Source organism: Pelophylax lessonae (genome assembly GCF_965119305.1).
Source record: "Pelophylax lessonae genome assembly, chromosome: 1".
Lineage (NCBI taxonomy): Eukaryota > Metazoa > Chordata > Amphibia > Anura > Ranidae > Pelophylax > Pelophylax lessonae.
The window spans coordinates 63,874,741-64,018,919 of record NC_138768.1 but is presented as its reverse complement, the minus strand read 5'-3'; the positions used below and the strand labels follow the sequence as shown (position 1 = coordinate 64,018,919).

Sequence of the window (144,179 nt, the reverse complement as noted above, 5' to 3'; positions counted from 1 at the left end):
AGGATGTCCTTCCTTATGCTGGTGATCCCTAAGTGATACCTAAATAATTATATAAGTGAATCAGGTCCTTCTTCTCCCTGTTGGTGACCCCTCTAGTGATAACTAAAGATCTATATAGGGTAATCAGGACCTCCTTCTTCATGCTAGTGATCCCTCTGGTGATAACTAAAGATCTATATAAAGGAATCAGGACCTCCATCTTCCTGTTGGTAGTCCCTCTAGTATATAAGGGTATAAGGACCTCCTTCCTCCTGCTGCTGATCACTCTAGTGATAATAACTAAAGATCTACAGTATCTCACAAAAGTGAGTACACCCTCACATTTTTGTAAATATTTTATTATATCTTTTCATGTGACAACACTGTAGAAATGACACTTTGCTACAATGTAAAGTAGTGAGTGTACATCTTGTATAACAGTGTAAATTTGCTGCCCCCCTCAAAACGACTCAACACACAGCCATTACTGTCTAAACTGCTGGCAATAAAAGTGAGTAGACCCATAAGTAAAAATGCCCAAATTGGGCCCAATTAGCAATTTTCCCTCCCCGATGTCATGTGACTCATTTGTGTTACAAGGACTCAGGTGTGAATGGGGAGCATGTGTGTTAAATTTGGCGTTATCGCTCTCACTCTCTCATACTGGTCACTGGAAGTTCAATATGGAACCTCATGGCAAAGAACTCTCTGAGGATCTGAAAAAAAAGAATTGTTGCTCTACTTAAAGATGTCCAGGCTGTAAGAAGATTGCAGAGACCCTGAAACTGAGCTGCAGCACTGTGGCCAAGACCATACAGTGGTTCAACTGGACAGGTTCCACTCAGAACAGGCCTCGCCATGGTCAACCAAAGACCTTGAGTGCACATGCTCAGCGTCGTATCCAGAAGTTGTCTTTGGGAAATAGGCGTATGAGTGCTGCCAGCATTGCGCCAGAGGTTGAAGGGGGGGTCAGCCTGTCAGTGCTCAGACAATACTCCGCACACTGCATTAAATTGGTCTGCATGAAGGTCCCAGAAGGAAGCCTCTTCTAAAGATGATGCACAAGAAAGCCCGCAAACAGTTTGCTGAAGACAAGCAAACTAAGGACATGGATTACTGGAAACATGTCCTGTGGTCTGATGAGACCAAGATAAAGCTATTTGGTTCAGATGGTGTTAAGCGTGTGTGGCGGCAGCTAGGTGAGGAGTGCAAAGACAAGTGTGTCTTGTCTACAGTCAAGCATGGAGGTGGTTTAGACATGAATGGCTGTGTCTTGAGTTATTTTGAGGGGACAGCAAATTTACACTGTTATACAAGCTGTACACTCACTACTTTACATTGAAGCAAAGTGTAATTTCTTCAGTGTTGTCACATGAAAAGATATAATAAAATATTTACAAAAATGTGAGGGGTGTACTCACTTTTGTGAGATACTGTATATAGAAGAATCATAACCTCGTTCTTTCTACTGGTTAACCCTCTAGTAAAATATATATATATATATATATAAAGGAAAAAGTACCTAATTCCTTCTGCAGGTGATCCCTCTAGTGATCCTATAATTCTTTTCACTTTTTCCACTGCTAGAGTATAGTGTTTGCTCATTTTGGGGGTATTTAGTCATCGGAAGTTCTCTCTGTAGTTCTGGCTAACACTGTATTCAAAATATTGTACTCCAACACAGGAATATCAACTCTATTGTACACTTACATGTAATCAGCATAAATACTGTAGCCAGGTGCTTGGCTAGAGAAAGAGCCATTATAAAGACATTGTGCTGAAGCTGCTTTGTGTGCCTATGAAATACTCTTATGCTGGCTTTTAGTGCCATTCATCATTTATCCAGCAGAGGGAGCCGGTGGGGATGAAGGACTTGACAGATTTTGATGCAGACTGCAATGAACTCTGGGAAGTATAGCCTGAGAAGAGGATCTTGTATGGGAGTAGATGGAGTATGAACTGCAACTCCCAGATATACCTCTTAACAGAAGGGTAAAGGAGCAGTTTTTCTCCTGCACTTTGGATAGAGAACTTCCTGTTGCTGTGAGGGGACTGGAGTGTGCACATTGCTATCCCTGGGTGCACATTAACCTGCTACAAGCCTGTGCCCTAGATAGAAACTGCAGGGCTGCTTTGTGTGCCTATACAAGACTCTTGTGCTGGCTTTTAGTGCCATTCAGCATTTGTCCAGCAGAGGGAGCCAGTGGGCATGAAGGACTTGAGAGACTTTGATGCAGGCTGCACTGACCTCTGGGAAGTGAACTCTGAGAAGGGGATCCTGCATTGGAGTAGATGGAGTAGAGACTGCAACTCCCAGATATACACACGTAACAGGTGGGGAAAGGAGCAGTTTTCTTCTTGGACTTTAGACAGAGAACTTCCTGTTGTGAGGGGACTGGAGTGGTAGACAGAAAATGAAGAGCTGTTATACCTGTGTGCTGAGGACCCAAGCCACTCCAGGCAAATTCAGAAATTAGCTGACATCTGAACAGCAGGAACAATGTTGCTGTGTTACTGGGACTGGCGAGAGGGCATTGCCGCCATTGAGCTATCATTGCAAGCAGAGACTGAGTAAATAGGGACTGACCATCTAACAAGCAACTTTATTCACTACATGCAAACTTTACCGAAACTGTACTTGTGTGCACCACCAATAAGACTGGGCCCCAACGTTAGCCGCCTGAGGAATTAGGGTAAAGGACTGTCTTCTCAGATAGTCGCTTTATAACAACTTTACTTGTCTTCCAGAGTACAAGATACTTTTGTAGGAAGGTCTACGTCTTAGTATAACAATTCATACAGAGTGCACTCTAAGCGCCATAGCTTACTGGTTACAGAATTTTTTTTTTTTGCAGTGTTGATCACAATTGTCGTTACTGTTATCCACTGTATGCCATTGTTTATTGCTCATTTATAGATTATCGGGTATAGAACAATTCCACCATACAGAACTCCACTTAGGCTGGGTTTACAATAGCTGCGGCTCACAGCAGGGGGTTTGGTGCATGTCTGTTCACCGTTTCAGGTGCGAATCAGGTCCAAATTTTTGGCTGAATTCGCACCTGAAAGGGTCCAGAAGGCTCGTAGGACCCTTCTGCAATTCGGACAGTGGTCGCCCCGGAGGTGTGTAAACCAGCTCCATTGAGAGCCGGTCACACTCTCTTGTCATGCGAATTGGATGCGGAGAAACTCGCATCCAATTCGCATCAGTGTGAACCCAGCCTCAAACTGCTATAACCTAGTGGTCATATTGTTTACTGAACTGTGGTTGACCTGTTTCTCTATTTGCTCATTTATGTTCATACTGCCATTTACCTCAACCCGCTACAATACACTTTACCATTAGCCAGTCTGGTGTTTATTTTCTGGTACTGAATCGCAGGTGGGTGCATTGTTTCCATATTGGTGCTTATATACGGGTTTGCAGAAACTTTTGTTCAACCAGGTCTCTCAGAGGGCCAAGGTTGTTCACAGAGTCAAGTCAAAAGATCAGAGAACCCAATCTACCAAGCGGCTCCTGCAGGGGTAACGCTACAATACATATCTCACCCAGCAAACCTTCAGTTATATCCCTTACAAACAGATTAAGCAAAACAGGACCTAGAACACAGTCTTGTGGTACACCAGTAGTAATTGGTCTATGTCCCCAATTAACTCAATTTACAACCACACTCTGATATCTATCCTTTAGCCAATTGGGTTTACACTGAAAAACCCAAGGGTTACCCAATGTCCCAGATTGCACAACGTTTATTATGAAATCTTTTCAGCTTTGCAAAAATCAAATGTTTTCAAATTGCAGATAAAGGCATGTGAAGCATCTTTTGTCAGGAGATGGGGCTTAATTTAATGATTATTTCACAGTTACAACATCAGAAATGCGATTAAATCAGCCAAAATCATCGGTGAAATTCTTCATTTTATCTCAGTGTTTGAATGTCTTTTGGAACCTGTTCATGCTGATGGTATATTTGTTCATTAAATGGAATTGGTTTTCCTCTTCCTGCTCTTGTCATACAGATGAAAATATACATAGAAAAATGAAGCATAAGTTGTCAAAAATAAAGACAAAATAATTCATAAACTGTAATCTGAGGTGTGATGGATCCGTACTTATAGAGCTTGTCAAGTTCTCACCTCCACAAGGAATCCTTCCCATTTTCTTTTCCGCTGTAATAAAAATAATTTAGTTCTTATTTCTTGTTTCACAAGCCATAAATATTTCTCTGTGTGCTGTCTTTGATTTCGTATTCTGATATGATTTGAATGTAGTTTCTTCACACTCATAATAATGTTTGTTGGAATGGCTTAAAGCTGAACTCCAGGTATGGATTTTATTGCATGGTTACCTTGGTCCACACCCATATGCCATACTTATGGGGCTAATATGAAAGACTTTCCATACTTATGGGGCGAATATGAAAGGGCTTCATTTTAAGCTCTGCATCGGCGAGCTGTCACCATTGAGAGGGCTTCCATCTTCACCTGGTCTTTCTTCTAGGTTCGCGGGCTCCGTTTGAATGGACAAGCCACGATGATGTCACTCCTGCGCATGTGCATGGGAGCCACGGTTGCGGCACAGCGCTCTGAAGGGATGGCATAATCAGTATGCCATCCCTTTAGAGCGCAGTGTGCTCTAGTGATGTCCCTGGCTGCAGAAATAGTGAATATCTCCTAAACGGTGCACGCTTGTTTAGAAGGTATTCCTGGTACCTACAGGTAAGCTTTATTATAAGTTTACCTGTAGGTACAAGTCACCGATAGAGCTTGTCAAGTTCTTACACCCAGAAGGAATCCTTCCCATTATACTCTTCAGCTATAAGAAAAATAATTAAGTTCTTATTTCACAAGCCATAAATAATTATCTGTGTGCTGTGCATACTGGCACATTATGCCCTTCATTTGCAGGGGGAAGTTTCTTTTTTCCAGAGTTACTATCGCTTTAAATCCCAATTGGGGGATTTACTAAAATGTAATCTGGTGCAGCTGTGCAACGTAACCAATCAGCTTCTAGGTTGTATTGTCAAATCTTAATTGAACAAGCTGCAGTTAGAAGCTGATTGTTTACTTTGCACCTCTGCACCAGACTCTATGCGCTCCAGCTTTAAGTAGTAGAGTAGCCAGGTGAATAAGTTCCAGCCAGAAAATTAGTGCAAGGGGGAAAACATACTCCATACAGTCTGGAACTGACTTTAAGGCCCCATTCACACTTGAGATGGGCATCTCTAGTCAATTTCTAGGCTGTCTGCCTGTCAAATGCACCCATTGAGTTCAATGGGGAGCTGTACCACTACTGAGAGCTGGAAGCATGACCCACAGTTGTGGCGTGGTCCTGCACTGTAAAATGGCTGTTCAGCAATTTAAAAATAAAAGTAAAAAACAAAACAAAAAAACAGGAGTTCATTAGGCGGACGTAGTGCGTCCTGAATATCTATCAGCCACTAGTATACCACCGCTCCCTTTTTATGGGATGGTAAGCAGTATCACTAATGTGAAGGAAAGTATCAAATTGCTCAGGTGTAAACAGGGCCGGCACTACCTATAGGCAAGGTAAGGGCCGGCCTAGGGCACACATCAGTCGAGGGCGCTGGCATGTTCCAGCACTGGACTTCACTACTACCCTTGTCCGGTGTGCGCCGTACTGAGCCTCGATCAGTGCCACACAACACAGTTCCCCCACCCTCACTGCCCAAATCGGCTCACCCGCTGCACATCCCCAACCACTGTACATCCCCCACCCGCTGCACATCCCCCACCCGTTGCACATCCCCGCCTGCTGTACATCCCCCGCCCACTGTATATCCTGTAAGAGGAGGTAGAAAGAGGTAGGCTAGGTCTGCCCCACCTCCTCCCCATGTCCCCCCTGTGCCTATCCACAACCCCCATGTGCAGCCAATCTGTGTCTGGGAAGAGAGGGTGTAGGCGGGAGATTTTTTAATACAGCCAGTGCTCCTGTCCTCATGTCTCTCTGAGCCTTTGAAGACAATGCAGCCTCGGGTGAGTGAACTCTCCATTCTTTCATTTTTAAATGTGCCATTGTCTTTCTGTCTTTCATGTGCCATAGTCTTCCTGCTTCCCATGAGCCATAGTCTTCCTGCTTTCCATCTGCCAAAGTCTTCCTGCCTTCCATGTACCATAGTGATTCTTCCTTCCTGCCTTCCATGCACCATAGCGATCCTTCAAAAGTTGTGAGGTATGCGTATACATGGGCAGCACAAAAAGGGTGCAGTCAGAGGTGGAGCCAGGGGGCGGCAAAATTAGGTTTCGCCTAGGGTGTCAAAAATCCTTTCACCAGCCCTGGGTGTAACTAGGGCCTAAAAGGTGTCAAAATGATGTATACTCTACAACAGTAAGGCTGGCGTAGGTGGAAAATCATATAAAGTAGCCAACATATTTATATGACATGGACATATCATGCATGGTTCACGTTAATTCCTGACTCTGGAGGAGCTCATAGTCTAAAGTTGGGCACTTTTCAAGTGCAGTTGCACTATGCAAGTATAATTGCTCCAGAGCCTACTAAATTAGGTGAAGCTTCATTATGCAAAAAACACCCAATCACATGGAAGGAAAATAAAAAAAACCTGCATTTTTGCTTCCACATGATTGGATGATGGAAGTCAGTAGAGCTCCCGCTCTTTTACTAAGCCCTGGAGCAAATGCCCTTGAAGAGGGCACATTCTATTTGCCTTCAGTAAATCAACCCCTATAACTTTCACACAGACTAAATAATATTCACCAATTTGGGTTATTTTTACCAAGGAAATGAGTCAGAATACATTTTGGCCTAAATTTAGAAAGGAAGATTATTTACTTGCAGAATTCTATAACAGAAAGTATGAAAACTTGGGCTTTTTTCAACATTTTTGGTATTTTTTCCATTTATATAGCAAAAAATAAACCCAGTGGTATTTAAGTACCATCAAAAGAATGCTCTATCTGTCTCAAAAAATGATCAAACAAAGCATGGTTGACCACATGCTATATGGCTGCCAGAAAAGCCATCTTTAAACAATAGACATTGTCCTCCCGACCACCATCAAAGATATTAAAAACGACTTTCTGAACCCACTGTGGAAAGAGAAGCTGAACCTGGTCCTCTCTTATCATTGGACAACACCTCAATTCCATCACATTATGGGACCTTTATATTGATAGAGTATTACCGGACTTGGAAAGCCAAATTCTAAGTGATACCACAAACACTACAGAGGCCTCCAAATACACCCTTGTTTCCAGGCTAAGGGAATCAACAAGGGTTGGCTACCATACAATGAAGCCTTTCAGAAATCTTCATGTTTTTTCCTTATGTTCTCCAATATACATGATCGTTCTGTTCATTCTACACCATGGGTATACAAGCCACAGTATTGTCACATCTCCCTGTGATCACCTCATGGTTTTCATTTATTTTTTTGTTTTTTTATGTGTTTGCTCATTTTATGGTTGTTTGACATGCCTGAGAAGTAATTGCCAAATTCTTGTAAAACATAGCTTGGGTCACCTCCCCTTTGTCTTCCTCCACCCCATCTTATCCCCCTCCCCCATTATTTTAAAACCCCTTCCTGTCTACATGCACTTCAGTGTCAACTGCACATCATTGCTCTGGATCTGCTTACTGATACTGACTATGGTGGACCATGCCTACATAAGTCCCCATTCACAGGGGGCGATTAGTTGCATGCCCTGTGCAGGGCTGTGTTGTGCTGGCAAGGAGATGCACAGGTGTTTCCTACATCCCCATGCCGGCAGTCCCATAGCTGTCTTTTGGGACACCTGACTGCATTGACACTGTCCTAATATGACATCCATGCGGGTGTGGGAGCATGAACAAGGTGAGTTCGGGGACATGCACCTGTACCCACATGGATGTTATATTGGGACATAAAGGCTGTGTCTTTGCAGCCAGGTTTCCCAAAATTCATCATTGGGACTGCTGGCATGGGGATGCACAAAACACAAATCCATCCCTTTACCGGCACTACACAGCCTTGCCATGGGGCACCCAAGTAATCGCCCTCTGTGAGTGGGGCCTAATGTGTGTTGGCAAAGCCACATGAAAGTGACTACGCAGGAGCACAACTGGGAGACAGTTGTCATCCACATCAGAAAATGTTTGAACAAGAACCTACATAGCATGATTACCAGCTATTCTTTTTTGGAATAAAGAGAAAGTAGATGTGCGGAATGGATTTTTCTGGTACTACTTTGGACACTTTACAACCATAATCTTTAAAATAATTAATTTAATCCATTTTGGAATAGGGCTGTAACATAAAACGTGGAAAAGGTGAAGCGCTGAGAATACTTTCCGGATGCGCTGTAATATGAAGAGTGGAGAAGCAAGAAATAACTTGAAGAGCATAGGCTGCTGAGCGAGGGATCCAAAAATGTAAAACCACCGGACCAAACCAAGCGGCAGAACACAGGCAGTTAGGTTCCCCCCCTCACATGGGCATGGGAACATAACTGACCGTAAAGACTGTAACAATGATATAATGATATATATATATATATATATATATATATATATATATATATATACTAAAAATAATCTACAAAAAATGTACAATATACAAAGTTACCTTTTTGTTATTTTAGTTGTTTTGTTACATATTTTACCTTTTTGTTACAGATGCTTTTGCAATCTAACGCCCATTTGGGATTCTTATATTAAGTTAATATACAAAACAAACTATATCATCATCTCATCAGTCTAAAAACAATATACAATAGATTTAGCAGGCAATAATCAGACTCCACACACAAGGGTACAAGTAGTAATCAGGTTGTATTTATTGCCTTGAAGAATATAGCCATGTCCTCTGTTGGTATTTGACTTTTTCTTCCTCCCATGATCCATCATTTTTCCTAGCACTACATCAAACACGCAGACAGAAATATTAACCCACAGGTCACATCACCTCTAATTGATTACCATATTCTCTTGTATGCAGAATACAAGACTCGGACGGAAGTTGGTTGCCACATGCCCTTTGTTCAGATGATGTATGTAGCTCTGCCACCTAAAAATGCTCAAAAAATCAACACCAAGATGTGCACATATCCATATGGGAAATCCTTTCCTCCAGGACAGGAAGGGTTTGTAATTCTTAAAGTTGCTTAGACAAAAAAAAATCTTCTTCATTGTTCTAATTCTACACAATTTTTTTTACTAAGAATTGCAGAATGTGTTTTGTTAATACAGCTGAAAGCAATCTGAGAATATTAGAAAGAATTGGAAGCAGCGAGAGGGAGGGAGGGAGGAAATGGGAGCAAAACACAAAGAAAAAGCTGGATACATTACGGGACAGTTGGACGGTCATGCAGATTCCAAGCATCTGAAGATATCTTTTGGGCCAGCTGCAGGAATAAACATAGACACACAACTCAGCCAAGGATTCGTGTTTATGCCTGTGAAGGAGGGAGGCGGGAGACACACACAGATGCCTCCAGAATAGGATTATATCAAGGCAAACAAAAGGGCTTTTCTAACCTACTCACTGTGTGTTTCTTTGGCAAAGTCTGCAAGTGCTCCTTAAGGCCCCTTTCACATGGGCTTTCCAATCAGGTCTGTCTGTCAGTTTTTTCAGGACTTGGACCTGATCGGATGCTCCATGCACGATCCGATCCTGTCCGTGAAATCTAGACGGATGGAAACCCTATTTTCCATCCGTCTGGAGGATCGGATCAGATAGGATCGGATGAAAACAGACAGGCTGTCCATTTTCATCCGATCTCCCATAGAGGGGAGCGGGGATCTGACAGCTCCGTCTCTGCAAAGTAAGCGGAGACGGATCTGCCATCCGCCTGCTCAGCGGGGATCAGCAGGTTGACCACGGCTGAGCAAAACGAAGTCCGCCGGGCGGAAAGCCCGTGTGAAAGGACCCTAAGGCCTTATGCACATGGGGCGCTTGAAAAAACGAACTGCAAAACGTGCTTTTAGAAGCGTTTTGTATTGACATTAATGCATGTTTTAGCCATATTTAGCAGCCTTTATCTGCCCTCTTCTATTTTCTATTTTCTTCTATAAATCCAACTACTACAGCTTAAAAATGTCTGATGTGGCCTAATGCTGTATGCAGCGTTAAGCAGCCTTTAGCAGCCTTTAAGCAGGGTCCTGTTCCTTTTAAGTATGTTAAACTGCATAGTGCATGTGCGGAGTCATTTGTCCCTTTCTATGCTGTAAAAATACCTGGTTGATCCTGGATGTTCTTGTGTTCCCCCTAGGTGTGATGACCACGGAAATCATGGCTGCTGATCCATGATACCGTGGTCAGTTTATGTGCCTCCGGTATCCTACCATATTTGGAGTCTCTCTCTCTCCCTCCCTGCCTGTCACTTCCTAGTGTGTAAGCTGATCAACAAGCCGCCCCACCCCTCCTAATGCTTTTCCATGTGGCAGTAAGGTTAGTAATCACAATTACTGCCAGCCCCTCTGTTATTACAAGATATACAACTCAGTGTATGTGTTTTTTTTAAATTTTGCAGCTAAATACTTTATTTCACATCGCCAATGTGCATTCACATAATTGCCTCGCTGACATCAGAGGGGAAACTCAGCCCCTCCCACTGTAGAGCTTAGATCGGGGAAGGAGAGCGTCAGGCAGTAACGTGACCGCACATCGACGATGTGAAAAAGGATATTTAGCTGCGGTTTTTCAAAAAAAGAACACAGATCGTGTGTAGTATAGCTTGTTATAGCAGAGGGTCTGGCAGTAATTGTGAGCACTGACTTTACAACCACTTTAAAGTGGTTGTAAAGGCAGAAGGTTTTTAATCTTAATGCATTCTATGCATTAAGATTAAAAACCTTCTGTGTACAGCAGCCCCCCTCAGCCCCCCTAATACTTACCTGAACCTCATCTCGATCCAGCGATGTTGCAGGAGTGTCTCGGCTGCCCCAGACTCTCCCTCCTCATTGGCTGAAACTGCAGTATGGCGCCATTGGCTCCCGCTGCTGTCAATCAAATTCAGTGAGCCAAAAGGGGAGAGATGGGACGAGGCCAGGCCGGGCCAGGGCTCTGTGTCTAAATGGATACAGGGAACTGCGGTTCGGCTCGGGTGCCTACATAGCAATCTGCTTGCTGTGGGGGCACTCAAAGAAGGGAGGGGCAGGGAGCGCCAAAGAGGGACCTGAGAAGAGGAGGATCTGGGCTGCTTTGTGCAAAACCACCTGCACAGAGCACTCAGGTAAATATAAAATGTTTGTTATTTTTAACAAAACAATAAGACTTTACGCCTGGTACACACGATGAGATTATCGGATGAATGATTGTCCATTTTTTTTTTTGCATGCTAGTCTCTATATCGGAAATTAAGAGGTTACTAAAGTTATGAAAATTCTCGTACGACAGAATAAAAATTCAGAACTGATGTAATGTATTGTATTTGTATTGCATTTTCGGGTGGAAACTTTGTTGCTTAAACAAAAATCGTATGTTCACATATCGTACGAGAAAAAATGTTGAGTTTTTCACTTCTAATAATTTCAGATGAACTATCGTGATCAGCTCTCGAAAGCTGTGTGCTAACGAATAGATTATCGTGCGATCGCTTCGAAAGTGGTATTTTTTTCGTATGGTTTTCTTGATAGTGTATATTAGGCTTTAGTCATGAGATGGCTACTTTTTGAAGTAGAATCATGCCCATTTGGGGCATGATCATCTAATACAGCTTTAATATTTTTGCCCCAGAGGCACCCTTGCATAATTTTCACTTTACAAAGAACCCCGTCAAAAACTAATTTCATTTGAGGTCAGTAGAAAAAAGGTCCCTTACACTGGTGGTCAGGGAAAAACACCCCCAAAGCTGGCCATACATTGAGCAAATTTCAGCCGGTGCTTGAGGAACCATTGAAATTCGCTCAGTGGGTGACCCTGCTGGCCCTGCTCCGTTCGTCAACATTTGATCAACTTTTTTCGAAGTGGCCTGCTGTAAATTTTTCCCCCAAACAGCAGCTGCATTCAATCCCGCTGTTCTGGAGGAAACTAATGGTCCACAGAGCTCTATTTGAAATAGCTGATGCTAAGCTAATCTTTTGGGGATCCTAAATGGGATAATGGGAATAATGAGAATGGGTGAGAAAAAGAAAGAAAAAGAAGAGTAGAGAGGGACTGTGGAAACTTGACACCGGACCTCATGCAGCTTGGATTCCGTACCTCTTCACTCTTCCTCCAGACACTGGGACCTTGATTCCCAAATGAACTGCAAACTTTTCCCCAGTCCGTGATGATTTGGGGAGCCATGTCATCTGCTGGTGTTGGTCCACTGTGTTTTATCAAGTCCAAAGTCAGCGCAGCCCTCTACCAGGAAATTCTAGAGGACTTCATGTTCCCTCTGCTGACCAGCTTTATGGAGATGCTGACTTCATTTTCCAGCAAGCCTTGGCTCCCGCCCACACTACCAAAAGTACCAATACCTGGTTTAATGATTATTATATTACTTTGCTTGATTGGCCAGCAAACGCGCCTGACCTAAACTCCATAGAGAATCTGTGGGGTATTGTCAAGAGGAAGATGAGAGACACCAGACCCAACAATGCAGATGACCCAAAGGCCACGATCAAAGCAACCTGGGCTTCCACAGCACCTCAGCAGTGCCACAGGCTGATTGCCTCTAAGCCACGCCGCATTGATGCAGTAATTCATGCAAAAGGAGCTCCGACCAAGTATTAAGTGCATACTATACTGTGCATGGACATACTTTTCAGTAAACCAACATTTCTGTTTTTAAAAATACTTGTTTTTATTGGTCTTATGTAATATTCAAATTTTCTGAGAGATTAAATTTTGAGTTTTTACTAGTTGTAAGCCATAATCATCAAAATGAAAAGAAAGAAATGCTTGAAATATATCACTCTGTGTAACACATCTATATAAAATATATGAGTTTCACTTTCTGAATTAAATTACTGAAATAAATTAACTTTTTGATGATATTCTAATTTTATTAGATGCACCTATATGTACTATACCTGGCTGATCCCTCCAGAAGCTGGAAATCAGTGAAGTAGACATCACTATTCCAGTGATCTCCTCTAACTTCTGGGTCCCTTGCTGAGTTGCTGTTCTCCTGCATTGTGAACACGGGCATGGGAGCCATTTGGAGAGTGCTTTGCATTTTCTGAATGAATGCAAAATGTTCTCTGTTGGGGAAGGGGGGCTTTCACTCCACTTGGTTCAATCAGAGAACACTTTGCGTTCATTCAGAACATGGCGCCTGTCATTCATTCACTCTCTGAATGGTACTTGTCCTGAGCAGTCGACCTCCTGTGTTCACAAGTGCAAGAGAACAGCCACTCGGCACGGGACTCGGAAGCAAGTGGAGATCACTGGAGTAATGGTGTCTACTTCAGTGATTTACAGCTTCTAGGGACAACTGCTAGGTGTGGTATATACATAGTTACAATGGTCCAAGCTGGACTGCTATACATGCATAAAATACCCATTCTTGGAATTATTCTTTAAGCTAGGAAGAAAGAAAGGTAACATAGAAAGTGGTACAGATAAGATATTTTCTGTAGCTTCATGTTGTGTCTCTGGGAATGGGAAACTTCTCTAATGGTACACAGATAGCACTACATTGCCATTCTTATTGTATATACTACAAGAACAATAGAGCTGCAGCTTATAACATCTATTATATTTATCTTTCTCGAGTATAATTACTTTGCCCAGCTATCGATAGTGATGTTTAAAGTAGTTAATATCAAGTAATTTATGTCCAGATAGAAATCTGGCTAATTCCTGGTAAAGTTGTCCTGTCAGTAGAGGAACCTTGCTAATAGTCTGTGAGCTCACAATCGCTGCTACCAGCGTCAAATAAGTTTATTATTGATTCCTCCACCTGCTGCAGACATTGATTGATTACTAGATAGAAGGGTAAAGGTCACAGAGGACTTAAGGGACACAGAAGAGTGAAACTGTATGGAAGCCACTAGGATGCTCGGTATCTCAATTTGTTCAGCTGGTTCTTCACTAGAGGATCAAGGCTTCTCCGGGTCCTAGCAACACGAGTCCATCAAGCTCAACCTAAACTAATAGTGCTGTAATAATCTTTACCCAGAAAAAGGGAAAACAAAAGCCAACTGAGGCAAATACCAATTGATCCTAACTGTGTGAGCAAATAACATTTTTAAGCCTATCAGTGGCAGTTGCATTAAAGCATCAGTCCAGTGGATAGTATGGAAGAACATTGTTAATTCCTTCTTCTGAAAATACTAGTTCCCTGGCTATAATGATGATCCAATGTTCTCAGAATGTTCCAAGTTACTGATATTAAAGGGGTAGGCATGTGCCTTTCCTGATCCACATGCTTGTTTTTGGTCAGAGCTTACAAAACAACTAACATTTTTAGAAATAGATCAGCAATAGTTGTCTCTATGTTTCTTCCACTACAGGTTTCCTCAAGGTCCACTGATTTACTTGCACACAACCCACATCACCAGTCTAGCCTTGTTTATGTCTGCAGTGATTTGGGGGCTAAAAAAGCACCTTTTTAGCCAATGCCGACCGCCGCAAGTACATATACTGCGGCGGTCAGCCCCTCACAGGCAAAGTGACGTACCGGTACATCACTAGCCTGTGAGGCTCTCCGGAGCGAGCGTGCGCCGCCGGAGGTGCGCTCCCGTACGGTCACGGACCCCCCCGCGCGTGTGAGCGGCGGACCCGATGTACGCCGCTCACTCAAGATCGTCCGTAAAAGCGGGAGAAAGGCAGGCGGCTAGTGTAAACAAGCCGCCTGTCATTCTCCCCTGTGTAGGAACAGTGATCATACGGTTCTACTATGTAGGACCGTTGATCATTGTTCCTACACCTCAAGCCACAGCCAATCACAGTTAGAATCACGCCCCTAGGGACACACACAGCCCCTCCCTCTCAAATAAAGTTAACCCCTTCACTACCAGTGTCATTTTACAGTAACAGTGCATATGTATAGCACTGATTACTGCAGTAATGTCACTGGTAACCCCAAAAGTGTCAAAAATGTCAGTCAAGGGTCCGATCTGTCTGTCGCAATGTCGCAGCCCCGCAAAAAAAATCGCAGATTGCCGCCATTACTCGTTAAAAGAAAAAACACCAAAAATGACAGAAATCTTTCCCTTAGTTAGTAAACGCAATGACTTTTGCGCAAACCAATCAAAATACACTTATTGCAATTTTTTTTTTTACCAAAAATATGTAGCAGAAAACATATTGGCCAAAAATGTAAAAAAATTTTGATTTTTACATTTTTTTTGGGGAATTTCATATAAGAAAATGTGAAAAATCTTGTTATTTTTGCAAAATTGACGCTCTTTTTTTGTTTATAGCGCATGATCAAAAAATCGCACAGGTGATCAAATACCACCAAAAGAAAGCTCTGTTTGTGGGAAAAAAAGGACATCAAATTCGTTTAGGTACAGCATCGCACGACCGCGCAATTGTCCGTTAAAGTCACGTAGTGCCGAATCGCAAAATACCCCCTGGTCAGGAAGGGGGTAAAATCTGGTCAGGAAGGGGGTAGGAGGAGTTCGGAACAGGAGGCAAACTGAAGCGCCCTGCAATCCTCGGCGGTGGAAGGAGATGCGCCAAACAAATTTAAAAAGATGTATCTCACATGTACCGATACAGACTATGCCGTAATTTAATTTTTTACACTCAAAAAGGGTGTATATTGAATAGTGGTTAAAGGCATGAGAAAACCTATTTCATTGGTTAGATGGGAACATCTAATAAGGCATTTTTCTCTCATATCCACATAACTTGAAAAAGTATATTGTGTGATGAAAGTGGAAGTTTTCGTTTTGGATAGAAGAGTTAGAACCTCTGTCAGGAATTTTGCTGTCTATGTGTTCCCAGTGGGGAGATTTCCCATTACTTATTTTCCTGGTGACTCCTGTATCTGTGGCAGGACTAGACCACCATCAGTCCAGGAATTAATTAATGCTCTCTGTTTTTTTCATTGTTATGTAGTGTCTAGTGTATGAACACTGCATAGTAAACCAAAACACCCCTTCCCAGAGAGTGAATAATGTAGAACTGTGTTCTAGGCAAGATAACGGCTTCAGCCCTCCCATTCCTTCAACATATCTTGATATTGATAGACACAAAGAAGCCACCCTATTTGCTTTGTCTATACTGGCCCCGTCAGACAAACTACTTGCAAGTGCATCCTACCTTGACAGGCAATGTACAGCTTTGAACAATGGTGCTAGCCCCCTGGAGGACCATGAAGGTTGTAGATGGGCCCCCTTGACATTTACTGACCCCTAGGCTTTAGCCATGGTTCCCCTGCTGATGATCAGGCTCTGCCCTTTCTCCACATCTGCTCTGCCACTGGTATAAGACATCTTTGCACGTGTTTCCCTGTAGATCAACCATATTTTTTGCCTTTTATACAAACTCTGGAGAAACAGCTTAGACACCCAGTAGTGTTTTGGGCATAAGCATAGAAGGACATAAGCATGTGTGGCAGTACAATTATAGCCCAAGGCATGTTCCCTGCAAATGCCTAAGGCGGAATTGACTCCAACTAGAACCCTTATTAGCTAAACAAACTCATATTCATGCATTGTTTTCATAAGGAGTCCCAACTGGCTCTCACAATCCCATCTTCATTGGAGAAGTACTTCAAAGCCGAGAAGAAAGTATCTCCTCACCAACAGAACAGAGGAACCAAGAAAGATAACTGCAGACCTCCCTAGCATACAAAGCACTCGGCTTAGTGGCATTAAACAAACAAGGGCAATGCAAACGCTGAAAGGTCATAAGCAGAATTTCTCAAATCAATAAATAACTAAAAAGCGAGCTTGTTGAGAGATTTCAAGTCATGTAAATGCAAAGGACTGACTTGTATAGTCAGTGCATTGCACTGATGTGGAGTTTTGCTCTAGAAAAGGAATACTCTGAGAACAATGCACTAAATGAGCTAATTGTTGCCACTGAAAAGATAGTAATCAGGAAGTGTGAGAAAATTCCCAGCTCTGACACCGACAATAGCTAAAGACGTGCAATAAGTGTCTGGGAACAGCAGACTGATAACTTTATAATGGTGTTATAAAAATTTGAACAAAAACTGGAATGCGCCTGGTCAATGGACAATGTCTCGGTGATGTTGAAGTGCACCTGTTATTCTGCAGCAGGCAATCAACTGAAAAGAAGAGAAGCAGCAGTGGAGAGTTGATTGCTTGTGACCTTAAAGGCAAAAGTGAGATACCCCTGTTAAAGCCGGATCGGTTCATTGTTTACAGAAACAAAGGATAATGCGAAATGCTACAGATGTACCTTTGTTGGTTACCAAATTTAAAGTGAACCCATGAAGGCCAAAGCTACAGGACCACTCTAAAGCAATCCTGTTGTGAAGATAAATTCCCTGTAAAGAAAAGCCCTATAATACTTAACCTGTCCCGCTGCCCATGCCTTGCATCTCTTCTCATAAAAAGATGAGGCAGTTGAATCTGTTGTATGCCTGGTCCCCCACTGATTTCTATGGTTCCATCTGATATCTGGCAGATATATCACTATTTGCAACACTGTTGCTTTACAGCACAACTCCAGCCAATAGTTTTTTTTCTAGTTTAGCATTGCCCCGTTGAGGGCTGCTGGATGTCTCACCTTTTCGGGTCCCTCTGGGTTACCGGTAGCAACTGCATGCAGAATCTTAACACTTTACTCTCCGGCTCAGTCACTGAACAGTCTAGGGGTTGTTGTTTTGTTGTTTTTATTTTATATGGGGGTGGGAGAAGGGAAGAGTGGGATACTCCAAAACTTGAACTATTCATAATGTTGAGGACTTCTATCTGTAGATGCGGCTAGGCTGCAGTTTCACCTTGCCACTAGATGAATCGGAGGTAAAGTTCCTAAATACTTATCTTCAGGGTACTCGCTTAGCACCCCATTTCTATCCACCAGCTGACACCCGTCCTCTGACTATACTACTCCGGGGAAGCCACCTTCCTGGGCAGGCCCTTAGACACGATCCCCTGTACTCACTATACTGTTTTTCCAGGTTCCCCAGTGTCTCAACCCCTCCAGTCAGCTCTCTTGGACCTCTGGGTTCAGCTCCTTCCTTCTGGCTCACCAGGCTGACTACCTGTGACCATACACCAATTGCTGCAGAAGAGGAGGCAGCCCCCCACCCTTCTTCCGGGACTCTGCTCTCCAGCCAAAGACCCCGAGCACATGTTCTCCTGGTTTTTACACCACATCCCACAATGCACCGAGACTATCAGTCTGTGCCACTGGGGCTGTATCAAAGTCTGTGTATTCATTGGCCAGGTTTCCTCCACTGTCTAATGTGCCTCCTCATTGAACCAGTGGGGACACTCCTCAGACCAGAAGAATCACACACTGAGCTGCAGTGATAGTTACAAAGATAAAGCTGCAAAGAAATTGATTAAAGTTGTGGTTTTAAAGTACGTCACCTACAGATATGTGCTAGGGATAGATCTAGAGAGTGGACCAAATGAGTCTATCTTTGGGTGGCTTTGGGACCTAGATGACAAGCCATGATGAGTTAGAGGTGGTTATCTCCCAAAGATAGGCTTGTGTAGATTTTCTGTATGAGCGAGGCAGCAAAAGAAAGTAGGCTGGACTGATGCATTACTGCAATATTGGTACTAAGCAGGTAGGCTTTTGTGTTCTATATGCATGCTTCCCTCCTCTCTCTACTACCATGACCACGTTGTTTGGTGTATGTCTATCGTCAGAACCTTACTTTTCTGTATGTACATGCCCAAAAGGCATACCAGAACTGCATCAGCTACTCAGAAGAGTGTTGCCAGGGTCTGCCATAGGAGGTTGCAGTTGGGATTTTTAGGACCTGTACACACCCTTATATGTTACAGAGCTAGTTTATAAGGTTTAAAAAAGACACTGGTCTATCCAGTTCAACCTATGTCTCTGATTTTTACTCTCTAAGAATTCCAATAGACCTGTAAATTCTGCTTCCTGAGGAAAGTATGTTATTATTATTATACAGGATTTATATAGCGCCAACAGTTTGCGCAGCGCTTTACAATGTGAGGGAAGACAATACAGTTACAATACAATTCAAAACAGGAGGAACTAGAGGGCCCTGCTCGTTAGAGCTTACAATCTAGAAGGATGTATGTAAAAGTTTTTTGAAGTTGTCGATGCCGTACACACAGGCCAAATATCAGGTGGCATAGAAATTGTGTGTACGGCAGCCGGTCCGACAGAAGCCAGCCGCTCGGGGCATGACTGAAAAAGGTCTGCTGATCGGCACCTGATCACCACTCTCAGCAAATGGGAGCACTGACTAGTGTGTTTTGGCGGGGGTCGTCCCCCTGTCAGAACACAATAGCTCAGTGAGGGAGATCACTGTACTAACATCAGACTATTAGCACAGCAGCTCCTCCCGAGCTCTTCTGTTTTTTTTCCCCCCTGGAAACTGTTAGTGTGTACCAGGCATTAGCTAGTACCACTTCCTGGAGAAGGAGGTTCCAAATTTTTGCTGCTCAAATAGTAAAGAACCCTTTCCAGAATCTAAGGTTAAACCTCAATTCTTCTACAGTCAAATCATGGCTGCGTGAGCTCTTCAGGGACCTTGCATGTCATTGTTTTATCGTAATAGGGAATTCCACCCTGTGCAAAAAAATAATACATACATCCATAACCCAAAAAGCAAAAATGTGTATGCGGGAGATTGCGGATGCAATGCTCTGGTTCCTGACGCCTATTCCAAGGTACAGCCCTTCAGCTATGGAGCTAGAGGAAGTATCAATGGATTACAAGTGTGGTGATGTTTGCTGCAGTGGCAGACGGGTCTTGACTTTTTTTCATTCACAACTAATTAATGAATGAATAGCGCAGGGCTGTCTTACCGAATGGGCACGCTGGGCAGTTGCCAGGAGCCCCACCTGCCCAGCGACTCAGCCAGACCCAAGCATTAGCCCCCACTCCCGTGTGCATCCCTCCACCGAACTTAGCAGGTGGCAAGCGCCTGTTGGCCCTACACTGCTGTCAGGCCACTTGGGCCGTGGAGTGGGAGCCCACAACTGCAGGAATGGCTGTCCGCCTCCACGGGAACAGGCACACACAGTACAGTCGAGTCTGAGTCCCGTGCTTGTGTATGTTCACGGGATCCAGCCGCCGAACTTGGAAGCTGTCATTAGTCTGGCACTGCTGTACCAATAAATATTGCCTTATCGATAATTTGCATTTTTATTCTTGTGGGTGATTGCTTAGGCAGGGCCCCAGTGCACTGCATTGCCCGGTGGCCTATAATGCTCTTTAGATGGCACTGGAATAACGTGGATATGTAAGCCCCCCCCCCCCCCAGCCACTCCAGATTCAAGTGTGACAGAAGGGAAGAAGAACCTCCGCATTCTGTAGGTGTGTTTGTTGGGACGGGGACGGGGTGGCGTTGTGGACTCTGACCATGTTTCATGTTATATCCTAAATATGGCTGTATCATGAAATATGGTCAGAAAGGTGGCGTTAGCATTTAATTTTTAAACAAACATATATTAAAAGATATCTTACCAAGTTACTAACCTCTTTCTTAAATGTCAGGACCATTTTCTTTCAACATAATTAGCTGCTCGCATCCAGTTCTACTCCAATGCTTTCCTCTGACTTGCTTTTTTGACAGAAAGTACTTGGTTTTAGAACAGTTACTAAGCAGTTCTTGTACACGGTTGGGTAACGCAGGACACATGAGAGGTCACGTGAACATACAAGGATTTAGTGTTTCACATAAGTGCTTTTAGATTTCCTGGTTATGCTTGTATAAGCATTGCTGGATGCGTAATGTGTATTTCTGCTGAGAAATCTGCCTTAAAACATGTAAAATGTATTGAATCTGATGGAACAAGCAAAGGTGTGCTAGATTAAATATAAGCATGGTTAGAATTTATTGGCATATCCTGTTTTTTATCTGCTTTTTACCATTGTTACCTCTTTTTTTTTACATTTCCTTTTTGTTTGTTTTTTAGCTCCAAAATTATGAAGCCTTGTGTATGCTTTTTAGTGCTGCATCTATACTCCCTAGACCCTGGTGCAAACACCAAAGATAGGACCCTTTATTATAGTAGGCTATATTCCTCAATTAAATCTTATTCAACACTTAATTCTCTTTGGTTTCAAAGTCATGTTTAGAAAGCGACCCAAAGGCAGTGTTGCTTAACCTTACGCCTATGTCGAAGAACAGATATAAATCTCATAGTTACATAGTTACATAGTAGGTGAGGTTGAATAAAGACAATAGTCCATCCAGTTTAACCTGTGTAGGTGTGTGTGGCTGTACTCATCTCACATACCCCTGAATGTTCTGATCCTTGAGATGTAAGTCTAAGAGTCTTTTGAAAGCCACCATACTACCCGCAGAAACCACCTCTTGTGGTAGAGAATTCCACAATCTTGTAGCCCTAACAGTAAAGAACCCCCCACGTTGCCTGTGGTTAAAACGCTTCTCCTCTAATCGCATTGTATGCCCTCGAGTCCTCATGTAATCCCTTCGAATGAACAGCTTTTTTTCTAAGCTGGGATCCCCATTAAGATATTTATAAATTGCTATCATGTCCCCCCTCAGACGTCTGTTCTCCAGGGAGAATAAATCGAGCGATTGTAGACGCTCTTCATAGTCAAGGTCCTCCAATCCCCTAATTAGTTTAGTTGCCCTTCTCTGGACTCTCTCCATCTCCAACACATCCCTCCTGAGGACTGGCGACCAGAACTGGACAGAATACTCCAGATGCGGTCGGACCAGAGTTTTATAAAGTGGAAGGATTATAGTCTTATCTCTGGAATACATCCCTTTCTTTATGCATGCTAATATTCTGCTGGCTTTGGCAGCTGCCGCTTGACATTGCATGCTGTTGCCTAATCTATCATCAACCAAGACTCCCAGATCCTTCTCCATTTTTGATTCCCCCAAGGGTTCCCCTCCTAACGTGTATTGTGTTTTTATGTTTTTAGTCCCCAAGTGCAAAACCTTACACTTCTCCACGTTAAACCTCATTTGCCATGTCGTTGCCCACTCTGTAATTTTGTCCAGGTCATTCTGTAGGATATCTGCTTCATGCTGTGCAGTTATTGCTCTGGCCAATTTTGTGTCATCTGCAAAAACTGATAACGAACTACTGATCCCGTCCTCAATGCTGTTTATGAATAAATTGAACAAGGTTGGTCCCAGGACTGAGCCCTGGGGCACCCCGCTTACAACCTCAGACCAGTCTGAGTATGCGCTGTTTATTACCACCCTTTGGACACGCCCTTTAAGCCAATTCCGTATCCAAGAGCAAACTCTGCTGTCGATACCTGCAGACCTTATTTTATAAATTAAGCGCTTGTGGGGAACTGTATCAAACGCCTTAGCGAAATCCAAGTACACCACATCCACTGGTCTCCCCCTATCTAGCTCACAGCTTACCTCCTCGTAGAATGCTAAGAGATTGGTTTGACAAGAACGCCCATTTGTAAACCCGTGCTGATTACTGCTGATGATGTTGTTGTCTCTACTTAAACACTTTTTGAATGCTGCCCATGCCTGCATCCCCTGCTATGTAGAAACAGCAATCTGCCCCTACAGTCTCACAATGGATTGCCAGGGTGAACGAACTTGAGCATATGGAAGATCTCACGTCAGCCCTTCGGGGGACGAGTGAGGCACATTGGACCAAGCTGGATGCTCAGACGAGTCTCAGACGAGTATCTGACCTACTCTGGCTCTACATAGACTGGTGCCATGCAGATTGATGCCACCTATGTTGCTCATTGTAGGACGGCATTCCTGTTATTCAGGCCCCCTCTGGTCTCCCTCTTGTCCCCCTTGTTTTTTTTTCTTTCCCCTTCTCCCTTCCCCTTCTCTCCATTACACTACTTCTTTTTTCTTTCCTACAGCTTCTCTTCTTCCTTCTGCTTTCTGTCTTTCCTTTAAAACTGAAAAAGATTTCTGGATGCACACAGGCCCAAGCCTCTACCCACACGTGAGAATACTCTCCCTCATTGCCCGCAGCCAGTTGGTTTTCCTATTACTCTCAGGAGACGGCTTTCCCAGCATGAGTCTAACCCCACTCTTGTGGAGGTTCTGGGAATGGCATTTACTATGTGTATTTTTCATACCATGTGGCAGTAAACATTGTTATATTTTTTACAATGCTCATTTTTGACAACCGTACTTACATGTTGTATTGGAAGATTTGTTATGTAATTTACCTGCATATGTGGTCAAGTTTGGGCTCAGTGTTGTGATATGACTTTGAGTTTTGGTACAGAAATCTGTGCAGGTAAAAGAAATTTCATGTGCAGAGTTGTTAATAAGTAGCTGTCCCATGAAATATAACTTTCTGGTTAATTATAGAAGACACTTTAATATCAGAGCAAGGCATTAGTTATATTACATGGGAAAGCTACTTATTAACAACTCTGCACATGAAATTTCTTTTACCTGCACAGATTTCTGTACCAAAACTCAAAGTGGTACAAATCTAAAACAGCCTGGCTTAGGCAGAATGAATTCCATGTATCAGACTGGTCAAGGCTGAGTACTGACATGGATTCCAATGAAATGCTGTGGTATAATGTGAAACAGGGTCTTCTAGCCTGACATCACAAACATAAAAATGAAGTAAACTTGTTCTGTATACAAGAATGTTCCTAATACCTCCCAACACAGCAAAGGTCTGACCAAAAGCTACAGGAAGCATTTGGGTGAGTTTACTGCCAATAGAGAAAATGTTATTGATTAATAAATCTAAGGTGTGACAGACCCAACCAGGAAAGGAGCTTTTGGAGAGGACTGCAAGCTAGCATGGGCCCTGGCGTTTGAGGGGGCTCCATTCTTTGGGAGGTGTGTGCCTGGGGGACCTTTGAAGTAGTTTTACTTTGGATTTGAGCCCATGTCTCCCCAAAACATGCAGACTCTGAGAACTGGAGGACCCAGATACAGATTTTGGGCCTTTGTGTCTTGTGGGGGTATAGAATCAACAGCCCAAACCAGCACTGACTGCTTCAACCCCCTCCTAGACAGAGACTCAATGCAGAAGAATATAATCTGCTCAAAACAACCTGATGCAGGGGTCTCCTGCTGTTATGTGTAATCGGTTTATTAACGATTATTTTTTTTTATCTTATTGAATTCTATGCATTAAGATAAAAAACCTTCTGTGTGCAGCAGCCCCCCTAATACTTACCTGAGCCCCATATAGATCCAGTGATGTTGCAGCAGTGTCTTAGCTGCCCAGAACCCCCCACCTCATTGGCTGAGACAGCAGCATGGCACCATTCGCTCCTGCTTCTGTCAAAGTCAGTCAGCCAATGAGAAGAGAAAGGGGGCGGGGCAAGGCCGAGCCATGGCTCGGTGTCTGAATGGACACATGAAGCTGTGACTCAGCTTGGGTGCCCCCATAGCAATCTGCTTGCTGTGGGGGCACTCAACAGGAGGGAGGATCCAGGAGTGCTGAAAAGGGACCCGAGAAGAGAAGGATCCAGGCTGCTCTATGCAAAACCAACTGCACAGAGGGGGTAAGTCTGACATGTTTGTTATTTTTAACTTACAGTATCTGACAAAATTGAGTTCACCCCTCACATTTTTGTAAATATTTTATTATACCTTTAATCGTGACAACACTGAAGAAATGACACTTTGCTACAATGTAAAGTAATGAGTGTACAGCTTGTATAACAGTGTAAATTTGCTGTCCCCTCAAAATAACTCAACACACAGCCATTAATGTCTAAACCGCTGGCAACAAAAGTGAGTACACCCATAAGTGAAAATGTCCAAATTGGGCCCAATTAGCCATTTTCCCTCCCTGGTGTCATGTGACCCGTTAATGTTACAAGGCCTCAGGTGTGAATGGGGAGCAGGTGTGTTAAATTTGGTGTTATCGCTCTCACTCTCTCATACTGGTCACTGGAAGTTCAACATGTCACCTCATGGCAAAGAACTCTCTGAGGATATGAAAAAAAGAATTGTTGCTCTATATAAAGCTGGCCTAGGCTATAAGAAGATTTCCAAGACCTTGAAACTGAGCTGCAGCACGGTGGCCAAGACCATACAGCGGTTTAACAGGACAGGTTCCACTCAGAACAGGCCTCACCATGGTTGACCAAAGAAGTTGAGTGCACGTGCTCAGCATTATATCCAGAAGTTGTCTTTGGGAAGTAGATGTATGAGTGCTGCCAGCATTGCTGCAGAGGTTGAAGGGGTGGGGAGTCAGCCTGTCAGTGCTCAGACCATACATTGCATCGAATTGGTCTGCATTGCTGTTGTCCCAGAAGGAAGCCTCTTCTAAAGATGATGCACAAGAAAACAGTTTGTTGAAGACAAGCAGACTAAAGACATGGATTACTGGAACCATGTCCTGTGGTCTGACGAGACCAAGATAAACTTATTTGGTTCAGATGGTGTCAAGCATGTGTGGCAGCAACCACGTGAGAAGTACAAAGACAAGTGTGACTTGCCTACAGTCAAGCATGGTGGTGGGAGTGTCATGGTCTGGGGCTACATTAGTGCTTCCGACACTGGGGAGCTACAGTTCATTGAGGGAACCATGAATGCCAACATGTACTGTGACACACTGAAGCAGAGCATGATCCCATCTCTTTAATTACTGGGCTGCAGGGCAGTATTCCAACATGATAACAACCTCAAACACACCTCCAAGACGATCACTGCCTTGCTAAAGAAGTTGAGGGGTAAAGGTGATGAACTGGCCAAGCATGTCTCCAGACCTAAACCCTATTGAGCATCTGCAGGGCACCCTCAAATGGAAGGTGGGGGGTGAGCGCAAAGTCTCTAACATCCACCAGCTCCATGATGTCATCATGGAGGAGTGGAAAAGGACTCCAGTGGCAACCTGTGAAGCTCTGGTGACCTCCATGCCCAAGAGGGTTAAGACAGTGCTGGAAAATAATGGTAACAACACAAAATATTGACACTTTGGGCCCAATTTGGACATTTTTAGTGATGGGTGTACTCACTTTTGTTGCCAGCGGTTTAGACATTAATGGCTGTGTGTTGAGTTATTTTGAGGGGACAGCAAATTTACACTGTTATACAAGCTGTACTCTCACTACTTTACATTGTAGCGAAGTATCATTTCTTCAGTGTTGTCACATGAAAAGATATAATAAAATATTTACAAAAATGTGAGGGGTGTACTCACAGTGAGATACTGTAAAAAAGACAAGACTTTACAATCACTTTAAGGTGTTGTGTGTATACTGTTAAGTCTCTTTTTCCCATTGTGTGCCTCCTTGGTGTGAATTCCCATTGTAATTGAGTAACCTATTGTTTCTGTCTGTTCGCAAATCCTCCTGGAGATGTGATTTGTCTTGTGTCAACTTTACCTCGTTACCTAACCATTGTGGGATGTTTACCCCAATATGTAATATTTGTTTTTATTGTTCATGTGGTGCCTTCCCCCTTTTTTTGAAGTGTATAAAACCTGTATTTCTGTTCAATAAGGTCATTCCTTTGGTTTTACCTCAACATCTTGTCTGCATATGATGCTTGGGGTAAAGAGCTGGTATAAGCTACTGGTCTGCTGGAAGGGTTTGGAGGGCAGGAGGCACCGTTTGGCAGAGGCACCCAGGCGGGGTGCCAGGTGGTTCGTCACATAAGGGTTTACATGATTATCCATGAATGACCTTGGTTGTTTAAACAATTTGTTTAATAAACATTGCCATTGGCAATCCCAAGAATTAAAGTAAGACAATGGGTGCTGCAGCCCACCAGTCTTCAGGGATAATTTATACTTCATATTAGCCTTTAAAGAGGACCTTTCAGATTATAGATAAAAAATAGCTGACAATGCTATGGTGCAAATACCAGTGCTATCACCCTTTTCCTTGCTACTGATCTGGAACAAGTGTGCAGTTCTTACTTCACTATATGCATTATTGGGCCAAGTCAGTGACTCAATAAACCATGCTCTGTCAACCAAGGGGTTTCTCCCAAGGTAGCTAGGGGTTCCTGGGGCTGGGGTTAGTTGACCTCCCATTTAATGTTGCCTTCATGGTTCCAGGTCCATTGCCACTTGGCAAAGCCAGAGGCATGGCACCAATCATCTTTTCAGCTAACTGTGGGGGTAGGACTGTCTAACCAGCACTATAAGGGATCATTCCTTTCAATGCCCACCAATGTAAGGGGACCGATTTAGCATGGGCTCCTGGACACCTGCAAATTATTTCAAGAATTCCTCTGGGATAAATACATAGAGAATGGCTGCACTAAACAGTGAAACAAGCAAAAAAAGTGCTGGAACTTGCACCTTTAAAACCAAGTCACCAATGTCTGATATTTATGTGCTGGAAGGTTAACAATTATGTTTAACATCTTTTTGTTTCCTTTGTGTGAATAAAGATCGACCACATATCTGCACAATTAAAGTTTTATTATTAAAAACAATGCATTCATCACCGTGTTTTGGCACACAATTTCAAGTTGCAGGCACATTACATCGACCAATTACTGAACCGAAAGATGTAAAGTGAATCACTGCCAATTTTTTTATTCACAAAATACTGATACAATAAATAGGTAGATAACCTCTACAATATAAGAAATAGATAGTCCAGACTCAACAAGATATGTACATCAGCATTTCTGCTTTAAATAATACTTTAATTTAATATGGCCTTTAATTCATGAATAGTGGATGTCACATTTTTAAAGATCATTGTGGCACAACTTACCCTAACTGTACAGGTGAAACTGATGGAGATCATCGGACATTCACAAAGAAGCGGACAATGGCAAATATTGTGCTGTGCAATTCTGCATAAATGAATCCGTGTGCTTCAAGTGAACCCTAAGGGGATATCACGGGCAAATTCACAGAAATTCTCCTAAAGATACAAATCCACAGAAACATATTTAAAAAAAAAAGAATTCCGCCTATTTTTGTTGGAGAACAGCAAGGGGAGGCAGGGGAATAAATCTGCATTATTGTCAAGTCCTTCATTCCATTCTTCCAAGAGAATGATATTTTTCTAGAGTTTATGACACATGACCATCACACCCACTTCAGGTGTTTTCAGTGAAGGGTCTGTTAACACTAGGAGATACAAAGACATTTAAGACAATCGGGGGCTTCCAGCCTCGTGGTTACAGTTTTGTGAAGGTCCAGTATGACTTTGTCCCTGTGCACAGAGCCTACATGAAGACATGGTTTAATGAGTTTGGTGTGGTGGACCTTCAGAGCCCTGGCTCCAACCTTAATAACACCTTTGGGATAAACTGGAATGCTAATTGAGATCCAAGCCTTCTCGTTCAACATCAGTACCTGAACTCATAAATGCTTAATTTGACTAAATGGGCACAAATTCCCATAGAGACACTCCAAAATGTTACCCTAAAGAACGGAGGCTATTGTAGCTGCAAAGGGATTACTTTATATTAATGCCCATGGCTTTGCAATGGGATATCCAACAAGCTCATATAGGTGTGATGGTCAGGTATCCACACAGTTTGGCCATATATAATGTATCCAGCAGCCAACTGGCTTTTGGGTTCCTTTGTAGCATTTATTGAATTGAATGCTTCTGCACCAAAGGCAGGTTGTTTATGGAGCTGGAGGAGGAGGTAGTAAAATTTCTAGGGCTCACACCAACTACTTTTTTTTGCTGGGTTACATAAGTTATGCAAAACTCATAAACATTAGAAAACACATTCAATCTAATCGAACAAGTTATCCACTAAACGCAAGGTTGCATATGGAAAAAGTGTTCAGCGTCGTAGTTTGGATGTGCAATCCTGCATTGTCCCAGAATCCCAATCAAGTAAATTGCAGCACTTTATCACATGCAATATGGTGTGAATGTCCTAGAGCAGTGGTCTTAAAATTGCAGCCCTGGGGCCAGATGCTTGCTGTTATTCGGACCTTGGGGCACTATTCCTCCTACTGATATGAGGCACAATTATGAATGAATGAAGCACCATTTCTCCAACAATGGGACACTATTCCTCCCAGTGTTACCAACCATGGGGCACGATTCCTCCTTCTAATACCAAATGGGGCGATGTTCACTCCCATTGATGCCAGGAAAATTTCCACTCCCACTGACCACAGTCTGGCCCCCCTAAAGTCTGAAGGACAATAAACTGCCCTTTTGTTTAGAAAGTTTTGAGACCCCTGTCCTAGAGGACTCGATGTAAGTCAGGTTTACTCCTCTGCTTTCCCTTGCCATCCTCTACACAAAACCTTAGCAGTGACCTCATGCAGGAGGTACGTTATGAAAATGAGTCACCTACTGTCCATTAAATGATGCAGAGCAATGTTGTGAAGGGCAATCCGGTTTATATTTAAAAGATAGCTGTTAGTACATTCTTTTAACCAAGTCTAAACATGAAGATCATGGTTCACTTTAGCATTGTCAATGAACGGATGTATTTTGACATTACTTTTGCACTTTACACCATCAAAATCAGTTCAACAGAAACCTCTGTATATAAATGAGACATAAACATGCAAGTGCAGCCTGATTTAAACACAATCTTCTTAAAGGATTCATATTTCTTTTTAAAATGGCAATGTACAGTGGAACTCACACTCATTTCAAAGCTGCAGGGGGCAAGGATCCATCTAAGTGCATGTTTGTAGCTTCTACAGCTACGATCAGCTGTGGATGACAAGCTTATAAGAGCTGGTCTAAAAGATAGCTTGCTATACCAGATATATTTCTTTTCTTGTCCTGACTGGATGGGAAAGCTGCAGTGTTGGAGGGAGTGTGGCAAACCACTGCGTAGCCACTGAGTTCCATTTTACCCACTATAACTCTAAAATGGAATTCCCCCTTTAACTTCTCTCCAGGGTATGTGAGCTAGTGTAAGCGTGTGTACACATTCTTTTCACATTGTCCTTGTATGGCCTGCCAAAAAATTGGGCTAAAAATGTTTTTTTTTTTCCTAAGCCCTATGACCATCACATGGTATGCAAAAAGTCGACACAAGCATGCTTTTTTTTGTAAATTGACAAGCAGAATGTTCAACTACTGATTAGTAAGAAAGATTTATATTAAAATTGATGTTAATCATTTCAAAAGCTTTGTACCAGCGTTGAACAATTTGAGTCTCCTAAGCTTTCATATACCAGTCACCAGCGTACCTGGACCTGAGGCTCTAGAACAGCCGGAATGCCTCATGTTTTACACTGAGGGCTTCTGTATACTACTGAGCCATTAATGGCCAAAAGTAGACAAAACCTTTTAGATCGATTAGCAAATTTAAAGTATATAAACGTATAAACCTATATACCTAAATTCTTTGTCGCACCAAAAATATTACTCATTTGGCTAGGTTGCCAACCCGTTATCACAGTCTGTCAGTCTCTATTTCTCCTTTGCAAAAAAATAATAATCGTAATAAATAAATTAAACTCCAGCTTAAAAATGTTTCCTTTTCAGATAAATTGATTACTGTGTAATTTTTTCTGCACAAGCAGTCTATGGTTATGCCAATATTACTGATGCTTAGAAGTGGATCTAAACTTGAAAAGCAAAATATTGTGAACATTTAGAAATTTTAATTGTTGTTGCAGTGCCCTAAAAATGTACCTTTTGTCTTGAGTTTCACCTAAAAGTTAGCACCTGTGTCTAGCCACTTTTGTGCCTTGGATCTCATAGCTGTATATCTGCAGTATGAGATCATCTAAGCCACTTGTCGGAGGAGAAATAGAATGCCATGTTTCAAAAGAGCAGCCCAGGTATTAGAGTACAGGTAAAAGTGGCTTCGGCCTGGCTCCATGCAGGCCACGCCCTCTGATGTATTTTTGCCCCACGCATAGCACTTAGCTATAAAGAACTCTCTGATACCTGGGCTGTATTCTCGGAGGATGGCATTCTATTTCTCCTTCTCCCTCATGTGTGTATTGAGCTGGGATGGGCTCTCTCTATACCGGACTACTGGAGTTGTATACAATGAGGACTTGTAGTGGCACCCAAAGCTTTCAGAGTTCATGATCATCCAAGGAACTGTTGTGTCTGCTAGTCTCAGCAGAATTGGAGTGAGATTTGGTGAAATCACTGCTGTGTTGCTCACTGTTCTCCTTGCTGGAGAGGAAGTTATAACTGAGAAGCTGCAGTGTAAGGATCTTTCTACTTCTGCTTCCTTTATTCAGAAAATCTATGCTTCCCCCACCTCTCCTGCTGCTTTTGATTATTGCTTCATCTGTCATCAGATCAACTAGGTATCAGGGGGAAAGCTTGGATATAAATTCCCAGTACAGAACAAGGCATGGTAAGTCAGTAATAGGGAACAAATATTCTTCAGAGAGCCTACAGGCAATACTGGTTGGAAATGTTGGCTTTATTTGCTGAAAATTTGATCTTTTTAGAGCATACAAAATATTGACCAAATACCATTTTATGAAAATAGTGATGTGAAGAGCAGGCAGTGGAAATAAAAAGGACTGGGGTGGAGATGCGGGGGTCAGGGGGTTACACTGTGAGGCAATCAGCCTCTACTGCACTGCACAGTGTTGTCATCTTAACTTAAAGCGGGAGTAAAGTTGGAAAAATAAAATCTTTCCCCTCCAAGGTAAAGTCATAATGTGCTAGTATGCAAAACTTACCTTGAAAGGAAGCCCTCCATCGGTGCCCCATCACTGCTGACAGGGCTTCCATCTGCACCCAGTCTTCCCTCCAAGTTTGTGGGCTGCGGTTCTTTAAGTGGCTAATCTGCAATGACGTCACTGTTTACGGCACAGGGTTCTTAACAGCATGAGTATGCCGTTCCTTTAGAGCGCATGCGCTGGTAACGTCATTGGCTGCAAGGAGACTGAATATCTCCTAAACTGTGCAGGTTTATATATTCCTTGTACCTACAGGTAAGCTTTCTTATAAGCTTACCTGTAGGTAGAATTGTCCAGGGGGACTTTACTACCACTTTAAGTGGTTAGTACTTCTGCCTAGCAACACTAGGGTCATTGGTTTGAATTCCAACCACAGTATCTGGCAGGAGTTTGCATGTTCTCCCTGTGACTGCATGGGTTTCCTCCGGGTTATCTGGTTTCCCTCCATATTTCAAAGTCATGCTGGTAGGAAACTGGCTCCTTTCCAAATTGGCCCTAGTATGTGTATTTATGAATGCGAGTTAGGGACCTTAGATTGTAAGCTCAAGGGCAGGGACTGATGTGAATGCCCAATATATGTAAATTGATGGTGATATATGAGTACCTGTAATAAATAAATAACAGAAGCTGGTAGGGAATAAGGTGCTTAGGCAGCATACAGAAAGAGCAGAACCCAGGGACAACCTTAGCACTGTTATGACATTCTTTTGTTGTCCATTGAGCAGGCAGTTGACAACAGGAAACAGTGGGGTTACCGGTGTGTCTGTGTAATCCATGTGGATGACAAGAATGGCTGAACAGAATCAGAATTTCAGTATAAATAGTTATCTGTTTTGCTGAAGTTCTATTTAAACCATTTAAACTGCTGGCTTACGAGTTTACAAAGTATAGAACAACTCCAGCCTTATCTGAAAGAACACGGTATATGCATTATGAAAACCAAATCTAATGCCCATAAAGTTATTCTAAAAAATATGCCAGTCTACTGCTACATTCTAGGAACAAAACATATTCACATTTACACCAGCGGAACAAACACATACTGTTTTTTATGACCATTTGTAGGCGCACAAAGCACCAGTATCTTGTGACCCGGAGCAACCAGATGGACTTTGCATTAATTCTGCTAAAGGTATACTCTGCTCACTTTAGAACAAGAGACACACCTTAGCTATGTGGCTCCAGCTTATCTTAGCTGACTGGCATTGTAGACAATCCGTACATTTGCCTTATCATTACCCAATAGATGGCCTGGGATCCGAGCCTGTGGAAATGTAGACTGGTTCCAGCACCAATGCCTTCTCTATAGTGAAGTCTTAGTCCATAGCAACAAGGAGCTTGCACAGTATAGAATCTAGGGACCAAATGCAGCAGTCTCACCTAAAAACTCCTTACTGGCCCTTTAATGACAATTACAAATTATCAGCTGTTGCTTCTAAGAAATATTGGTAAATGCACCCCAAAAAGTCATAAGGTAGAACACAACTTTCTTAAGATTGCTGAACACTTACAGAATATTGAATTGTGCAAATCAGAAATTGTTTATGCTTTCACATTAAAGCTTGCATATAATGGTGATAAAAAAAACTTAAAAAAAAATAATCGATTTTCACAATCTGCAAACCTAAATGGCAGACAAAATGAATGCATATGTTCTGCTGCTTGTCTAAAATAAAGGGTAAGTCCACCAAAATCTGATATATTAGTTACTTGTGAATGGAGACAGCTTTTTATATCTCTTGGGAAGGAGCTCTGCTTTATTGAGTTTCCTTCTGAGAATGAAAATTCCACCAGGGAGACAGAGACCCCCTAAAAGCAATAGTTGGTGGGCTGAGCTAGGAACTGCAGATACAAAGATGTCACTACTGTCCCCAAGAAATATAACAAGCTGGCAGAATAAAGCCTTGTTAAAATGCTTTTATTTAGTTTTGGATGGAATGGGGAACAGTTTTTTTTGTTGCTGTCTGTGTATGATTGGGGAAATTTACGTTCACTTCTGGTTCCATGGGTGCAACAGAAAGTTAGAGGAAATTTCTGCAGGTTTTTTATTTTTGCTCACTATACACATTACAATCTGGTTGTACAATCAACTTTGGACTTACCAAATCTATGTAATATGAGCACCTCCGTAAACTGTCCAATCAATCAGTATCCAGACAGACCCCTATACTATATAGTTGTTGTTAGAACTGAAGAAGATTGCACAGTCAGCTTGTAACTTGCGTGGTGGGCTTTAGACTGCTTTCGCCACAACAGATGTTCTTTTTGGGAGTGTGACAGCGCTGTACAGTGTTGGAAAGGGCTTTGTATCACCAGAGTTCTCACCCAGGAAAGTTTAGGGCAGGTGTCAAACTCAATTTAATCGAGGGCCAAGTCAGCATTATGGTTGCACTTAAAGGGCAGGTTGTATCTGGAACACTATGTACCTACTCAGTTACATAGGAGTACTCAGGAGTACGCAGCATGCAGAGTTCAGGAGTGCGCTATATACAGAGTGCAGAGTTCAGGGATGTGCTGTGTACAGAGTACAGGGTTGAGGAGTGCGTTGCACACAGAGTGCAGGGTTTACGAATTTGCTACATACAGAGTACAGAGTTCAGAGCTGCGCTACGTACAGAGTGCAGGGTATAGGGGTATGCTATGCAAAGAGTGCCTCTACTACCCATGTATTCAACTCTAGTACTTCCCTGTGTAGGTGGCTCTGCTTTTTTTTCATGGATAGTATAGGACCCACTGATAATGGGGTACTTTGACGCAGTAGTGGGCTTGAGCACGATATGGCCATATGGTGGGACCAAACCCCCATTTTTATTTATGGACTCTCTTCAGATTTGGTAGTAATTTCTTTTGCATTTGCGCGCTATTCTTTTTTAATATAGGTGGCTCTGCTTCGCCTTGCAGGGAGATTGCTCTCTCCATCAGATTCTGAAGGTCTGTCCCCGCTGTGTCTTACCCTGAGTGTGTCCAGGAATGTTGGAGCCTCTGAGAACAAAGCTTTCCCATAGCTGTGACAATGATGAGTGGGAGCAGAAGCCGGAGTGGAAGCATGGAGTTTTGCCACATTCCGGCTGCAAAATTGGGTAGTAGGGGCACATGACAAGGCCTGCGGGCCTTGTGTTTGACATATGTGGTTTAGGGGATCCAGGGTGCTGGCCTCATACAGAGAAAACTGCTTTTTACATTCCCTCAGAGGTTGCTAAAACCTGGTTTGGGACCTGTTGTCTGGAGACTTTGAAGAGACCTGGGAGGACTAAAGTCTCCAAAACCTGGACCCAAAATTGGAGACTTCATCCCTCCCAATTCTCTACAAAGCCTCCAGACTCTAGGCCCAGACTACCAACTTTTACCAACCTTCGAGGAAACTGAAAAACTAGTGAACGTGGAACAGATTGACCTACATAGAGCAAAGTTGCTGCCACGTCCCTAGATTTTTGCAGCAAAATCACAATAAAATGTAATTTGTTTTATATTAGATGTTGTGTGATTTTGTTGCAAAAAGTCCCAAGGGGGAAACACCAGTTTCCTCTGAAAGAGACAAGAACCCTTGAGCCCCTCAACTTGCTTGGATGAGTATCCTGAGTGACACAAAACCCTTTACACAGTTTGGCACGGCGCAGCACTGTCGCATGAGTTTTTCCTCATCTCTGGTTCCTGTGACAACCCAAAATTTAGAATTTGCCTTTACTCTGTTTACCAGAGAAAAAAGGACTTCAGAATCAATTTCCACAGCCTTCCACAGCTTTGCAAAACTAAAAAAAGTTTTGGCTTTGCATACACCATAAATATCAGTTGTGGCGGGCTTGTACCTTTAATGATGATCGCAGCGGAATATCAGAATGTAACAGATATTCCAAACTGGTAATAAAATACAAGAAATAACTACTTAGCAGCATATGGATTTGAGATTTTTTTTTTTGTTTTCTATAAAATACTTTCAACCATTGTCATTCTTTGAAAACGGATCATTTCTCGGTCGCTAACCTCTAACAAATACATTATGAGGAATGGGTAAAAGATTCTACATTCTATGTCATGAAGTACATTTTTGATTGTTTTGATTTGGATTTTTTTTTGTTTGTGTTTGATGACTATTCAATTACATTTGGGCACTTTTAGAACAATGGCACTTCATGTTTCCGGTTTTGTTTTTAGGCACAATGTGACAGCGTTAACCTTGTTAGTCCTTCACGGTGCATCTTGTAGAGCAATTTGAACTCGGCAGGAAGTTGGTGGGACTCCTGCCATTTTGTGGTGAATTTTGTTCCTTTTTTGTCATAGTAATGGTATGGTAGATCCTTCCCGTTATTTGGGTCCCACCCAAAGGGCCAAAATCCATAAAGGTGTATTTCGTCACAAATAGATGAGGCCAGTGTATACATCAGGATACCGGTGCTCAGTCTTTTAGGTGATAAATGTTTGTTTTTCCAATACCTACAGAAAGAAAAAAAAAATGTTAGATGTAGATTTCTAGCTCTAAATCAATTATGTATTTTGATGTAAGGATCCAAATGCACAAGAAGCCTTAAAAAAATATACCTACAAAAGACTACCATTTAAATTAAGCAAAAGCTTGCAGTTCTTTGCACTTTTGCTTTCCAGCATTTAGGTTCTTGGTTCTATACCTACCATGGACACTATCAGTATGGAGTGGTTGGTTCCATTCTCACCAAGGATATTACCTGTATGGGGGGCTTGGTTCTATTCCCACATAGGATACTATCTGTATGGAGAGATTTTTTCTATTCACACCAAGGATACTATCTGCACGGACTGCTTGGTTCTATTCCCACCAAGGATACTATCTGCACGGACTGCTTGGTTCTATTCCCACCAAGGATACTATCTGCGTGGACTGCTTGGTTCTATTCCCACCAAGGATACTATCTGCGTGGACTGCTTGGTTCTATTCCCACCAAGGATACTATCTGCGTGGACTGCTTGGTTCTATTCCTATATAGGATATTATCTATATGGGGAGCTTTGTTCTATTTACACCAAGGAAACTATTGTATAGAGTGCTTGGTTCCATTCCCACATAAAATACTATCTGTATGGAGTGCTTGGTTCTATTTCCATCAAGGATACTATCTGTTTGGAGCACTTAGTTCTATTCCCACATAGGATACTATCTGTATGGAGTGTTTTGTTCTATTGCCACCAAGAACACTAAATGTATGGAGTTCTTGGGTCTGTGTTGACCAAGGGTACTATCTGCACAGTGTTTTGTTCTATTCCCACCAAGGAAACTATCTGTATGAAGTGCTTGGTTCTATTCACACATAGAACACTATCTGTATGAAGTGCTTGGTTCTATTCACACATAGAACACTATCTGCATGAAGTGCTTGGTTCTATTCACACATAGAACACTATCTGCATGGAGTGCTTGCGTCTATTCCCACATAGAACACTATCGGCATCGAGTACTTTTGGTTCTTTTGCGCAATCTGAATAGAGTGCTTGCTTCTATTCTGACCAAAGATGCCGTCTTCATGTGGTGCTTGGTTTTATTCCCACCAAGGAAACTATGTGCATGGAGTTTTTGCTCTTTTCCCACCAATAACAATGTCTGTATCTTTATTATATGGTGTAAGGTTATTTTTGCCACAGAGGACACTATCGCCATGGGGTGCTTGGTTCTGTTTCCACCAAGGAAAATATCTGCATTGAGTGCTTGGTTCTTCTTCCACCAAGGACACTGTCTGTATGGGGTGATTGGGCGTATTCCCACCAAGGAAAATATCTGCATGGAGTACTTGATTTTATTGCCACTAGGGACACTTTCTGTATGTGGAGCTTTATTCTGTTCTGAACAAGGACACTATCTGGATGTGATTCTTTTTTTTTTCTGACCAAGGAAACTAAGTGCATGGGGTATTTGATTCTTTATCAATAAAGGTCAATATCCGCATGGAGGGCTTCGTTCTATTCTCACCAATAGCACTATCTGCATTGGGTGCTTGAGTCTATTCCAACCAAGAAAACGACATGAATTGCTTGGTTCTATTCCTACTATGGACACGATGGGGTTGATTTACTAAAACTTGAGAGTGCGAAATCTGGTGCAACTTTGAATAGAAACCAATCAGCTTCCAAGTTTTGTGTCACAGCTAAGTCGAACAAGCTGAAGTTAGAAGCTGATTAGCTACCATGCGCATCTGCACCAGATTTTGCACTCTCCAGTTTTAGTAAATCCTCCCCATGTGCATGGGGTGCCCGGTCCTTTTTTTTTTTACCACTGACATAATCTGCATTGGGTGATTGGTCTTATTCCCTCCAAGGACACTATCTTCATGCAGTGTTTTAATTTTTGTTCACCAAGAACACTAACTGCATGCAGTGCTTGGTTTTATTCCCACCAAGGGCACTTTCTGCATGTTGAGCTTTATTGTATTCTGATCAAGGATACTATGTGCATGTGATACTTGGTTCTATTCTGACCAAAGAACTACCTACACGTAATGATTGGTTCAATTTGGACCAAAGACACTTTTTGTATGTGGTGCTTGAATCTATTCCCACCCATGACAATATCTGCATGACCTTTATTCCACGTTGGCTTGGACTTCTTACAACAATTCAAAGGGTAAGGGTGGATTATATGTACTCATTTCTGACTCATTTGTACTCATTTCTGACTTCCTTACAAATATACCCATTCTCTGGTTTCAGTGCTTTCACTGGCAAAGCTCAAGCATATAGATTAAAAGAGTGAAGTCCCCCCTTGATGCTGGGGAATTACTCTATTGATGCCACCACAATTGCACCGGAGACTCGGCTCTTTACACCCTTTCTATGTTGCTGGATACTTGCCCCGGTGGACGGATGGGTTGATACCCTTTTATGTATAATACTTGGCTTACTGAGTTCTGCTGTACTATGTTATATGGCCTTTCTGGCCTCTCTTTAAAACCTAATAAAATATTTATGAAACTAAAAAGATTGAATTCAGAGAGCCTATTGTTTTTTTATCAGCCAGACTGTATGGCAGAATCAACTATTTCACATTAAAAATTTCTAAATAATAATCCCTGTAAAAGAAGACTGGTAATACTTCTTCATCGAACAGCAAATCGTCACTTCACTCTCTCACTGAGCTACAGCCTCCCACAGAATCCTTAGCGTCTGACACTTTCAGTTGGGTCAAAGGCCTGGAACCCCCACCATAAGGATAAGGGACGATTCTATCCTCCAGCCCCTATGACACTACATGACACACTACTGATGCAGGGCCTGATGGGAGAAACCACAATGCACAGCAGGGGGGCAGAGAGGTGACACATTTGGAAGAGTGTTGGATGCAAAAGATTCTTCAGCAGCCAAAGCTCTTCAAGCTTGGCGGTTCAGACAGTAGGACAGGTGAATATTAAATATTTTTTGCTTTTTAATCTTCATAAAGCACCCTTCATAGTGTGTTTCCATCTCTTTACTGCATTCCTATACACAAGGAGGACAGAGATTTGACAAAAAACCCGGGAGCTGGAAAGAGAGCCTCACTGGTTCCTCCCCTTCCTTGGACGCGGGCCGCCGGAGTGGCCACGTCATCTCCCTTGCCCTGCTGCATTATTGTCTCCATCCTGTGAGCAGCCATCTTCTTGGTGGGCTCTAGCCTTACTACACACCACACTGATGTGTGTCTTTCCTGCGGGACACCAACAGCTGATCCCAGTGAGCCTTCCGGCTTAGTATGTGAAGCTCGAGCCTGTTTCCATCACAAGTGGTGGGCCCTCCATTTAATGTTTGAGGTGGGTTAAGACTTGGGCTTTTACCTTTTATATAAGACTGTGTTGTTCACACATGACTGTGTTTTTATCTGGACCGTGTGCTTTATTTATGGCCACACAATAAATGTTACTTCATGGTTTAAATCATGGGTGTCCAACCTTTTGGCTTCTCTGGGCCACATTGAGAAATTTTCTCGGGCCGCATCTAAAATATATACAATAGTTAAGGTATATAAGTAATAAAATGCCGCCACACCCTTCCCGCGCTGCCGCACCCCCTGCACTAATTTAACACAACTAGAGGATGATCAAATGAAATGGAATCAGTATACAGAGGCTTACATCTTCTGAGAGATATTAAGGGAACACTCCAACCACCATGACCACTTCAGTGATTTGAAGAAGTGGTTAAAGACAGAAACACTGCACATGCTCTCCCCCCCCCCTCCAAAGCAGCCTCTGCCTACCGTTAGTTGGAAGCCGCTGTGGCCATGCCCCCGACCCGACTTCCTTCCTCCCCAGCAAAAAAAAAAATTCAGGTGGCAGTGGGCCGCATTGCCTGGGGTTCTGGGCCGCATGTGGCCCCTGGGCCACAGGTTGGACATGCCTGGTTTAAATAGAAGCAAGTTTTATATGTTTATTCATCATCCTCCAATATTGTTTCTCATGGATACCTTGACTTTACAAGTGTACAGCATATAACCAATATAGGAGGACATGGTGGCACCTAAAAACCCATCAAACCTTAGCAAAGTTGGGACAGGCTGACTCCTTGTACAGTATCTAAACTACTGTTGTCACAGGATCAGAGATGGGAAATCCACCAGAGGGCAGATTACACAGATACGTAGAGGACAAATCTGCGCTTAGAACAAATGGAAAAATAAAACATTAAAAATAAAGGCAGCTAGCACAATAGGTAAGATTACACACCATAAATCACATATATATAAAAAAAAAGGCAGTTCCAATATAAATGAGTATTAGTCATAGTCCATAAAATAGTCCATAATGAGAAGATGAGCAGAAAGAATCCTCCAACATCAGTGAATAGGATGGAAAACGATTCATCAGTCACCACGTGGATATATAAAAATCTGTTTACCAGATGGAATTGACCCTCAAATTATAGAGGTCAAAACCAGCGGAGATCAACTAGATCAGGGAACCTCAAACTACGGCCCTCCAGCTGTTGCGGAACTACACATCCCATGAGACATTGTAAAACTCTAACATTCACAGACATGACTAGGCATGATGGGAATTGTAGTTCGTGAACAACTGGAGGGCCGTAGTTTGAAGACCCCTGAACTAGATGCAACACTTGATGTATAAAAGGCAATGTGGTGAACCAAAGGACATCTCTCTTCACCCCGGAGCTTTGACACCTCAGGATAGAAAGACAAACCGCATTGACTCAGACCTGTTTACTGCCCAATTCGAGAGTGGCACACCTAGTCATATGATCCACCGCCGATTGGGACATGCAGTACACTATAAAGTTTGGGATCAGATTCATGTGACCCCCCATTACAGGTAGTCAACACCAGTTTAGGAAGATTTTCCGGTTCATCAGGTGCAATAAATATCCTTGCAGCCGCCTCTTATCCAGCAAGTCCCACAAGACAGTCGGGAAAGGAAAGCCAACTTGGGCTTTTACCTTTTAAATTAGACTGTGTCGTTCACACATGACTGTGTTTTTATCAGGACTGTGTGCTTTATTTATGGCCACACAATAAATGTTACTTCATGGTTTATATAAAAGCAAGTTTTATTCGTTTATTCATCATCCTCCGATTTTGTTTCTCATGGATACCTTGACTTGACATGTTGGCACCTAAAAACCCATCAAACCTTAGCAAAGGTGGGACAGGCTGACTCCTTCCAGGGATGTCCAAACTACGGCCCTCCAGCTGTTCAAGAACTACAATTCCCATCATGCCTAGTTATGTCTGTAAATGTCAGAGATTTACAATGCCTCATGGGACATGTAGTTCTGCAAAAGCTGGAGGGCCGTAGTTTAGACACCCCTGCCCCGGCTTATACAGTATCTAAGCTACTGTTGTCACAGGATCAAAGATGGAAAATCCAGATTACACAGATAGGTTGGATTATATGCCCCCATCAATCATATAAATATGTAGGAAAATCACAGACTAGTAATACAAGTTAATCAACTTTTCAGCTCAAACCTTGGAGACAGGGGAAATCTATCTGCTGTGGTTCAGGACAATACTGAGGACCAAGAGGAGGATCAAAGACTATGCAGTGCCCTGCTCTTTAGTCCAATACTCTTCTTCTATCCAAGTCCTAATTTGATTTGCTATTAGCTGGGTTTATTTGATATTTCATAACCAACGTCAACCATTTTGGCATTCCCTGCTATGGTTTCCTCAAGCCATGGCAAGAAAGACTCAATAAAGGTCGAGCAATGAAATTAAGAGCCACTATGTGAAAGGACTATAAAATCGTAATAGATGGATTGTTGTAATAAAAACTGGCAAATCTGATTTGGAGGGCTTACACATCTTGATGAAATGCCAAATCTTATTTAAAGACTGCAGCTAGAATCTGACAATGGTTAAGCAGTGTATGGCGATATAATTGGAGATTATTAATGTGTCACATAGCGGTTTGTCAGTTTGCAGCGTATATGGAGATATCAAAGAAACTATAGGTGTCAGACATTATTGCTGTGTTCACAGAAAGCTCTTATGAGCAATAAAACATATATTTAAAGGGGGGGAATATCTTGTTTGTATGGGATTTTGGTCTTTAAATGTGCCTTAAAATACATGGATATGTAAGGACAAAAAAAATCATATCTCAGCTTCAATATCACACACATAGTTTTATAGCACCAGAGCTGTGCTGAAATGCTATTGAAGACAGAACGCTGGATACCCTGAAATGTTATCTGCACATATCTGTCTTAAGGCTAAACCACACTTAAAATGGAGCTAAACTGTATCTGAGCACCACAAATTGAAAACACTATTTAATTAATTTTTAACCACTTGACCTTCGGTAGGTTTTACCCCCTTTGTAATCAGACTATTTTTTGCTATTCAGCACTGCGCTACTTTAACCACTTGCCAACCAGGCCATAGCCAAATGATGGCTACAGCGCGGTCGGCTTATTCTGGGAGGGAATACGATGACGTCCTCTCAGAATATCGCTTCCCGCGTGCCCCCTTGGGGCGCACACGGAAGTGTCCATGTTAGCCGGATCCCTGGGGCGCGGCGCATCATGGATCGTGGTAAATGGCCAACGACAGCGGCTCTTTACCACATGATCGCTGTGTCCAATGACGGAGCGATCAGTTGTCAACAAACCGGCGCATGTTCGGTTCAGTTCTTCCCTCTCCTCGCACTCTGTACACAGCCATCGGTACAGCATGCGAGGAGTGGAGAGAGTCTGCTCACCCCTGTCTCCTCCATGCCTCAATCGTGCCTCAGTCATGCCTCAATCATACCTCAGTCATGCCTCAATCATACCTCACTGATGCCTTAATCATACCTCAGTCATGCCCATCTGTGCCTCAATCATGCCCATCCAATTCCTCAATCATGGCCATCTGTGCCTCAATCATGTCCATCCATGCCTCACTTATGCCAATCTGTGCCTCATTCATGCCCATCTGTGCCACATCCATGTCCCATCTGTGCCCACCCATGTCGCCTCAGTGCTCATCTGTGGCTCATTTTCATGCCCATCCATGCAATATCAGTGCTCATCCGTGCAACATCCATGACACGTCAGTGCTCATCTGTCTCACATCCATGCCCCATCAGTGCTCATCCATGCAACATCCATGACACGTCAGTGCTCATCCGTCCCACATCCATGCCACGTCAGTGCTCATCCGTGCCACATCAGTGCCAGACTCATTACGCCTCCTAGATTATGCGTTGGTGTGTTTGCTTTCAAAAATTGGGACATTTTGTGGGTGTTCCCATTGTCCTGGTGTTTCAGGGCCTTCAAAAGTGTGATAGGTTGTCAGGAAATTATATATGCAATTTATGCTCTTAGAACGCCTGGAGGTGCTACTTGCGTGTGGCCAGGCTGTGCAAAAGTCTCACACATGTGGTATTGCCATACTCAGGAGGAGTCGCAGAATATGTTTTGGGGTGTTGTTGCAAGTATGCCTATACAGTGTGTGAGAAATAACTTGGTAGTATGACAATTTTGTGAAAACAAAAATCTTCATTTAGCAAAGAATTGTGGGAAAAAAATTACCGGTACAACTTCAAAAAACTCACCATGCCTTTTACTAAATACCTTTGAATGGCAACTTTCCAAAAAGGTGTCTTTTGGGAGGTATTTTTACTTTCTTGACTTGTTATTGTCTCAAGAAATGAGATAGTCACCATAGCTTGTAGTAGACCTTCACAAAGACCAAATAATATATACTTATTTTTTTTACCAAAGATATTGGTCTGGTTAGGAAGGGGGGTTTAAGTCCCCAGTGGGTAAGTGGTTAACTAGCAATTGTGTGATCATGCAACACTGTACACAAATACATTGATATCATTTTTTTTCTCACACAAATAGAGCTTTCTATTGGTGGTATTTGATCACTGCTGCATTTTTTTATTCTTTATTATATAAATGAAAAAAGACTGAAAAAGTTGACAAAAAACCCAATGATACCCAAAAAAAAACCCCAATGACAAAAAAAAAACAACAAATGATTCTAGTGAATTAATTGTGCTAAAATATACCCTGGATGTGACATGCCTTATAGACAGTTAGGTGATATATATATAATGATAGCCATGTATAAACCAGATCCCCAGACCTCAGACTAGCCCTCCAATTTAGAAATGATATAAGCCATTGCCACCCAGGGTATGCTGAGACTTGTAGTTCTAAACACAGTCTTACATATCAACACCAGCACCCCCCCATAATTCTTTCCATGGTGTCACTCCACATATTGGCAGGCTCTCTTGCACAGCTGCACTATTGGGGGGTGTCCTTGCTGCAGTGCTCTCCGACCTGCTAGTTTCAGTTGGCACAGGTTGTCATAGGTCTGCCCATCATTGCCACATACCTGATAATCATACTTGCACTGGCACGTCCCCTCTGTGCCCCCCTTGTCGGTCGGTGGCTTTCAGTGTAGAGTGTTCCCACAGGGCGGGTCCCCTTCCCGGCCACAGGGCTCTCCTTTCTCCGTGGCACAGATCAGGCAGCAGTTGCAGCGAACCCAGGACAGCCCTCACCTGGCTCCAGCTCACAGGGGATCATGTGAGTGTGCGGATTCTGCAGTCCCAAGGCTGGGTCCAGGCTCTCAGTAATCTGGTCAGTGGCTGGCTGTGTGTTGGGTAAGTCCCCGACTCCTGTGCCAGCCCGGCTGCCCCTGCTGTAGGCTGTAGTTCATAAAAGATGCGGGAGAGTATCCCGGGGGTGGATGAGGCTCCGGGCGAGGGAGCTGCAGCAGAGAACCCAGTCTAATATGGATCCTGATTTTGGTCTGAGAGCTGACCCTGGGACCAAGGGAATTTGGAGCTGAGGATCGTATAAATATTGGATCAATATGTCTATGTGACCCCCTATAATCAAGGGGTCATATACTTCTGGTAAGAAGTACCTTGCTTGAACACTTAGGCGAAAGTGTGGAGGTGGAGGCGTTTTACACTGCTATCAAGTCTATGCTTTTATCATATTTATTGTCGCTGCTTCATGGACTTTTATTGATATTTATTGTCGCTGCTTCATGGACTTTTATTGATAATAAGCAATTATAGAGACTTTTTTACCCTATACATCCACATTAATATTTAATATTTATTTGCACGAGCACTTTGTTGTTTGGCACATGTTGAGCGCAATATACCAATATTTTTTAAACATTGTCACAGCACTTTAGCTTTTTGTTTGCAGCTCACAGGGGGGAAGAAATTCCCCAAAGAATTTAATTTCATTGTGTTTTTCACATGGCTATTTAGCCCCATTATATATTTATTTCTTTTGCGCAGTTTCTTTGGTTTGTCACCATTTTTTATACATAAAAGATGCCACCGCAATGTCACCAGACCGGGCTGGCCTGGGAACTGTGCATGCGCAGTTCCAAAATGGCCCATGACCATATTTCTTAGGGGCAAAAGCCATCCAATTTACAGACAGTTGGCAACCCTGCTCCACACTTGCCCTCAGCTTATTTCCACTCGCCTAATGCAAGCAGGTGAGTGGAAATTTTGAGGGCTGCTGTTTATATCCATGTAGAATATTTGGTCAAATAAAATATATTCACAAATTAAAAAAAGAATCATAACAAAAACGTTATTCAGGTCCAACAAAGTTCTAAAGCTGTTTATTTTGAGGTAGATTTTTGCAGCACTGTCTTGTTACCTAAAAGCTTCTCTATATATGCCGCTACTGTTTGCTCTCAGCATGCCACTGCATAGGAAAGACCTGTATGTATGCAACTATAATGCCAGTCCACAACAGCAGCCAGTGGTTTCCACAGATAATGTCATCTAACAACTTTCTGCGGTCTGGCTTGTGGTGCATTGTGGGCTCTCCCTAAGGTGCTCTGTGTGTGGCTAAATGATTTGTGTTTGACACCAAACGCATGGGGAACTATGGATCACAACATTAGCAAAGAGGCTGTTGGCAGGTAAAGAATCCACAAAACAATAAATCACATTCTGTAAATTAGTAAATCTGTGTAGGCTTCCCACGTTTCTTGTATTTGCGTGCCGTAATTCACATGCCTAAGCTGTATACGCGTTTAGCATTGAAACTGTATTTTTCACTGAGCAGAGTCTTGGCAAAAACACCTCTAAACCTTTTTTTGTCACATTAAAAGTGTGAGAAGCGATTTTCAAGGTGTGAAGACAATTAAACTAACACAAAAGAGTAAAAAGCTTCCTGCTCCTGGAAGCCGTCTTGGACAACTTAAGCAAAATCCTCGTCTGTAATTGTCAACAGGTTCAGCTGGTGACAACCATTAACCTATCTATGTGTTATGTTTCCAAATACACTTTCAAGATCGCATTTTCTTTTTTTTTTTTTTTTTTTTTAACATAACAAAACACTTTTTACACATTAAGGTGTCCTTTTATGAAACAGAGATCAGCGGCGATCCTGGGGATCACCACTGATCTCTGACCATTAGCGGTTTACGAAACCCAGAAGATCAGCAGTGAACACATTCTCCGCTGATCTTCTCCACATGCAGTGAAGCTGTAATGAATGTGCATAGAAACGGCCAGTCTATGAAGCGCCTATGTCAGTACTTCACTGGCGATCTGTGACAAAATTCACACTCCCGGGTTCACCAGCCCAGAGCTGGAGAATCGGGGAGGTAGAAGTGAATTCGCCAGACAAATCAGCAGGAAGGAGGAAGTTTATTGACTTCCTCCTTGCCGCCAAGAGAGCTAGGGATTCCCGCTCCCTGTCTTTCAGCAACTCGTACAAAATAATACATCAGGTTAGACACAGTATATATATTTATATATATTTATATATATGCTATATTGTGTGTGTGCCTAGCTATATTTATCTATCTATCTATCTATCTATATATACACATATATACATACACGGGGTGTGTGTGTATATATATGTGTGTGTATATATATATATATATATATATATATATATATATATATATATATATATATATGTATGTATATATGTGTGTGTGTATATATATATATATATATATATATATATATATATATATATATATATATATATATATATATATATGTGTATATACAGTGTGTGTGTATATATATATATATACACTGTTGTCTATTTACTATAGGCAATTCCACTGTGCACTACAAGTGCCATAGAAGTGCAGTCACTGTAGATCTTAGGGGGACATTAACCAGTTCTGGACCAGAAGGATTTGCCCCCTTAATGACCAGGCCATTTTTTGCTATTCTGCACTGCATTACTTTAACAGACAATTACGCAGTCGTGCAACGCTGTACGTAAATAAAATCGATGTCCTTTTTTTTCCACAAATAACATAAAATAATTTAAAAAACAGATGTAATCCTTTTAGGCAAATTTTTATTCTGCTACATATTTATTGTAAAATAAAATCGCAAGAAGCATCTTTTGATTGTTTTGCGCAAAAGTTATCGCATCTACTAACTGCAGGGAAATCTTCTATGTTTAGCAGGACTGCGACATTGCGGCGGACAGATCGGACCCCTAACTGACATTTTTGACACTTTTGGGGTACTACTGCCATTAATACAGAAATCAGTACTAAAAATATGCACTGTTACTGCAATAATCTCATTGTCACGTGCCTGCAGCTAGGAGGCAAGCGCGTGCCGCCGGCAGCAGGGATACTGATGCAGTGGGCAGGCGGCTCCGATTGCCTCCTGGCACCCGCCATCGCTCTGCACTGAGAGAGAAGAATGGTCAGATGTTGTAAACACATCTGACCGTTCTTCAGTCTGACATGATGGCGGGTGTCAGGTGGCATTTAGAGCCGCCTGCCCACTGCATCAGAGTCCCCGCTGCCGGCGGCACACGCTCGCCTCTTAGCTGTAGGCACGCGACAGACGTATACCTACGGCGATTTGCGCAGGACCAGCCTGCCGCAGTATTTCTGCAGTGGGCTGTCCGAAAGCGGTTAGAGGAAACTAAGAAAAAGCATTTCTGCTTGCACATGATTGTATTATAGGAATCATGTGGGGTGCTGCCCCCCTAATCCATGTGCCTGGCCCCTAATCTACACGCAGGGTGCCAGACGCATGTATTCCAATGGTCTTTTTTTTTTTTATTTCTTCAAAACTGAGCATGCGCAAGTAGCGCTGTGCATCGTGAATGGATGGGCAATCTTCTGGGACTTGTGACGTGTCCCAGAAGATTGCAGGGAGGGGAAGAGGAGAACTTCCACTCAAGCCACCTAGGCATCCCAAGCATAAGTGGGATGGGGTACCTGTGAAATCTAGGTACCCAAAACAACCACCCCCCCCCCCCCCCCCACACAAAAAAATGACATGCCAAATGTGGCCTGGTCTGTTATCATCTGATCTCCCATAGAGGAGAGCGGGGCTCTAACAGCTCTGTCTCTGCACACAGAGCGGAGACGGAGCTCTCATCCGCCTGTTCAGCGGGTAACAGCGGATCGATCCCCGCTGAGTAAATCGGAGTCTGTCGGGCGCACCGCCCTTGTGAAAGGAGCCTTACAGCATCCCTGGTCACACGGGTATAATTGTTATACGGGTATAATTGCTAACACCCTCATGAGACACCCAGATCCCTGCCATCTGGCTCAGTCTTCCGTGGCACTGCTGAGAGCCAGAGTAAGCAACTCACTCCCACTTCCCGCTCCAGTGAGCGCTCTAGGGGACAGAGCAGAGCGCAGTGACTCACAGCCACCGCTTTCTGCTCGGTGAAGTCTGCGAGCTGAGTGATCAACTGTCACATGATCACAAATTTATATGCAATAGAGCCATTATTTTTATGTGTATGTTCTGAGATAGATTTTTCAGTACAAGATGTACTGGCATAAAAGTAGAAAAATATATTCCCGCACACACACATATATATGTATATATATATATATATATAGATGTATTATATGCATTATAGTCACCAAAAAGATCCAACGTTGTGAAATCTTATATATTTTATTATAATTATTTATTTCAGACAACGCTAATGGACATTGAGGAGACCATTTTACTGATAGCTGTAACAGCTGCAGCAGCAGCTTTTCGCATCACACAGGATAGGATCACAAATGTTAGGCTCAGACAGCCTCGTATGTTCCGGAGACGTACAGTCCTGGATGAGCTGTCTGACAATGATGTTGAGGACATGTTTCGGCTGAATCGTCAGGGGGTCATGGAGGTCTACCACCTTATAGCTGATGAAATTGAGCCCCTGACAAGGAGAACCCATGCCATCCCTGCAATGGTCAGGTTAATGGCTGTCCTCAATTATTTAGCTACGGGTAACTTTCAGCCTTCATGTGCTCGCATCATTGGAATTAGTCGTCCCAGTCTTTCTAGATTCCTGAAACTGGTTCTGAAAGCTATCAAGAAACATATGGATAAGTACATCCATTTCCCTAGAACCAATGAAGAGTGGCAAGAGGTGAAGGTTGGATTTTTCCGACAAGGAGGGATGCCAAATTGCCTGGGAGCCATAGACTGTACTCATATTGCGCTGATACCACCACATAATAGAGAGGAGCAATTCCGTAACAGGAAAAGCTTTCACTCTTTAAATGTGCAAGTGGTGGTAGACTCCCACCAGCGCATTATGAGTATCAGATCTGGGTTTCCCGGAAGTTGCCACGACAGCCATATCCTGCGGCAGTCAGCACTCTTTGAACGTTTTGAAAGAGGACAAATGCCAGAGGGCTGGCTGGTGGGTAAGTAAATTTACGTTTCTTTATTATTTATCTAAATTAATTTTTGAATATCACTTTAAATATTTTCATTTGTTATTCTAGGAGACGCAGGATATGGATGTCGATCTTGGTTGCTTACGCCTCTGTCGAATCCTCAGACTGTAGCCGAGGTTAGATATAACAGTGCACATATACGTACCCGTGCAGTTATTGAGAGGACATTTGGAATGTGGAAATCGACATTCCGATGCCTATCAAAAACTGGCGGGTTTTTACAGCACTCTCCGGAACTGGTGTCAGATATCATTATTGTATGTGCAATTCTACACAATATTGCACTTGCAAACAATGTAGACTTGCACATCAATGATGATCTGCCACCAGAAATACCGGCACTCCCGGCTGCCTCTGAAGATTCCTCAGACCTAGGGAATCGGGTCCGTCGAAGACTTATTGAGAACCATTTCAGGGTAATTATGTCATCATTTTCATGTTTATGTATATATGTTGTTGCAATGAGCTTTTTTTTCATTTAAATTAAATTTTATGTTTTCTAGGATCTACAAAGAAGGACGACTAATTAGTTTAATATTTGTGATCCTATCCTGTTCAAATGGACTTCTGGCATTGTATATGTAAGTCTAATATTTACAATGATTCCTTTATTTCATTTTTTACTTGAGGATGTAGCAGCGGGCAGGGCTCCGCCACTATCCTCTGTGCGTCAATGGACACACAGAACTGGCTCGTAAGCAAGCACACATGAGTGACCCCATAGTCAGTGGCTTGTTATAGGGCAGTGATGGCGAACCTTGGCACCCCAGATGTTTTGGAACTACACTTACCATGATGCTCATGCACTCTGCAGTGTAGATGAACATCATGGGAAATGTAGTTCCAAAACATCTGGGCTGCCAAGGTTCACCATCACTGCTATAGGGGCACTTAGTGGGAGGAGGTGCCAGAAGTGCAAGTGGGATACCCCACAAGAGAAGGATCACGGCTGCTCTGTGCAAAATCACAGAGAGCAGGTAAGTATTACTGTTTATTATGTAAAAGAAATAATTTTGACTGTAATATCATTTTAAAGGAGAAGTCAGGCCAAAGCTCTTTTCGCTATACTTCTCTTTTGTGTCAGATCACTGCACTTGGTTCTGCACTCCTGTAACCCTTATTCACCTTACAACGTGCTATACTATGCTGTTGGACGATCGTCACTGGGCCATTACATACTTTGACGGTATCCCAAATTCTATTTTGGAATCCACCAAGATTTAGTGAGGGACTGAACAAGCTGCTCACGACCTATCCACTGCTTGGTAGATACAGAGACTGGTTTAGGTGCTCGGAGGTCAAAGGTCAAAGAGTTCATATAGATATAAGCTGAAACAATGGCAGATAAAAGAATTGAGGTACACAGGTGGGGCAAAAACAGTTCGCACAGGGGGGGATTAATAGTCCAGTTGCAAATTTATGACAGTTCTTAGAAGCAATCCAAGGGTGGTCCGCAGCTCAGGGTCAGCTCATTCAAACAGAGTGAAGTCAACCCTAAACGGATAAAGGAGGAGGGAAGAGAGCCACTTGAGTGCAAGATTATGATTTTTTATGACATAAATACGTAGTAACTTACATTAAAATAAGGATGAAAGCGTCTGTCAGGTCCAAAACGGTTCCACGATGGTGAGAGGAGTCCGCACAATCCAGGGTGCCTCAGGTACAGAGCGCCAGACCAGCTGGCTGTGTGCGTCCGGGCGATCGGGCAGATCAGAAAGATGCGGCTGTGGAGGGAACCGGAAGGCGTCTGACGTCAGCAGCAAGAAACTGGCAAGATGGCTGAGGGAGCTTCAAGACGCGTTTCAGAGTCTGAGCGAGGGCCCGGGCAGGGCATGCGCACTCCTTCTTCAGTTGAAGTCAACCTGAGGCACCCTGGATTATGTGGACCCCTCTCCCCATTGTGGAACTGTTTTGGACCTGACAGACGCTTTTATCCTTACTTTAATGTAAGTTACTACGTATTTATGTTATAATAAATCATAATCTTGCACTCAAGTGGCGCTCTTCCCTCCTCCTTCATCCACTGCTTGGTGCTCTAGTGAGAGCTGGAGGGGCAGAGCAAAGAGCTGGCGACTGACAGTCACCGCTCTCTGTTCACAGAGGAATGAAACATCATTCGGCTGATGCAGCATCCACCAAGGTGATTATAATTCTATTTTTTTTAAATTGTAAACTTTTGTTTTTATAAAGTCATGTACTATGATCCTTTAAAAATATAATAATTACATAATATATTTTATAATTATGTTACAGAAGACCGGAAAAAAAGAACCTTCATTCAAAGAGAATGTATGACAAATCCTTTTTGGTCATACTTCTCCTTTGGCTCCCCAGAAGGCTATACAGTTGAAAACAGGATACAGATCACTTTTAGGTCACGTCACAGACCCTCTCAAGCCTCTGTATGGATCGAAAAAAAAAAATGTTTTTGGTCCATCCAGAGGTTAGATCAGCAGTTGGATTAGCCTCTTAACTTCACAATTAAAAAGCAATGAATTGTCATGTCAAGATTAATTTCTTTACCGTGGAGCTGGTGGGGAACAGATGATATATTAGAATGATGTTTCAATATGCTGAAGAGTGTAAATGTAATTTAACAAAAAATAAAAACCATTAATGCTAATATGTACTATAATATGTTATTAATTTAACAGATACAGAGCAGTAGAGGAAGATGTCCAAATAAGGACCTGGGCACATCAGCCACATCGCTAAGGAGGGTACTTTACTGATTAGGCTTGGAATCAAGGAATCTGAAGCAGGAAAGCTGACTGACAGCAATGAACCCTACCACAGCTCAAGATGGGTCCAAAATGTTCGACTGCAATGCACACATTTTACAGCGAACACTCCCTACCAGGACATTTAACCGTTTTCAAAGCTGTCACACTTTGATTGGCAATCAGCCATGCTGCAATAAGATGTTTTTGTTATTATATTAAAAAATTCTGACATTGGCAAAACACTGAAAAACTAAAAAAAAAAAAAAAAAAAAAATGTTACTTACGTTCACTTAATTTACTAGGATTTTAATGCAGAAATGTATTCAGTTAAATTTTTTATAAAAAAAAATAAGCAAAAACATTGTGTGTTTGATCATTTCTGATGTACTGACTGCCTATCACATTGCTAGAGGCCCAAAAATGCAAGCACAGTTCAAATACGCCCAAAATAACTACTTTTAGTGATAGTCTAAGACAGGTGTCTCCAAACTTTTTAAACAAAGGGACAGTTTACTGTCCGTCTGACTCAAGAGGGTCTAGACTGTGGACAAGGGGATTAGAAAAGGTCCCGACATCAGTGAGAATAATAAATGTCCCATCTTTACTATTAGTTGAACTAGCACCCCAGTTTTGGTGTCAGTGGGAGAAATTGATTCCTTTCATTTGTGTCACTGGGCCCCATTGTTGGTAGCATTGGGAGGAATTGTGCCCCATCTTTGGTGTACTTGGGAAGAATGCTGGCCCAGTGTTGGTGTCATTTGGAGGAATTCTGCCCTTTCATTGGCATCGGTGGATGAAAATAGTGCCCCAAGAGCAGTGTAACATCAAGCAAAGGGCCACATTTGGCCCAGAGAAACTTTTTGGAGACCAGTGATCTAAGGTATTTACGAAGTCATGTCTCGCACTCTGAATAGGCCTAGTTATAATTATAGCCCCAAATCACACACTTTACCTACAAATAAAAATAATTGTGTTTTAAATGAGAGAAAATAAAAATATTTCATTCAAATAATTTTATTTGGGAATAAAACCACACAACTCTTAACAGTGCAAATGTGCAAACAAGTAAAACATTATAAAAATTATAAAATAATTTATGATTGATCAGTGGGGCCCATCTGCTGAGACATAGACCCCACTAAGAAAAAAAGTGCAGATGCCATTTTTTTTTGCTCCTCCAGCATTTCTCTGAATAACACCTGCTGAGATTCAGCCAGGTTATTGTGCCTCCTCATTTCTGACAGCAGAGCACTTTGGTAGTTGCGCTGCTCTTGCAGTGCCTGGTCTTGGTGTTGCTGCCTCTCTTTTAAATTTTCCGCCAAAGAATTTAGCGTTTGAGCCAAAATCATAGACGCGTTGTTGTTTTGCTCCTCTCTTAGGGCCAGGAGCTCTCTTCTCCTTCTCCCTCTTGGGACTCTTATGGGACCAGGTGTTGGAGTTATATTATTATTGGTTGTCTGAAGTCTTCCTTCCTCATTAACTGCAACATAATACAAATAAAATTATTAAACATATTGGTCTACACTAAAAAAATCTAATATAATTTAAGTATTATAAGGGTTTTTAGATTTACTATTTGGTATTTCTTCATTATTAATGGGATCCCTCTGAGGTGCTTCATCAACCACAGGAGTTTCTAATAAAAAAAGGAACATGTTTGCTTATAATTCATCAATAGAAGTTATATATTTGTAATCCTTGTAAGTAATCTAATACATAGTTACCCATATTTGACGGTCCAGCCTCATTTTCAAAAGTCATGGGATTTTCAACAGGAACTACAAAAAGAAGAAAATACAACAAACTAAATGAGATTGTAAAGGTAAAATTTTGGTTTTAAATAACAAGCATGTCTATACTGACCAGCTCTGTACAATGGAACTCCACAGAACGGTCATCAACCTCCTCTTATCTCCCCACCACCCCAGCATTCCTTGCCCCTCCTGTCTGTACAGTGCCCCCACGGAAAGCCTGTTCCAAGGGGATTACTTGTGCATGCTTGCTCCCGAGGCCCCATGCTACGTCCATTAAACAGACAGTAGATTTGGCCCTGCCCCTGCTTCATCATCAAAGGGTTTGATTGACAGCAGTGGGAACAAATGGCTCCCAAGTGCCCAAGTAAAGCCAGTGAGTCCCAAAATTGAGGGGAGACAGGACCTGCAGACATGCACAGCGCTTGTTCGAATGCGGGCTAAGGTAAGTAAAATGGAAGGGGGGGGGGGGTGAGGGGGGATGCTGATGCCTAAACATGTTTTAAAGCGGAGTTACAACCTCAAAATCGATACAGTCTATTTTGGGCCATCCGCTTGCTAAGGGGAACCTGAAAAAGAAATGGATAATGGTGATTTTTTTTTTTGGGTCACTTACCTTATTATAGAAGAAAATATACTCACGTTCCTTCCACTTCCTCCCTCTGCGGCCGCGGCCCGCGCCGTCACTTCCAGTTTGCGATGATTCCTGGGAGCTGAACTTTATCGCTCCCAGGAATCAATTCGCCTGCACCGGCCTCGCTCGTCACTTCCGGTCACTTCCGATGCAGGCGCGGTATTCACTGCTAGACAGCTTCTGGGCATGCCCAGAAGCTGTGCAGGGATGCCGCGCCTGCACTAGAAGTGAAGAGCGGGGCCGGTGCAGTGCATTGTGTGTCTCCGACGTCACGAAGAGGACACGCAAGAGGACATGAAGAGGGACGCTGCGGCTTCAGCTGCCCACACCTGAGATGGCAGCACTGGAGAAGAAATTTTCAAGGTAATTATTTCTTCGAAAAGGTAAGTGCGACCTGGGACAGTTCAGAAAGTATATTTTTATAGCGCTCACAGGGGGTGCTACTCTCTGTTGTTGCTGCTAGTATAAGCAAATAGTCAGGGGGGAGGCAATCAAGGCACTGGCACTTCAAGAGGCTGTAAGCTGAAGCAGCCTTGGAGGGGGTGAGATAAAAAAGGTACGAGTGCCTGTTGGTATGAGCTGAGGGCATTGGGCTGACCTCGATTCCGAGAAGGGGGGGGGGGGAAATCCGGGTATGAACAATCCACTGTTTTTCAGGTGGAGGGGGAGGGTGAGGGTAGGCGGCACTCCGGGCTGCTATCCGGGTGAGCGAAGCAGCTCAATGTTTGTCATAAAAGAAGAGGGGAAAAAGCGCCAATGGAGTGCAAATTAAAAAGAGTTTTATTAAAACAACAGGTTATGGTGACTCAGTTCTGAACTCACTTCTGTACAGTCACTGTGGTGCCCCCCGTGATGTGATCAGGTAGCTCGGTGCCTGCTCTAGGTCCTGGTGTGGTCCAATCGTCCGGGAGAAGTCCGGGGGTAGTCTCAAGCGACTTCCGGGTTGGATCAGCATAGGAGCTGTAGAGAGCTGTGGTGGCTGCGTCCGGTGGCTGCGTCCGGCTCGTCTGACGTCTGACAGCTCCTATGCCGATCCGACCCGGAAGTCGCCTGAGACTACCCCCGGACTTCTCCCGGACGATTGGACCACACCAGGACCTAGAGCAGGCACCAAGCTACCTGATCACATCACGGGGGGGGCACCACAGTGACTGTACAGAAGTGAGTTCAGAACTGAGTCACCATAACCTGTTGTTTTAATAAAACTCTTTTTAATTTGCACTCCATTGGCGCTTTTTCCCCTCTTCTTTTGGGACAGTTCAGAGGCTATCCATTATGGAATGTACTAGCCCAGACTGTCCCGGGTTAATTTTTTAGCTCCAATTGACCCCCCGAGGCCGGAACTCCGCTTTAACTCAATACAAGGAATGTGTTAAGGTTAAAAATGTTTAGGCTATAACAACATTGAAACATCTTCAAATTGTAGCACGGATTTGGTTATTTTTTAAAGATATTATTAATGATATACATGAGGGCATTTTTCACTTACTATTGGTGTTATCAGAATCTTCTGCATTTGAAATTGTTGCAATGATTGCAGTGTTGTCTGTAAATAAAACAAACATATAAAAAATTATTTGGTTAACATTAATCAGAATATAAAACAAGTCCGTTAGAATACTGATGATAAGGCACCTCTGAAATATGTGGACCATAACGACCTATGTAATTGTACCATCTGTGAGACAAATATAAACAATATAGATATATGCCATGTAATGCTACCCCCAAGGAGCCACTTGCGATATGCCCAGGATTCTTTGGCCAGTAGATGGCCCGCAGTCAGGCCCACATGCACTTTCACACATACACATGCACTTTTTAGTGCCAGCTCCTGTCCCAAGCGGAGTGATACAAACTACACTTCACCTTTTTTTCTGGCTAGCGGTCTCCAGACTGCTGCAAGCAGCAGGAAGAAGAGATATTTACAATGGGCATAATAGTATAGGCCGGTGATGGTGAACCTTCGCACCCCAGATGTTTTAGAACTACATTTCCCATGATGCTCATGCAATCTGGTTTGAAGTTGAGCATCATAGGAAATGTAGTGCCAAAGCATCTGGGGTGCCAAGGTTTGCCATCACTGGTATAGGCTGTCTTGGTTGGTGGGTGTAGCACGTGCCAAGCGTGACCCATTCGAGTGAATGAGGGCACTCTGCTAGTGCCCTGCATCATTTTGCAGTACAGCAAACAAGGGGTTAAAGCCGACAGCATTGTGTTGCCTTCTCAACACCTGCTTTAAGCCCTTGTACTCTGCAGAAGCATTCAGTTGTTAAGCACTTGCAGAGTGGCCCCATTTACATTAAAGGATTGCGATGGTCATGCTGTAGCCCCCACCAAATGCAACAGGGTGCTTCATTCCTGCTGGGACATCAGTACAGCTTGGAATACTGCCTCAGAAGATAAAGGGGGGTAAAGATTGGGGGGCAGTAAAACCGTGACTGCACCGCAGGGTTTTACCACTCCCCAAAGTTATGATTTGAATCCATATGTATCCTGTAATGCTCCCGATTGCGACATTGTAGTATGGCAATTGGAGGAGCAGGACAGAGCAGTAGAAACTGGGCAGATGAGCGCACCAGGCTTTCTACTGTCTATAGTGCCACAGTGGCATGCAGGGCTGCGGGCATGGTGCATGAGAATGCAGGGCTGTGGGCGTGGTGCAGGAGAATGCGGGGCTGCGGGCATGGTGCAAGAGAATGCAGTGCTGTGGGCATGGTAGAGGAGAATGCGGGTCTGCGGGCATGGTACAAGAGAATGCGGGGCTGTGGGCATACTACAGGAGATGCAGTGCTGCTGGCATGTACCATGCCCGCAGCACTGCATCTTCTGTAGTATGCCTGCAGCCCCGTATAATGGCAGGTAGTGTGGCTGTGGAGCAGTCTCACTTACCTTACCTGTTTGTAAAGGAGCCTTAGGATTTAAAAATGGCGCCGCCCGGCGCCAACACGTTACCGCGCCGCCGCCGCTTGGGAACGCTCATACATGTTCGGCTATTCCCGGAAACAGCCAAACGTTTACGGGCTTTCCCGAGCGTCGGCGGCGCATTCGCAGTGTGCATGTCAGGCCGGCCACGGACCTTTTTTTTTTTTTAGCAATAGCAGAAGCAGAGAAGCGGCGGCCTGCGGCCGCCCCTCTCTTGGTGCCGCCTGGGTCCCATGGTCCCACCGGGACCCATGGTAGGGTCGGCCCTGCTCCTGTGTAATTTTGATTACCTCTTCTGATCCTCCTGTGTCATTTTAAGTGATCACACTGCCTTCACCCCTGTGCCAGTGGACACCTTTAGCAGACATCCCCCCACCCCTTTAGCAGACATTTACCCCCTACCTCAGTCACCCCTGTGTGTCCACACAATGTGCCCGACTCCTGCCCCATGTGACTCATTGTCTAATTGTGAATCAGCCAGACTCCGTCAGGGCAGAGCGAGCAGCAGGCGGCAGCTTGTCCTGGTGGAGGTGCGGGCTCTCTGATTAAAAGAGACCTCGTACTTTCTTACTTTCTCGTACTTACCACAAAGTCGGCGTCACACAGATTTGCCTGGCGTACTTGCTGGCAATACATGGCAATTTGGCATGCGATTTGACATGTCAAATCGCATGTCAAATATGCACAATGTAAACGGGGGCAAAGTCAGCGGTTGTGGTCCTGGTTCAGTTTCATTTTAGAGCTGAGTGTTTGCTGAACAAAACTAGCAGAGGCTGATTGCTGCTACTGCTCAAAGCGGCCTAGTACTGGGACCCAAAATCAGCTGTCTCCAGTAGACACAGTGGTCACGGGAGGGGCGTGCTGCACAGGACAATGTACGCGCAATGTGCTATTAAACAGGAGCCTGCCCATGCCGACCGCACCACAGGAAATGATCTGTGGGTGGACGGTAAGCGGTTTAACTACTTGCCTACTGTGCACTTAAACCCCCTTCCCATCCAGGCCAATTTTCAGCTTTCAGCGCTGACACATTTTGAATGACAATTGCGTGGTCATGCTACACTGTACCCATATGAAATTTTTATCATTTTTTTCACACAAATAGAGCTTTCTTTTGGTGGTATTTAATCACCTCTGGGTTTTTTATTTTTTACACAAAAAAAGAAAAAAGAAAGAAAATTTTGAAAAAAAAAAAAGTTTTTCTTATTTTCTGCGAGTAAATTTTGAAAATAAATTTTTCTCCTTCACTGATGTGCGCAGATGAGGCGGCACTGATGGGCACTGATAGGCTGCACTGATGGGCACTGATGAGGTGGCACTTATGGGCACTGATGAGGTGGCACTTATGGGCACTGAGAGGTGGCACTGCTGGGCAATGAGAGGCGGCAGTGATGGGCACTGATAGGCGGCACTGATGGGCACTGGCGGATGGCACTGATGGACACTGACGGGTGGCACTGATGAGCACTTAAGGGGCGGCACTGATGAGCACTGATTGGCAGCACCATCAGTGCCCACACTCAGTGCCCATAGTGCTGCCAGTCAGTGCTCATCAGTGCCTAGATGAGCAGGCACTGATGGGCACTGACTGACAGCACTATGGGCACTGATTGTGGGCATTGATGGGGGGCACTGATGGAGGGCACTGTGGGCACTGTGTGTATATTTTTTTTACCTCTAATAATCAGGGCACTGGTGATCGGTGCCCTGATTACATTGCTGTGTGTCCCCGGCGGCTGACAGCTCTCCTCCTTCCTCACACTGCAGGCTCCGTGTGAGGAAGGAGCGCTGGCGATGAGAGATGATCTCATATGTTTACATATGAGATCATCTCTCATTGGACGGTCCGATCACGTGGTGAATGGCCGCTGTGATTGGCCATTCACCACGATCTGTGATCGGCTGTGTCCAAGGGACACGGCCGACACAGATTTTCACCGATGCGCGCTCGCGGGAGCGCGCGGGGAGCCTGCTTCTGGGAGGCCGTATAAAAACGGCCTCCCGAAAATGTGAGTCCGCGCTGCAGCCGTATATAGGCTGTAGCGCGGATGGGAAGTAGTTAAAAAAATAATATAAAAAAAATTATTACCATCATCATCAAAGAGGAGCATTGTCTCATTTCCCTGATTCTCATCTTCCACTGCTGCTGCTTCACTTAACACTGTGCAAAAAAAAAAAAAAAAAAACAATTAATTTAGAAAAATAAATAAATTTATATTGAATTTAAATTTTTTTTTAAATTACTTACTGTGAGCATCGGAATCGTGTTGTCCTGCTACTCCAGTGACAATATCGGGCCCCAGGCACCCCTTTAACTCCTCCTCATAGCAGGTGAATGGTATGTTTGCTGGAGGTCCTCCACCAGTGTTGCGCTGATGTCTGGCCATAAACGCAAGTTTTTTTTTAATCATTATTTTAATGTCATTAAGACGTCGCTTGCATGTTTCAGTGGTCCGGGCAATGTCCCCTGCAGCATTTACTTGCTGTACAATTGAATTCCAGATCTCCTCTTTTCTGGAGTGAGCCAGAGTCCTGGAGTGGGAACCATATAACCTGTCCCAGTTGCTGACAACATGGGACACTAGCACGCAATTCTGCGCATGGCTGAACTTTCCTGTTCTTTTTTTTTTAAGCACCTCCATACTCTCTTATCTCCTATAACTGACCCTCCTTACTCTCCTATAACTGACCCTCAAATGTTTAAACTATTTTGTTTTCACTTAACTTTTACAGGATTGTACCATGTTTCTATTATTCGGTGGGTTTGATTGACAGTGCATATATATTTATTTAAGAAATATATTATAATTTCTTTACAGTAAAAAAAAAAAAGCGTTTAATATATTTTCCAAAAAAATCATTTTTTTATCACATTTATGAATTTTTTTAATTTATTTTATTTTTTTTTCACACCCAAACATATGGTTGAACCCATGGACAGATCTATTTTATTATAGAGGGGAATCTCATTTCACTTTTTTTTTTTTTTTTTTTAATCAGTATTTTAATTTATATAATTTTAAAATAATTATTTATTTATATTAAAAGTTAATTTTAATTTTTAACAATGGTGTATAGCTGGTTGACAGATGCAGGATCAACCATTTCACACACTACTGTTTGACATAAGAAAAAAAGCACATGTATTATTATAATGTAAAATATGAATGATAGTTAGGCTTTTCAGTAAAGGGTGGGGGGATATTTGTGATTGGTGAACTTTATTTTTTATTTCTTTTATTTTATAAGAAAGTGTGCTGCTTGATGTTTTACTTTCGTTTTGTTTTAACAAGACTGTAATCTCGGAATTTCTCCCGAGACTACAGACTTGCATTCACAAGTGAGCGTTTTGGACGTTTAGAGATCGCTTCTCTTCTCCTGAAGAGAAGCTATCTACACACGGTCATGAGCCAGCACTCTGAGTTGAAGAGTTCACTCAGAGAATGCTGGCGATCTGTGCAGCGATGTTTTCTCACTGGTTCATAAAAGGACACCTAAAAGTGAAATACTTTCAAGGTGTGAAGATTGTTAAGCCAGAACAATGAGCATGGTGACTTTTTTTATAATTTGAGTTTGGCAGAGAAGAACCCTGAAGAAAAATACTATTCTATATAATAAACTGATACTAAGCATGAATCTGTTCATATCAGAATTCCACATTAATCTTATCATAATCTAGCAGATTAGTTTGCAGGAACATTGATGGTTACATGATCTAATTTAAATATATAAGACATAAAAACATAGGGCTTTCGACTGGCAACTGGTAAGTCACTAGACTTCAAGTGGTTCTACTGGGATGATGGGTGCAGTTGCAGGCATCACCCCAGTACTGTTTTTTTAGAGCCGGCAGTCGGCTCTCTTGTAAAAGCAATCTTAGCCGCTGGTATCGCTTTTACAAGCAGCGAATCTCCCGCTTCTGCTGGCTGATCGGAGAGTCGAATAAAGACCGAATCTTCTTTGTTCGGCTCTCGGCTATGGTAACCTGGAAGAGATGACCTGATATCACTTCCAGTTTACCTGGATGTAAACGGCACTATTTTAAAAAATCAAAAGCATTCAATCACACCGATCTTGGCGTTTTGAATGCTATTAAGGGCAGAAGAGGGATCTGGGGGTCTTATAGATCCCAGATCTCTCTTTAACCACTTGCCGACTGCCGTCAGTATATTTACTGCGGCAGTCAGCCCCTCGCAGGCAAAGCGACGTAGTACTACGTCGCTAGCCTGTGAGGCTCTAGGGGGCGAGCACGCGCCGCCGGAGGCGCGCTCCCACCCCCGCTCGTTCACGGACCCCCCGCATGTGTGCTCGGCGGACCCGATGTCCGCCGGTCACTCGCGATTGTCCGTTACACCGGGAGAAAGGAGGCGGCTAATGTAAACAAAGCCGCCTGTCATTCTCCCCTGTGTAAGAATAGTGATCATACGGTTCTGCTATGTAGGACCGTTGATCACTGTTCCTACACCTCAAGCCACATCCAATCACAGTTAGAATCACACCCCTAGGGACACACTTAACCCCTCCTTCTCAAATAAAGTTAACTCCTTCCCTGCCAGTGTCATTTTGCAGTAACAGTGCATATGTATAGCACTGATTACTGTAGTAATGTCACTGGTAACCCCAAAAGTGTCAAAAATGTCAGTCAAGGGTCCAATCTGTCCGCCGCAATGTCGCAGTCCCGCAAAAAAAAAATCGCAGATCACCGCCATTACTCGTTAAAAAAAAAAAAAACAACAAAATTGACAAAAATCTTTCCCTTAGTTAGTAAACGCAATAACTTTTGCGCAAACCAATCAAAATACGCTTTTTGCGTTTTTTTTTACCAAACATATGTAGCATAAAACAAATTGGCCTAAAATGTTAAAAAATTTTGATTTTAACAAGCTCTGTTTGTGGGGAAAAAAAGGACGTCAAATTTGTTTAGGTACAGCGTCGCACGACCGCGTAATTGTCTGTTAAAATAACGCAGTGCCGAATCGCAAAATAGGCCCTGGTCAGGAAGGGGGTAAAATCTTCCGGGGCTTAAGTGGATAAAGAGTACCTATCACATGCCTGTTGCTGTCACAAGGATGTTTACTTGTGACAGCAATAAAAGTGATTAACCTGATGTGGCCCACCCTTCACGCATTTACTGCGGCAGGGCGGCCGCTCTGTGCAGAATCACGTACAGGTATGTGATTCTGCACTCCCGGGTCTGGGACGTGCATGCGTGCCACCAGCGACCCACTCCCTCTGTGAATGGACACAGCGGGAGCCAATCAGCGGGTCCAACAGACGCCATGTCAACGGGGACCCGCCGATCACTCGAGTCACAGGTAGAATAGCAATGTGTACAAGGCAGATTACCATTCTGTGACAAGGGAAGGCGGTGATCTTGTGTTTCTGCTAAGCAGGAACATGGATCTCTGTCTTCCCACAGTACAAGCCCCTCCCCACACACACACACAGTTAGTAAGAACTTCCTTGGAACACATTTAACCCTTTGATCACCTCTGATGTTAACCCCTTCCCTGCCAGTGTCATTAGTACAGTGCATATTTTTAGCACTGATCACTGTATTAGTGTCACTGGTCCCCAAACAGTGTCAGTTAGGTGTCCGATTTGTCCGCCGCAATATCACAGTCCCACTATAAGTTGCCGATCGCCACCATTAAATTACTACTAAAAAAATTTAAATAAATAAAAATTTCAAAAATAAATGCCATAGTTTGTAGACACTATAACTTTTGCTCAAACCAATTAATATACGCTTGTTGGGATTTTTTTTTTTTTTTAACAAAAATATGTAGCCGAATACATATTGGCCTAAATTAATGAAGAAAATTAGATTTTTTTTATTGGATGTTTCATAGCAAAAAGTAAAAAAATATTATTTTTTCTTCAAAATTGTCTGTATTTTTTTGTTTATGGTACAAAAAATAAAAACCGCAGAGGTGATCAAATACCTCCAAAAGAAAGCTCTGTTTGTGGGGAAAAAAGGACATAAACTTTATTTGAAAAAAAAAAACAAAAAACAACTTTATTTGGGTACATCGTCGCACGACTGCGCAACTGTCAGTTAAAATAACGCAGTACCGGATCGCAAAAAATGGCCTGGTCATGAAAGGGGGTAAACCTTCCGGAGCAGAAGTGGTTAAAAAAAAAATGAAAGCGACAGTGTGAAACAAAAAAAAAAAACAAGAAAAATTTAAGTGACCCCGTCCCCCATTGCAAAGGCGATTGCACACGTCGGTGACACACACAAACAACAATCGTCCCACATATGTGAGCTATCACCGCCAACGTCAGACCACGGGCAGTAATGATAACACCAGCCCTCCTGTGTTCATCTGAAGTGGTATCCTGTAAAGGCTTTTAGATTGTCAAACAAAACCAAAGAAAAATCCCAGCTCAACTCACCAACCAGTTTGCTATCAACCAAATTACCGTATCCTGTCTAACAGTTTGTTAGTGATATAGTATTGGATAGGGGACACACTGGACACCTTCGCTGCCATTGTGCTATGTGCTGGGTGTCCAGTGTGCCCCTATGCCTTTAAGGAGGGGTGGGCTACCTCCGGGCTCACCTGCCCCCTATATATCCATTAGAATGCCTGTGCTTTTCATACATTTGTGCTATGTGCTCTCATAAATTTCCAAGAGTTATAACTGCAGATAATACTGGGGTGCCTTGGAGCAGATCTGCAGCTTACGCATGTATTTGCAAATGTGTTCAAGCTAAACCCGTTTTACCGCAAACTGTTAGACAGGATAATTCAGTTGGTTGCAGACTGGTTGGTGAGTTGAGCTGGGAGTTTTCTTTGGTTTCTTTTTGCATGCGTTGTCCTTCCATGCGCTCCTTGCTGTGAAGGCCAGTTTTAGGTGGGGGTAGGGGCCAGTTGTTTGTTGCTTTTAAATTCGAAAGTAAAATTTACACTGTTTGTCACCGTTGCCCGGGCGTGCGCAATTTTAAAGTTTGCCATGTTTTATATCTATTTACTTGGCGCAACATAATCTTTTATATTTTGCCAAAAAATTGGGTTATGTAGTGTGTTTTTTTTGCATTAAAATTCCAAAAAATGTTCTCTAGGGCCTCTGCTTTAAAAAATGATATAATGTTTGCGGGTTCTAACTAATTTTCTAGCAAAAAAAAATACTGATTTTTACCTGTAAACAAACGTGTCAGAAAAAGGCCTGGAGCTAAAGTGGTTAAATATACAAAAGATAAAAACAAAAGGGTCCTTTCACACGGGTGGTCCGTATGTCCCTTTTTCCTCCCATCCGATTGCGGATGAAAAACGGACATAATGCATGTCAATGGGATTGTGGATGTCAGCGATTGACCATCCGCTGACATCCGATTTGCATCCTTTCCGATCAGTTCCGTTTTTTGGAACGGAAGAGAACCCTATTTTTCTTTTGTTTATAAAAAAAGCGTAACGGACGCAAAAACTGATGTCAGCGGTGTCATCCGCTGACATCCACAACCCCATTGACATACATTATCTCCGTTTATCATCCGCAAACGGATGGGATGATAAACGGACATACGGACCGGATAACACAAGTGTCATCCGTGTCCGTAAAAAAAAAAAAAAATTAAAAAATGCCGGAGCGGATCAAAAAACGGTCGGCCCCGTGTGAAAGGACCCTAAGGCTTGTTTTTGTAGGCATTTAACACATTAAAGGGAAACTCCTCCCAAAAAGACAGGCCTGTTTTCATACAGTTACAATGGCTGCCGTCCACCTGTAAAATCTACTTTCAAATGCAGATAGCCCCTGCATTTGCAGGTGACACCCCCATCCACCACATGTGACATGTCTACTTTGGCTTGATATTTAAACTCCCATTTTTATAGTGATTCTGGTTGCTTAACAAATATTCCACACAAATGATCCAATTCAGCCGCCTTTTTTTACCACCCCCTGGAATTCTGACATTACAGTCTAATAGGGCCGCATACATGCCCCAACTGCTTCAGGGCCACAGCAATTTTAACTGGGGCTGCAGAGTCTGACAGGCAGCACCGCATTTCAAACTCATCTACTGAGATTAATGGGACCTCACCACAACTGTCAGCCAAATGTCTGGCTTGCAGACGCAGCGTGGCCCCCGCAATGTAAAATTGAAGTTTCACAATGAAAATAAAACAATAGCCATCAGGAGGCAGCAGTAGCACTATCTGAATTCCTACCAGCCACTGCTATCCGAAAAGCAATCCACTGCAGATTGCTTTTCAGAGAACAGTAAGCATTACCGCCAGTGTGAAAGAGCCTGAAGAGCTCACCTCTCCGATGGCCTACCTGCCGAGCCATTGTCTTCTCACGGCTGGGGGGTGCCGTTTCCGCCATAAAAAGACAATGATTATTGCTTGATTGATTGATCAACTTGGTACATTCAGCCTGCTCATGCATGGTTCGAATCTTGGTCGGTTCCTGCTGAACAGGCCTGAGATTCGAACTATCTATAGCCTGCCTAAGGCAGGCCATCAACCATGGGTTGAAGGAAAGAAAACTGCTTGATTCTCACACAGTCCATAGTCAATCCCTCCTACTGCCCCATTGTGTTCTGCCAGCTGGGAGCGCGGGGAGCTTTCCCCACCGACAACACTATAAACACTGCTAGTGGCAGTGACTGGGCAAAAAAAAAACACCAGGCTAGTTGCACTGAAGTCGATCGATGGACCAACATTGGTACACCCAGCCTGCCCAAAGACTGATCGAAAATTTGTCCTCTCCCTGCTGAACCAGTCCAATTTTGATCTGTCTATGGCCGGCTTATGAGTACTACCGAGTAGGGATCGACCGATATCATTTTTTCATTGCCGATACCGATATTTTGGTCATCGCGTATCGGTATTGGCTGATATTGGACGATATTTTCGTACATTTAAAAACATTTTTTTTTTTTACTTGACAGGTACTCTTGTGGAGGGATCTGGGGGTCTATAAGACCCCAAACCCCTCCTCTGCATTTATAAGCATTCAAAATGCCACATTTGGCTGTTTTGAATGCTGTCATTTTTTTAAATCTGGCGCCAAGTACCCGGAAGTGATGTCATGACATCACTTCCAAGTTTTTGCATGGAGACCCGATCAGAGCCGAATGTGGCTTTGATCGGGTCTTTGGCGGCTGTGCAGGCTGGTTGCCCAGGTCTCCAGAAGGGGGGGGGAGACTCGGGCGAGTCGTGAAAGGCAGCAGGAGGGGGGGGGGGGAACGTCCCCTCCTGCTCCTTGTAATGACAGCCGAGTGGCTTCTCAGCCGCATCGGTTGTCATTACGAGACAGCTGACCGTCTGCTATGGACTCCGGTACCTGGGTAATGCCTCTAGCTGCAGGCCTTGGTGGCCGATTCCGGTATATCAGGGAAAGTGCATATCGACCTTCGATATATCGGCTTTGACGATAATCGGTCGATCCCTACTACAGAGGCAGATGTCAGTTTGATTTGACACTTCGACTTGTGTGCGAAGGATGATGTAAATAATGTAAATGATTACAGTACTGATAATTGTAGGTAATATCAAAATAGGGGAGATTTATAGATTTTGGTCGTTGTTGTCGTTGGGTAGCCTATGTACTTTTTATACTAAGCATAAATAACTTCATCAACTCTCACATTAATATGCATATGGCCTAGATTGAATTATTTTTTCATTCGTCTGTCAAGTGTTATGTAATTTGAGAAAATAATTGTCGAAACATTGTCAACACATGGAAAACAATGTAATAAAGAGTTCCTTTGAAGACATTCTCATTGCAGGCTTGAAGTACTTCATTCCTGCACAGAAGATCTTACAGGAATTGTAGGGCATTTTTAATTTACCTATATTATCTTTATTTTTTTATTGTGTTAATTATTCAACAATAAAATGCCTGTGATTTATTTTCTATTTTAGTCAGAGACATACAGTGGGTACGGAAAGTATTCAGACCCCCTTAAATTTTTCACTCTTTGTTATATTGCAGCCATTTGCTAAAATCATTTAAGTTCATTCTTCTTCCTCATGAATGTACACATAGCACCCCATACTGACAGAAAAACACAGAATTGTTGACATTGTTGCAGATTTATTAAAAAAGAAAAACTGAAATATCACATGGTCCTAAGTATTCAGACCCTTTGCTGTGACACTCATATATTTAACTCAGGTGCTTTCCATTTCTTCTGATCATCCTTGAGATGGTTCTACACCTTCATTTGAGTCCAGCTGTGTTTGATTATACTGATTGGACTTGATTAGGAAAGCCACACACCTGTCTATATAAGACCTTCCAGATCACAATGCATGTCAGAGCAAATGAGAATCATGAGGTCAAAGGAACTGCCTGAAGAGCTCAGAGACAGAACTGTGGCAAGGCACAGATCTGGCCAAGGTTACAAAAAGATTTCTGCTGCACTTAAGGTTCCTAAGAGCACAGTGGCCTCCATAATCCTCAAATGGAAGACGTTTGGGACGACCAGAACCCTTCCTAGAGCTGGCCGTCCGGCCAAACTGAGCTATCGGGGGAGAAGAGCCTTGGGGAGAGAGGTAAAGAAGAACCCAAAGATCACTGTGGCTGAGCTCCAGAGATGCAGTCAGGAGATGGGAGAAAGTTGTAGAAAGTCAACCATCACTGCAGCCCTCCACCAGTCGGGGCTTTATGGCAGAGTGGCCCGACGGGAGCCTCTCCTCAGTGTAAGACACATGAAAGCCCGCATGGAGTTTGCTAAAAAATACCTGAAGGACTCCAAGATGGTGAGAAATAAGATTCTCTGGTCTGATGAGACCAAAATAGAACTTTTTGGCCTTAATTCTAAGCGGTATGTGTGGAGAAAACCAGGCACTGCTCATCACCTGTCCAATACAGTCCCAACAGTGAAGCATGGTGGTGGCAGCATCATGCTGTGGGGGTGTTTTTCAGCTGCAGGGACAGGACGACTGGTTGCAATCGAGGGAAAGATGAATGCGGCCAAGTACAGGGATATCCTGGACAAAAACCATCTCCAGAGTGCTCTGGACTTCAGACTGGGCCGAAGGTTTACCCTAAGCACACAGCTAAAATAACGAAGGAGTGGCTTCACAACAACTCCGTGACTGTTCTTGAATGGCCCAGCCAGAGCCCTGACTTAAACCCAATTGAGCATCTCTGGAGAGACCTAAAAATGGCTGTCCACCAACGTTTACCATCCAACCTGACAGAACTGGAGAGGATCTGCAAGGAGGAATGGCAGAGGATCCACAAATCCAGGTGTGAAAGACTTGTTGCATCTTTCCCAAAAAGACTCCTGGCTGTATTAGATCAAAAGGGGGCTTCTACTAAATACTGAGCAAAGGGTCTGAATACTTAGGACCATGTGATATTTCAGTTTTTCTTTTTTAATAAATCTGCAACAATGTCAACAATTCTGTGTTTTTCTGTCAGTATGGGGTGCTATGTGTACATTCATGAGGACGAAGAATGAACCTAAATGATTTTAGCAAATGGCTGCAATATAACAAAGAGTGAAAAATTTAAGGGGGGTCTGAATACTTTCCGTACCCACTGTATAAAATACAGCATGTACATATTCTATATCAGTGTTTCTTTTTTTCAGTCAAGATACCCTTTAAAATTCTGCACAATCTTGAGGCACCCCACTCTAAAATGTAAAAAACGAAACTAATAATTTTACATATCACAGCAACATCCACACATATAGGACACCCAAAGTTTGAGGTGATTTATTCTTCCAAAGCAAACACACCTTTGCACACTGGAAACACTGGTACTGACTACTGTCCCAATGTTTCTCTTCTCCCCCAGTTTCTCTCTCACTCTGTGCGGATGGAGAGGGACAGAGGAGGGGCAAACAAGGATGCTGTGCAGTCACCTGATGCCCTTCAAATCAACCGATGACATTATTGGTTGTTATGATGCCAGCGGCTGGAAGGTTGTAATGGTGGACAATGAAATCCTGTGGTTTTGTGTAGGTAAAAGGCAGGCTTCATCCATCCGCTGGCTTACATAGAATATTTGGGCAAATTTTGGGAGTTTTGTCAATTTATCCCTGAAGAAACCTGAAGGCACCCCTTGCCTGGGTGCTCTGGATAAAAAAAGGCTGTTCTATATTGGCCCCATGCAGCAAGCAGTTACAATTTTAGGTTTTTATAAATGAATTTCCAGCTTTGCTGATGATAGCCTTTACCAAGCCTATTGTAAATAGTGGCCTGAAAGTGCACCGAAACGTCCCAGAAAATCGCATGTATCACAAACTTTGTAACACTGTGATGCATTGCGGTGCATTGTCAGTTGCTGTAACACATGTGTATTGTGTTAAGCCCGCCATAGATGGAATGATTTTTGGATGATTCAGAATGGACAGTATGACTTGGCTTAGTGCATTGGGGTGCTATTCAAAACAAATGACATCACCATGCATGTAAAGCGTTACTGAGGTGCAATACTCTAAATGGACCATATACTGTATGTATATATATTTATATACATACGTGTTTGAATGGGCACATAAGCAGCCGCTCGGCTCGGGTGCCCCCATAGCAAGCTGCTTGCTGTGGGGGAACTTGGCAGGAGTGGGGGGCCAGGAGCACCAGCGAGGGACCAGAGATGAGGAAGATCCGGGCTGCTCTGTGCAAAACTAACTGTACAGAGCAGGTAAGTATAACAAATTTGTTATTTTTAAATGAAACAATGGCTTTAACGTTACCTCTGTTGATTCTGCCAGCTTGCAATCCTCATAATGATTTCTAGCTTAGGACTACCTTTAAATTCTATCTAGCCACAGTGTTATTGGTCCTCGATATCTTCCTCACCTAATTATTCATTCGTGATGACTTGGCACTCTTCCTCCATTGTGGTGATTCCTCCATGTCATTGTGGGCATTGGGAATCACAAGGATTGGCCAAGTCCAGCCTGCCCTGCTCTCAGTACTCTGTTATAAAATGTTCTCCCATTGCCCTCTTTTGGTCACGCCCCTTTCCTCCTGTATACACGCTCATACATGCTGATATGGTGCACTGAAGAGAAAGGTATGCTGGGAAATGTTGCCCCAGCACTGCCGATAGGACTACATTGCTCCTCCCACTGCCTCATTCAATGCACAGCACAGCGGGCATAGAAGGTCATGTGACCACTACTTCTTGGATCAAAAAATGGCACAAAAATTATTTAAAGGAAAAAAAATGGCACAGAAAAGCACGCCAAGAAATATCATTTACATACACATGTTTTTTACATGGCTTTACATATTATCTCTTATTTGCCTAAAATACTGCTTTAAAGCAGTAGTAACCATCTTTTTCTTTTAATGCCCTCCTGCAGTGTTATGCTATAATGTGCTAGCGTTCACTGCATACTAGCACATTATGGCAGACTTACCTTTTAAACAAAGCCCTCCTGCGCTGCACTGTCACTGCTGCCAGCACTCCTATCTTTACCTAGTCTTCCTTCCAGGTTCATGCTGTCTGGCTGTTTGAATGGCTGGGCCGCCATGATGTCACTCCTGCGCATGGCAGTCATGATGACTCCTATGATGACTCCAGTTGTTTTTACGATACTCTGCATATAGGTTTGCACTCAGCCGGTGGCTGCAGCTGATGTCAATATTTCCTAAATGTCACATGTATTCACCGTACCTACAGGTAAGACTTCCTATTAGCGTATCTGAAGATACAAGTTCTATATAAGAGTTTGCTACTGCTTTAACTTTTTTTTTTTTTTTTTTACTGTATCTTTTTTCCTGATACTTTTTTGTGGGTGTGTTTCCCCAAAAGCTTTGCCAGTGTCCAATCACCTGAAGGTATCAACCTATAACCCAGGTTCTATGAATACTCAACTTGTGTCCTGTACGATTACCATCTTGCCACCCAGGTAACGCATATGTGCTCCGGCTAAAGGGGTGGGCTGTAACGCCCACATGCTGCACAGCTATGACTTGCAGAGCTTTCTGTGCTGAGGGCGCACTCACAGTGACTGAGCTGTCAAAGACAGCTCCCCATCAGAACTAATGATCAGAAGTTGGCAGGACTGGCTCCAGATCATGTGACCCCTTGCAGGGCTGCTGTTAGAAATCATGGGGCCACATAAAGCCTACTTGACAAAACAGTGAACCAAACCTAACAGGCGGCTCCAGCCGCTTAAACAAACCGCTCATTTACACAACAAGAATACCTGTGAGAATGAGCTCTTAATTATGTTTTTATTTTATTATTTTTTACAGCCCTGTGGGGGTTGGTAAAATATCATAGGTCTAAACGGACACCTTACATCTCACTTTTGAGACAGAGAAAGAGATTGAGGACAGCGATTCCTCAATCCTTTCACTGCAGCCTTAGCTGCATAGTGAATGAACAGAAAGCACTCCTTACAGAGACTCCCTGTTCATTCACAAACTGAAGCATTGTAAACACAGGGATGGCCACATGAGGATTGCTTCCAGTAATCACCCATTCCCCCTTCGCTGTTAAACGTATGGGACATGGGCCCCGTACAGAAGGGCAGGTGCTACCCCCCTTATCAGCAGCCCTGGACCCTTGTGACAGCCAATCACTGTGGTCACATAAAGGGGTTAGGATACATGGTAGCATTCGAAAACAGAAGCATGTTTCTTACCTGTTGACATGTTGCATGATATTTCCAGGCCATGCCAGCTGGACTTTTAGCTGATCTCGATGTTCGACAAAGAAGTCCACCAATGTTCTTGTAACTGTAGCAGAAGTATGGAAGAAAAACGCCGGGATCCACAATATGGCTCCATCGAGCTTTTTTAAGTTCAAGAAAAAGTTGTTCCGGTCCTGTATGGTCAAAAGATTATTGTAATATTTCTCGAGAATACTGGGGTTAAAAGTAGTCAAGTTGGTCTTTCTGCCGACATCTTTATGGAAAGCTTCTGTTGGAGCAAAGTTACATCGAAAGACGAAATCGGCGCTGTCTATTTCTGCTCCGCACTGGCTTTCTGTCAGGATGCCGCTGTTTCCTATGACAGCGCAAATGTTGTAATGTTTGTTCATGATAGGCGAGCTGTCCGGCAGAAGGGATCGGAAGTTATTGCTGATAGAAAAGACGTATTTATGACTGGAATAGTCGTAATGCATTAACTGCCCAGTTCGTACACTATTCTTTGTCAAAGAAAAATTTCGGATTACGTCCACATTCTGAAGAATTTCTCGCCTAACAAAAGGCAGAACGAAAAAAAACCCATATCAGTCACAGTTATTTTGTCACACCTTATAATGCAGCAAAAACTGCACAGTTATAGTGTATCTCTGATTATGAAACTATAAGGCCAAAAGTCTGTAGAACACTTACCATCACACCTATATCTAGTATCTTCTATCCAAAAGTATGTGGATACTTCTTTACATTGGAACATGTTTGAGTTTATGCATTTCCAATGAAGGATACTCAGAGGCATAACTAGGACTTTAAGGGCCCCCTGTGCAAGAAACCATGAAGGGTCCCCATAACCAGGGGCTATGGTGAGATATCAGGGGTCTAATGTTCCACCTTTAAGACAGTGAGCCTATCTTAATCATTGCAGCCTCAGCTAAACAGCACGAATGAACAGGAATAGCTCTGTACAGAACTTTACGTTTATTCACAAGCTTAGGCATAGTAAACAAAGTATGCTTCAGTTATGAATGGATACGGGAGCAACCAGTACTGATCACTCACTGTGTCCATTCAGAAAAGGAGGTTGAAAATTACATATTTACCGGCCCCTTCCCCACTCTCTATAATGACAAATCCCCTGCAGCAGCTGGAGGTAGAGGGCAAAGCCGGTAGAGCCCTGGGAGAACGAGCGGGGGACAGACGAACACACAGGAGCAGCAGAAAGAAGAGGAAGCTGGATAGGTGAGGTGGCAAGGACAGCATATAGAGGAACCGATCCCCTCCACTTTCCTTCTGCAGTCGCTGAATGCCTGCGGGAGGTAGAGGAGAAGAAGCAGGCATTCAGCAGTTGCAGGAGGAAAGTGGAGGGGATCGGTTCCTCTATATGCTGTCCTTGCCACCTCACCTATCCAGCTTCCTCTTCTTTCTGCTGCCCCTGTGTGTTCCTCTGGCCTCCCTCGTCCCCCTGGTGCTCTACCGGCTTTGCCCTCTACCTCCAGCGGCTGCAGGGGATTTGTCAGTATGGAGAGTGGGGAAGGGGCTGGAGGTCTTGAGGAAGGTCTTTTCCTGCATTACTGTTCTCCTGTGTAAAAAGCCATCTCCATAAAGACGTTGGTAAATGCGTTGGTGTGGAGGAACGTGAGTAGCCTACATAGAGTCTTGACCTCAACCCTACTGTACTCAACACCTTTGGGATAAATTGGAGCACTGACTGTCACCACTGCCTCTGGGTTTGGAATGGGATTTCCAAAAAGCTCCTCTAGGTGTGATGGTCAGGTGATAAACATTTAGCCACACAGTGTTTAGGCAGCTATACTTATGAGCAAATCTTAACTTTATCCTGTTAACATCAAGTTTTTAGTCAAAATTTTTTATAAGGTTAGTTCACCTTACCAAAGTTGGATAATGCCCTTGCTTTAGGTGCAGGCCATTGATATACTTCCCGAAGCCTGACTGAAAAACTCTCAGAGATGGCATCATCTGGTCTTCTTGCTAGGATATTGCTAAGACACTCCCAGGCAATTCAAACCCCTTTGCATGCACTCTCTCCTCCCTTTCTCAGTAGCTCTGAGCTCAGGGATGCTGTGATGGAGGAGACAGTAGACCACGCAAGTGTGGGGCTATGAGAACTTGCTCCTGTGATGGTGGGGGTGAGCAGTAATGACTGGGAGTGTCTTAGCAACATGGTAGGATGGGATGATGTCATCACTGGGAGTTTTTCTGTTAGGGTTTAGGAGGTAGCGTATGTAAATGACCTAAGCATTATCCAACTTTAGTTAAAGCTGCAATGTTTGTATTTATCTACAGATGACCCTTAGCTGCACAGGAAGTTTTTTGGTAAAGGCGAACTCACCCGTTAAAGTAAAAAAATAAATAAATAGGTAAAATATCAAATCTAAAGTGCCCAATGAATTGCATGACCTAATTTTGTGGCAATTGTCTTTCAAAGCAGAAGTGCAGACCAAATGCTGTTTGCTTCTATTTCCTTCACTGTCCCAGTTACTAAGGCCCCTTTCACATGGATGTTCCAATTGGGTCCGTCTGTCAGTTTTTCAGGTGGACCCAATCGAAACCTCCCTTCTTCTCTACAGTATAAAGCAGCGGGTGTAAAACGGACATGTAAACGACATCCAATCCATTCTTCCAAAAAGAGACGGATGGGGGATCCGTTCCCCTTCCGTCCAGCGGATCAGGTGGAAGTCTGGGTGTAAATGGACAGGTGGCTCGTTTACATCCGACCTGCCTATAGAGGAGAGCAGGCTGTGTTGGACCTGTCATCTGCCTGCTCAGCGGGGGATCAGCGGACAGATCCCCTGCTGTGCAAGCGCATCGCAGCCACAGTCCGCCCTGTCTAAAAGGGGCCTTAGAGGGATTTCCCCTAACTTTCTGTCATGGTGACCACACAGGATGTAAGGGTAATTCTCAGACAGCAACAAAGATCTGTTTTATAATTAATTTTTTTTTTTGGTCCTCACTGAATTTGATTGTCATAATCACTGATGATTAAAAACCCTCTTTTACACTTGACAGGGCATATACTTTTTAGTGGCTATCTTTAAAAAAAAAAAGGGGGCATGGAATGAGAACAGTGACATCGGAGTTCTTCCAAGACAAATGAAAAAAAAAACTAGAGCTGGCCAAAAAATTACTGACCAGGTAAATATTTGGTGCTCAAAGTTCCATGTTGTGTCCTCAGAATACACTGATTTAAAAAATCTGTTTTCTGATAGGCACGACCTCCAGTAATGCGCTACTTGATTATGAAAGTACAATGCATGCGGGAACTCATTTTACACATGAGCGCGAGACACTAACCTCTGCCGTGCAAATGCTGTTCGGTTGAATATCCACTTGGCTGGTTTCTCTTGAAGCTCCTGTGTCAAGGAGTTAGTAATTGGAACAAATGATGGATCCAGGAATTTCATCGCAAACTGGGATCTGCCAATGAACAACAGTAAGTTAATACATGCACTGAAAGAAAAGAGGATAACCTGATTTCAGCATATTATACCGAGGGAAGTTCCTGGAATGCATATAGCAGGTCCAAAGTTGCTGACACGGCCTATTATTGCTTTCAAACTGGGACTTATAGGAATCAAATAAACACTCTAATGAAGCGATGTTCATTAAACAGGAGAGTCACTGCAACTGCTATGCCTGCCCTTCACCTCCTCCCACCCAATCACAGAAGCCTTTGCATTATGTGAACACATTCACAAAATACAAAAGCTTCTGCGAATGGGCAGCACCTGTCAAATGTAAATAAAAAAGATAAGAAATGTCATGCAGCTCCTTGAACTTAACTGATAGCATGCTTTCACTTTTTATAGTAGCTGAATTTCTGGAGTTCAGGTTTAACCCTTTCGCTGGCAGGTCCGTAGGTCATATTGACCTGACAGTGGGGGGTTTACACACATTCCTGGTGGCAGAGGAAAGCGACACGTTTGACGTCATTTCCGGGGGCCACCTCTCGGTGTCCCCTATCAGCATACAGACAGTCCCTGGGTTACAAACAAGATAGGTTCTGTAGGTTTGTTCCTAAAGTGGTTGTAAAGGCAGAAGGTTTTTTATCTTGGGATATATACATATACATTAATATTAATGAACTGTTATACATCAACAGTTTATTACAGTTCAATAATGAGATATACATATATTTTGAATCATAGATACCACTGTACCCATAACCCTTCACCCCCTGATGGAGAAAACCTTCAGATATCTCGAAATGTGTTGGGTGTTTCTTCTCTGTTATTCAACAGATTTTGGGTTATTTATGTACAACCCCAATTGTTTCTCTGTATTTCCGCATGGTGATTTTATCAATTGTGTTTGTTATGTATATTTGTGAATAAATATTTTTCTACTTTTTTTCATATATCAATACTTTATTTCATGCCCTATAAAGTCCCACCTCTAGGGGGTTTATATCTATTTATTTCGATATTTAAGGGATGCGGGCAATCACCCAAGTTCTTCAGCAGTATACTCTTTTATTTATTCGTAGAGCAGTGCATCAACCCATTATTAGTATAATTATTGAATGTTTTGTTCATTGTTCATGTATATACTAGCACAGAATACCTGTTTTCATGCATTTGTTAAAGGGATAGATATGAGTGGGATATTCCCGCTTTTTGTTTTGATGAACAGCACACTATTGTCTTTGTGGTGTACATGCAATTGAAGTGATAGGAGTTTCACTGTTAATGGTGCAGCAGTTCCCCCTTTCCTTTTTTAGAGCACATATATGTATTGTTACATAGCAGCGCATAAGTAACCTACACTACCATGCAGTGGAAAAGCGCCAAACCGATCCGTACCATGCAGTGGAAAAGCACCATTATGGTGCTTTTCCACTGCATGGTACGGATCGGTTTGGCGCTTTTCCACTGCATGGTACCGCATGGTACGGGTTAGAACGGTTTGGTACGCTTTGGTATAGCGGCGCTTTTCCATTACATGGTACGGCGTCGGTACAGCTCGCTTAAACAGTACCACCTCGGTTGGGGTTCCAAGCAGGCCGTACCGATACCATATCCAACAATCCTTTGCATGCAGCATTGATTGTTTGTCACTACTAGTCACTGATTGGTCAGAGAATCGTTGTAATCCCACCCACTTACTACTAAGTACCACAACAGAGGAAAAGAAAACCGAGCCGAGTAGAGCCTATACAGTGCTGAAAGGTGCCGACTCGTACCACGCAGTGGAAAAGCAAACCGAGCCGAGTAGAGCCTATACAGTGTTGAAAGGTGCCGACTCGTTCCACGCAGTGGAAAAGCAAACTGAGCCGAGCTGGGCCAACCAGTGCTGAGTGGAGCCGAGCCGATACTTGCAGTGGAAAAGTGCCATTAGTCCCCTACTTATGAACGAGTTCTGTTCCGGGAGCACGTTCTTAAGTCCAACAAACAGACAGGTTGCGAGCACTGATCAGTGTGTTCTGGCGGGGGGATTCCCCCTGTTAGAATACAATAGCCCAGCTGGGGAGATCGCTGCACCAATATTGCTTGTGTTGGTACGATGATCTGTCAGTTTTTTTCATTCAGTCTGCTGGGTTTAACGAAACAAAAACAAAAAAACTGTGCAAACACACATTTGCATTTTTGAAAGTTCGCAACTTGAAGGTTCGTAGGGGACTTACTGTACTCAAGTTTGTCGTCATTTCACAGGCGCACGCACATTTAAGGTTTGGCATGTTGGGTATCCATTTACTCAATGCAACCTCATCTTTTATATGTTACAAAAAATAGGGTAATTTATTGTGTTTGTGTGCTCTAAAATCAACTTTAGTGTATTTTCTACTGAAAATCTTTGTGGTAATATCAAGTATCATAAAAAATTGGAACTACCGCTATTTTATTCTCTAGGTCAGTATTGGCAAACCTTGGCACCCCAGATATTTTGGAACCACATTTCCCATGATGCTCCACTACACTGCAGAGTGCATGAGTATTATGGGAAATATAGTTCCGAAACATCTGGAGTGCCAAGGTTCGCTATCACTGCTCTAGGTTTTCTGCTTTTCAGAAAATACAGCAGGTAAAATAAATATTGAACACGTCATCATTTTTCTAGGTAAAAAAATAGACAAAGGTGCTATTGACATGAAATATTTCACTGCATGTCGATAACAACCCGTGCAATCCAAACATACAAAGAAATCAAAACAAATAAGTTCAGAAATTAGGTTATGTGTAATAAAATGGACTGACACAGGGAAAAGGTACTGAACGCATAAAGAAAGGGAGGTGCAAAAAAGCATGGAAAGCCAAGACACCAGCTGAAATTAGAAAGCAATCCTGCCCCTTGTCAGTGCAAATTATTATCAGCTGGTTCAGTCTCAACTGACGGCCTATGAAAAGGTGTCTCATTACCAAGGTGTCACACCAGAATCATCTCATGATGGGTAAAAGAAAAAAGCTCTCTCAAGACCTTTGCAACCCTACTGTTGCAAAACATACCGATGGCATTGGTTACAGAAGGATTTCTAAACTACTGAATGTTCCAGTGAGCACTGTTGGGGCCATAATCTGGAAGTGGAAAGAACATCATTTCACCATAAACTGGCCACGGCCAGGTGCTCCTCACAGGAGTTCTGACAGAGGAGTGAAAGGAATTATCAGAAGAGTTATCCAAGAGCCAAGGACCACTTGTGGAGAGCTTCAGAAAGACCTGGGATTAGCAGGTACAATGGTTTCAAAGAAAACAACAAGTAATGTATTCAACCGCCATGGCCTGTATACACGCTCACCATGCAAGACTCCATTGCTGAAGAAAAAGCATGCTGAAGCTCATCTAAAGTTTGCTGCACAATATTTAGACAAGCCTGTGAAATACTGGGAGAATAGTCTGGTTGGATGAGACCAAAATGGAACTCTTTGGCTTCCATAATACACACCGTGTTTGGAGGTCAAATGACACATCACCCCAAAAACACTCCCATACCAACAGTGAGGTTTGGCGGTGGGAACATCATGGTTTGGGCCTGTTTTTCAGCATATGGTACTGGCAAACTTCATGTCATTGAAGGAAGGATGAATGCAAAAATGTACCAAGACATTCTTGATAAAAATCTGCTGCCATCTACAAGGATGATGAAGATGAAACGAGGGTGGACATTTCAGCAAAACAACGATCCCAAACACAAAGCCAAGGAAACTCTCAATTGGTTTCAAAGAAAGAAAATAAAGCTGCTAGAATGGCCCAGCCAATCACCTGACTTGAATCCAATAGAAAATCTATGGAAAGAACTCAAAGATCATCAGAGTTCATAGAAGAGGCCCATGGAACCTTCAAGATTTAAAGACTGCGTGGAAGAATTGGCCAAAATCACACCTGAGCAATGCATGCCACTAGTTTCTCCATACTGGAGGTGCCTTTAAGCTCTCATTACCAACAAAGGATTTTGTACCAAGTATTAAATACATTTCAGTTAGCGTGTTTTATTCTTTTTCCCCGTGTCATTCCATTTTATTACACATAACTTCATTTATGAAGGTTTTTGTTTTGGTTTCTTTGTAAGCATGGATTGCATGGGTTGTTACTGACATGTGGAAGGCCCCTTTCACACGGGCTTTCCGATCCGCCTGTCAGTTTTTCAGACGGACCTGATCGGATGCTCCATGCACCTCTTTGGAGCGGCGGATGTCAGCGGAGACCTGATGTCCTCTGACACCCACTGCTATCCAATCCGATCCTGTCCGTGAAATCCGGACAGATGGAAACTCTATTATCCATCCGTCTGGAGGATCAGATCGAATATGATCGGATGAGAACGGACAAGCGGTCTGTTCTCATCCGATCTCCCCATAGAGGAGAGTGGGGATCTGACACCTCCGTCTGTGCACAGTGAGCGGAGACGGACCTGTCATCAGCGGGGATCGGCGGATCAATCTCCGCTGAGCAGAACGAACTCCATCGGGCGCACCGCCAGTGCGAAAGGAGTCAAAATGTTTTTCCTTTTTTTTTGGGGGGGGGGGGGGGGTATGAAATCTTCCTAGACTTTTTTTTTTTAAAGCATGTGCAAAAAAATGCAAAAACAACTCTGGCAGCGAAAGGGTTAAAGCTAAATTCTAGGTAGTGATTGAATACCATTTGATACAATTATGTATTCTTGTAAAAATACAGCTGGTATGGATCACACAAGCTGGCAATCATAGGGAGATAAATATCTACAGCCACAGTGACAGCATTCTACTGAAAACCTAAAAACATATTCCACCAAATCAACGTTCTCAATGCCATTCAATGTTCAGACCAGACTCCATTTCCACCTTGTACCCCTGTAACTAAACGAGTGGCGATTTTGGCTCTGAGGAAGAGGGTCCTCCCTCGAAACGCGTAAGCCACATCAGGTTTTGAGGAAGCCATCACGCTATCCAGCAGTAGAGAAGTGTCCTGGAAGCGAGCGGTGCCCATTTCCTATATGCTTGTTCATATGCTACGTTTGTGAGTATATTGTACGCTACCCTTCTTTGCTTTTAATAAACTTTTAAGTGGTAATGCACAAGGTCGGTGCGCCCTTCTCTTGTTGTTTTCTTGTAGTGCCTTTTGGATACCCTTGGTCCTGAGGGGGGCAGCAAGACCACTTCATTTGTGTCATAAAACCGCCTAGAAGATTCACCTTCCCACATACCACTTTGAGTGCAGGAGAGATATTGTTGTTTTTTGGAAACCCCTGTAACTAACCCTGTTCCACTCCCTTCCGCTCTCCTTACCATTTATGCATTGGTTTCAGGATGGAGAGCAAGGAGGGGACCGATAAATATGTCATATTTACTGGCCCCTTCATTTCCTGAATGAACACAGTGAGTGATCAATACTGATTACTCCAGTGTCCATTCATCATTGGAGCATAGTAAACTTTACTACTATGACTACTTTGTTTACTATGCTTCAGCTTGTTAATGAACAGGAAGCCTCAAAGCACATCCCTTTCATTCACTGTCCAGTACAGGTGAGACTGCAGAGAAAGGGACTGATGAATATATGCCCTCAGACACCTTCTCTGTCTCAAATGTGAAAATTAAAGGTTCACAGACCCTTAATATTCCCCCCCCCCCCCCCCCGGGCCCCCCCCAAATGAGTAATTAAAAAATGTAAAAAAACGTCATTAATAAATTAAAAATACAATTAAAAAAATGTAAAATTCGAAAAAATTAAAAAAAAAAATTAGGGACTTGTTCAAATATTCTTTGCTCTCTAAAGAACAGGCAGCATTTGGACTGCTCTTCAGAGAACTTTTAGAGGTTCAGTGTGCTTCCAGAGCAGAGCTATTTATCTGAATGGGTCTTGTCTGACGGGTATCATTTCAGCCATGGATGCAAAGCATAGCATTGCTGCCGTTGGCATTTTAGCAAAAATATAATTTTATATATATATATATATATATATATTTAGTTTTTTTGGGGGGGGGGGGGCCTCAAAGGTAGGCTGTGCAGGGCCTTGTGATTTCTAACAGCAGCCCTGAGCACACACCTCTGCAGCATCACAGTGACATGCCTACCCTGGAACTGGCAGTGGCTACCTCCAGGAATTGACAAGAACTTTGGCTATGCCAGCCTTCACATGCCCTGATTCAGTCCCTTGAACTGCGGAGAAAAAACAACCAGATGCTTGCCTTCCTCTCTACCTTCCTAATCTCATGATTTTCTGTGGGCAAGACAGAGACTTTTCTCTACACGAAGCCTACTAATGATCACACACTTCTTTGTTCATGAAAATATGCACCACAGTACCGAGATTACAATATGCTGCGGAATGCATGAATAATACCCAGCAATTAAGGCAAGTTTCATTTATAAAAGTGACGTACTGAAATGCAGTTCCCCGGCAATGTTCTCCTGCTGCACAAATGTATGTAATTACTGTAGGTTTTGTGTAGCTGGGTGATAAGCTGATCATATTCACAGCAGCTGAGCGAATGTACTGGAATGGGCAGCAATAGAATTGTGCATCAACAGATGCTACGGCACAAATACGCGTGTTACTCCAGTTGTTTCACTTAATCTGTGTTCAAACCGAAGGATTTATGTCATACATGTGATTGGAAGTACGGTCACGCTGCTGCTAAGTAGTGCCATTTAATCTAAACAAGCACTCCAGCTGGTAAATGCCAGATTTTGCAATCAACTATTCCAACAGTGTGCGTTCTTAAAGATGACTAGAAAGTATGTTACGGCGTGCTAAATTCAACATTGAAGGGGGAGGGGGTACTCTCTGAGCACAGATCTAGACCATTCTGTACAGATTATGCAAAACATGAAGGCTTTTTGATTGTCTAATTAAATCTTTTATAAGAGGTGGTATGAAATATTACTACTGTCTGGGGATAAGGGAATTATCAAATAATAAAATAAATAAGAGAGCAAAGGAGGAGAAAGAAGATCACTACAAGCGAAACCAATATAGCCAGAATTTGATAGAAAAAAGCAACACAAATACAACTAAACGTATCCAATGTAATCACTTTAACAGGCAAATTCTGACACTTCTCACATATATGTAAAAAAATCAGCATTTTTTTTGCTAGAAAATGACTTAGAACCCCCCAACATTTTATACTTTTTAAGCAGAGGCCCTAGAGAATAAAATGGTGTTGCAATTTTTGTCAGCCAATATTTGTGCAGCAGTTTTTTTTTTACTTTTTGGGAAAATATACACTTTTATGAATTTTAGAAACACCCAAACACAATATAATACCCAACTGTATGCTAAAATATAGAGATGCACCATTCTGGCAAAAATGAGAATCACAATTTTTTTGGCTTAGAATGAAGATAACGACTCTCTCACGATTCTCAAAATCTTTTTTATTTTAAAGATTTACAACCTCTGAACATTAGGTTACCAAACAAGATGGCAATAAAATAAGCCATAACACTCTTTGCTTCAAACAAATGTAATGAAAATGGTAGTGTTATGTGCAGTCAGAAAATTTAAACTTAAAAAAAATTCTAATATATATATATATATACACACATATATAATATACATATATATATACACACACATATATAATATATATATAAATAAAACACACATATATAATATATATATATATATATATATATATATATATATACCGGTGTGCATGTATATTAGAATTTTTTTTAAGTTTATATATACACACATATATAAAAAAATTTTTTAAAATTTATTTATTAATTTATTTTTTCTCTTTGAGGATTACACCCCCCCCCCCCCCGCCCGCCCTCCTCCCCTCCTTTGTCATAGATTACCCCCTCACATGACGGAAAGATAGCTCACATGTGGCATGGCATGACGAATGAAGAAAGGGATGGAGTGCAGTGTCCCTGGGGCCCCTGAAGATACGCAGTGCCGCCCATCAGTGGATGTGGCGGCATCACGTTGTCTCTCACTGCTGACGTCAGTTCCTGTATCACTAGCGGCAGCGCTATTTGTGTTCCAGGCTGGCTCCACTGCAACCGACGCCTTCCCCTACCTGCGCCACTCAGAATCGCAGAGATTCAGGTTTGAGATCACATAGGGGGGGGGGATGAATCAAGATTGCGATTCTCAAACAAATAATCGTGCAGCTCTACTAAAATATAAAAGATGTTACACTGAGTAAATAAATATCAAACATGCCATGCTTTAAAACTGTGCCTGCCTGTGGAATGGCGACAAACCACGGTACAGTAAATTATCCATAGGCGGTGCTTTAAAAGCCTTTACAGGTTGCTACTGTAGATTTACACAGGAGATTTGGTGCTAAAATTATTGCTCTTGATCTGACGTTCAGGGCCGGTTCACACTCTTGCGAGTGAAGTGATCGCATGTAATATCGGAGCGCACTGCTCCTTCATTACATGCGATCGGATGTGCGGATGCGAATTCAGCCACACACTTTGTATGGCTGAAATTCGCACTGTACCCGCACAAAAGACGCACAGGACCCTTTTTTCCAGCCACATCAGGATCGGATCACACAGTGGTTCACACTTGTGCGATCCGATCCTGTGCGAACTGTCAGATCGCACTGCGATATGCGATCAAACTGGGGGTGTCGTTAACATTTAATTGACACCCCCTGCGTATCGCATATGGCAGTGTGAACTGCCAGATGTGCGGATGCGATGCGGGAACAGGCTGCAAATTCGCAGCCTTCCCGCATCGCACAAGTGTGAACCGGGACTCACATTAGCATGGGCAGTGACAGGTTCTGTTTTTATTGTTTAAGCATAAAGCAAAACAGTGCAAAACCAGGAGGCCTGACTCACAGGAGTGGGCCTTCCTGATTGATAAAACAAAACAACAAACCAAAACCAAGAAGTTGTGCTAGAAAGTACATAGGCGTGGGCCAGCTAGTGACAGGTACGCTTTAATGAGAGATCTGCAGTCCCTTTAAAGCATCAGATCAATCCAAGATCGGTTTGATCCAATGCTTTCTCAAGCAGCAATGGCAAAACCAGAAATGACTAAATACTCACCGCTTCCAGTTTCTTAGAGCATAGAGATGATCGGGGACATTCTGGTCTTTGGTCATTTCTATGGCCAGCTGGCGGAACCACCGGCTTCAGTCCTGGGCGGGAGAGCCCAGGAAGGCAGTAGGTGGTGTATCATTAAATAAATGATATTGTAAACATTGGTTTAACCTCTTTCCACAAAAATTAATGAAAAAATAGGTCTACCTGATGAATTTAATTCCCCCAAGCAACCCAAGGTGAAGGTCCAAAAAACAAGGGACATTAAAGGTTTACTAATCCTGATAAAATTCATAAGAAAAATCCAATGCATCTCGGGGGGTTCAAGGCTCCCCCTTCATCAGGGCTTGGAAGCCAGCTGCAATAGAGGCCTATACTGGGCATGCAAGTTATACTATACTATTTTTGTAAGGCAACACACGTCATAAGGACAGTGATTCTCCAACTGTCAGTGCTGCAATCCCTGTACCTAGAAGTAGAAGAAGAAGAAGAAAACAAGGAGCCAGTATGTTGTGCTGCAGTACTCTGCTAGTAGGAGAGATCAGAGTGGTTCTGCTGTTTCCAATCACAGTCTGTGGGCAGGGAGGTGACCTAATTGTATTACTCATCTGTAGTAGAAAACAGTCAGGTCTCCAGGCTGGTTCTACTTGTTAGGTGGAGGGGAACAGTTAAAGCAGTTTTATGTACAGGATTCTCTGCTCCCGCAGGCTCCTCCAAGCTGCTAGACTGGTCTCTGCTGTCTCCTCTCCTCTGTACTCCAGCATTCAGATGCTTCTGACATGATCAAAACTGAAACAGGGACCAGAGCCCTGCACTGGATGTGAGGATGCCAAGGGACCCTTCACTGCTGAAGCAAGGAGGGGGGGGGGGTCTGTTTGCCAGGGGGAGTAGAGGATCAGGTAAGCTAAAGTGCTTTTATTGTAATCTAGACATAATTGCGCTTGAAATGCAAGGGTGGACTATAACTTCCTGGACTTGGTCTTTAAAGAGAAACCTCACCAATCTTAGTTTAAGGAAATTCTCTAAGGCTCGGTTCACATGTAGGCGTTTTGGGGTGTTTTCGGGGAGTTTTTCTGCTCTAGGATCAGCTCTCAAAACGCCCAACAAGACAAATCCTATTCATTTCAATGGCCCCTGTTCACATCTGAGCGTTTTGACGCTGTGAGCAAAACGCCCAACGCTCAAAAACGTACATGAGCTTCTTTTTGGGCAGATTACAGGCGTTTTCCATTGGTCTCTATTCAATCTAAAAACGCCTGCACAAAAAATGCCTGTAAATCGCGGTAAAAAAACGCGCGAAAACGCTACGCTCAGGTGTGAATGTAGCCTAATAATTGTCCCCACATGAAAAAATAATAGAAAAAAAAAAACATGCTTTGAAGTCCAGAGTGGTCTTCCTTGCGCCGCTCTGCTCCTGCACTACTTTCTGGAAATATTCTGCAGGTCTCTGCCAGGTCCCAAATACTTGGAAAACACCAGGGGCATGTCTGCCCATGCACAAGATACCCCCACATACCTCTGATTTCAGGTGTGCAGAACCTGGCAGACCTGCGGCATGACGGCACATGAATGGAATCCACACGTGTGTCAACATACCTCTGATTTCAGGTGTGTAAAACCTGGCAGACCTGCGGCATGTCGGCACATGCATGGAATCTACACATGTGTGCACAGACATGCCACTGGTTTCAGGTTTGTGTGGGATCTAGCTGAGACCAGCAGCATGTCTGTGCATGCATGGAATCTCACCCATTTATAAACCCGCCTTGTGGGATGTGTGACCTCGGCATCCTAGGAGGCAGCCGGTGGGGCGGGTGTGGGATCCCTACATCATCCATGCCTAGGTAATGGGGTGGAGAGCCGTGCAACAAAAAAATTATTAAATTATTCCCAAGTCCTCTTTAAGTCCTTTAAATTCAGCCTCTCAGACCCCTGAAGCATTGGACCAGAGTAGAGATACACAGAAATTTTGGCTGCCGAAAATTATCAGCTGAAAATAGGTTATCGGCATTTTGCCGATAGAGAAAAAGGTGTTTATAATGGCAGCACACACGTGATTTTGCCACGATTTTGCCGAGATTTTACTGTGCTTATTGTGTGTTTTTTATAGGTCATGTGACTCAAAAACAGCATCAAAAAAGCAACACGTGTGCGTTTTTGGTGGTTTCTTGCTGTGTTTTCAACGAGGAGGTAAGTTTTTGTTTTTTACCTAATCAAAAATGCAGCAAGAACATTTTTTAATACCACAAGGGAAGCGCAACGGGCCAGTGTAAAGACATACATAGAATTTAAAGGGATGCATTTCTCTTGCGCTAAAGGTGCCAAAAATGGCCGACAATAAACACATATTCATTTAAACTCATGATATTAATTAAAAAGTCGAATATAATACAATTATATATAAAAATGTATATATTTTTAAAAACTATTATTTTCGGTTTTAGCCAAGTGCAGCCTGAATTTATGGTTTCAGTACCAAAATTTTCATTTTGGTGTACCCCCAGTTCAGAGTCAGGCAAAACCTAACTCAGCGGGGACACAAATGACATGTATCCTGCAAAGTGCTGCAGAGTCATGTTAGAGCAGGGGTGTCAAACTCAATTTCATTGCGGGCCACATCAGCATTATGGTTGCCCTCAAAGGACCAGTTGCATCTGTAAGACTAGATGTCCAGAGCATCCCCCCCCCCTTACATCAGATGTCAAGAGCTCCCCCCACCATCAGAAGTCATGAATCCCCACACTCCTTTACATCACAGTGCACCCTCCAACCATGTGCTGCTGCCAGTAAGAAGCTAGGGGTGGAGCTGTGAAGCAGAAAGTGAAGTGTCTGGAGGAGGACCACAGAAAGGCTGGAGTCAGCTGTAAGAGTCTGCTGAATACTTACACGGGGGGGGGGGGGGGTGGAGACTAGGGCGTGCCACAGAAAGGTGCAGGATATCTAGGAGCAGCTCCGTCCTCTTCTCTGCTACTGACTGCTGAGATGGTGTGGGGGATTGGAAATGAACCTCTGTGCAGCTGCACAGAGAAGCGAAAGATCTGATAGAGGAGTTCTGTCCTCCTCTTTTGTGCCAACTGTTAAAACATGGTGGGAACAGAGATAAGGGGGGTGCCGTAGCTGCAGGAGAGGTGTGAGGGCCACATGAAATGGTTTGGCGGGCCGCATTCGGCCCCCCTGGCCTTGTGTTTGACACCTGTGTGTCAGACTATCTCAGAATATATGTAAATATTATTATAAAGAAATATTCTGTCATTGTCCTTGAACAGCTAAAGATCTGGGGAATGTGCGTAATAATTAGCTGACAGTGAATCAGCACCATGGAGAGCTGTTTGATCCATTCAAGCTCCCCTCCTATTACAGACTGCTGTGCAATTTCTATGCACAGGGAGCCCCTTACATAAAACATTCCTCATACGTATCAGCACCTGGGACAGCGACCGCCTCACTCATCTGCTGTATTCTGTCTGCTACCTACTGACTGCTTAAGATACAATAAACACCTAGGTGACAATCCAAATGAAACAACAATAAGGCCAAGTATAGCTGACTTATCACAAGCAACACCTGGGTCCAGCAGGGCAATGTGTCTGTACACTGGATAATCTCTGAATGTGAACTGTCTGTTATTAAAAGACAGAGGGACTAGCTCTATAATTGTGTATATATATATACATATATATATATATATATATATATATATATACAGTCAGGTCCATAAATATTGGGACATCAACACAATTCTAATCTTTTTGGCTCTATATACCACCACAATGGATTTGAAATGAAACAAACAAGATTTGCTTTAACTGCAGACTTTCAGCTTTAATTTGAGGGCATTTACATCCAAATCAGGTGAACGGTGTAGGAATTACAACAGTTTGTATATGTGCCTCCCACTTTTTAAGGGACCAAAAGTAATGGGACAGATTAACAATCACAAATCAAACTTTCACTTTTTAATACTTGGTTGCAAATCCTTTGCAGTCAATTACAGCCTGAAGTCTGGAACGCATAGACATCACCAGACGCTGGGTTTCATCCCTGGTGATGCTCTGCCAGGCCTCTACTGCAACTGTCTTCAGTTCCTGCTTGTTCTTGGGGCATTTTCCCTTCAGTTTTGTCTTCAGCAAGTGAAATGCATGCTCAATCGGATTCAGGTCAGGTGATTGACTTGGCCATTGCATAACATTCCACTTCTTTCCCTTAAAAAACTCTTTGGTTGCTTTCGCAGTATGCTTCGGCTCATTGTCCATCTGCACTGTGAAGCACCGTCCAATGAGTTCTGAAGCATTTGGCTGAATTCTTTTCTGACAAGGCCTTCAGCAAGGTTTGGATTGTTTGTGAAAATTTGTGCCAAAGATCATTTGTGGTCGGATACGGGTGATGTTGGAAGAGAAGACCTGGCTCACAAGTGGCATTCCAATGATCCTAAAGATCGTGGGTCTCCAAACTTTCTAAACAAAGTGCCGGTTTACTGTCCTTTAGACTTTATGGGGGGCCGGACTGTGGCCAGTGGGAGTAGAAAATGTTTTGGCGTCAGTGGGAGTAAACAATGCCCCATCTTTGATATTAGGAGGAGGAATAGTGCCCCGATGTTGGTATCAGTGTGAGGAATAGTGGCCCATCGTTGGAGTCAGTGGAAGAAATAGTGCCCCATCATTGGTGTCAGCGAGAGGAATAGTGCCCCAATGTTAGTGTCAGTGGGAGGAATCGTGCCCCATCACTGGTCTCATTGGGAGGAATAAATGGTCCATTGTTGGCGTCAGTGGCAGAAATTATTCCCCATTGTTGGCGTCAGTGGCAGAAATTATGCCCCATTGTTGGCGTCAGTGGCAGAAATTATGCCCCATTGTTGGTGTCAGTGGGAGGAATAGTGCCCCAATGTTAGTGTCAGTGGGAGGAATAGTGCCCCAATGTTAGTGTCAGTGGCAGAAATTATGCCCCATTGTTGGTGTCAGTGGGAGGAATAGTGCCCCATTGTTGGTGTCAGTGGGAGGAATAGTGCCCCATTGTTGGTGTCAGTGGGAGGAATAGTGCCCCAATGTTAGTGTCAGTGGGAGGAATAGTGCCCCAATGTTAGTGTCAGTGGGAGGAATAGTGCCCCAATGTTAGTGTCAGTGGGAGGAATAGTGCCCCATTGTTGGTGTCAGTGGGAGGAATAGTGCCCCATTGTTGGTGTCAGTGGGAGGAATAGTGCCCCAATGTTAGTGTCAGTGGGAGGAATAGTGCCCCAATGTTAGTGTCAGTGGGAGGAATAGTGCCCCATCACTGGTGTCATTGGGAGGAATAATGATCCATGGTTGGCATGAGTGGCAGAAATTATGCCCCATTATTGGTGTCAGTGGGGGAAATAGTGTCTTTTATCAGAGGGAAGAATAATGCCCCAAGAGCCGGATAAAGATACACAGAGGTCACATCTGGCCCCGGGGCCGCAGTTGGGAGACCACTGCTATAGATGATTAGGGCTTTGTGCAGGGCACAAGATTTTCTCTACACCAAACCATGTCTTTATGCAGCCGGCTTTAGGTACCGGAGCAGTCATGCTGAGCGCAGTCACCTTAGTGTTCTGATGACTGGATAACAAGGAAACATCCCCAGACTCATGAGATCCCCCTCTGCTTCCTTGCTGTAATCAAGCTTCCAGAAAACATGTAAGATTGACAGCGCTGTGCACAAGTCTGCTTGACTTACATTCCTGGGCCATTGTCTTACATTCTGTGTTCTGGTGTGCTATTATAAAGATGGGTTTCGGGATCTTATACTAGCAGTATTTGAAGACACACGTAACAATTGAACACAACCGGATTTGAGAATATTTTCTAATTCTTTGTGGCCTTGAGTTTGGTTTTAACTATGGCTGTATCCTTGTAAATCTTCAGGACAGTGTTGCATAATTCCTGGTCGCTAGGCCGTCATGATGACTATAAAAGTCCCCTAATGACCAGGATGTCCTCCCCAGGGCTTGCCATGGGCACAGCTGGAATTCTAAGCTAATTTTACTATTCATTGAATTAGATGGACTAATATTGAACTATCTTTTTCAACCTATCTATGCAAGTCTCCAATTGGGGTGGTTGTAAAGGCTGAAGGTTTTTTACCTGCATGTATTCTTTGCATGAAGGTATAAAACCTTCTGTGTGCTGCTCCCCAAACAGCCCCCCTAATACTCACCTGAGCCCCCTCTTGATCCAGCAATGTGCACGATCCGGGGTCTCTCTCTCTCCTGATTGGCTGAGACAGCAGCGGGAGACTTATGGACGCACAGAGCAGGCTCAGGAGCGAGCATACACCAGTGTCCCCATAGCAAGCGGTTTGCTTGTCAGGAGCACTGTTAAGGGAACCAAGAAGAAGTTTGGGGTTGCTCTGTGCAAAACCACTTCACAGAGCTGGTAAGTATATCATGTTTGTTATTTTAAAATTTTTTACACTTTATTAACTGTAATTATTCAAGCTCAGCACATCTTATACTCTGGCTCACCATTGACTGATTAAGAAGGGACGTCGGGGGGCGTGGCTAGGACATGGCGGCGTGAAGACGTTTTCTCATGGTGCTCCCGCTCCCTAGCCTCCCTGATCGGCCTTAACCTAGCATTTACCGGCTGTCATGAGCTCTTACAAGCGGAGGAGGACTAAATCGGCGAAACCTGCTCCTCGGGCGACTTCCTCGGCTCCGATCCGCCCGTTTTTCCAGGGTTCTCCGGCACCGGGAATCCGGGAGCCTGCACTGAGTCCACGCGGGGACCCTGCTCCGGCCGCTACCTCATCATCGCCTCGAACACCCTCCACCCCGGCTCCCTCGCCTTCGGCGGCATCTCCGGCGCCTCCTATGGCGTCCCAGTCATCTCTTACCGGGGACTCGGGGGAAGACAGAGACATTTGGGCCTTGCTGCGATCCCTCCCCACCAAAATGGACATGGAGGCCCTGGTGGCTCAGGTCACGGAGCAACATCGGAGGGACTTCCAGGCCCTGTCGGGAGAGGTGACCCAGGTGCAGGAGCGGGTGGCCTCTGGAGAGTCCGCTATTTGTGACCTACAAACCCGAGTGACCCAGTTGGAGAGGACCCAGGCAGCTCACGCGGACATCCTTGCTGAGCAACAACTTACCATGGAGGACATTGAGAATCGGAGCCGTAGGAACAATCTGCGGCTCCGCGGCCTTCCCGAAGCCACGGGCCACGAGGACTTGCCTGAGACGGTCCGGGCCATACTCACCCGGATTCTCCCGCCAGATCCCCCGGTGGTGTTGGAGTTCGATAGGATCCATCGGGCTCTGGGTCCCAGGTCGCAGGATGCCGACAGACCCAGGGACGTGATCTGCCGCCTCCACCGTTACGCGGTCAAGGAGCAGGTGATGAGGGCCGCATGGTCGGTGGGCCCTTTGGACTTCGATGGGGCTACAATTCACATTTTTCCGGATGTTTCGCGAGGGACCCTGATGCGCCGGGCGATGCTGAAGCCCCTTCTGGAGCGGCTCCGTGGTCAAGACGCTACCTATCGCTGGGGCTTCCCACTTCAGCTGATAGTCCGCAGAAATGGATCGACGTTTATCCTCCGTAAGCATTCTGATCTTCAGGCCTTGTTCCGGTTTGCGGATCTGGCTCCAATGGCGATCCCGGACTGGCTGGCGAGGCTCCCGGAGCGTGATGCTCGATCCCCTGGCGGTGGGCCATCGCGGTCGGGTCCTGTCGGCCGGCGCCGTCAGCGACATGCCCCCGGGCCGAGCTCCGCTGGCTCCTCCGCGGCCTCGCCTGAAGACTGAACTTAGAATGCCCTGGAACAGTGAGTAGCCTAATGGCCCCCTCCCTTACCCCACATGATCTTCCCTCCAGTTCTCCCGCCCGAGCCGCCCTGTAACCTCTGCCCGGCCCGCTGTCTGCATTGCCTCTGACTGACCCCCTGCTGGTCCATGCGGACGTATCCTGTGCTCTTTGCCCCTGTCCCTGCAGGACTGATGCCTTGTCCCGCTGTCCTGGCTGCAACCTTTTCTGATGACTGGAACTCCGACCCCCGTCTTCCCTTATGTGGTGCAGTGTTCGTTCCCATTACTTCTGGCTCCGGGGGTGCCCTGCTGGAGAGAGGGTGACAGTGGTGGCTGTTACCCCCTACCGGACGGCTGGACGCATGCATATCTTTGCTTTATAACAATGTGTGGTTTATATTGAAATAGCTACTGGGGTCTGTATGGGTCTGCAATGGGCTCGGGAAATACTAGCTGGCTTATTCCCTGGTTTTGTTTCCCGGCGGCGCTCTGGCCGGGCTATGCCTGTATTGGGAGCTGGCTTGGTCAGGGTGCTGCTCTCCTTTCATTACTTGGTGGTGCATTGTGCCGGGTTGGGGGGCTGCGGGGGATTGGGCTTCTCGTTGGTTCCGATGGGACACCGCTTACTTATCTTCCTCTACCCCCTCCTCATGCGGTCCCCCCTCCCCCCCTCCCTCCCCTCGCCCTCCCCTCTCCCTCCCCTCTCCCTCCTCCGTCTCTTCCCTCCTCCCCCCTTCTTTCTCCCCCCCTTTTGTTTTTTCTTGTCTCCCCTCCTTTTCCTATCTCTCCCCCCTCTCCCCTCTCTCACCTTCCTTCCCCCATTCCCTCGCCTCCCTCTTCCTTCTCCTTCGTTTTTCCCCATGCCTCCTTCCCACTCCCTTGTTCACCCCTCTCCTCTCCTTCCCCCTCCCCTCTCCTCCCCCCTCCCCCTCCTCATCCCCCTCCCCCTCCTCATCCCCCTCTTCCCCTCCCTCTCCCCATCCCCCTCTTCCCCTCCTCATCCCCCTCTTCCCCTCCTCATCCCCCTCTTCCCCTTCCCTCCTTTCCCTCTCCCTCCCCCCCCCTTTTTTTTTTTCCCCTTCCCCCATCTCGCATCTTCCTTCCCCTTCCCTCCCTCCCACTTCCTTTCCCCCTCCCCATTCCCCTCACTTTTCCCCCCTTCTTTTTCTAGTGTTTTCCCCTCCCAGGAACTGGTGATATGGGTGGGGGTGGGTGCGACGCCTCCCCCTCTTGTCTGCTGCTACTGACCCGGAGTGAGGAGTCCGGGCAGGGGGGCGGGCACTAAATCTGGCGTTTGTCAACGAGAGTGCCATGGGAACTGCTGATTTGGCTCGTGGTGGGCGGGGGGGGGACTCCTCTCTAGTGGGGGGCCTCGGGCTGCTACACTGTGTTGATGATTTTTGTGTTGGGTTCATTATCATTTTTTTTTTTATTGCTGGTTACTATGCTATTATATGTTGTTAGGATTATGGTGGGCTGGTCTGGGGGGCGTGGGAGAGGTCACCTGCTTCTCCCGGTTAGTGGCTCTCCTCGTTCCCCACATAGGGTGATCCCTGGATACCTGTTCACTGTCCCCTGCTTGCGGGGGTGGTGGACTGGGCCCTAGGGTCCTTTGAGATTGAATTCTCTCTTGTGCTTCGGCAACCTACTACTTTGTAGTTCGGCGCGTGCATCGCGCCTTCTCCTTTTCCACCCCTTTTTCCTTTTTTTCTCTCCTTTCATATCCTTCTGTCTCCTTACTGCTCCCCCCCCTTTTTTTTTTTTTCCCTCTCCCACCGTTCCCTCCCTTCCCCTCCTCCCCTTCTCTTGGGGGTTTTTTTGTTTTTGACCTCTGGGCTGGACCCACTAGTTGGGGAGGAGATGGTCGCCCCCCGTCCTGACCCGATCCGTTTGGTCTCCTTGAATGTGAAGGGACTCAACACCCCTGAGAAGCGCTCTATTGTGCTGTCTGAACTCCACCGTCTCCGTGCTCATGTTGGTTTCTTGCAGGAAACGCATTTCAGACTGGATAAGATCCCCAAATTGGGAAATAGGCGTTTTCCTACGGTTTACCATGGCTGTTCTCCTGATTCCAAGACGAAAGGGGTTAGCATCCTGATTCAGGGCAATACTCCATGGACGTTCTCGGATATGTGGAGGGACGAGTCTGGCAGGGCCCTCTTTGTGAAGGGCCAGTTGGGTTCCGTCCCGGTAACCCTGGTGAATCTCTACCTGCCCAATACTAACCAAATCTCCTGTATGGACGCGGTGCTTTCTAAGTTGGCAGACTTCGCTATGGGACAGATTCTCATGGGAGGGGATTTTAATCTGGCTCTTGACCCGCTAGTGGATACCTCCAAGTCTGCCTCCCAGTTGTCCTATGCTGCTCTCCGACGCTTCAAGCAGTTGATTCATGCTTTTCGCCTAGTGGATCCGTGGCGCGTTCTCCATCCCGGGGATAGGGACTATACTTTCTTCTCCCCCCCGCACGACTCATATTCGCGTATCGACTTTTTTTTGTTACCGCAGTCCTTGCTTCCCAGGGTCTCAGCTGCCTCTATTGGTTCTATTGCCATTTCGGACCACGCTCCAGTTCTCCTCGACCTAGATCTGAGAACCCCGGAGGTGTCACAATGGCAGTGGAGGCTTAACGACACCCTTCTCCAGGATCCTGCTATCCTGGGGGAGCTCGGTGTTGAACTGAGGAACTTCTTCGCCTCTAATGTCACGACGGACAGCTCGCCCGTGATGGTCTGGGAGGCCCATAAAAGCTATATGCGCGGGTTTTTGATCAAGCTCGGATCCCGGAGGAAGAAGGAAAGGAGTGCTCAAATGTCAGACCTCTTGGCGAAAATCGGAAGCCTGGAGAGGGTCCACAAACGGTCCCAAGCAATTGCTGCCCTTCAGGAGCTCATTGTTCTTCGTGATCAGCTCCGAGATCTGGTCCTCTTTCAAGCCAAGGCCGCCCTAGCTAAATGTCGCCGAGCTTTTTACGAGCATGGAGACAAGTGTGGGAAGCTGTTGGCCAGGGCACTGCGACAGCAGAGATCCGGGACGTTTATACCGGAGATCTCCACGGCGGCGGGCCGTAAGGTCCATTCGACGACGGACATAGCGGAAGCTTTCCGTCGGTACTATTCCTCCCTGTACGATTTGTCCTCTGGCCCTTCGCCGGCATCACGGGACGCTAGGATCCGGGAGATTCGATCGTATCTTACGGCTTCCGGCCTCCCCACCCTTTCACCGGAGGATGTGGAAGAGTTGGACGCACCTTTGCGCTCGGGTGAGCTTACTGCGGCCCTGGGGGGTATGCAACCTGGGAAGGCGCCTGGTCCTGATGGCTGCACCCTTGCGTACTACAAGTGTTTTGAGGAGATCCTATCGCCGCATTTCTTATCCGCGTACAATGCAGCTGGCGAGTCGGCGGCCCTGCCGGTTGATTCCTTGCGGGCTCATATCACTGTCTTGGCCAAGGAGGGTAAAGACCCACTGCTGTGTGCGAGCTACCGGCCGATTTCTCTCCTGAATATTGATCTAAAACTATTCACCAAGATCCTTGCCTCTAGATTGGCTCCCCTGCTCCCAGGTTTGATCCACGATGATCAAGTAGGTTTTGTTACTGCCCGGGAAGCCCGGGACAATACCGCCAAGGCAATTAATCTCATACATTATGCTAATAGCCACCGTATCCCGATGTTGGTCCTGTCGACGGACGCCGAAAAGGCGTTTGATCGGGTGAACTGGGATTTTCTGCTAGCTACCATGGAGCATGTGGGTCTGGGGGAACGCCAGTTGTCGTGGATCAGGGCCATTTACTCCAGGCCCTCGGCTAGGGTGAAGGTCAACGGGTCTCTCTCGCACTCCCTCGACATCGCAAATGGCACTCGCCAGGGGTGCCCGCTCTCCCCGTTGATTTTTGTTCTCGCTCTTGAGCCTTTTCTGAGGACTGTGAGGGCGAATGCGGATGTGGCCGGACTGTCGGTAAGTGCAGGGGAGTCGCCTAAAGTGGCGGCATACGCGGACGATCTACTTTTCTTCTTAACACGCCCTCTCACTTCCCTCCCGAATCTCTTGCAAGAATTTCGGGTTTATGAGTCATTATCTTTCTATAAAATTAACCAATCAAAGTCAGAGGCGCTGGCGGTCGGTTTACCGGCCTCTCTGTCGACTCTCCTTAGAGCGGATTTTCCTTTTAAATGGGGTTTGTCCCACATCAAGTACCTGGGAATTTATCTCCCGGGTTGCCCGGAGAATATCTTCGATTGTAACTTCCCACCTCTTTTGACTCGCATCAAGCAGGACTTAGAAGGGTGGCGCCGAGGGACTTTTTCCTGGTTCGGTCGCTGCAACATTATGAAGATGAACATCATGCCCCGCCTCTTGTATGTGCTCCAGGCGCTGCCCATTAAGGTCCCATCCTCCTACCTCAAGAGGGTGAACAGGGTGTTTCGGGAGTTCCTGTGGCTTCGGGGTTCCCCCCGCTTGGCGCTGCGGGTGCTCCGGATGCCTAAATTGAGTGGGGGCATGGCGATGCCGGACGCAGTCCTCTATTACGAAGCATGTCATCTTTCTCGCATTATAGACTGGTATCGCCACGGTTCCATGAAACAATGGGTCCGCCTGGAGCGTTTGTCAGTGGGGACTCCCTTGGAGTCCGCCCTTTGGAGCTCTGGCCCTGTTCCCAGGGACTTGGATACCCATCCGACCATTGGACCCACGCTGGCGGTGGGCAGGCGTCTTTGCCACAACGGCCAGTTGGCGTCCTTTCCCTCGCCCCTTCTCCCGGTGATTGATAACCCAGACTTTGGGCCCGGATTGGATCAACCTGGATTTAGGTTCTTGAAGACCGAGGGGGTTCACCAAGCACGGCACTTTGTGAGGGCGGGGGCTTGGATCTCGCGCTCCCATATGAACTCTACGGCGCCCTTTACCTCCTTGTCCTTTTGGCAGCGGATCCAGTTGGCTCATTTTCTACAAGCTCTTCCTTCGGCGCCTCAATTTTCGAGGCGGCTAACGTACTTTGAAGATCTTTGCTCCGACACGTCTCCCCTTCGCCACACGGTCTCTCTGGTTTACCGGGCGCTGGCCTCGCCGGACGAATCTTTCCGCCCCCCATTTATTGCCAAATGGGAGAGGGACCTGAATGTGTCTTTTACAGACCATCAGGTTGAGAGGATATTATTTTTCACTTACAAGACTTCCCGCTGCTCGCGGTATCAGGAAGTGGGCTATAAGACCTTGACCCGCTGGCACTATACTCCGGTTAGGCTTCATCGCATGTTCCCGACCTGCCCGGATGTCTGTTGGCGGTGTGGGGAGGAGGATGGAACCTACCTACACGTCTTTTGGTCATGTTCGAGTTTACAGTTTTTCTGGAAGGAGGTTCTCCGCATTGCCCAGAAATTTACGGACCATCCCCTCACCCTAGACCCAGCACTCTTCCTCCTTCATCACCATGAATATCCGAGAGCGTCCTATCGGAAATCAATTCTGCCCCTTCTGTTCACGGCAGCTAAAAGCTGCATCCCTCCGCTATGGAAGCAGACACAGCCTCCTACGGTAGCCATGTGGCTCCGCAAGGTCTCTTGCCTCAATGAAATGGAAGATCTAGTAGCCACTGAGCACGGTACACGAGAGAAGTTCCTGAAACGCTGGTTTTATTGGCATGAATTTAAATACACTCCGGAATATACAGAGTTGCTTACCCGCTGATGGTCGCTGAACGGGGTCGGCCGGCCTCCCCCCCACTCTCCTCCTTGGTGCTCCCCTGTTCCCTTACTTCTCCATCTTGGTCCCCTCCCCTCTTCTCTTTCCCTCTTTGTCTTTTTTCCTGTAGCCCCTCCTTTTCTTTTTTGGCTTTAAGCATACCGTCTATAAGTTTATTCATCCTCTTTACCGCTGATGAATACTGGCCATGATCTGTTTGGCTCCCTATTAGGTTGGTCGGTCAGTTTCCGGGAGTAATGCGGTGCGACACCCCTTTGGGGGAAGTACCGCCATTGGGTCCTCTGGGGTGTGCCGCGGCACTCGGGTGCACCTGAGGGGGGCCTCCCTTCCCCGGTAGCCGGCCATGAGAAGGATGCCGGTCCGGCGGGGCGGGGGGGGGTCTGCCTGAAGGTGCCCTGAGAATTTATTTGTTCACTATTCAGCTCTAACAGCTAAGGCCGTTGGCCTCACAGGGGGTGTACATTATGTTCCTTATGCGCTCTATGGTTGCCTTAGTGTTACGTTAATACACCTTGAACTGCTGTCTGCACTGTCTTCAATTTGTCATATGTTGGCTGTACCTGGAATTTGGCTGTACCTGTTGTTGATCTGTGGTATGCTTGTACGTTTTTTTTTCTCTCTAATAAAGAATTTAAAAAAAAAAAAAAAAGAAGGGACGTCACAGTCACCACTGGTTAGTGCAATTGCAGAGACAAACTGATTAAATCAGGCTTTCTAAACCTTTTTATCATGGAAGAACCCTTGAAATAACTTTTTGGGACTCAGCAAACACTGCTGAGAAAAAATAAGGAATGCAACATATTTAAGAGAGAAGTATGGCCAACGCTCCTTTGACAATACTTCTCCTGTGGGTAATAGGAGTGCATTTCATTCTGCACTCCTGTGACCCAAATTCAGCCATCAGCGGGCTGTAACATCACAGAGCTGGTCCATGCCCTGCAGGGATCCCGACAATAATGTCAGGATCTGCCCAGATGCCTAACTGGCAGCTGTCTCAGCCTCACAGTGAGCCACTGAGAGCCTGAGCCATTCCCTCCTGCACTGACAGCCACTGGCTCCCTGCAGGCTGAAGAATGAGAACTGAGCAATCAGCGGTCTTTGATTGCTCATTTCTTGATTTAAAGGTAGCGGGGGACAGATGCAGCACACTTCTCTTTCAACTATTTGAAACCCAGAGCTGCTCTATATAACATGTTTTCAGTAGTAATACTAATAAAAGAAATTATAATAATAGCCATAAATGCAGACACTAAAAATTTTAGTGTTCCCTCACATTGGTCCATGGAAAAGTGAAGAGCTATTTTGACAAAGGAGCGCGCATTGTTACTTTACTCCTACTGAGCATGCTCCGAAACGCGTCGCAGACTTGTGACGTCAGGGGATCAATGCTGCTCTCCATCGTGCATCTCAACCCTCGGTCTCAGCTGCTCTTTCATCCCACTTGATCACCGGCCGGATTCAGTGGGACCTGCGAGACACAGCACCAGCATGGGCATTACAGCCCCTACTCCTCTGGACGTCATTTGGCCACTATACCCGCTCATTTTTGTGCACTTCCATGTGAGTTTTACTCTTTATTTGGAATACATTTTTATCTAGAGGCAACACTCAGAGGTGCCTCTTTTCTTTGTTTTTCTTTACATGTTTGGAGAAGTAGCTACTACCCCCTTCTGAAGGACAGCCCTGTATAGTGGACTCATCTCCTTTTTATAAGGACCAGTGGTGGCTGGTGCATTGGGGGCGCAGGGGCGCCGCCCCCCCTATCCATGCGTCCAGCCTCCCAATCTACATGCAGGGCGCTGGACGCATGGATTCCAATGGGTTTTTTTTTTTTTGAAGCACGTAATTAGAGGTTCTAATAGCCTTCAAAAAAGGGTGGGCTTGGGGCGCAGAGCACTGCGCCCTGAGCCCACCCAGTCGTGTGACAATAGTGAATGAATATTCGCAATTGTCACATAGATCCTCCTCCCGGCCAATCAGGAAGCGGGTCCTGAGACCCGTTTCCTGATTGGCTGAAAGGAGAAGCCATGCCAAGGAGGAGGAGGGAGGAGACGCAGAATATTGAAGGGGAAGCCGCCGCTGCTGCCTGTCCACATGTCCAGGGTGAGGGGTGAGTGATCCGGCGACGGGTGTGCCGGTTGGTGTGGGGGTGTGTGTGTGGGGGGGGGGGGGTATGGTGTGCGGGCTGGTGTGGTCTGGGGGGGTATGTTGTGGTCCGTCTGCCGCCCCCCCCGGCCCATGGAGCACCAGCTGCCACTGATAAGGACTTTTATATGGACTATCTACATGTATATAATTTGTAGTTTTATGAGTGTATTAGCGCCTTACTATTTATGTTTTATGAGAGGTATTTTGGTGGTCAATATTGCTCAAAGAAAACCCTAGCAACTTCTAGAGGAATCCTAGACTTCCAATGAACCCAGGTTGAGAATGCTGCTGGGGAGGAGGCAGCACAGAGGAGAGTTGTGCTCTTTCCTCTCTCAGACAAATGGAATAGCAGCACCTGAGATGATGGGTGTGGGGCCCAGTAGGACAGGACGCTGTCGCTGGGGAGATGAGGTCTGAGCAAAACCTGAGGCAGCGCTGAAGGCCGTATTTTCTGCGCTGCCAGCAAAGTAATCACTGCTGGAAATCTACAGGCAAAGCATGTTTGGGAAGGGTTTAGCTGTACACAATTTTCACAGCTGGAACTGACAGCTGACCTTTTTAAGGGATCTCTCTCAGCTTTTCTAGCCTTTGGACAGCACTATAAACATGGATGGTTCATTTTGGCAGCTGTGGGTGCTCTGCAAAATACTTTGGTAAGCATTTAAAAATGTGGGCATTTAAATTAAGCCTGGCTTTAATTATTTACATAGTGTATTAAATAGTGTATATACCACAATCTGTGGGCACACATGCCTTGCAGGGAAATATTAAACCACTTGATTTCCGGTTAAGGTTTTACCCTCGTCATGACCAGGGCATTTTTTGGTTTTCAGAGTTACTTTAACTGGCAATTGCGCGGTCATGCAACGCTGTACCTAAATTAAATTTATATTATTCTTTCTCATTGAAAATTTTCATTTTTTTCACACAAATATAGCTTTCTTGTGGTGACATTTGATCACCACTGCATTTTTTTATTTTTTGCAATATAAACCAAAAAGACAGAAAATCTTGAAAAAAAAAACCCAAAACAATATTTTCTACTTTCTGTTATAAAACATATCCAATAAAATCTAATTTAATCAGAAATATAGGTCAGAATGCATTTTGCTACATGTCTTTGGTAAAAGAAAAAAGAAAAAATACAAATAAGTGTATATTAGTTGGTTTGTGTGAAAGTTATAGCATCTACAAACTATGGTATATATAACAGGGGTCTCCAAACTGCGGACCGGAGGCCGCATGCAGCCCTTTGCATGCTTTTATATGGCCCTTGAGGCATTATCCCACCCTACTCTCAGCAACAGTGGGGCATAGTTCTTACCGCTGACACGAACAATGGGGCACTATATCTTCCACTGACACCAATGATGGGGCACTATTCCTCCCACTGACACCAGTAATGGGGCACTATATCTTCCACTGACACCAACAATGGGGCACTATTCCTCCCACTGACACCAATGATGGGGCACTATTCCTCCCACTGACACCAATGATGGGGCACTATCCCTCCCACTGACACCAACAGCCCTTTGCATGCTTTTATATGGCCCTGGAGGCATTATTCCACCCCACTCTCAGCAACAGTGGGGCATAGTTCTTACCGCTGACACCAACAATGGGGCACTATATCTTCCACTGACACCAATGATGGGGCACTATTCCTCCCACTGACACCAATGATGGGGCACTATTCCTCCCACTGACACCAATGATGGGGCACTATTACTCTCCCTAATACTGATGATGGGGCATTGTTTACACCTACTGACGCCGGGGCATTTTCTTGCCCCACTGGCCACAGTCCGGCCCTCCTAAAGTTTGAAAGACAGTAAACTGGCCCTTTGTTTATAAAGTTTGGAGACCCCTGGTATATATATTTGAAAATGTAATAATTCTGATGTAATAACGGTCTAATTTCTTGAGGCCCTAAAATGCCACAGTACAATTACCCCCAAATTACCCCTTTTTGAAAAGTAGACAGTCTGAGGCATTTAAAGAGGCATAGCCAGTTTTTTAAAGTTGTAACATTTTGTCACAATTTTTTGAAAATGAAGAAATTTTATATAATTGTTAACATACTATCACCAGTGCAATGTGGGGTCATCATATGACTGACGTGGTGGTGATCAGGGACACTGATTGGTGACAGTATTTTAAAAAAAAAAGTAAATAATTTTTATTTTGTAAATAATTTTTAATTTAATTTTGAAAACTTGTTTTTCATTTTTTAACACTTTTTTCCTATGTTTTATTTTTGTTTACATACTTTCATCAGAGTAGTTCAGTGTCACCATAGTAACAATGTACTACTCTGGGGGTTTGATCTTTTTTTTTTTTATACTTTTTTATACTAGAGGGAAATCTGTCACAAGGACCGTAAGTGCCGAACTGTTTGTTGTTTACCGGGCGCTCGGGTTCGGCACATCACGGATCTGGTGGACAGATTACTGGGTGGGGCTGGGGAAGAAGATCCAGCTGTCATGGTACACGTGGGTACCAATGACAAAGTTAGAGGGAGATGGAGAGTCCTAAAAAACGATTTCAGGGACTTAGGAGCTAAGTTGAGGAGTAGGACCTCCAAGGTAGTATTTTCAGAAATACTACCTGTACCTCAAGCCAAACCAGAGAGGCAGCGGGAGATTAGGGAAGTTAACGAGTGGCTGAGGAGCTGGTGTAGTAAGGAGGGTTTTGGGTTCCTGGAGAACTGGGCCGACTTCTCAGTGGGCTACCGGCTCTTTAGTAGGGACGGATAAATGGGGAGGGTGCAACCGTACTGGGTGAGAAGATGGCCAACAAGTTAGAGGGGCTTTTAAACTAGGTGATGGGGGGGAGGGTACAGATGTAGAATTAGCCAGCGGGGATGATGGGGGGAGGGTACAGATGTAGAATTAGCCAGCGGGGAGCAAGGTTCAGCGGGCACAAATGGGGACATTAGCGGTAGGGAGTTCAGAGTTCCTAAATCCAAGGTGGGTATGGGGAAAAATCGCAAGAGCAGCCTAAAAACAACATCAAACGAGGATATATTATGCATCCGGTCAAAATTACGAGGTTTGTATAACAATGCTAGCCTGGGCAACAAGATGGGAGAGCTGGAGCTGCTAATGTATGAGGAGGACTTAGATTTTGTGGGGATTACAGAGACTTGGTTTGACAGCTCTCATGATTGGATGGCGACCATTCAGGGGTATTCCCTTTATCGCAGAGATAGAGAAGGTAAAAAAGAGGGAGGGGTATGGCTGTATATTAAGAGGGATGATATTAATAATGGAGCTATGGATGAGGTAGAATCCCTATGGGTAGAACTTCAAAGGGAAGGCACGGTGGGGAAAGTAGTATTAGGCGTATGCTACAGGACATTATTTTACCCTTTACATGAGCAATATTTGGAATATCGGTAATATCGGCCATTCCGGGGCTCATACCGCTATATCGGCAAAAGTGAATATCGGCCCTCCGATAATCGGATCGAATTGGTCGACCCCTAACATACAGTATATGCAGTATACAGTATATATACAGTATGCAGGGAGCTGCAAGAAAAAGAAAGAGACAAGCTGTACGGCGTCTCTGCACGAGTACTGGGATGTGTTTGATGTTCTGGAGGACCAAGGCCTGAGCAGTAGAGCTGCAAAGAGAGTTAGCCACGAGGCTGAAGTATTTTTGGTGTGCTAGTTACAATGACGGTGGAAACCCTTGTGTGGAAAGCTATTTGTGAACTTTCTTTCTGTTCGGCAGAAAAAGCCCTGAAAAGCACATCTGAAGTGAACTGGACTTGCTGTGATGCACTTCCAATAAACAACCCCCAACTTGTCACAATGCGTACAGGAGTAAACGCTGCCAGGCACAGCTGTGTGAATGGGCTTATACTGCCATGCACAAAGCTATACCCTGTACACATCTGTATGTTGGGCTTCTGATGTGGGTGTGAATGAGTCACTGCCCATACAGTCATGTCGCCCTCAAGCGCAGAGATGCTTCTGGCACATTGGCTGCGGTGAACACAGTGCACCTGAAAACCCTCGGAGATAGCTGAGCAAATCCGTCAACAAGAAAGCAACAAAACAAAACGCTGTTCTTCTAAAGAACAAACCCAACCAGGACCCCTGTAGATTGTTTTTAAGCTGCTAAAAACTGTCTCTGTAGTTTAATCCTAAAACCTTACTGATATAGACCGCTGTCCCGGTGTCCTCGCAGAGGGGCTCAGATGATCAGCAGTAATCAGGCCGATTGTTTATTCTGACCACTTCTGAGTGCTTTCATTCTAGCACACTGAGCGGTCACCTTGTCTCTGTGGCCTCAGGGCAATAAGTCATTTGTCCACACTTTTTCCATTTATCATAGGAGGGGTGATCAGTTAGCCTAAGGGCATTTGTCATACACTGCCTTTGACATTCTCATGCAGCCATGCTTAGGCGCATTGGGTTTGTTTGCAAAATGCAATAAAAAAGATGCGTCTGACCTGCTTTGCATGCAATGTTAACGCATCTCCATAGGATCTTCTGCACCCAAAGAAAAGCTGTTAAACCCAACCTTAGAAATATCACCCACCCTGAGCCATTGAGATAAATGCTAAACCCATAACCCGTGTCTGATGTGTGTCTCAAATGCTCATCAGGCTGGGTTCACACTTACAGTGCCTTGCGAAAGTATTCGGCCCCCTTGAACTTTGCGACCTTTTGCCACATTTCAGGCTTCAAACATAAAGATATAAAACTGGAATTTTTTGTGAAGAATCAACAACAAGTGGGACACAATCATGAAGTGGAATGAAATTTATTGGATATTTCAAGCTTTGTTAAAAAATAAAAACTGAAAAATTGGGCGTGCAAAATTATTCAGCCCCTTTACTTTCAGTGCAGCAAACTCTCTCCAGAAGTTCAGTGAGGAGCTCTGAATGATCCAATGTTTACCTAAATGACTAATGATGATAAATAGAATCCACCTGTGTGTAATCAAGTCTCTGTATAAATGCACCTGCACTGTGATAGTCTTAGAGCCGGTTCACATTAGAGCGATCCGACTTGCCGGGGCGACCTCACAAGTCGCGGTGCGCAGCTCGCACCGCGACCTCGGAGCGGCCGGCACGGACTTCATAACATTGAAGTCAATGCAGGTCGCTCCGGGTCGCCCCAAAGAAGCTCCGGACCCTTTTTCTAAGTCGGAGCGACTTGTGTCGCTCCTATTAGAACGGGTCCACAGCTTCTCTATGGCAGGCGACCTGTCAGGCGACCAGGTCGCCCCAGTGTGAACCGGCTCTCAGAGGTCCGTTTAAAGCGCAGAGAGAATCATGAAGAACAAGGAACACACCAGGCAGGTCCGAGATACTGTTGTGGAGAAGTTTAAAGCCGGATTTGGATACAAAAAGATTTCCCAAGCTTTAAACATCCCAAGGAGCACTGTGCAAGCGATAATAGTGAAATGGAAGGAGTATCAGACCACTGCAAATCTACGAAGACCTGGCCGTCCCTCTAAACTTTCAGCTCATACAAGAAGACTGATCAGAGATGCAGCCAAGAGGCCCATGACGGGGATAAATGGAACACAGAAAGGTCTATTCTACCAGCAGTATTCATGCCAGTGCTCTTCATGCACTATAAAGCCCCCAAGGATAACACATGTAATGAACAATGCTTTTCAACACTTACAAACTCTAAAGACATTATAAAGCTGGGGTGCCCAACGTTTGGAAGAGCGAGAGCCGCTTAAGCAACTTGCTAACCGGACACAGGCCACAATGAGCAGGACCGGCAAATGACTGGTCTGTGTCTACCCAGAGCGGACACAGACACAGTCCGCTCTACTCCATGGGCCCTCTGATCCACCCAGACAGAAGGGGACAGACCCCCTTCTGTTTTTTTTTTTTTTTAGCAGAGCGGATTGGAGGTCGAGAGATACACCAAATGTAAATTTTGAAGCCGAAGACAAAAATGCAGAATGCACTTTGCCAAAAACTGAAAATGACAAGTTTTTAAAAAATATAAATATTTTTATTTATTAGTGTATTGTATTCAACTTGTTACTTAATATCATGATGTTAATATGAATTTATCGTTGCCCATTATCGGCACCTTTAGCGCAAGAAAACCTAAAGAAAAATGCATCCTGTTAAATTCTATATATGTCTTCATACTGGTCCATTGCGCTTCTGTTGTGAAAATGCAGCAAGAATGCACCAATGTCTCCTTTTTTTGATGCAGTTTTTGAGTTACATGACCTATGAAAAACACACCAGCACAGTAAAATCAAGTCAAAATCGCAGTAAAATTGCCATTTTCGGATGATACATTTCGGCCGCTGAACTTTCGGTGCATCTCTAGTGTACTCAGACCCAAGTCCACCATAGAAATGAATGGAGGGTCCGATTGGTCCAACTGAAAAACAACCAGGCCGACCCGATTGGACCGATCATGTAGAAGGGGTCTAAGGCTGCTTTCACACTAAAACGCAAGAGTTTACCCGCACCTCAGGTGCAATTTACGTGCAGCTGTGGCTTTGCTGTGGGTTAGCTGCACTTTGCCATAGACTCCTATTAAATCCTGCAGGTGCTGTCCACTTTCAGAAAGCACACCAAACCCACAGGAAATAACAGAAGTCTATGGCTCAGTGCCGGTAACATCCAGGTGCACTGCGCTGCACCTGCGGATCAGTCTGAAAGCAGCCCAGTGCAGAGAACAGATATGCCATTTGCTATTTGAGTTTATGTATAAACCGACCTCAATCTTCATTTCAGGAATCCTGCAGGTATCGCCGGCTGTTGCTGTCCCAGGTAGAGTGCGTTTGGTTAGCTATGACAGGATCTGGTGCTATACGGAAGGCATCGCCTCTGCTCTCTACTGCAGGTGCATGCTTCCTCTACCACCGGCTCCATTCTTAACAACCAAGAACCCACGATCTAGCCTTGCAGACCCGCCATCCAAGAGCAGGAGGCCTGCACCTTCCTACCTGCACCTTGTTTTTTTTATCTGCATAAGATGTGCATTGATCATGTAGGTTCATGGTGTCGTTTGTTGCCCTGTACACACAGCCTACAGTAGAGTTATGGTGCCCATACACTAGACAAAAAATCATTATAAAATCTGTCATTAGGACAGTTTGTTTTTCATCCAGTTAATGGGCACAAATCGAAAATTGGTTGAGCCAAAAAAACGAAGGAACGGGTTGGGAAATTCTGCTGAATGGACAATAAATTGAAAGGTTAATGTGTTTCTTGCCTGTAAAAAATTAAAGTGATTATAAACAATCACCTTGTACAACCCATTCAGTTTAAAATAGAAATTAAAGGCAAAACATTTTTGTATGTATAGATATAAAAAAAAAAAAACATTATAAATGCCTTTTTTCCCTTTTTTATAAGTGATTACCTTCCCTCTGTTCTCAGCTGCATAGGAGTTGGGGGGAGGAGAAGCAACAGCACACTGAGCTTCCCAGTGAATGGCTGTGCAGTGGTGGCGTCAGGACTACAAGTCTGATTATTGGAGGAGAGCAGGCTGAGTTCCCAGCATACATAGAGAACTGACCACGCTGTGCTTTCCTGCTTAGTGTGGTCAGTTTTTAATAGGAAAGCAATAGGGACTGGCAGGAACACCAGGGCTTTCACACAAAGGCAGCAATACAAAGAGAACAGGATACTTTCTCATACAAGTACATGGTACAGCAGGCACATATCAGGAATGTGAACTGTTGGGGTAACAAATGCTTTAAACTGTTGGCACTGTGCATACAAACAAGAAACAGATTAATTTATGTCCATTGAATGATTTACTGTTTGAAATTCAGTCAATACATGATGGCAATATCGTCTGCTTTCACCACCATGTGTTCGTTTTTCAAAAAGGCATTTGAAAGATTTTTCGACGAATGTATGGCTAGCATTAGTATTCACATTGTGGTGTCAGCACAGTCTGTAGTCTAGACAGTGACGGTTCCTGCGAATACACTACATATCCCACAATCCCCGGGTCTCTCAGTACAGTGCTCTGCAGGTGAGAGCTTAACAGTAATTAAATCTGACACAGACCAAACCAACAGAAATGAAAAGAAGAGATTTGCTTCATCACCTTAGCACTCCCACATTTGTAATGCAACACAGAAAAAGGGTGAAGCATGCACTGTGTGCCTGGGAACAAGTTGTCTTGTCCCTTCAGTGAATAGGGACAGGCTAGATCATGGGTGTCCAACCTTTTGGCTTTTGAGAAATTTTCTCTGGCCGCATATAAAATATATACTATAGTTAAGGTACATAAGTAATAAAACGCCGCCGCACCCTTCCCGCACTGCTGCACCCCACTAATTTAACACAACTAGTGGATGCTGCCATCCGAGGCAGCCTCTGCCTACAGTTAGTTGGAAGCCGCTGTGGCCGTGCCCCCGATTCGACTTCATTCCTCCCCAGCAAAAAAAAAAGTTGTCAGGGGGCAGTGGGCCGCATTGCCTGCGTTTCCGGGCCGCAGGTTGGACATGCCTGGGCTAGATGAATGATTACATGGACATTGGGAAATTGATCAGTCATGAAACTACAAACTGAAGCCACAATATGTGAAACTATCATTACAAGGTAAGGTAAAAAAACAACACAGTGAGTATAACTACACTAATACATAATAAAAACATTTGAAAGCATACAAATAACATGTTTAAGACAGATTTACTGCGGCAGGCTGGCTCTCCTGCGCGAACATACGTAGCCCTACATCAGTCACGCGAGTGGTGCTGGGGGGGCCCCCACTAGGCAGCGGGAAAGCCGATGCATGGGGCTGGCGGCCGTGATTGCCGCCTGACACCCATGATCGTTCCCTGCTGAGAGAGAAGGACGGTCAGCTGTTGTAAACACAGCTGACCGTTCTTCTCCCTGAAATGATCACAGAGCACCTGTGATCCTTCTATATAGGATCACATGTCTGTATGGTCCTTTCACAAGCCCCTCCCCCATACAGTTAGAAAACACTCCCCTAGGCTCACACTTAACAGTGCATATTTTTAGCACTGGATACTGTAGTAATGTCACTGGTTACCCAAAAGTGTCAAAAATGTCAGTTAGGGGTTCGATCTGTCCACCGCAATGTCGCAGTCCCGCTAAAAATCGCAGATCGCCGCCATTACTAGTAAAAAGAAATAAATAAATAAAAATGACATAAATCTATCCCATAATTTGTAGACGTGATAACTTTTGACACCACATTGTGCATGCACATTTCTGACTGATTGACCAGAAGCTTCCTGGGATGTGTACTGTGAGTATCCCAGGAGGCTGTGGGCAGCTAGGGGCTACATCATTGTTGCCTACAACAGTGATTTACAAACTTTGCTTGCCTTTATCTGGCCTTTGGGGCACTATTCCTCCTACTGGCACCAATGATGAGGGACTATTCCTCCCACTGGCACCAATGATGGGGTACTATTCCTCCCACTAATACCAATGATGGGGCACTATTCCTCCCACTGACACCAACAATGGGGCATTATCCATCCCACTAATACCAATGATGGGGCACTATTCCTCCCACTAATACCAACGATGGGGCACTATTCCTCCCACTAATACCAACGATGGGGCACCATTCCTCCCACTGACACCAACAATGGGGCATTATCCATCCCACTGATACCAATGATGGGGCACTATTCCTCCCACTAATACCATCGATGGGGCACCATTCCTCCCACTGACACCAACAATGGGGCATTATCCATCCCACTGATACCAACAATGGGACACTATTCCTCCCACTGTTACCAACGAAAGGGCACTATTAATCCCACTGACACCAACGATGGGGCACTATTCCTCCCACTGACACCAACGATGGGGCACTATTCCTCCCACTGACACCAACGATGGGGCACTATTCCTCCCACTACTGACCACAAGCATGTAATTTTTTTTAGTCCCACTGACCACCAAGCCTGGGACATTTTCTATTTCCAATGTCCACAGTCCGGTCTTCTTAACCTCTTCACGCCGGTGCCTCCCCACCCCTTAAGAGGTTTAGGATGCCGGGAGGCGGGGCTTAAGATCACGTGGCCACCATGATTGGCTGTCACATGATTTGAAAACTCCCGATCGCAAACAGAAATTCACGCATACTTGCGTGCGACCGGAACCAAACCTTTAAATTCTGAAAGACAATGAACTGCCCCTTTTATTTTTAATTTTATAGACCCCTGGCCTAGGAGATCCACACAGATAACACGTTTTTTTTATTTTCTGCAAATGTGTGAAAGGACGGGGAAAGAAATAGCATTATGCACACAGGACATTCGATTTTTTCCTCTGAATGCCTTTTATTCCTGGCAGGAAAAAGCTGCTTAAAAATTGCTCTGTATATTGCACACATGTTTAGGCACATCAAGCATTTCAGCAATAATGGGTTCCATTGGCCTGAATATTATTTTATTCTGGCAACTGGAATGAATGATTGCCCAAGTTCTATATGTATCTAACATTTAAACGTGTGTAGGCACATCAAGTGTTTTTTCTTCTGCAAGGCCTCTTGTACGATACTCCTGTTTGAACATCTACCTTTTAGGACTTTTCCGCACATTTAGGCGTATATGTGTTCATGCAAATGCGCAAAGATGTATTCTCATGTTCTTGTTCTGCACAATATGTAAATAAGCATTTGTGTGCATTTGCACGCAAAATAACTACATACTGAACAAAAAAGCATATTTTTTCTATTTTTTTTTACTGAAGAATGCATGGCTCTTGCTTACGCACATGTATGCATAGGCATTTAATTTATAGGCTGTATTTTATCTCAGAAAAAAAAAAGCTGTACTGAGCTTTTTCAAGCTGCTGTGTGCAAGAGGCCTAAAGGCCCGTACACACGATAAGAAATTCGGAAGGGAAATTTCGTCCGACGACCGATCTGCCGATTTTCGGATTGTTAGTATGGTGCTTTCGACAGCCGACTCTGACTTTTCGGCTGACAAAATCCCGATGTGCAGGCTATAAAATTTTTGTCCTCCGTCAACACACGTCTGATTTTCGTCTCATTAGTACAGATTTAGACGGAAAAAATCTTAAGAGCAAGACTAGGCATGCTCAGAGACGAAAGAACACATACAAAACAATCCAACACATGACATCACTTCTGAAGTAGAATTCTGTCGTACGGGAAAATTCGTATGAAAATAACCTCTTCACTTTCCACATCAGACTAGCATGCCACAAAAAAAGGATGACAGATCGTTCGATAATCTGATCGTGTGTACGGGGCTTAAGTGTATAGAAATGTAAGTGTGCTAGAAAAAAAACACCAAATGCCTGTAAATAAGTCATTTTTTAATCCTTGTGTTCATGAGGCCTTAAGCTGAACTCCCCCAGCACTGCAAGGGTGAAATGCTTAGGTGCAGGGATAAGGTTTTATACTTACCTTATTCCTGGCTCCACAAGGGACCCGCCAGTGGTGCGACCGGTCTGGCGCTGCCGCCTTTTTAAGGTGCACTTAGCAATGGTTGCATGCTATACCTTCATGTTCAATGCAGGATTGGAGTTGGAGCCGCCAGGACTGAGGGGCAGTGTAGGTAATACACCTTATCTTGCACTCCCAGACCAAGGCCGACCATACACAGTTCGAATCTCGGCCGGTTCAGTGGGAATCGGCCGAGTTCCGAACTATTAATGGACAGGCTAAATGTACCGAGTTGATCAATCAATAAAATTGGGTACAACCAGCATGCCGAGTTTTACCTGCGATTATCGCAAGGTAGCAATAACCACAGTCTTCTACTCTAGCTTTCCCCGCTCCCCCTGGGAGAAGACAATGGCCCAGCAGGAGGGATCCCCCTGTCAGCAATGTCGGTGTTGATGGGGGAATAGAGTGAACTTCTTTCATGAAACCCGTGGTTGCAGGAAAGATTATCGCTCCATGTATGGCCGGCCAAAACAAGCAGTTAACATTGCAGTGCTGGGGGGGGGGGCAGCATTACTAGGGTAGATTTTGTCTGTTTCCCAGAGTTTAGCTTTAACAGGAATCTTTTCCTTTCCCAAGCATGTAAACGTAGCAGTAGCTTCATAATCTGCTGTTTGCCATCCAGGGGTCTTCAAACTATGGCCCTCCAGTTGTTCAGGAACTACAATTCCCATCATGCCCAGTCATGTCTGTGAATGTCAGTTTTACAATGCCTCATGGGATGTGTAGTTCCGCAACAGCTGGAGGCCCGTAGTTTAAGGATCCCTGATGTAAGGTCTGTATGCACAGGAGGGAAGAATCAGTTGATCATGTGAGCACTGTGATTGGCTGTCACAGTGGCCCCATGATCGACAGCTGGTCCCAAGAACTCCCAATCATTAGTGTGGACTGGGAACACTCTGTGACAGTGCAAACACTGTGCTGGGAGTGCGCTCTTAGTGCAGAAAGCTCTGCCACCCATGGACACATATGTGCAGTGCATGGGCAATAAAGCCCATCCTCTTTGCCATGGCGTTATATGGGAAGCAAGAAGAACAAAGCACTTTCCCCCAAAGCGCATAGCTCAGGCAGACTGAAGGCCGGTGTCGAAGGCCTTTGCTTGTTTCAAGTGGGTTTAGCTTTCCCATGCAAATCTATAGGCAATGCTTCATATATTGGGACTTATTTGCACAGCACAAACTTCTGAATATTATATACAGGTCCCTCTGAAAAAATTAGCATATTGTGATAAAGTTCATTATTTTCTGTAATGTACTGATAAACATTAGACTTTCATATATTTTAGATTCATTACACACAACTGAAGTAGTGCAAGCCTTTTATTGTTTTAATATTGATGATTTTGGCATACAGCTCATGAAAGCCCAAAATTCCTTTCTCAAAAAATTAGCATATTTCATCCGACCAATAAAAGAAAAGTGTTTTTAATACAAAAAAAGTCAACCTTCAAAAAATTATGCTCCGTTATGCACTCAATACTTGGTCGGGAATCCTTTTGCAGAAATGACTGCTTCAATGCGGCGTGGCATGGAAGCAATCAGCCTGTGGCACTGCTGAGGTGTTATGGAGGCCCAGGATGCTTCGATAGCGGCATTGAGCTCATCCAGAGTGTTGGGTCTGGCGTCTCTCAACCTTCTCTTCACAACATCCCACAGATGCTCTATGGGGTTCAGGTCAGGAGAGTTGGCAGGCCAATTGAGCACAGTAATACCATGGTCAGTAAACCATTTACCAGTGGTTTTGGCACTGTGAGCAGGTGCCAGGTCGTGCTGAAAAATGAAATCTTCATCTCCACAAAGCTTTTCAGCAGATGGAAGCATGAAGTGCTCCAAAATCTCCTGATAGCTAGCTGCATTGACCCTGCCCTTGATAAAACACAGTGGACCAACACCAGCAGCTGACATGGCACCCCATACCATCGCTGACTGTGGGTACTTGACACTGGACTTCAGGCATTTCCCTCTCCCCAGTCTTCCTCAGGGTCCGGTCACCTCTTCTCGTTGTGCAGCGTTTTCTGCCACACTTTTTCCTTCCCACAGACTTCCCACTGAGGTGCCTTGATACAGCACTCTGGGAACAGCCTATTCGTTCAGAAATTTCTTTCTGTGTCTTACCCTCTTGCTTGAGGGTGTCAATGATGGCCTTCTGGACAGCAGTCAGGTCGGCAGTCTTACCCATGATTGCGGTTTTGAGTAATGAACCAGGCTGGGAGTTTTTAAAAGCCTCAGGAATCTTTTGCAGGTGTTTAGAGTTAATTAGTTGATTCAGATGATTAGGTTAATAGCTCGTTTAGAGAACCTTTTCATGATATGCTAATTTTTTGAGATAGGAATTTTGGTTTTTCATGAGCTGTATGCCAAAATCATCAATATTAAAACAATAAAAGGCTTGCACTACTGTTGTGTGTAATGAATCTAAAATATATGAAAGTCTAATGTGTATCAGTACATTACAGAAAAGAATGAACTTTATCACAATATGCTAATTTTTTGAGAGGGGCCTGTATATATCTCGTGATTGATTTGTACACTTTGGATTTTTGCACATTTTGGAGATATTTTATTTATTTATTCTATGATTCACTATTTGTGGTATTTATAATTTTGTCAGTTTTGGCTATACACAGTTTAGCCATTTATTTATTTTATTTATTTATTGGTCGTATCATTAATTGCGCAGCATTTTTTGGATATAATGTTTATGCACTTATGAGATAGTGGAGTGCTCACAGCAATTAACTTGTCTGGTTGCTCGTGGGATCTATTCATTTCATTATAGGAATGCCAAACCAACCTGAAACTGCTCAGATGTACCCGTCAATACATTCTGAATGATCTCAAAATCTCTCAAACTGATGCCACTGAGACAATCCCAAAGCCAATCGATGCGGTTATACATTGGTCAGTTGTTTAAAGCTAAGCTTTTTACACGTGGTTGAGGTTCCTGTAAACATCAGCAGCCAGCAAAGCCCAGAGAAAATTAAAGAGGGAATTCAGACCCGCTAATGCTAGCCCCTCCCCCCCTTACATCTTTGGAAGATGTGTTGAAGAGCTGTGCTCAGCCCTTGGGACCTGTGGCACATCTACACACAGCCCACTTTCCCCATGCATGCGTAGACAACATAGGTTCGGGATCTCCAAAACAGCATCGTCTTTGCACATATGGGAAACCCCATCCCCATGCATGTGAAAATATACTGCGGGTCCTGAAGGCTGGGCACATCTGTGCATGCGTGGAATTAAGTGCAACCTCATTATCACCTAGGCAAAAGAAGCTCAAAAAAGTCCACAACACCTACAACAAAAATGTATCTAATTTTGGGAGAGGTAGGGGAATGGAGCCAGGTGCGAATCATTTGGTTTTTTTTTTGGGATGAAGATTGCTTCAGGGCCTCGTTTACCCCAGATCAGATCCAAGCAGTGTCAGCACAGGAGCACACGGAAGGAAACATTCTTGGTGTACTCTGTTCACAATATAGCCCTATGGGGGGTGCAGATGAGTGGCTGCAGTGTGTAGGCTTCAATGGAGTGTCAATTTTTGACACTTCAATAAAGTTGATAAAAATAAAAAAATGTAACCTGTGTGATGCTTTGTAATAACCTATGAGATCTTTAGCGCATGGGTTGGCCCATTAGAACTCCCCCATTCCTGTGTGTTGTATAAGGCTTCATGCACACGGCCCTACAGAGTGTGCCCAATATCTCTGCTGGGACCGCAGCTGCAGCCTACAGACACCCATTGGGATGCATTAGAGGAGGAGGCTGTATGTGGTTGCTCATTGGGTAAAGTGTGCGCACAGAGGTATGCTCCAAACGCAGATTGTGTTGGTTTGGCGCTTACCTCCCGGCACACAACCACATTTTCTAATGGCGGCTGTATGGAATGGCGGTGTGTCCTGGGAGAGGAGTCAGACAGAATCTGGACAGCCATGTGTATGAACCCTTCACATTCTGTGTCACACATCAGGCCCCGCGCAATGAGCGTATGATGGGTGCCATTCATTGGTCATGGCTCAGTTAGCGGATGGGTGACAAACACACTACAAACGTGAGTCTGAAAAGGTTGCGGGAGATTTTTTGCCACATTTGTCGCACACAGAGCTGTCCATTCCAGAGAATATATTGCCCTATGTGAGACACAAGGAAACACAAAACATGTGAGTGGGAGTAAATGGGGCCCAAATGTGCATTGTGTTACTGCTACCCATTCACTTTAATTGGGCTGCAACCCACAGGAACCAACCAAACCACCGACCTGCAGTGTGTTTTCCAACACCGCGCACCGCAATACACCGCGCACCGCAATACACCGCACTGCCTTACCATGCATTGTGCTGCACTGCAACATGGACCTGGCTGCTCCCAGGGATATCCACCTGGCTGCTCCCTAGTACATGGACCTGGCTGCTCTCCGATATATCTACCTGGCTGCTCCCCAGGATATCGACCTGGCTGCTCCCTAGTACATAGACCTGGCTGCCCCCTGAGATATCCACCTGGCTTCTCCCTAGTAGATGGACCTGGCTGCCCACCGGGATATCCACCTGGCTGCTCCCTAGTACATGGACCTGGCTGCCCCCTGAGATATCCACCTGGCTGCACCCTAGTACATGGACCTGGCTGCTCCCCAGGATATCTACCTGGCTGCACCTTAGTACATGGACCTGGCTGCTCCCCAGGATATCTACCTGGCTGCACCTTAGTACATGGACCTGGCTGCCCCCCGGGATATCTACCTGGCTGCTCCCCAGTTCATTTTCCTGGCTGCTCCCTAGTAGATGGACCTGGCTGCTCCCCGGGATATCTACCTGGCTGCACCTTAGTACATGGACCTGGCTGCCCCCCGGGATATCTACCTGGCTGCTCCCCAGTTTATTTTCCTGGCTGCTCCCTAGTAGATGGACCTGGCTACTCTCTGGGTACCAGTAACAGGTGCCATGGATCTTGGACACATAAGACATGGGCTGCTGTTAGGTGACATGTACTATGCCTGGCTCCTTTCTCATTATCCCTGGTTCCTCTCTCTCAATGTCCCTGGCTCCTCCCTCTCTCTGTGTCCCTGGCTCCTCTCTCTGTGTCCCTGGCTCCTCTCTCTATGTCCCTGGCTCCTCTCTCTATGTCCCTGGCTCCTCTCTCTATGTCCCTGGCTCCTCTCTCTATGTCCCTGGCTCCTCTCTCTCAATGTCCCTGGCTCCTCCCTCTCTCTATATCCCTGGCTCCTCTCTCTGTGTCCCTGGCTCCTCTCTCTGTGTCCCTGGCTCCTCTCTCTCAATGTCCCTGGCTCCTCCCTCTCTCTATGTCCCTGGCTCCTCTCTCTGTGTCCCTGGCTCCTCTCTCTGTGTCCCTGGCTCCTCTCTCTGTGTCCCTGGCTCCTCTCTCTATGTCCCTGGCTCCTCTCTCTATGTCCCTGGCTCCTCTCTATGTCCTTGGCTCCTCTCTATGTCCCTGGCTCCTCTCTCTATGTCCTTGGCTCCTCTCTATGTCCCTGGCTCCTCTCTCTGTGTCCCTGGCTCCTCTCTATGTCTCTGGCTCCTCTCTGTGTCCCTGGCTCCTCTCTCTATGTCCCTGGCTCCTCTCTCTATGTCCCTGGCTCCTCTCTATGTCCTTGGCTCCTCTCTATGTCCCTGGCTCCTCTCTCTATGTCCCTGGCTCCTCTCTATGTCCCTGGCTCCTCTCTGTGTCCCTGGCTTCTCTCTCTATGTCCCTGGCTCTTCTCTATGTCCCTGGCTCCTCTCTGTGTCCCTGGCTCCTCTCTATGTCCCTGGCTCCTCTCTATGTCCCTGGCTCCTCTCTGTGTCCCTGGCTCCTCTCTGTGTCCCTGGCTCCTCTCGATGTCCCTGGCTCCTCTCTATGTCCCTGGCTCCTCTCTCTATGTCCCTGGCTCCTCTCTGTGTCCCTGGCTCCTCTCTATGTCCCTGGCTCCTCTCTGTGTCCCTGGCTCCTCTCTATGTCCCTGGCTCCTCTCTCTATGTCCCTGGCTCCTCTCTATGCTCCTGGCTCCTCTCTATGCTCCTGGCTCCTCTCTCTATGCTCCTGGCTCCTCTCTCTATGTCCCTGGCTCCTCTCTCTATGTCCCTGGCTCCTATCTCTATGTCCCTGGCTCCTCTCTCTATGTCCCTGGCTCCTCTCTATGTCCCTGGCTCCTCTCTATGCTCCTGGCTCCTCTCTATGCTCCTGGCTCCTCTCTATGCTCCTGGCTCCTCTCTATGTCCCTGGCTCCTCTCTATGTCCCTGGCTCCTCTCTATGTCCCTGGCTCCTCTCTATGTCCCTGGCTCCTCTCTATGCTCCTGGCTCCTCTGTGGGTAGCAGTGGCCGGTGACACAGCAGAGCCTGTTGCTAGGTGACACCATGAGGGTGATAATGTGACACAATGAGGACCCCAGGGGCCCCCCAGTACCCACGGAGCCCAGTGCGCCTGCGCAGATCCGTCCACCCCCCCCCCCAGAATACAGATGAGGGCCCCCCCTTATCCCCGCCATATACCCCGAATAATGCCCATCCCCCTCACCTGAATCCGGCGTGGAACATGTACATTCGGGGGCCCCCGGGCCCGGCGTACTTGGGGGTGGTGAAGATGTTGTCCTTCTTGAGGGAGACGTAGGAGATGAGGGAGAGGATGAGGAGGGCGACACTCAGCATCACCAGACCCAGAACACTCGCCACCCGCACCATCTTGTATATTCTCATCCCTCAGATGATGGAGGAGGACGGGGAGTGAGGAGGAGAGGAGAGGACAGATAATCCTCCACACTGACACACAACACACCGTCTCCTCATACAGAGGAGGAGGAGGACGGAGGGGAGAGCACCCTGACTATGGCGGGTCCGGCCTCCCTCATCCTACACACAGAGAGGGAGAGAGAGAGAGGGAGAGAGAGAGGGAGAGGGCCCGACCGAGGAGGAGCCGCCTCATACACAACACGGCTCCCCACCTATCTCTATACCAGGGGCCCCTCCTTCATATGGCATCACCACCACAGGGGCCCCTCCTTCCTATGGCATCACCACCACAGGGGCCCCTCCTTCCTATGGCATCACCACAGGGGCCCCTCCCTCCTATGGCATCACCACCACAGGGGCCCCTTCTTCCTATGGCATCACCACAGGGGCCCCTCCTTCCTATGGCATCACCACCACAGGGGCCCCTCCTTCCTATGGCATCACCACCACAGGGGCCCCTCCTTCATATGGCATCACCACCACAGGGGCCCCTCCTTCATATGGCATCACCACCACAGGGGCCCCTCCCTCCTATGGAATCACCACAGGGGCCCCTCCTTCATATGGCATCACCACAGGGGCCCCTTCATATGGCATCACTACTACAGGGGCCCCTCCTTCATATGGCATCACCACTACAGGGGCCCCTCCCTCCTATGGCATCACCACTACAGGGGCCCCTACCTCCTATGGCATCACTACTACAGGGGCCCCTCCTTCCTATGGCATCACCACAGGGGCCCCTCCCTTCTATGGCATCACCACTACAGGGGCCCCTCCTTCCTATGGCATCACCACAGGGGGCCCTCCTTCCTATGGCATCACCACAGGGGCCACTCCTTATGGCAACACCACAGGGGCCCCTTCTTCCTATGGCATCACCACCACAGGGGCCCCTCCCTCCTATGGCATCACCACAACTGGGGCCCCACCTTCATGTCATCAATTAACACTTAGTACACCAGGGGGCCCCTCCCTTATGTGGGTCATAAAACCAAGGGCCTCTCTCTCATGTAGATCAATAAACCAGGGGCCCTTGCCTCACCATACCAGGGGCTCCTACCTCACGTAGGTCACCGTACCAGGGGCTCCTACCTCACCAAGGTCACCGTACCAGGGACCCCTACCTCATGTAGGCCACCGTACCAGGGTTTCCTATCTCACGTAGGTCACCGTACCAGGGGCTCCTACCTCATGTAGGTCACCATACCAGGGGATCCTATCTCACGTAGGTCACCGTACCAGGGACCCCTACCTCATGTAGGCCACCGTACCAGGGTCTCCTACCTCACGTAGGTCACCGTACCAGGGGATCCTACCTCACGTAGGTCACCGTACCAGGGACCCCTACCTCATGTAGGCCACCGTACCAGGGGTTCCTACCTCACGTAGGTCACCGTACCAGGGACCCCTACCTCATGTAGGCCACCGTACCAGGGGTTCCTACCTCACGTAGGTCACCGTACCAGGGACCCCTACCTCATGTAGGCCACCGTACCAGGGTTTCCTATCTCACGTAGGTCACCGTACCAGGGGCTCCTTCCTCACGTAGGTCACCGTACCAGGGACCCCTACCTCATGTAGGCCACCGTACCAGGGGTTCCTACCTCACCAAGGTCACCGTACCAGGGGCTCCTACCTCACGTAGGTCACCGTACCAGGGACCCCTACCTCATGTAGGCCACCGTACCAGGGTTTCCTATCTCACGTAGGTCACCGTACCAGGGGCTCCTACCTCATGTAGGTCACCGTACCAGGGACCCCTACCTCATGTAGGCCACCGTACCAGGGGTTCCTACCTCACGTAGGTCACCGTACCAGGGACCCCTACCTCATGTAGGCCACCGTACCAGGGGTTCCTACCTCACGTAGGTCACCGTACCAGGGACCCCTACCTCATGTAGGCCACCGTACCAGGGTTTCCTATCTCACGTAGGTCACCGTACCAGGGGCTCCTTCCTCACGTAGGTCACCGTACCAGGGTCTCCTACCTCACGTAGGTCACCGTACCAGGGGCTCCTACCTCATGTAGGTCACCATACCAGGGGATCCTATCTCACGTAGGTCACCGTACCAGGGACCCCTACCTCATGTAGGCCACCGTACCAGGGTCTCCTACCTCACGTAGGTCACCGTACCAGGGGATCCTACCTCACGTAGGTCACCGTACCAGGGACCCCTACCTCATGTAGGCCACCGTACCAGGGGTTCCTACCTCACGTAGGTCACCGTACCAGGGACCCCTACCTCATGTAGGCCACCGTACCAGGGTTTCCTATCTCACGTAGGTCACCGTACCAGGGGCTCCTACCTCATGTAGGTCACCATACCAGGGGATCCTATCTCACGTAGGTCACCGTACCAGGGGCTCCTTCCTCACGTAGGTCACCGTACCAGGGACCCCTACCTCATGTAGGCCACCGTACCAGGGTCTCCTACCTCACGTAGGTCACCGTACCAGGGGATCCTACCTCACGTAGGTCACAGTACCAGGGACCCCTACCTCATGTAGGCCACCGTACCAGGGGTTCCTACCTCACGTAGGTCACCGTACCAGGGGCTCCTACCTCATGTAGGTCACCATACCAGGGGATCCTATCTCACGTAGGTCACCGTACCAGGGACCCCTACCTCATGTAGGCCACCATACCAGGGTCTCCTACCTCACGTAGGTCACCGTACCAGGGGATCCTACCTCACGTAGGTCACAGTACCAGGGACCCCTACCTCATGTAGGCCACCGTACCAGGGGTTCCTACCTCACGTAGGTCACCGTACCAGGGACCCCTACCTCATGTAGGCCACCGTACCAGGGTCTCCTACCTCACGTAGGTCACCGTACCAGGGGCTCCTACCTCATGTAGGTCACCATACCAGGGGCTCCTACCTCATGTAGGTCACCCAACCAGGGGCTCCTACCTCATGTACAGTAGGTCACCCAACCAGGGGCCCCTACCTCATGTAGTTAATCATACCAAGGGCCCCTACCTCACATAGGTCACCATACCAGGGGCTCCTACCTCAAGTAGGTCACTGTACCAGGGGCCCCTACCTCACGTAGGTCACTGTACCAGGGGCCCCTACCTCATGCAGAGCTTAACAGATCCATGTTAGGTATTTGGGTAGGTGGATGTAAACAGCATTGTGTCTATTTAGCTCCACCCCCCTCCGATCTGTACACTTTATGTCCAAACAATGGAAAAGGATGGCAAGTTTTTTAGCTTTTCGGAGGCGGGGGCACTGTCAGATGTAAATGGGCGCACCTGGTTCCATCCCACTGGTATGGAGCTTAAATATGGATCTGTCAGAAATAGGGATGATCGAACGGTTTGGGTCGACCATCAGTTCTACCCGAACATTGACTATTCGAAATTTGGCCGAATTCCGAACTTTTTGCGGAAAAAGTTCGGAATTCGGCAACCAGAACCGACCAAAATGCAATGGGACAGGAACTGGGCTTTAAAAGCCTGTGATTGGACCAGAACCATCAGTAAAAGCCAATTGAGGGGGCAGGAGGATGCTAGGAATGTGATTGGAGTGACTAGGGGGTCCAGAGGCCAATCAGTAGTGAATACCCCCCCCCCCCCAGTATATAACATAGCCCCGCCAAATCTCTAGCACTTTAATACTGGGGCTGTGGAAGAGAGTGGAAGCAGTTCTGTTACTCCTGCTGCAAAAGTGTCATTTAGCAATTATTAGTGTGAGGAAAGGGATATCTAGTGTAGTTAGGGTACTATTTTCCACTATAGTTAGCTTCAATAATCTAGTTTCTGTAGGGAAAGTGTTAAGTGTCAGGGTGACTGTAATGTAGTGTAGGGTTAACTGACTCTGACTGCTATGGCAGGGTGACAAAACCCTTCTATGTCAGGGTGACCGCCATAGAAAAAAGATTGTTTGTCTTAGAATTGCAGTAGAGCAGGGTAGTGGCTCCGCTCCTGTCACACCTGGCCGTTTTTGTTGCAGGCTTTTATTGGGCTTTTTTGTGGATGTCTGTGGAGGCAGGCATGACATCTGAACTTCTGTGTAGGGGTATATATACACACACACATGTATGTATCAGTGTTAATTTTGGCAGCAAATTTCAATTTAGTTTTAGTCTTAGTCTTAGGACTAAAATGGTATTTTAGTTTTAGTCCCATTTTAGTCTTCTGCAAGTGTTTTAGTTTTAGTCGTATTTAGTCGACTAAAACTCCAGTATATTTTAGTCGACTAAAACGCCCTACATTTTACTCGACTAAAACTCATTTTAGTCATCTATAATCAAATGGGTGTAGTTCAATTGTAATTTGTAATGCATTATTTAAGCATTTCTCTACAATTTCCAAACTCATTATATACTACTGCTGGTCCTGGAGTGAAAAATCTAATATGTTATTATTTATGCTTTGAGCATGCACCAGTGTTAATTTTTGGCAGCAAATTTCGATTTAGTTTTAGTTATAGTCTTTTGACTAAAATGCCAATTTAGTTTTAGTCATATTTTAGTCTTAAGACTAAAATGCCATTTTAGTTTTAGTCGTATTTTAGTCATCTGAATTGTGTTAGTCGACGAAAACGTTTTAGTCGGTTTTAGTCGACGAAATTAACACTGGTATGTATATATACACATACACACAGTGGCGGTTTTAGGCACGGGCGAACGGGGCAGCCGCCCGGAGCTGCATTTTTTCATAACACGTGGGGGGCGGCATGCCCGGGCCGCGGACCGGTACCGGTCCGTGGATCAAATGGTACCGGACTGCCCGAGTCCCATTCGCCCATGCCTAAAACCGGCGCAGCCGAGCCGAGGAGCAGAGCATTGCTCCCCCCTGAGCCCACCCATTGTGTGACAATAGCGAATGAAAATTTGCTGTTGTCACACTGATCCTCCTCCTGGCCAATCAGGGAGCGGGTCCTCCCGCTTCCTGATTGGCCGAAAGGCAAACCCCACGCGCCATTGGCCGAGGAGGAGGTGCCGTGGGAGGACTGAAGAGACGTGAAGAGAAGTGAGGTAAGAGCTGTGCACGGACGGGTCTCGCGGGGGGGGGGGGGGGGGGAACGCTGGCGCTCTGCATTGAAAAGTGGCACTCTTGCATGGCATCTCTACATTGAAAGGGGGCATTGCTGTGGCGCTCTGCATTAAAGGGGGCAGTGCTGTGGCACTCTGCATTGAAAAGGGGCAATGCGTTTATTGGGGGCAACAATGCTGTGGCACTCTGCATTTATTGGGGGCAACAATGCTGTGGCACTCTGCATTTATTGGGGGCATTGCTGTGGCACTCTGCATTTATTGGGGGCATTGCTGTGGCACTCTGCATTTATTGGGGGCATTGCTGTGGCACTGTGCATTTATTGGGGGCATTGCTGTGGCACTCTGCATTTATTGGGGGCAATGCTGTGGCACTCTGCATTTATTGGGGGCATTGCTGTGGCACTCTGCATTTATTGGGGGCAATGCTGTGGCACTCTGCATTTATTGGGGGCAACAATGCTGTGGCACTCTGCTTTTATAGGGGGCAACAATGCTGTGGCACTCTGCATTTATTGGGGGCATTGCTGTGGCACTCTGCATTTATTGGGGGCAATGCTGTGGCACTCTGCATTTATTATGTTGTCATGTTGTTTATTTATTTTTTGGGGGGGGGGGGGCGCCGGGAGGGAGTCTTGCCCGGGGAGCAATTTAATGTAGAACCGCCACTGCATACACACATATAGGTGTGAAAGTAGCGTAACCCTATGCCTGCGCTAATGAAATTATTTGCAGGCATAGGGCTCCGCTCCTATCACACCTATATGTGTGTATGTGTATATATACATATATGTGTGTGTGTATATATACTCCTACAGCCAATGAAAAAAAGTTTGTAAAAATTGTCATTTTTAAATAATCAGTGATTTACTGATGCTTAAAGTGAAAGCATCAAAATGAGAAATAACAATGAAAAATTATTTTCAATATAGTGCCTGGGGGGGTCCCCTTAGTCTACCTGTAAAGTGGTACATCTGTACTGTGTATAGAAGATGCTGCAGAAATAATTGTTTTATAAAGCCCAAAAAAAAATGACATTTTCCCTGCAAGCTTTCCTTAATTTGTAAACAACGGCTTGGGGACTCTGTACAAAGAGGCCACAATGAAGTGCAATGGGAACAAGATTAGAGATTTTTTTGGATAAATTCTGGTGTCTCTTCCGCAGACTTTAGATAGAAGTAGCAGAGGTGTGGAAAAATTGCTTTTTGGTAGTCCGTGGTACCTTCACACTGTAACCCTATAGAGAGGTACTCTTGATGAAAGCAAGTATTGCCCTTTCTCTCAAAAAGGGAAATGATATGCACCTGTCAAACAGGTGCAGAAAAATTGGTCTTTGGGTGTTAATTGTGCCCATGAAACCAACACCAACAAATTTCTTCCTGATGAAACCAACACCCACAACGCTAGGCAGCCTAGAAGTCTTGCAGAGATCCCACATCCCAAAAACATTTAATCAGTGACATCAGCATCAGGGGCTTCATAGCTGCTGGTAATCCTGGACTGTTCATTTTGATAAACGTCAGCCAGTCCACGGAGTCTGTGGATAGACGCTCTCTATTATCAGTAACAAAACCTCTGGCAGCATTGAATGTCCGTTTGGAAAGCATGCTGGGTGCAAGGCAGCCCAGCAGTTCAATTGCTTATTGGACATGTTCTGGCCAGTAGTCTATTCTCATGACCCAGTAACCCAGTGGATCGTCAGCTGGAAAGCTCTCTATCTCTGTTTTCGCTCCTAGATAATCGTTCACCATATGATGCAAATGCTGCTGATGGGATGTTGAAGCTGTCAGCCCTGGGCGCCGAGGACTAAAAAAATTGTGAAATGCATCACTTAGACGGCCCCCTTCTCCACCATTCCTCTCTTGACCGACAGAAGCCTCAAAACTATGTTTTACACAACACTGTAACCTACCAGAGTCGGAAAAAGAATTAGATAAACTCCTCTTTAAGGTGTCCTCAAGGGATTTCATCTTATGCTCCCTATGTGCAAACGGGATGAGTTCTATAACTTTCCCCTTGTAACGGTGGTCAAAGAGGGTTGCCAACCATAGTGACCCTTCTCCTTGATGCCACGTATTCTCAGGTCTTTTTGCAGGCTTTAAAGCATAAGGGTGCCCATGCACCACATGTTTGCAGAGGCATGAGAAGCAGACTCCTCTGGGTCACTGAGGATAACAGTATCTGAAACTACCTCCTCCCAGCCTTGTACTACTCCCAAGGATTCTGGGGATGGAAAACCATCTCTTAAGGTTTGACGTATGCCTTCCTGTTTCAGTGTCTCCAAAACTGCCAGAATCCTCCTCGCCCTCCCTCTCCTCTTGTGTGTTCTGTGGTGTATGAAGAATGGTGTCTGCATAAAGCGGGCCTTGAGAGGAAAGAAAATGCTCCTCTTCCTCCTGATGCTGTGCCTCGACTGCCATGTCCATAATGCCACGCAGTAGGAACACAACAGGGATTGTGTCACTGATGCATGCACTGTCACCCCACACTGCTCACCATCCTTGTGGCCTCTTCAAACGGTGACATTCATGCATGCATCCTTTATTAGCAGCCATTGGTGTGGGGAAAAAATCGAGCTGGCCTGAGCGTGTCATTGTGCCATACTCACATAGGTATTCATTGACGGCTCTCTGCTGCATGTGCAGCTGCTGCAGCGTTGCCAAAGTCGAGTTCCACCCGGTGGGCATGTCACAAATCAGGCAGTTTACGGGCATGTAGAATTCCTCCTGAATTTCAGCCAACTGATCATTGGAATTGCTACAGATTCTTCTGGCCTGCTTTAGCAGATCTTCCAACCCTGGGTACTTATTTAGGAAACGCTGCATCGCCAAATTGAGGACATGTGCCAGACATGGCACATGTATTAACTTTCCCTGTTGAAGGGTGGACAGGAGGTTTGTGCCATTATTGTACACCACCATTCCTGGCTCCAGCTGGCGTGGTGTGAACCACCTCTAGGCCTGCCCCTGCAGAGCTGCAAGAATCTCTGCTCCGGTGTGCATGGCACCTTTTAGTCTGACTCATTGAATAGCCCCTTGAACGCTTAGGGGATACTTGTGGGTCATAGGACAATTCAGCAGAAGAGGGCATGGAAGAAAAGGAGGTAGAGCTGACAAATCTCGCAGCATGACCACTAGCTGTATGGAGACGTAGCGGCACAACATGCTGCATCACTGAGCTCTGTCCTGCATCCTTCTGAGTTGCAAGCAGAGTTACCCAGTGTGCTGTGAACGAAATATATCATCCCTGACCATGCTAGCTGGACCACGTGTCAGCAGTAACGTGGACTTTGTGGCTGACTGCATTGCCCAACGATGCCACAACATTGCCTTCCACGTGATGGTACAGAGCTGGAATGGCCTTATGTGAAAGGAAATAGCGACTGGAACCTGCCATTGTTGTACAGCACATTCTGTAAATTCACAGAAGGAGGCAGAATCCACCAGATGGAAAGCCAGAAGTTGTAAAGACAGCAGCTTTGACAAGCTTCCATTTAGATGCTGGGCATGTGGGTGGCAGTGCCTGTATTTTTTTTTTGGCTGCAGCAGATGAGGCAGAGACATTTTCTGGCTATCGTCTACAGCTGCTACTGGCAGATGTGCAGCAAAGACCTGGGACACCCTGCGCTACACCATCATCCCTGTCAGTGGAGGCTGCTGAGAGGTCATGAGGTACAGCGGGGGTAGACAGGTGAGTAAGGAGGAGGAACAGAACTGCGCTCCTTTTGTGTGGCTTTCAGGTGCTCCTGCCAACGGGCTGAGTGGTGGGAGGTTAAATGCCTTGTCAAGCATATGGTACCCAAATGGCTGGTGTTTTTGCCACACTTGATGTGTTTGAGACAAAGTTTGCAAATTGCAACAGTGTGATCGCTGCACATGTGCTAAAAAAAGGCCCAGACAGCTGAGCTGTGGGAAGGGGGTCGGGAGATAACAGCTCCATAATGTGATGGAATAGGGTGGCTGCTCTCTACTCTTCCATGATGGCTGCCTCGTTGGGGTTGTACTTCACCCTTATGTTCCTCTTCTGCTCTATCCGGCTCTCAAGTCGCGTCAGTGACCTAATCATTATCATATCCTTCATCCTCATTATCACTGAAGACAACATGGTAATACGCTGAGGCTGGGGGAACATTACTGCCAATTTGTGCACCAGTGTTCTCCCCTCTCTGTAGGCTCATGTTCCTACCTTCCTCAACCTTTAGAACCAAAATCTGAATCAAGTAATGGCTGTGCATCGTCAAGGAGCAAGTGGTTGACGCTGTGTTCAAATAATTCAGCTGTCTCCTCCATGCCTGATGCTTGGGCAATGGCAGAAGTAGCTGTGGACATGGGGGCAGAATAAGCCACTCTGGTAGCTGCAGTGGACTGCGCACTAGTCTCTGTTTGGGTGACGGAGGATGAGGGTAGTTTAGTAAGCCAGTCCACCACCTCCTCTGCATGCTGTGGCTGGATAGCATGGGCCACATCACTAAACAGAGGAACTGATGCTCTGCCTGAGCACTGAGCACGTACACCTTTGTCTTTGGACACATACAATAAGGGAAAAAAATATTTGATCCCCTGCTAAATTTGGACGTTTGCCCACTGACAAAGAAATGATCAGTCTATAATTTTAATGGTAGGTTCATTTTAACAGTGAGAGACAGAATAATAACAAAAATATCCAGAAAAACACATTTTAAAAAAAGTTTTAAATTGATTTGCATTTTAATGAGTGAAATAAGTATTTGACCCCTTCACAAAACATGAGTTAGTACTTGGTAGCAAAACCCTTGCTGGCAATCACAGAGGTCAGACGTTTCTTGTAGTTAGCCAGCAGGTTTGCACACATCTCAGGAGGGGTTTTTACCACACCGCTTTTCTGATGCTCTCCAAGTCATTGAGGTTTTGAGGCTGACGTTTAGTAACTCCAACCTTCAGCTCCCTCCACATATTTATTATAGGATTAAGGTCTGGAGACTGGCTAGGCCACTCCAGGACCTTAATGTGCTTCTTTTTGAGCCACTCCTTTGTTGCCTTGGCCGTGTGTTTTGGGTCATTGTCATGCTGTAATACCCATGCACGACCCATTTTCAGGGAAGGAGGTTCTCACCCAAGATTTGACAGTACATGGCCCCGTCCATCATCCTTTTGATGCAGTGAAGTTGTCCTGTCCCCTTAGCAGAAAAACACCCCCAAGGCATAATGTTTTACCTCCATGTTTGATGGTGGGGATGGTGTTATTGGGGTCATAGGCGGCATTCATCCTCCTCCCCCCAAAACACAGCGAGTTGAGTTGATGCCAAAGAGATTGATTTTGGTCTCATCGGAACACTTTCACCCGGTTCTCCTCTAAATCATTCAGATGTTCATTAGCAAACTTCAGACGGGCCTTTACATATGCTTTCTTGAGAAGGGGGACCTTGCGGGCACTGCAGCATTTCAGTCCTTCACGGCGTAGTGTGTTACCAATTGTTTTCTTGGTGACTATGGTCCCAGCTGCCTTGAGATCATTGACAAGATTCTCCCGTGTAGTTTCAGGTTGATTCCTCACCATTCTCATGATCATTGAAACTACACAATGTGAGATTTTGCATGGAGCCCCATGCTAATGCCTCGTACACACGACCAGATAATCGTACGAAAAAAAATCGCTTTCAAATTGATCGCACGATAATCTGATCGTTAGTACACAGCTTTCGACAGCCGATCACCACAATTTGTCCAACAAAATCTGAAGGGACAAACACGAAAACATTTGTCGTAAGATAACCTAGCAAACGAAAATTGTTTAACCACTTGCCGACTGCCTAACGCCGATTTACGTCGGCAGTCAGCCCCTCACAGGCAAAGCGACGTAGGTGTACGTCGTTAGCCTGTGAGGCTCTAGGGAGCGAGCGCGCGCCGCCGGAGGCGCGCTCCCGCTCGTTCACGGACCCCCCTGCGCGTGTGCCCGGCGGACCCGATGTCCGCCGGGCACTCGCGATTGTCCGTTATAGAGGGAGAAAGGCAGGCGGCTAATGTAAACACAGCCGCCTGTCATTCTCCCCTGTGTAAGAATGGAGATCATACGGTTCTACTATGTAGGACCGTTGAAGGACATCAAATTTGTTTAGGTACAGCGTCGCACGATCGCGCAATTGTCCGTTAAAGTAACGCAGTGCCGAATCGCAAAATAGGCCATGGTCAGGAAGGGGGTAAAATCTTCCGGGGCTTAAGTGGTTAATCAGTACAGTATGTGTCCGCCAAAAATTGATAGACAAAGACCACGCATGATCAGAAACACGAAAATAACCCGGAAAAAGCCTGGCTGCCATTGTTTTTGTTTTGCACTATCCAATATGTAGCTATGCAACCAGGAAGCTTTTCCAGAATCGTATGAAAAAAATCATACGTTTAGTACGCATTGTTGAATTCGATACTAGTATCATGCAACAAAATGCGAACGATAAGTTGTCCAACTATCTGATCATGTGTACAAGGCATAAGAGAGTCCTCCTAATCTCAGCTCGTTACCTGTATAGAAGACACCTAGGAGACAGAAATCTTGCTGATTGATAGGGGATACTTTTTTTTCCCTCATTAAAATGCAAATCAATTTATAACTTTTTTTAAATGCATTTTTCTGGATTTTTTTTGTTGTTTTTCTGTCTCTCACTGTTAAAATAAACCTACCATTAAAATTATAGACTGATCATTTCTTTGTCAGTGGGCAAACATACAAAATCAGCAGGGGATCAAATACTTTTTTCCCTCACTGTATGCTGCTGACCCCCTCACAGTGCCATGGGAACATCTGCCTCTCCTTTTTGGCCTCCCAGATATGATTGGGGGGATGCTTATTAACAAAATGTAATAAAGATGTGGAAATATGTGCGTGGATGCACTTTAATTAGTGGAAAGTGGTGCTTGGTGCACTACACATACACACTCCACTGACACACAATATACTGCAGTAAAACTGCACTGCGTTAAACGTGAAGTAACACACTGAAGTATACTGCATTAAAAGTGCAGTAACGCACTGAAATATACTGCATAAATGTGCACTAATGCACTGAAATATACTGCTTTAAACCTGCCCTAACAAAATAAACTGACACTAATGTAAAAATGAATGGTCACTACACCTACACTGACGGAACTATCACTAGATTTACACCAAACTGATAATGTACACTGACCATAGATTTAGAATAGCACACTATAGCACTCTAACTCTCTAGTGGCACTCAACAGAGCCCTGTTCTATCTTTCTCCACGCCAATATCACATTGCAAATGGCCGCTATTGAAAGAATACTTCTATAGTGTGGGATGTAAGTAAGAGCAATGAGTCATGATTGGATTGAGTCATCATGACAGCATCCAATCATGGGTCTGACAGCGCTATGTGCCCTGATTGGGCAAAGCTTTCATTGCTTCAGCCAATCAGGGCTTCCAATTAGGGGTCGACCGATATCGGTTTTTCGTTGCCGATACCGATATTTTGTCATGACATCACTTCCGGGATTTAACATGGAGACCCGTTCTGAGCAGAATGAGGCTTTGATCGGGTCTTCGGCGGCCGTGCAGGGCAGGCTGGTTGCCCGGGTCTCAACATCAACATCTCAACATCAACACATTCAAAGTAGTGGTGCAACATTCACCACAAGGACATCCACACCCCACCCACAACACCAGAGCAGAGGAACGGAATGGGGGAAAAGAGGAATAAGGTCAGTGTCACTTTAAATCCTCTCACATTATAGGGAACTGCAGCAATATTGCAGAAAGTAGGATCTGATTTCTTTAATGCACTAAAACGCATGTGTGACCGCATCCTTTTATTTTCATTAAGAACATTGTGTTTTATTTGTACCCACCTCTAACTTAATGCTGTTATTGGTCTCCCCCTCCTTGCGGTCAGTGTCATCAGATGGATCCTCATAGGGAGAACGGGGCCGCGGGGCGTGGGGGTCCAGGCTTAGGTCCCCTCTCGATATCAGCGAGCACATGCACATGTTGTGTGAGAAAACATCATGGCAGATCAGTTCGCAGAAGAGCAGCACCAGGTCCCAGTGGGACAGGAGACGCGGGCGAGCCGCGGAAGGCGGCGGGAGGGGGGGACGTCCCTTCCCGCTCCTTGTAATGACAGACGAGTGGCTTCTCAGCCGCATCGGTTGTCATTACAAGACAGCCGACTGTCGGCTCTGGATGCTGGTACCGGGGTGATGCCTCTAGCTGCAGGCATCACTCCGGTACAAGCACTTTCCGAAATATCGGCAATATCGGCCACCTCGGTGCATATCGGCCCTCCATATATCGGCCTTGTCGATAATCGGTCGATCCCTACTTCCAATGCAATGTGCGGTGGCGCAATGCATTGTGGTCATTCGGTGGGCCAAACAAACGGTCAAACGCCCCAATAATTTGCGTGTGGCTCATCGCTAACTGCTACATTCAAATCTGTACACATTATGCATCTGAACGCAGAGTATTTACGCTCATGTGCATTACCACTTAGAATGAAGCATGCTGTGAGTAATTTCAAATGGAACACAACTTTAGGGGGCTGTGCGGAGCACACATGTGCAGGCATTAACATGTAAAGGGGAGGTAATAGCAGTGCTCTCTAGCAGTCTAATGTAATATGTCTTCAGGGTATATCCTCCATCTCTGACCATCTCCTGTAGCATTTCTTCAATCTCTGACCATCTCCTGGTTCGTGTTTCAGTCTCTGACCATCTCCTGATTCATGACTTCAGTCTCTGACCAGCTCCTTATCCATATCTCCAGTGTCTGACCATATCCTGTCCCATGTGTTCAGTCTCTGACCATCTCTAATGTGTTAAGTCTCTGACCATCCCATCCTCCATGTCTTCAGTTTCTGACCATCTTCTGTTCCATGTCCAAATCTCTGACCATCTCCTGTTCTATGTCCTAACTCTCTGACCATCACCTGTTCCATGTTTCCAGTCTCTGATAATAGCCTGTTCTCTTTATTCAGTCTCTGACCATCTCCTGTTCCATGTCTCCTGTTTCTGACTACATTTTGTTCCATGTCTTCAGTCTCAGACCATTAACTGTTCTGTATCTTCAGTCTCTGACCATCTCCTGTAGCATGTCTTCAATCTCTGACCATCTCATGTTCCATGTATTCAGCCCTAAACCATCTCCTGTTCCATGTCTTCAATCTCTGACCTTCTCCTATGTGCTCAATCTTTGATCCTGCCCTGTTTTATGTCTTCAGTCTCTGACCATCTTCTGTTCCGTGTCTTCAGTCTCTGACCATCTTCTGTTCCGTGTCTTCAGTATCTGACCATCTCCTGTATCATGTCTTTAGTGTCTGACCATCTCCTGTTCCATGTCCTGAATCTCTGACCATCTCCTGATCTACGTCCTAAAACTCTGACCATCGCCTGTTCCATGTTTCCAGTCTCTGATCATAGCCTGTTGCCTTTCTTCAGTCTCTGACCATTTCCTGTTCCATGTCTCCTGTTTCTGACTACATCTAGTTCCACGTCTTCAGTCTCTGATCATCTCCTGTTCCATGGCTTCAGTCTCTGACCATCTCCCATGTGCTCAATCTCTTATCCTGTCCTGTTTCATGTCTTTGGGCTCTGACAATCTGATGTTACATGTCTTCAATCTCTGACCATATCCTATGTGCTCAGTCTCTGATCCTGTCCTGTTTCATGTCTTCAGTCCCTGACCATCTCCTGTTCCTTGTCTTCAGTATCTGACCATCTCCTGTTCCATGTCCAAAATCTCTGACCATCTCCTGTTCTATGTTTTCAGTCTCTGATTATAGCCTGTTCCCTTTCTTGACTTTCTAACCCTCTCCTGTTCCGTGTCTTCAGTCTCTGACTATCTCCTGTTCCATGTCTCCTGTTTCTTACTACATCTTGTTCCATCTCTTCAGTCTCTGATCATCACCTGGTCCATGTATTCAGCCTCCAACAATCTCCTGTTCCATGTCTTCAGTCTCTGACCATCTCCTATGTGCTCAATCTCGGATCCTGTCCTGTTTCAGGTCTTCAGTCTCTGACCATCTGATGTCACATGTCTTCAGTCTGAGTCTCTGACATTCTCCTGTTCCACGTCTTCAGTCTCTGACATTCTCCTGTTCCACGTCTTCAGTCTCTGATCATCTCCTGTTCCGTGTCTTCAGTATCTGATCATCTCCTGTTCCATGTACCCAATCTCTGACTAACTCCTCTACCATGTTTCCAATCTCTGATCATAGCCTGCTCCCTTTCTTCAGTCTCTGATCATCTCCTGTTCCATGTCTCCAGTTTTTGACTATATCTTTTATTCCATGTCTGCAGTCTCCAATCATCACCTGTTCCATGTCTTCAGTCTTTGACCATCTCCTGTTCCATGTCCCCAGATTTCGACTATATCTTCCATGTTTCCAGTCTCTGATCATAGCCTGTTTCCTTTCTTTAGTCTCTGACCATCTCCTGTTCCATGTCTCCTGTTTCTGACTACATCTAAATCCATGTCTTCAGTGCCTGATCATCTCATATGTCTCAAGTTTCTACCAAATCCTGTTCCATGTTTTCAGTGTCTGACCATCTTCTTTTCCGTGTCTTCAGTCTCTGACCATCTTCTGGTCCATGTCTCCAGTCTCTGACCATCTCCTATTCTGTGTCTTCAGTCTCTAACCATCACCTGTTCCAGGTCTTCTGTCTCTGACCATCTCCTGTTCCATGTCTCCGGTTTCTGAGCATCTCCTGTTCCCTGTCTATATCACAATAGTAATCAAGCTTTCATTAATGAAAGCCGTCCATGACCCCTAAAACTATTGCTTTTAATAGTGATCATCACTATTACAAGCAATCACAGTGTAAAAAAAAAAAAAACACTGATTAACCCCCCCCCGGTCACGTACCTGGTCAAGGCTGAGCTAAAAAGAGGGATTCCCCTTACACCTCCTGTCCTGTTTCTCGTGGAGATGGCAACAGGATATAACAGGGCAAGGAGTGGCATGGATGCCTGCTTGGAGGCAGCAAACTAGCTGGGGAGCAGGCGGATGCAGGATCTCAGATGGTCAGGCAAGCAGAAGTTGGTATAACCTAAGCAGCAGAGGTACAGAATCTGATCCAGAACAGAGTCAGGGCCAGGCCAGGGTCAGAATCAGGCGAGCAGAGAAGGCTCCAGAACAGTAGGCAAAAGGCAAAGTCAGGTCACAAGCAGGGTCAGCAACAAGGTATCAGGAAGAAGCGGAGTCAAACGGACCGGGTACACACAGGATCAGGTCATAGGTGGTAGAAGATGATGAACACTCAGAAATCCTCTGGCCCCAAGTACGGCTTTAAATAGGCAAGCTGCACTTGAGTCGTGCGCGAGTTAGGGCACATCTAATTCTCACTCTACGAGTGCTAATATGCACTTCACACACGACCGCGCACAAGATTTCCCTGAGGTCAAGTGGTTAAGACATGACACATTACAACCCCAATTCCAAAAAAGTTGGGGTGCTGTGTAAAATCTACATAAAAACAGAATGCAATAATTTGCAAATCCTTTAGACCCATATTTTATTCGCAATAGAAAACAGATGAAATGTTGAAACTGAGAAAATATACAATTGCAAGGTCATTTTGAAATTGATGGCAGCAACACGTCTCAAAAAAGTTGGGACAGGACAACGAAAAACTGGCAAAGTAAGTGGTACTAACAAGGAAGAGCTGGAAGAACATTCCATGGGTGAAAGCTACTTCCAAAAATTGTACAACAATTTACAGAATAATGTTCCTCAAATTTGCGAAGACTTTAAATATACTCTATATTGTCAAAAGTATTGGGATCCCTGCCTTTACACACACATGAACTTTAATGGCATCCCAGTCTTAATCCGTAGGGTTCAATATTGAGTTGGCCCACCCTTTACAAGCTTCAACTCTTTTGGGAAGGCTGTCCATAAGGTTTAGGAGTGTGTCTATGGGATTGTTTGACCATTCTTCCAGAAGCGCATTTGTGAGGTCAGGCACTGATGTTGGATGAGAAGGCCTGGCTCATAGTCTCCACTCTAATTCATCCCAAAGGTGTTCTTTCGGGTTGAGGGCAGGACTCTGTGCAGGTCAGTCAAGTTCCTCCACCCCAAAAGTCACTCATTCAACCTCAACCCTATAGAACACCTTTGGAATGAATTAGAGCAGAGACTGCGAGCCAGGCCTTCTCATGGAACATCAGTGCCTGAAGGTCAAATGCGCTTCTTGAAGAATGGTCAAACATTCCCATAGACACACTCCTAAACCTTGTAGACAGCTTTCTCAGAAGAGTTGAAGCTGTTATAGCTGCAAAGGGTGGGCCAACTCAATATTGAACCCTACGAACTAATACTGGGATGCCATTAAAGTTCATGTGCGTGTAAAAGGCAGGTGTCCAATACTTTTAACAATAGAGTGTAGATGGCACTGCATTATAAACAGGGATGAATCTGTAATAGACCTCATTGTATGGGTGCAGGAATACTTCCAAAATCACTGTCTGTGAACACAGTTCACCATGCCATCTAAATGTAAAGAAGAAGCCATATCTGAACATGATCCAAAAGCGCTCCTGTCTTTTCTGCCGAAGCTCATTTATAGCAGAGCTCCATCCAAAAGGGGAAGCTCCACTTGTCTGCCTCCTCGCCCCCCCCCCTTCCGCTGCCAAATTTGGCACCTTTTGGGTGGAGGGGGTAGGGAGGTTTGACAGGTACCCACTCCTACCTTCAGCTCAGTTCGCCGCAGGGAAGTGAGCCGGAAGTTCGGCCCCCCCTCTTTCCCCCTGCAGTCAGCCAATTCACAGAGTGCAGTGACATTTGCGCATGCGCAGTAGGAACAAACTACGGAACTTTAAAATCTCCATAGGAGATGCTTTCAAATTTTTACAGGTTACCTGTTTAGAGTTACAGAGGAGGTCTAGCGCTAGAATTATTGCTCTTGCTGTAACATTTGTGGCGATACATCACTTGTTACATAGTTAGTGAGATTGAAAAAAGACCATCCAAGTCCATCCGGCTCAACCAATAAAAAAAAAAAAAACAGTAGAGAAAACATGTGTGGTGTGAACACTGTTTACATATAAGTGCACAACCTACGTATGTATTTTTTGATCACTTTTTATTCTTTTTACAAGAATTGTAAACATCCCTTGTAATAGAAATAAGGATGACAGGTCCTCTTAATGGAGAGATCTGGGGTCGAAAAGACCCCAAAAAATTGTTTACTTCCACCCTGGATCGGAAGTGGTGACATGACTTCTCTCTGGACCCCCAGGGCCATAGAGGCCATCTAAGACGATCTAGCCTTTTATTGCCTCTGTGACCGGCCAGTTGCACCATCGGATAATTTTTCTGGCACGCCAGTGAAAACGGTAAGCCCGAGAAACACCAGCTTCTGTAAGCATTCCAGCAACTCATGAGCTGATCGGATCGCTTTCATGAGAAAGCCATCTGCTGGCTGAAGAAAAAGATATCAGGGTTATGGCTGATAGCTTCAGCCATAGCCCTAGTAAACTACTTGCAAACCACAACGTACATATAGGTATTGCAGTCGGCAACTGAATAGCCTGTTGCAAAATGGAAAACTGTTCTGTTAAACGTATCGAAATTTGACATTCTTGTTAGCAACCATGGGTGCCGTGTCCCAGGACTAAATAAGAGCGGGACCTTCCAGCTTGTTATCGGTGTTCTGTTCCAAAGCTTGCATCTCTAATGGTATGGGGATGCATTAGTGTGTATAGAATGGGCAGCTTGCACATCTGAAAAGGCACCATCAATAGACAAAAATCTAAAAACACCAGGTAAAAGAACAAAATTGTTACCAAATACGATGTTGGACCGCCTTTGGCATCCAAGACTGAATTCTCCTTGGAATTGATAAATAGAAGTCTTGGATGGTGGATAATGCCACTCTTCATGCAATTGATCATAGTGGCTCTTTGATTTTGAGGTCCGGTGACTGCGACCCCCAGGGAAGGTGGGAGACTTGGTCTGCATGCTCGTCAAGCCACGATTTGGCAACACCAGCTGTGTCAATCAGAGCTTTATGATCTTGCTAAATGGCACTGTCTTTGGGAAACAAAGTCTGCACCATGGGGTGCACATGGTCGGCCAAAATTTGTAGTGGAAGCAAAAGAATGTGAGGAAAGATAGCCTGTTTAAACCCCCCCCCCCTTTCCTTTATGGGACAGTGGCGGTAGGAGTTTCAAGTCCCCCATTGATGTCAAAAAAGGTCAGCTGATTGGGAATGCTCTGGGGGTTCCTCTAGGATAGGTCATTTAGGGTCACCTGACCCCCCAAAACATTCCAGAAGTTGTCAGGACCCCTATTTATGCAGGAGGCTGAGGGGTTTTTGCCAGTCACAAGAGGAAAATTTTAAGAGCACTCCACTGATTTTGGCTGATTTTGTTTACAGTTTTTAAAGTATTTATTAATTAAAAGAGTTATGGTGAATTTTTCATTGTTAATTAGAGTTGGACCGAACACCCCCGTTTCGATTCACACCAGAACTCTTGAACAGGAAAAAGTTTGGCCCTGAACCGCAAACTCTAATAAAGTCTATGGGACCGAAAAATCAAAAGTTTCCATATTCAAGACTTATATGCAAGTTATTGGCCATAAAAAGTATATGTCGGCCCGGGTACTGCCCTGGCGGACGTCTCAATGCAAAGCATTTTTTTAAACAGATCATTTTTAAAGGAGCTGTGCTTTTAATGATGCTATAAGTGAAACCACAAAAATTTTAAATTCCTTTAAATATAGTGCCTGGAGGGTCCCCTTATTCTGCCTGTAAACTGGTGCATATGTACCGTGTATAGAACCTGCTGCAGTAAAAATTAAATTTCTAAAGAAAAAAAAAATTAGTCAAATCGCATTCAAATTGAATCGTGGTTGCAATTGCTGGCCGGCAATATAAAAAAAGAAAAAATGTTGTTGGGTCTGGTATGGATTTTAATGGGAACCTCCCAAAATCCATAACAGACCCTTATCCAAGCAGGACAGGAAAGGAGCGGGGACAAGGTAGCCGCCCTCCTCCTCCAGAACCATACCAGGCCACATGACTTCAACATGGGGATGTGGGTGCTTTGGGGCAGGGGCATGTTGATGGGGACAAGGGCCTCTTTCTGACAACCCTGGGCGATGGTTGTGGGGTCTGCAGGCAGGGGGCTTATCGGAATCTGGAAGGCCCCTTTAACAAGGGGGCCCCCCAGATCCCGCCCCGCATGTGATTGAGTAGGGGTAACTCAAAGAATTCGTAGTAAAACTTATAGGAAGGATTGTAATGGATACATACTTTACACAGAAGAGCACCATCTAGGTTAAACAATAGATTAGACAGATTTATTTTATAAGTGAATTTTTAAGCAAAGTATTGGGTCTATGGTCTATATTATTTTTCTAGAGGGGAGTTGTAGCATTTCTCTGATGGTTTCTTCCATAAGTTTTGTATATTGATTGCTTTAATAATTGTAACCCCCACCTCTGCAATTAATTGTATAAAAGTGATGTCTTTTTTAAAATATGGCATGCTATGAGGCTGAAAAGCATTAGCATTCTATGTACTGTATTTACCTTATGTAGCCAATAAAGAGTAACAAGAGGAGTATACTGGGTGGCCAACTTTTTTTCTGCTGTGGGTTGGCCAGGATATTTGGAGTTCACCTTTTCATTTTTTCTCAAGAGGTGAACTTACCCATTAAGCCTAAATAGGTGACTGGGTTAACATATCCTTTATAACAAAAGTATACTATATTTGAACATAGTCTGACATTAGTTAACTTTTTTGATGGTATTGTTATGACTGAAGTCCCCTTTTCAAGACCTCTGTCCATCAACATAGCTAAATTCCATTACTGAAATGAATATGCCCTCAATCCTTTTAACAAAGCTAAATAGTCTTTAGGACAACACAGTAGATTCAATACAAATCATAGAAAAGCCACTGTCTATATATTGACTATGGGGTTGCTCGACTGATCCTATTCCCAAAACCACAGAACATGTGTATGCTCAATAACATCTAAAAGACCGGCTCTATTTTATTCCTACAAAAAATCTTTAATTTGTTGATCAATAGCTCCCATGTTAACAGGCCTTTGAATCATAGTATCCACTTTAATTCCGAGTACACGTGGAGCCTTTTATCTCCATTATAATAGGTCTGTTCTCCTACGCAGGAGCGTTTTATATTCCAGGCTATATGCTGGTGGATTTTTTTGTTGAATCAACAAAGATCTGAGCATGGCATGAGATGAGTGAGGACCAGAAGCAACATTTTTTGAAATAATGAAAATCTGTATCAATTGGTGTAAGAGTGTTTTGCAAGACAAGCAATTTTTTTTTTATAAATTTTGACTTGATAAACGAGCGATATCTTGATATACAAGTAGCGTCATGTCACAACTGAGTATAAAAGAGAAAAGAAGTGTAGTGTGGCAATATGGTTACATTTATTGAAGGTACAACATTTAGCAATTCACATGGTTGATGATTAGAACAGGCAAATCTAAGTATGCAGGCATCCGGGGTAAAGCTGTCCACATAGACCGTCCTCCGCACCCCCATCAACGTCATCCCTTCCACACTGCGCTCCATGAGCGCTTCAAGCCTTGATCGCTCTACTGCAGGGTAGTCGTCCCGGTCCTGACTGCAGACTGACGGCGGTGAGAGCCGGCAGTGCGGAAGATGGAAGATGCCTCTTGTAATCATCAACCATGTGAGTTGTTAAATGTTGAACCTTCATTAAAGCTGAGTTCCGGTGTAACGTGAGAATTACCTACCCTGTGAGAAAAACCTACCCTCGTCACTTCCGGCCAGGAACAGCTGAGCAGCGCAGCAGTGCGCATGCTCACAGCTCCGGATACGTAATGTAACAGGTGAGGAGCAGACTAGTGCGCATGCGCACTAGTATGAAATTATCACTGTGTTCCGTGAAAAAAACCTACCGACGCGGCGGTTACATTAAAACATCTCGGGTGCAATACGAGTCATCTCCGCTCCTTTCCCTGTGACTTCCCTCATCTCGGCTAGTAAATATAAAAGCGGCTGGCGGCTCCGTGATTTATCTTTTCATACACCCGCCGCCGCTTTTATATTTACTAGCTGAGATGAGGGAAGTGACAGGGATAGGAGTGGAGATGACTCGTATTGCAGCACAGCTGTTTTAATGTAAACGCCGCATTACACACAGTGCCGTGCAACCGGAAGTGACGAGGGTAGGCTTTTCTCACGGGTAGGTAATTCTCACGGAACACCGGCCTCAAAAATGACTTTGGGCTATCCGCTTGCTGACATTAACCTGAAAAAGAAATGGATAGTCCCGGTTTTTCTTTTTGTTTACTTACCTTGTTATAGAAGAAAATATACTCACCTTCCTTGCACTTCCTCCCTCTGCGGTCCCAGCCCACGCCGTCTCTTCCTGCTTGCCATGACTCCTGGGAGCTGAACATCATCGTTCCCAGGAGTCAATGCGCCTGCACCGGCCCCGCTCGTCCCTTCCGGTGCAGGTGCATCATTCCCTGCTAAACAGCTTCTGGGCATGCCCAGAAGCTGTGCAGGGATGATGCACCTGCCCGGGAAGTGACGGCGGGGCCGGTGCAGTGCATTGTGGGACCGAAGAAGACACGCAAGAGGACACCGAAGAGGACACTCCGGCTTCAGCTGCCCACACCTGAGATTGCAGCGCTGGACAAGACATTTTCAAGGTAAGCATTTCTTTTAAAAGATAATTGCAACTCGGTACAGTTCAGAGGCTATCCATTGTGGAATGTACTAGCCCTGACTGTCCCGGGGGTATTTTTATCTAAAAAAAATTTTTGAGGCCAGAACTCCGCTTTAAATGTAACCATATTGCTACACTTAGAGGGGCCTTTCTTCTCTCTTAGACTCTGTAGCTCCTGCTGGATTTTGCTTTGAATCCCCTTGTGCGCCATTTGTGGATGGACATTTTATGGTTACACAACCTTGCTATAATCTTTTTATTTGGACTATAAACTGAAGGATTCATAAATAAATGGTTCAGGAAGAAATCATCTGAGTTTCCATTATTTCTTACGGAGAAATTTACTTTGATATAAGAGTGCTTTGGATTACAAGCAGGTTTCCGGAAAGAATTATGCTCGCAATCCCAGGTTTTACTGTACTAGAAAGCCTATGTTGCCAAAACATATAGGCTACAGTCACACATGTGTGTTGGCATCTTTATTCATTTTTTGCAAATTTTTATGCATGCAAGTTTTTCATGTGTTTTCAGGCTTGAACGTTTTTGGTATTGCCAATGGAGATGCAAAATTGTTTCAGATGTTCCCAAATGAAGTCTATAGGGACAAAAATTGCCCCAAAGAAGCTCCTGTACTTCTTCTGAGCATTGAGCCACAGCGCATTGCTCAGATGTGAACAGGCACAATAGAATAACATGGAAATCCAGTGCTGAGCATTGAAGCACTTATGGAAACATGCTTCGAAACACTCAGGTGAGAATGGGGGTAAAGAGGAGACTCTTGCTAAAACTGATGTAGCCTGGTCGCAAGGCTAGTGTTGTTTAGACTGTTATTCTGTTATTAAAGTTTTGCAAGAGGATTGACTCTTGAATTATGGGAGATGTAGTTCCGGGAGGAGCCAGGAGCATAGACTGCTTATCTAATGGGACTCTTCTCCCAGAGAGCCATGTGACTCGCGGAGCTTGCTGGGAGTGTCTTTATAAAGGGGGGCGGGATCAACTTTCGCTCTCTTGCCTCAAGGACAGCATGCAGTGAGGAAGGGGAAGAGCTGCTGCGGATGGCAGAGGAGTAGGCCGGAGGCCTAGCGGTGGACACCGGAGTTGGAGCAAGCGGTGTGAGCGGAAGAATCAGGGTAGTGTGACCAAGCGGAAGGATGCCCTGAGAGGCCATGAGAGTCGCTAAGCAGAGCGGGACCTAGTTGAAGCGGGGAATAGAGTTTGTGGTATTGGGTGAGAGAAATCCAGTATCAACATTTATCATACACATAGACTGAGCCAGGGAAGGACTGCTGAACTGTTATAGCAGTGGGCCATACGGAATTCAACAGTCACCACAGGACACTGTGGTTACACATAGTTGTGGTGGGCAAAAAGGCCTTAAGCCCTTCTTAAAGTACTAGGCTTCTGCCTGTTGTGAAGCATCAGGATCTATTCTCTTCTTAACTACCTCGGGGATTACACTTATCAATCACCTTTACTGTGGATTACAATTACTTTTTTTGGATTGGCTGAGCATTCCTTGCCGGTGAAGACTAGTGAGGCCTCACTCATTCAGGAGACTCTTGCAATCTAGCGTAAAAGGGGCCCCCGTTAGTATACAGAGTGCACTCTGATATTTAGTTGGTGCAGAGATACTATATTGCTAAAGAGGTATTAATGATACAATTATTCTTTGGGTACTGTCAATATTAATTTGTGGTCACTCTCTATTTACTTTAAACACAGTGTACTTACAGTATTATAGGGTATTAATCCTCTAGCACAGTGTTTCTCAACCTTTTTTCAGTCAAGGCACCCTTTAAAATTTTGTACAATCTCGAGGCACTTCAATCTAAACTGTAAACAACTATTCTAAGGGCTTTTTCACACAGTCCGTCCGTCAGACGGACTCCGTTTATCTCAGCGGGGGATCAATCCGCAGACCCCCCGCTGAGCAGGAGGATGACAGCTGTTCTCCGTGCTCTGTGCGGACACACAGCTATCAGGTCCCCGTGTATCTCTATGGGGGAATCGGATGGGAACGGACCGTCGGTCCGTTCTCATCGGATCCCATTTGATCCGCTGGACAGATGGAAAATAGGGTTTCCATCCGTCCAGATTTGACGGATCGGATGTCAGCGGACATGTCTCCACTGACAACCTATGCACCATAGAGATGCATGGGGGGACCGTTCAGATCCACAAAAAAACTGACAGGCGGATCTGAATGGTCCACCTGTGTGAACGGGGCCTAATAGTTTTACATAATACATCAACATCCACACACATAGGACACCAAATGTTACAGGTCATTTATTCTTCAAAATCCAAAACACTTTTTGCACATGGGTAATGACTAGTATTCCAGTGTTTCTCTTCTCCCTCTTTCTACATCACTCAGCTAATGTGACCCCAGTGCTGACAGAGAGGGGCAGGGAAGGTCAAACAAGGATGCTGTGCAGACAACCAACATCCTCCTTATTAATTGATGACATCATTGGTTGTTAGGACACTAGCGGCTGGAAGGTCATAATGGTGCACAATAAAAACCTTTGGCTATTTGTAAACAAAAGGCAGGCTTCAGCCACACGCCAGCTTGTATACAATTTTGGGGCAGTTTTTAGGCATTTTGCCAAGGCACCCCTGAAGAAACCTTAAGGCACCCCAGGGTGCCTGGGCACCCTGGTTGAAAAAGGCTGCTCTAGCATATATATGTATATATGTGGGGATTATAACTTTGATCCTGAGTGCTGAAACCTGCATAAGTCACAGGTTGGGGATTCAGGACCTATACTGCCTTTATTGTTCTTATGTTATTGATCATTGACCTTGTTTGTACATCTCTAAAAACGCAAATCAAAGATTAGTAAATTTGATCCTTTATTGCAACCCTTTTCTTGTGGTCTTGATGATTTATAATGACAGAACCAATAGTGTCAGCTGGGTTGGAGGTTGTTCAGGACAACCAAAGTAAAGAGGATATACTAGTATTAAGCCACTCCCCTGGGAGCAGGGCTACACTGCTTTATGTATCCCTTTCTCCCCCATTAAATCAGTAGATGTTCAAAGAAACACAAAAATAAAATTCCAAATTTGCTT

General features: G+C 44.9%; 2 protein-coding genes and 1 pseudogene across 3 annotated transcripts in view; 1 reads left to right on the top strand and 2 right to left on the bottom strand.

Moving 5' to 3' along the window:
• LOC309569929 overlaps nucleotides 1-13,083 on the bottom strand; it is a 46,185-nt pseudogene extending 33,102 nt beyond the window's left edge. Inside the window, exons 1-3 of the transcript in view lie at nucleotides 12,956-13,083; nucleotides 9,282-9,342; nucleotides 4,721-4,795 (exon numbers count right to left, since the gene is read on the bottom strand). The product of the transcript in view is annotated as an uncharacterized misc_RNA (transcript). The remainder of the gene's footprint in view (nucleotides 1-4,720; nucleotides 4,796-9,281; nucleotides 9,343-12,955) is intronic.
• A 21,524-nt stretch (nucleotides 13,084-34,607) lies between these two features.
• ST8SIA3 (ST8 alpha-N-acetyl-neuraminide alpha-2,8-sialyltransferase 3) lies at nucleotides 34,608-118,419 on the bottom strand. Its single transcript, XM_082243579.1, has 5 exons — nucleotides 118,212-118,419; nucleotides 75,537-75,659; nucleotides 72,222-72,779; nucleotides 34,853-35,932; nucleotides 34,608-34,742 (listed from the first exon to the last, which is right to left on the bottom strand). The coding sequence occupies exons 1-4, from the start codon at nucleotides 118,388-118,390 to the stop codon at nucleotides 35,650-35,652; spliced, it is 1,143 nt and encodes a 380-aa protein (XP_082099705.1). The 5' UTR covers nucleotides 118,391-118,419; the 3' UTR covers nucleotides 34,608-34,742; nucleotides 34,853-35,649.
• Nucleotides 48,866-50,146, top strand: LOC309569346 (putative nuclease HARBI1; the record flags this gene model as incomplete). The annotated part of the gene is made up of 3 exons (XM_082275137.1): nucleotides 48,866-49,583; nucleotides 49,665-50,032; nucleotides 50,120-50,146. 3 exons carry the CDS (start codon nucleotides 48,866-48,868, stop codon nucleotides 50,144-50,146), a joined length of 1,113 nt encoding a protein of 370 aa, XP_082131263.1.
• Nucleotides 118,420-144,179: the final 25,760 nt, after the last annotated feature.

Coding starts and splice junctions, on each gene's coding strand:
- ST8SIA3 (XM_082243579.1), bottom strand. CDS start 118,390: ATGAGAATATACAAGATGGTGCGGGTGGCGAGTGTTCTGGGTCTGGTG. Junction 72,780..75,536: donor ACAGCATTTGCACGGCAGAG/GTTAGTGTCTCG, acceptor GCCTTTTGTTAG/GCGAGAAATTCTTCAGAATG. Junction 35,933..72,221: donor ATCATGCAACATGTCAACAG/GTAAGAAACATG, acceptor TTCTTTCTGTAG/GTATTGGAAAAACAAACATT.